The 144179-nt window shown below is 35.8% G+C and overlaps 2 protein-coding genes across 2 annotated transcripts; one reads left to right on the plus strand and one right to left on the minus strand.

The window, feature by feature from the left end:
* Nucleotides 1–33280: 33280 nt before the first annotated feature.
* On the minus strand, nucleotides 33281–55647 carry LOC145258083 (uncharacterized). Its single transcript, XM_080115808.1, has 3 exons — nucleotides 55156–55647; nucleotides 51511–51966; nucleotides 33281–46785 (listed from the first exon to the last, which is right to left on the minus strand). Exon 3 carries the CDS (start codon nucleotides 36176–36178, stop codon nucleotides 35237–35239), a length of 942 nt encoding a protein of 313 aa, XP_079971934.1. The 5' UTR covers nucleotides 36179–46785; nucleotides 51511–51966; nucleotides 55156–55647; the 3' UTR covers nucleotides 33281–35236.
* LOC145257980 (uncharacterized) lies at nucleotides 54404–109708 on the plus strand. Its single transcript, XM_080115704.1, has 7 exons — nucleotides 54404–54906; nucleotides 57328–57435; nucleotides 59530–60881; nucleotides 61659–61667; nucleotides 84000–84887; nucleotides 101954–102011; nucleotides 105054–109708. The coding sequence occupies exons 3-7, from the start codon at nucleotides 60266–60268 to the stop codon at nucleotides 106177–106179; spliced, it is 2697 nt and encodes an 898-aa protein (XP_079971830.1). The 5' UTR covers nucleotides 54404–54906; nucleotides 57328–57435; nucleotides 59530–60265; the 3' UTR covers nucleotides 106180–109708.
* The last annotated feature ends 34471 nt before the right edge of the window (nucleotides 109709–144179 follow it).

The raw sequence follows: 144179 nt of genomic DNA on the forward strand, positions 1-144179 counted from the left end.
TTTTACAACTCTTCACTGATTACCTCCCTTGATTTTAATGTGTAGACTTTTTTTCTCTTTACGAAACACGAAACCAAACAAAATAAGTTATTTATCTTAAATGTATAATGTTGTCCCGTATTTGCTAACAAGAATATTTATTTAATTTTTAAGCGTCAATTTATATTCAAAATTTACTTGGCTGAAATCAGAAATAACTGAAATCAGAAATCAAAGAAAACGAGAAAATCGAGTGAGTTTTATAATTTACTTTTAATTCTTGTTTCCGGTTTGACTTATTCAGCGCAGAGCGCCGGCCTCTTTTTTCCTCCATTATTTCTATTATTAAATTTTTCATTACAAACTATTTATTTTTATTATATTCATTTGTTTTACAAACTATTTCTTTCTATTATTCATTTTTTGGGTATTCCGGCATAAAGCTCGAGACAATAGGCTCTAACCTCCTTTCACAACAAAAGGAACTAACTTCCCTATACACCGCTTTTTGTTACTATGGGAACAGCTAATTTTTGTGATGATTCGATTTTTAATAATAAACACATTTTATTATTTTAAACAATATACAGGACATTTTAAAAGTAAAACAATATTTGTTTAATAGTAATTATTAAAGAAAAAGTTAAAATTTGACTTTTTTGGCCTTTTTTTATCTAAAAAATGTGGTTTTGTCTTTGAATTTGGCCTTTTTTGCTGAAAGATTTGGCTTCAAACATTTATTGTAGCCTACAATATACAGGATTTTTTTTTTAAAGTATAAACAATATAATCACATATTTATTAATTTTTGTGATTCGAGGAATAAACCAATAAAATCTATTTTGTTTTTTATTATTGTTGATTTTTTTTATTATTGTTGATTTTTTTTTAATTATTATTGTTGATTTTTTTTTTTTAATTATTATTCGATCTGAAAACCCACGCAAATTATTAGTATATTAGTATTACCGCTAATTAAGCGAAAAATCGTACGCGTTCTGCTGCAGTGCTGCTGCACTGCTGCACTGCAGTGCTGCACTCATGGAGAAAATTGTTGATGATGTTATACCTGCAGCTGACCTGTGTTTTTTGGAGTATTCTCAGTATTCATATTAAGCAATGTAATTCTTTGTTATTAGTGGTGGCCATTTCTATACATGCAAGCAAGCGCATTTAAATTTGTCACAAAAAAGTAGTTTTGGGGATATTAATCAATGTAGTTCTTTATGTTATCAGTGGTGGGTGGGCGTCAAAAACATGCTCGTGTTTGCGCGTATAGGAATGCCCACCACTTATAACATAAAGAACTACATTGATTAATATTTTGTTTAAAATAAAATAAAATGTGTTTATTATTGAAAATAAATATTAATATTTAAAATAAAATAAAATGTGTTTATTATTAAAAATAAATATTAATATTTAAAATAAAATAAAATGTGTTTATTATTAAAAATCGAATCATCACAAAAATTAACTGTTCCCATAGTAACCAAAAGCGGTGTATAGGGAAGTTAGTTCCTTTTGTTGTGAAAGGGGGTTAGAGCCTATTGTCTCGAGCTTTATGCCGGAATACCATTTTTTGTAAACTATTAAAAAACAATAAACTTAGCGAGGATCGTAGAAAAATATTGCATTTGGTAATATATATCGTCGTAAAGTATCTTAAAACTAAAATAATTGGCGATTTCGTACTTATGGATAATACAGACCTTGCTGAAATAATAACGTTATTATTTAGAGTTTGTGTTTTTTGTTTATTTGTTTGTTTGTTGTTTTTTTTGTTTGTTTTTTTAAACTATTCTGTGCTTTAACAAAAGATATCATATAATTGAATTTAACTTGAAAATCCTGATACTTATGCATCTATGTTACCGTGATAAAGCCGAACTTTCACGAGCGTTTTCGGGCAGATAAAGGAAATAACTCCAATATTTCCTCCTGTATCAGAAAACACACTATGTGATATACAAATATCTGTATGTGATGTTGCCAAGCTAATCAAAAACCTTGATTCCAGTAAAGCAACCGGCCCTGACAATATTCCAATTATAGTACTCAAAAAACTTCAACCAAAATCAAAAAACTAGCACCCATACTTACGAAACTGTTTAAACGTTGTCTTAAGGAGAATTGCTTCCCATCACCCTGGAAAATCTCATCAGTATGCCCTGTATTTTAGAATTCAGGTGATCGTTCATCCCCCTCTCAATACAGGCCAATAAGTCTCCTGTGCGTCATGAGTAAGTTGCTGGAATCTGTGTTAAATAGAGAAGTAATCAACCATCTCAGCAAAAATAACCTTCTTAGTGACACACAATATGGTTTCCGTTCTGCTAGATCTACAGCAGATGTGCTTACAGTTATATCTCATAGGATTAGCGAGTTTCTCGACAGAGGCAACCTTTCTAGGGCAATTGCTCTTGACATATCAAAGGCCTTTGATAGGGTATGGCATAAAGGTTTACTTCACAAGATCTCCAGCTATGGTATTGCTGGAAATGTCTTCTCAATTATTAAATCATTTCTCTCTGATAGGTTCATAAGAGTAGTAGTTGATGGGCAAAAATCAGAAGCTCACAGTATAAATGCTGGAGTCCCTCAGGGGTCGATCCTGGGCCCAACTCTTTTCCTGATCTACATTAATGATCTTCCAAATCACATCCTTACATCATTCGTAGGTATTTTTGCTGATGACACTACCATCTATGACAGTAAACGACCAAGTTCTCTCCGATTCTCTCTCCTCTGATCTTGATCACGTTGTACAATGGGGAAAGGAGTGGCTGGTTACTCTTAATGCATCTAAAACCAAGCTTCTATCTTTACATCATCAACGTTCTGATCCCCATCTGGCATCAATTAAAATGAATGGCTCTCCTCTTGGGGAGGCCTCAAGTTTTGACAGGCTTCTGGGCTTGACCTTTACTCCTGATCTTAAATGGAATACGTACATCAAATCTGTTGCCAAGGCCACTGGAAAAATGGTCGGATCCTTCTATCGATCCAGTAGATATCTCACTGCTGATACAATTCTTTATCTATATAAGAGCCAGATACGTCCAAGGATGGAATACTGTTGCCACATATGGGCAGGAGCTGCTAGAAAAGACTTGTCCTGCCTTGATAGAGTTCAAAATAGACTTCGTGGCCTGGTGGGAGATGTTCTTTTTCTCTTCGCTGCAACCTCTTTCTCACAGAAGAGATGTTGCGAGTTTGTCTCTGCTTTATCGTTATTTTCATGGAAAGTGTTCAACTGAGCTTCAATCTATGGGCCCCCTCGCCAAACTTTCACAAGAAACACTAGACTAGCTGAAAACATTATCAATAATTTTCCCCATTCTTTATCTGTACCTAAACCTAAACATAGATTCCATGATCAAAGCTTCTTTCTTAGAACTGCACACCTGTGGAATTGTCTTCCGTTTTCTTGCTTTCCAGCTTTCTATAATATGGTTGTCTTCAAGTCCAACGTGAATAAATTTCTGATGAGCCGTTCCACTTAAGTTAACAAATTTACCGAACTTCCATTACTATCGATTACTATATTGTCCTTTTGACTACTCTACACTCTTTAACCCTTATCCTTGAGTGGCCTATCGGCCTTGATAAGTGGTGACGCCTATGTAAAAAAAAACCAAAAAAAAACCAAAAACCTTTTATGACGAAACGCTTAAGTGGATGATAAAATAATCCAATCAATATTTGTTGACAATTTTACGAGAACAGTATTGTAACATATTAAGGCTTAATTATACCACTTATTCTAATGGGAGGAACTATGGCCCTTTAAAAGCAGAGGGCGTACCTGCTTTCCTGTTGCTTTCAGGATAAATAAAAAGAGCGTGAGCGGCCATTTTGTTTCCGTTCTAATCACTGCTTGTTTTTTTACCATGTTAATTTGGTCTCGTGTCTTTTTATTCATGCAAGATGTTGCCACTAGACCATAATAATTAGTGATGAAGCACGATTAATGCGAAGGAATAAAAGCAAACAATTTAAAAATAAATAAACACCGAGAAAACCTACAACCCAACCAATAGCAGTGTTAGAAGTCGCCATTAAAAATGCGTGATAAAAACTTGAATAATTAGACTTACTATCTTTCGAAGCTTATAAGTACTTGAAAAATGCAATTTAAACCCTAATGTTTTTTCAATAAAAGGAGCGAAGACCGAATGTTTTAAATAATAACCAGTTTAATAGCAAAATATGCAATATTTGTTTGTTTTTTAAATCGGTTTTCTTTAAAAAAGATTTCAAGAAAATCAACGAATTTTAACTTACTTCGAATATAATAAATAAATATAAATTCCAAAAAAATCACTTACCTATAAAAATACTAATCAATGGGTACTTTCATTCTTTATTGTTAAGAATTTATCCATATTTATATTTTATATTCCATGTACTTTTTAAATAAAATAAATTTTTAAGCAAGGATTAAAAAATAGTGCGATTTTAAATTGTCATATCAGATGGTCACAGAGCAGGTTTGTCTCTCTTTCTTCCAGTTGAGAACTCCGGTGGCTTAAAAGCGCCATAATTAATCTCCCCTTTCTATTTCTGACATGTGCTTGCTGTCAACAAAAGTTAGGTAAATATGGGTCACCATACTTGAATGCATAAGTAAATCAACTTTTATAAACAAACTCCTCGACAATTTTTTTTATTCTCTTAAAGAAATACACGAGTTTTTGATTTAAAATATTTTATTTCTTCTTTATGGTATATATATATTTTTCAATATCTAAAATAGAACAACATTGAATGAAATAGAAAAAATTATACGAAGTATCCAATTTTTACAGGACAATATTTTCAAAATATGAGGTTCCACTTAAAAAAAAAATCAACGTGTTTTTTTTTTTTAAAGGTTTTAAACTTTTGACTTTACTGGTAAAGTTGCACATAACTATTCCTTTGTTTTTGTTTTAAATTAGATTATTTTATTTATTGATCTTTTATCTTCAATTTGTGATATATAAATATATATTTGTGATATATATGTGATGATATATAAATATATATTTGTGATATATATGGTGAGAAAATTAATTATTTTCAATTTAATATACATTTCAAAATGGGGGTGAATTAAAAAAAATAACGCTTGTCTAGAATATTATATTCGGTTTATTGGAAAGAGCATAAAATTTCACATTAAACCTGCAAATATCGTAAAAATTGAATTAATAGAATAATTTTGATAGATTTTTAAAGTGAAAAAATTGAAAAAAATTTAACTGGTAAAATTCAATTCCTTTCGTTACATGGAAAAAATGGCTGCATGAACATGCGCATGCACTTTGTAAGCACTTTTTTTAAAATAAAAAATCATATTTCTATTATTTTTTTAAAAACTTTAATAGTTTATTTTGGAAGTATATTCTATAAAGAAATTAAACAACCCACTTTAAAAAGAGAAATTACAAGTTTTTTATATTTTATTTGCAGTTTTGTGTTAGGGGTGTCAAAAATCCCCAAAAAATTCTGACACACCTACCCAACCAACCAGAGTAAAAGAGTTGATGCATCAGCGACGAACAGATAAAATGGCATTGTTAGGCACACGTAAAGAATGGGACAGTGCGGAAGAGGAATAGCTGCACTATGTCGAAAGGGTAAACTTCTTTTTACTGACAATGATGTGTTGAATGAAGGTAAGAAGCATGTTATTTTGGGTTTGTATTGTAATCCACAGAGATACGAAAAAGTGGTTAAAATTAAAAAATATAAAAAAATAAATGTTGTCAAAGGCAAGATAAGTTACTTTTCTACCTATCTGGAAAAGCTTTTAGCTGTTTTACTCACTTTAAAACGTTTAATCGGTTCAAATGTCATACAATGTTCATCGATAGAAAAATGGTAGCAAGATGACCTCCTAAATATGTGAAGTTTTACAAACGAGTTAAAAATAAAAATTTTTACAAAATACTGTTAGAAATCCACCGAATATATGCCACAGTAACATATATTTTAAAGTGAGTAAAACCACTAAAATTCTTTCCAAATAGGTAGAAGAGTAACTTATCTTGTCTTTGATAACATTTATTTGTTATATTTTTTCTTTTTACTACTTTTTCATACTTCTGTGGATTGTAATACTAACCTGCTATTTTTCATCTGTTACTGGTGCTAAACATTATGCTATCTTCAGGGGTCTAGCCTAGAACAAGCCTGAGCAGAAGAGACTTCAAGAATTGTACTCTAATGGAGAGACATATCAGGCCAGCCTTTAACGAGATACATGAACGTTTTTTATTCAACACAAGAAAAAAAAAAAGAAAAGGTTAGTCCATCAGTGAATATGTGGCCACATTGCAAAAAATATTGGAATATTGCAACTTCAAAGAAAAAGTTAATGAACATATACCTAATCGTTTGGTTGTGGGAGTGAAGGATAAGAAAATGCATGGCGCTTGCTTGGCAAAAGGATGCTAATATTGGACAAGGCCATTGAAATAGCAGTGCTATGGAATCTGCGAGGAAATATTCCAAGCTAATGCTGGAAGCACCGATGGTTAGTGAAAGTGCCACATCCATCCACAGGATACCTATGAAACGAGAATGTTATTTATGGAAACAATACCAATCAAGCCAACAAGTCTCCACTTAAAAACAAAAAATGTTTTACATGCAGGTGGATTGGGCATACTCATAGGAATTTTTTTTTTTTTTTTTTACTCATGTTCACTCTGTAAGAATGTATATCGCCACTTGAACGTAAGGGGCTACTATTTGGGATCATGCCTAGGAAAGATTAACAAGATGTTGTTTTATATTACATTTAAACTTTTGCACATCAGTACAGTCAGAGAAGTAGGTAGCAGGAAGAGAATTCCAAAGTCTAGCTGTTTGAGGGAAGAAACTATTTGAGTACAAAGCTTTCTGAAAAGGGACATCAACAGCAAAGGAGTGTCATTTTATTGCTAAGCAGTTTTGTTGAGGATATGTATGTCAAGGGGCATAAGTTCAATAAGTTCATTAGTGCACATTCCCTTAAAATACTTTTAAAACGGGCGCAGAGTAGTCTTCTAGCATGATAGAGGGAATCCACCTTCTTTATAGCAGCCTTCACAATGTCCTCAATGTATTTGTTCATGTTGCCCATCAATGTTAAGCTCAGGAGTTTGAAGGAAGAATTTTCATGTAGAGTGTTGTTTCTTATGGATATCGGTGGTTGTAGAGGTGTTCTGTAATTGTTAAAGGAGAGCAGCTTAGTCTTGCTAGCATTAAATGTTAAGATCCATTTACGGCCCCATTCTACTATGGTCTGGAAGTCATTTTCTAACGAATCTGCTAGTCTTAGATTTGTGTAAATCTGTTCTATCCTTGTGTATGTTATGGAGCATTGTATCATCAGCAAATATACCTATCTCGGACACAATATTCTCAGGGAGGTCCTTAATGAATATCAAAAATAATAATGGTTCAAGGATTGACCTCTGAGGCACTCCCCCATTAATGTTACGCTATTTAGATGTACATTTATCAATGACAACCTGGATGATTCTATTGTCTAAATGTAGACAAGAAGAAAGCAGAACTTTTAGTTCAACAACACGAGTCTCTATATTTTGGACACCCCCAATATTAGTGGAACTACTAATTAATCAAGATAAGGTGGTCTTCAAAATAGGCACAGGGACCTCATACTCAGTAATGACCCTATAAAAATTTAAGAAAGTTGGCCAAATGTAAGATCTGAAAGAAATATAAAATTAAGAACATACACTGGTAAGTTAGTGAAACCACATGGAACCACAGATGTAGAAGTAGTGAAGGAAGGGTTACAGCATTGACCATTGCTGGTTGTGTAATGAAATGTACCAACAATACTTGGCCGCAATTAGTTAAAGAAGATAAGGCTAGATTAGAGAGCCATGTTTCCTTTATATCAGGAAGTCGAGTCAGTGATTACTGAAGAAATGGAGTGCTTAAGAGATTTTAAGATGAAAATGACCATTGATAAGACAGTGAATCCCAAATTTTGTTTCACAAGATTAATGCCTTATGCCATAAAGCAGATGTGGAGAAAGAGCTAAATCATCTAGAAAGCCACAGAATTCACAAAAGAGTGGAGTACTCTAGGTGGGCCGTCCCCATTATATTAGTTGCCAAAAATAACAATGACATCCAAATCTGTGGAGACTACAAGCAAAAAATAAGCCATGCATTACTCTGTGACAACTGCTCCATACCTCAAACAGAAGATATATTTCCTACTTTGAGAGGAGATTAGAAATTTAGTAAGCTTGACTTGAACCATGCATATTAACAATTGGAGTAAAATGAATAAACCCAGGAATTGTTAATAGTAAACACTCACCAGGGATTGTACCAGCCCACCAGACTAACATTTGGGGTGCACAGTGCCACGGGGATTTTTCAAAGGGAATTGGACAAGAGGTTGAAGAGCATCTCCTTTTGCAAAGTGCGTGTGGACGACATCTTAGTTTTAGGTCACGATGACAGTGATCATCTAAATAATTTAAGGAGTGAATTGGCTGCTCTGGATAAGACAGGATTGAAATTAAAGAGAAGAAAATGCAAGTTTCTCCTCCCTGAAGTAACATGTTTGGGTTTTAGAACCATTAAGTAGGGTATAGCCCCTCTTCCAGACAAGGTGACCGATATGACAGAAACACCTACACCAGAAAACAATGGAATTAAAAGCCTACTTTGGGACAGTTAACTACTATCACAGTCAATTTACCAAATTTATTGACAATACTAGAACCGCCTGACAGCTTAATGAAGAAAGGTGTTACGTGGGTGTGAGGTGCTCGACGAGCCTTTGAAGAAACAAAGATGTGTTCTGCACCCCTTTTAACTCATTTTTACCCATCCAAGCCTATTTTCATGCAATTAAATGCGTCTCCTTGTGGACCCAGAAAATGGAAAATAGAAGGAAGAAACCAGTATGCTAAATTTCACAAACATTTTCTGAAGCAGAATAGAACTATGCACACATTGAGAAAGAGGTTTTTGCTATAAAAAGTTACACCAATGTTTATATGGGAACAACTTTACATTGTCCACTGATCACAAATTGCTTTTAAATAATAATGTTGTAAGGGAGAGGAAAACTATTATGTCCCTATGTACACAAAAAATAAAACTGGAAAACAATAATTACAAAAAACAAAAATAAATTATAAGGGCTTTTTGCTGAACACAAACTGATTCCTTATCTTGTTGCAGCCAGAGTTCAATTTCTAGCTGCCTACAATTATAAATCGGAGTAGTGTGCAGTGTAAATGCAGACTGCCTCAGTTGTTTTCTGATCAATACACAGGAACAGAATGCCGCTCCAAATACTAACAGAATACACATAATGATTGATGCTACAATAAGAGACCCTTGAGCTGGGAGCCACGTATACATCATGAGTGGCTGGAGCAACTGCATCCCAGGTGTAGCAGTGAAGCCCTGTTTCAACAAGCGGACAGTTGAATGTGAAATCGTGTGATATCATTGGGAAGCAGGGTTTTAATTCTGGATAAACTTAGAGTAAAATTGTTGCAGTAATTGCATCAGATGCATATAGGGATTGGGCAGAAGACGGTCCATGCTTGCAGCTATGTGTGGTGGACAAATCTAGATGCTGCTATCGAAGACCAGTAAAGTTTGCAGAACTTGCATGCTTAATCAAAGTAACCCCAGCAAATCTCCCATTCATTGCTGGGAATATCCAAGTTTGCTATGGGAAAGAATCCACATAAATTATGTGGGTCCATTTTTGGGACACGTTTTTGATAGTAATCGATGATCACTCAAAGTGAACAGAGATATGTATAATGAAAATATCTTCTGCCAAAATTGAGAAAATGAGAGTGATCTTTACAGCACATGAACTGTCGGTGTTGAATATGAGTGATAATTGTTGTTGCTTTACAAGTCAAGAATTCAAACCATTCATAAATGCCAATGGAATGTGTGTACATTTTCACAGCTCTTACCGTCCATCCTCAAATAGACCAGCAGAGAGCAGTGTGTGCATATTCAAGAAAGCACTTTAAAGGATGGAAACAAACCACAAGGTGAACAGATTTTTATTCACTTATAAGATAACTCCCAACTTATCAGCTGGAATATTCTCACCTGAGCTGATGTTCAAATGGTAATTAAGAACTGCTTTTCATTTGGTAAGGCTCTGGAAATGAAAAATAATGTGGAAAGGGAAGGGGGAAGTAATGGTACCATTTCGTGATTTCAAAGTAGCTGATTATGTATTCTTACATAATTATGGATCTTCTCAATGATTGATTGGGTGTACAATTTCAAAAACCTTCCATGTCAATTTATCACTGGTGTTTTGAGGTGACAGAAATTACAACCATTGTAAATTTTTTTATTAGCATATTTACTCATTTAAACTGTTTTTCTTCAGATTCCATACATAATACTAAATTGATTTTAATTTTAAAAGGTCCAGCATGTCATGATTGTTAAAATATACACCTTTTTATATCGCCTTTTAAGAAAATCATAGCACTACTCAAATCTTCATGTTTACCGAAAAAAGTAGGCAAAGGTACAGAATAGTTAACAAAACCCTACTCTTTATATTAAGAATACATTTCTAAATAATAATGTTGTTAAGGAAAGGAAAACTATTATGTCCCTATGTACACAAAAAAATAAAACTGGAAAACAATAATAAATTGCAAATAAATAAAATAAAAAGTAACAACTTAGAAAAACTGTTTAAACATATTAATACTGTTTTTTTTTTCATTTAATTCACAACTTTTCTAAATAAAGTTAAAATGCGGTGATAAACATTGCTCAGACTCAATTCTTGTATGACATATAGAGTTCCCAACCAGGGGTTTCTATAAATGAACTATGTATCTAGGTATGTCCGTTTTGAAACACCATACTTTATATGGTATTTCAAACGAGACACACTTAGTTTTTAGTCACTTTCATTTAGTTTAACATAAAAGTAATTAAATTATGATATAAAAATAAATAAAACAGTCAGTAACGAGACAGTTTTGGCTATTACTATCCATCTTTAGCTGAGGATCTTCAGTTGTTGTTTAGATCCCTAGGGTTTATCTGGACGTTTTTTATATGTACATAAATGTCTAATAAAACCATTGTAAGAGAGAAAACATTGAAACAGTTCTCTAAGTGAACAGTTAAAAGTATAAAATTGTATGATTACCATCACTATCATCATATTCTGTTTAATGTCTATTTTACATGCTGGTTTTAGAAATTGGATTACAAACTAATCTATATATTGGAAGGTTTTTATTTCCCCCACTTTTTCTCAAATGTACCCTTATCAATTCTGTCTATGTTCTTGGCCTTTTCCTACCAACTGGCCCTGCTACTTCAACTATTCTACATTTACTAACTGACACATTCTCATCTATTGTTTCAATGTGATCAAACTAACAGAGTCTCTTGTTCCTCACACACTGATTTATAATGTCCAGATTTTATTTTTCTCTGCCATCAAGTCTAATGTTTTTAGACTACCATTATGCATAGCATATAATCCTCTACAGTACATAATTTTGGATGAATAATTAGGTACAATAATGGTACACATATTCTTGACCATCACTGGTCAAGTTTCACTTCCATACATCACACTTCACACACATGCCTGATAGATTCTTCATTTGGTCAACTGCAGCAACACTTTGCTGGTTAATAATGGTAGAAGTTCCGATTAGTAACCCTTGCAATTGTACCATGTTTATTATGACGAACTTTGTTTTCTGACATTCAATTAATATCCTGTGTTCAACCTCAAAATTTCTACTATTATATAAAAGTCACTTTGTGTGTGTGTGTGTGTGTGTGTGTGTGTGTGTGTGTTCTTTCCTCATAGGTTTCGAAACAGCTGAGCCTATCTTTTGCAAATTTCACACAAAGATATTTTATATGTCTGGCAGTGTTCTTAGATATGTTTTGTACAGAAATTTATCCAATAAGTATAAAAAATTTTAAAAATCTGATCGTAAAAATAGTCTTTTTTCTGTTATAGATAAAAAAGAATATTCCCCTGTAAAAATTCTTATTTTTTATCTATAATAGAAGATCGTCAAACCCAAATATCAGCTGACATGGTATTGTATTCAATGAAAAAGTATAACTATTTATATCCAACCCCCTACGATGTCAGAAATATCAGAAATTTGGATATTATGAGGATGTATGTTACAACCGACTAGCGTGTGGAAGATGTGCTAAAAAAAACTGACCATAACACAAATGAATGCACAAACAGATGTAAATGTGCAAACTGCCGAGGACCACCCTGCCTCTGCAAGGATCTGTGATATATGAAAAAAAAGGAAATTCCAATGGTAAAACAAAAACAAAACATTTCATTCATTGAAACAAGGAAAATTGTAGATGGGAGGCAAAAGTTATGCACAAATTACAAAAAGAAGAAAAAAAAAAGTCAGGAAAAAGTGATAAATATGACATACTTGTTGGAAAATTAATGAAACTGGGCCCAAATGATTGGCAAAAATTCATAACCAAAATAAAACCTGCAATCACAGATACTACAAACATGAACACGTACCCTGAAATAAACCAAAACAAAGATCAAATAAATCAAAACAAAAAACAATAGCATCAAACCAAGCAAAAATAGAACCTCTACAAATCCCTAGCACACCTGGAAACAGAGAATCACCATTCCAAGAAAGAATCAATAAAAAAGAAAATGAAACAAAGCAAAAACCAAAACCCCCCCAACACACCACAATCACAATTACAAACTAAAACAAAAACAAAAAATAAGCAAGAAACTACTGAAACCATGGAAGTTAACAGTAACATCAACAATTCAGAACAAGAAAATGAAACATAAACCATGGCTAATAAAATACTACAATGGAATATAAGAGGCCTAAAATTTAATATTGAAGGAATAATACTCCTCATGAAAATCCTTTGTCAAGAATAATTTGCCTACAAGAAACACAAAAGAAAATGGCAGAATTAATATAAAATATAAATATAAATAAAAAAAAGTTACTCGATATACAACTAAATAAACAAAACATCAAACATAGTCACTGGTGGATCATCATTATTCATAAATAAAAAGTCGTCCACACAACACAGTAAACTTAAAAACAAACATGCAAGCTGTTGCAATAACCACATTATAACCCCCTGCTCACTTTATATACCATTGAATGAAATAATAGATGAAACAGAACTGAACAATCTAATTCAACAATTACCAAAACCCTTTTTTTTATTGGTATGCGACTTTAATAGCCATAACGAACTAAAAAAAAAACAACAAAAGAGGCCAAATCATTAAAAAAATAATCAACCAAAACCAGTTATGTTTACTAAATAACAAAGAACATGTACCTCCATCCAGCAACAGGAACACTATCAGCAATAGACCTAACGTTATGTGACCCAACCATATAAATTGACTTTAGCTGGAGAACACAATGATATGTGCGGTAGCGGCCACTTCTCAATTATACTGGAAAACAATAACCCCAAATTAGATGACAAAATGCTCCACTGGAATATGCAAAAAGCAAATTGGGAAAAAATCCAAAATGCACTAAATTAATACTCGAAGCAAACACTAACTCTGAACATATTACCTATTTTAGCAATATGCTACTTTCCATTGCAAAAGAGAACATACCAAAAAGCTCTACATCCTCAAAATACAACAAACTCTGGTTCAATAAAGAATGCAAAAAAGCCATAAGAATAAGACGTGCTAACTTAAGAAAATTAAAAAAATAATATGACAAAAGAAAATTTGTACATATACAAAAACAGCAGAGAAAAAGCACAGAAAACTATGAAAGAATCAAAACGGAACACATGGAAAAACTATGTATCAAAAATAAATGAAAACACTAATACCAAAAAATATGGGAGATGGTCAGAAAAATATCAAGGAAGAACAACAAGAACACGATCAAACACCTAATATGCAACAACATGAAGATCACTGACAAGGAAAACATTGCAAACACACTAGCAGGGCAATTTTCAATAAATTCATCATTAAAAAAAAACAAAAAAATTCACATTATAAAACGAAACAAAGAAAAAAAAACTTCATTTCAAAAAATGAAGAAAATACAACCAGCCATTCAATAAGCAATACACAAATCTCATGATACAGCAGTTGGCTCTGATGAAATCCATTATCAATTTCTTAAAAAAAACTACCAAGACCATCTCTTGACTATCTACTACAAATATATAATGAAATATGGATAAATAACAGTATCCCAAAAAACTGGAAGCAGGTCATAGTGACCTCAATACTCAAACCAAAAAAAAGATCATACAGATCCAATAAACTACTGACCCATTGCCCTCACTAACATTCTATACAAAATATTTGAAAGAATGGTTAACAAAAAATTAACTTGCTTCTTAGAAAACAAAATTCTATCTTTTTTTCTTGTTTTCCAATTATTTTAATGGAATGTACTACCACAAAGGTTTTTTTTTAATGCAAAATTTTGATAATATTTTTTTCTTTCAAAAAATCAGCAGATTTAGATTAATTGAATAGCAAACAAGTTATCTTGTTAATTTTGTTTAATTAAATGATTTCATTTTTATTGGCTTTGAATTAACATAAAGTTATCTTCTTTTGCGATATCCAACTTATCTTCCGGAATTATTACTAGCTAATAAAAGGAATTTACTCTCCTATTTCTGCACATTAAAATATCAAATTCTGTGTGTAAATTTCGCAAACAAGATTAAGTCTCTTTCTTGGATGTTATCTATTAATACTATATATTTGATACGACCTCAGTTGTATTTTTTAGTGTATGCTAAATGTTAAATAGATTAAAGTACATTTATATATTTATTTGCAGACTATTGTCCTCATCTTCTAGCTATTTGAGATACGACGTTATGTATATAATTGTAATGAATACTCTTAAGACACGAGGTTACGAGTAACTGCTTTATTCAGCCATATTGGAGGAACTGCTACTGCCTCTACAACTCAATACAAGGGAGGTAACTCTTATAATTTACAGAGTTATCCTACTGTTACATCTACTTTATTGAGAAAAGGTGTTTATTACCACACACACACACACACACACACACACACACACACACACACACATATATATTGTCTATTTGAATAGTATAAAGTCCTTGTATTTCTGGGGGCTCACCATGTTCTTTTGGGTCGGCCCTGGCTTGGTATTTCTGGCTGTTGGTTCGATTCAATTAGTTGACTTGGGTTGTCTGATGGGATTTATCCATTGTTGATGTTAGATGGAGCTCTGGCCTCCAATGGGTCAGTGTGCTGTTGGGATGGTGGTGTTATATTATCCCAACTGTTCTGTTGAATGGGTGCGTTAAACATGGTTTGTCTCTGGGGATTATGTAGCTCTTGTAGGTGTTGCTTCTCAGCAATCTTCCATCACTGTGCATTTTGACAATGTAGCTGCAAGTTTCGGTGCATTTCTCGAACACTGTCACCGGTTGCCAGGTGTCGTTTTCCTGTATGACAGACATTTTACTACCAACAATTAATTCCGGGAGGTCTTTTGCATTCTTGTTGTAGTGTCGTTGTTGTTTTTTTCTTTTGGCCCACAATCATTCTCTGATCTCATTATCTTTTGGAGTACCCGTGTTTAACAGGGTTGCGAGTCTTGATCTTATTTTCCTATTGTATAGGATTTCTGCTGGGGACGGCAGATGGCTGTCAAGTGGGGATGTTCTGAGGCATAGAAGAGCCATTTGACAATCCAATTTTTATTGTTTGACTTTCGTAAATGTTCTCTTTACGGTTTGGACTATGTATTCTATAAACCGATTTGATTGTGGGTACCTAGGACTTGATGTGGTGTGAGTGAATTCTCATTCTGTGGCAAAGTTATGGAATTCGTTGTATACAAAGTGCCGGGCGTTATCTATGTATAGCTTTTCAGGTATGCCATGGATGGCAAAGATTGCTTTAAAGTATTCGATACAACTGGTGCTAATTATGCTTTTTAGTGTTTTAATGAATGGCATTTTGCTATATTGATCGGCAATCAGTAGGAACTGTTGACCATTAAATTAAAAAAATGTCAACTGCAACGATCTGAAATGGCCGCATTGCGTGTTCCTTGATGATCATTGTTTCCTTAGAGTTTTTTCTCTGATGCTCTCTGCAGATCTCACATGTCCTCACTAGTGTTTCTATATCCTTGTGCATTCCTCTCCAGAATACACTGTTTTTTGCCCTCAGTTGACATTTCTCAATGCCTTGGTGTGCACCGTGAATTCTTTGTAGTATTATATGTTGCATACTTTTGGGTATGACTATGGACTGTCCCTTTGTAACTATTCCATCCTGTAGCGATAGGCATTCATTTAGTGACCAGTAGTTTGTAATTATTTTTGGTGTATTCTTTACGTTATCTGGCCATCCACTCAAAATCACCTGTTTGAGAACTCTTAGTTCTTTGTCTTCCTCGGTTGAATTTTGCAATTCTATTTATTTCTGAGCTGTCATGTTTATGTTGTGTATTGTTAGGTCCAGCTCGATTTCCTTGCCTGAAGTAGGTTGGGTTCTTGATAAGTAATCTGGTATGCTAATTTCCTTTCCAGGCTTGTATTTGATTTGCGCGTCATATGGTTGCAACCTTAGTAGCATCCTTTGTAGTCGGGGGGGGGGTTGTGAAATGTTTTTGTTTTGAATATTTTCTAAGGGTTTATGATCGGATTCGACCTGTATTTTTTTCCATATATATAGGTGGGGAATCTTTCGCATCCAAACACTGCTGCTAGCAACTCACTTTCTATGTTGACGTAGCATGATTCAGTCTTGGATAATCTTTTGCTTGCAAAGGCAATGACTTTGTTGTTGTGTATGAGTGCCGCTCCTAGTCCTAGCATGCTTGAATCGACTTGGATGACTGTTTCGGCATTAGGGTCAAAATAGGCTAAGCAAAGTTTTTGTGGATTTGATCTTTAAGCATTTGGAAGGTTTTACTGTGTGTTTCATTCCACTGAAATTCCACATCTTTTTTTAGTAGTGTTCTCAGAGGTGCTGTTTTAGAGCTGAGTTCCGGTATGAACGGACTTAGGTATTGTATCATACCTAGAAATTGTTGTAGGTCTTCGCGATTTGGGGGTGTAAGCTTTGCCTTAATTTTGTTGCATTTTTCTGGGTCTGGATGTGAGCCATTTTCGTCCCAAATGAGGCCATAGAATTTTATTTGTTTTTGGCCTATTTTGCATTTTTCTTTGTTGAAGACGAGGCCGTACCTTCTAGCTGTATCCAGTATCTTCCTGAGTCTTCTATTGTGCTCTTCCACTGTTTTCCCGATGGCTCCGTCACAGTTTTCAAGTATCTGGTCCATTTTTTGCTGGAATATGTCCTGAGGTACCTTGAGACCAAATGGACATCTCAAATATTTATATCTGCCAAACAGTGTGTTGAAACAGGTGAGCAGACTCGATTCTTCATCTAGGTGTATAGTCCAGTATCCATGTTTAGCATCTAGTTTTGTAAAATGCTTTGCACTGGCTAGTTTGTGGGAGATTTCTTCCAGGGTTGGGGTTTTGTGGTGCATTCTTTTGATGTATTTGTTTAGTGGTTTTGGGTCTAGGCATATACGTAGGGTACCATTTTTTTTTCGGCTGCATGCAATTGCATTCACCCAGTCCATTGGTTCTTTTACTTTTTCAATTACTCCCAAGTCTTCCATTTTTTTTAGTTCTTGTTTAAGTTCTTCCCTGTGGTGAACTGGGAATTTTCTGGGTGGTTGGACCACTGGCATTGCATCTTCATCAAGATATATCTTTTGAAGGCCTGGGAATTTCCCTATCCCTTGAAATCTATCCGGGTATTCTTTTGCTAGGTCTTCAATGTTCTGCATTTGTTTTAGAGTGTGCATTTTAGTAATGCTGCAGTTGACAGTTACTAGGCCAAATCGTATGTATAGTATTAGACCCAGTATTGTGGTGTCGCTGTCACATATAAAAAGTTTAGCTTTGATGGTTGCTGAGTCCTTGTGTCTTATTTTTAGTATTATAGAACCATAGTGAATTATTTTTGTCCCATTACCGGCCCACAGGGTAGTTAACTCTTGTTTTGGGTAGGTAGGGGTTATCTCCCTTAGTCCATTTTTTATTTTGTCCGGTTTTCGGTAGCCATTTTTTGGATATATTTTATTATATATTCTGACGGGTAGGATATTTCCATTTGCCCCTGTGTCGACTTTTATTCGTATTTTATGTCTCTTATTTTCTGCGTCTTCGCAGTCTATATTGTCGAAAATTTCTTTGCATTTGTCATTGTCCGCATTTACTGTGTATAAGTATATGTCGTCGTCGTCTTGGTCAGATTTGTCGCCTTCTTTGGTTGTTAAGTTTATTTTTCTCTTTCTGTAGCTTTGTTGCTTGTTAAATCCATTTGGGTGAGTTTGTTTCCTGGCTCTGTATGAGCTCTTGTCTTGATTTGGGAGTACTTTTTGGTTCTTCCGACCTTGTAGCTTCGTTAAACAGTACTGTTCAAAGTGGTGTAACCCGTTACATCTCCTGCATGTTTTGTTGAAGGCAAAACATTCTTCTTTCTTTTTTTTGTGAATTTTTCCATATCTCGTGCAGCTGGGTTTGTTTTTTTAGAGATACCTCGTGGTATTCCCTTCATTGGCATCTTTGTACCGCGAATTGTCTTTTGTGGTGGCTTTGTATGCTCTGATGTTTTCTATGGCTGATTTGAGAGTTAATTCTGGTTTAGCTATCAGGTTTCTTCTTTCGTCAGCACTCCTAAGCCCTTTTATTATTTGTTCCAAATGCGCTCGTCTTTGTTGTTACCGAAGTCGCATCTGTCGGCTTTAGTTTTCAGTCTGACTAGGTAGTCGTCCAGTCGTCCACCGTGTCTTTGTTCTGCCGCATTGATGAAAATTCCAAGCGCTCAACCCATTTGTTTGGTTTTTGAATCATATGGGTTTCAAACACCATGAATATATTTTTGGATATTTCTTTTTGCTCGCTTGTGAGTTGGACAGTTTTTAATAGTTCACGACCCTTTAGTCCGGTGCTCAGCAGAATGTAATTGTATTTCAATTTTTCTTCAACTTTGTTGATAATGAAGTAAGTCGACCCATTCGTTATATGCCTTGTGTTTATTTTCGTTCATCCAGTCCAGGATGGGCAGTGTAATGTTGGAAGATGCCATATTGAATGTTCCTTTTTTTTTTTTTTAGAGGAAAAAGTTTTTTGTTTTTTGTTTTTTTTTGCCACCTAAGCCTCTGCCCGGCTTTGAATAGGATTGAAACCACTATCTTCAGACAATGTTCACCTGGAACCATAGAGCTTCAACATCTTTATCTACTGTGCCATGGGCTCCAGAGGGCTACCTGATGAAGGCCAGAGGATAAGTTAGTCGAAACGTTGTGAAACAACAACTAGAAGATGAGTCAACAAATAAATAAATGTATAAACTGCCCATCTCAAAAGGATTCTTATAATAAAAGTAATATATAGATTGAAGTAGTATAAATGCCAAATAGATTGCAGTAGTATATCAGGCTGTATTAAGTTATTTGACATAACATGTTTTAATTATCAAGCTCAAAGAGAATACTATTTATTCAATTAAAAAAATTAATTGGTTATGGCATATGTCAATTTTTTAATGCAAGATTTGTTTAATAATATTTCTTTTTTATTCACAGATAACTGTTATAAAATTTGAAAATAAGTAAACATCAAATCGATGTCTACAGTTGAGAAATTTTCCTCTCCGTGGAATTTGTTAAAATGTTATTTGAAAATATACAGGAAAACAAAAATATACCACAAGAACGATATACTATATTATGGTTAACTGGTCAATAGAGGAAAAAAACAAAATAATGTTCTTTATGCATATGCTAACTCAACATTTGAGAGATACAGGAGAACTTTAATGGATACTCGAATATCTATGTAACTCATATAGATACTTCCTCTACAAGAAAACTTTGATTAAATATTTAAAATAACATTGTCCTTGCAGCCCAGATAATATCCTTTAGTATGCCTAATACCACTAGGTCATATGAGGAAAAAAGAGATCAGGTATTTGCCCCAGAAAGGAGCCCCAGGAGTTTTTAGAATTTAAACTGAAGTAAAAAGAAAACAATGTATAATTGCTTTTCAGCATGGAAGAGTCATACAATTAGTCTTATCCTTGATTGCAATGGTGCTTACTACACTAAAACAAATCACTGATACTTATTCATACCTTGGTTTTGAATATTTACTGACAACAATTTTGCAGTCTTACAAAAGTAAGCATTTATGTGTATCCAAATTTTAAGAAAACACACTTCATAAAAGCCATATTTTGGCAAGATGTGTTCATAAATATATTCACCTAATTTTTATGCAAAAATATGCAGCCTTACAAATAAACCATTTATGTGTATCTTTATTTTAAGAAGACACTGATAAAAAGACAATTTGGCAAGTTGTGTGTCTAAATATTCTTAATTTTCATGCAAAGAAAAACAATGCCGACTGGAGAAAGACGGTATTCTTGTCAAACATGTGGTTATGCATTTTCAAATAATTGTCATTTAAAGGAACATCTACGAACACATACTGGAGAAAAACCATATTCTTGTCAAATTTGTGGTTATTGTTTTTCACAGAAATCCAATTTAAAAGAACATGTTCGAGCACATACAGGCGATAAACCTTTTTCTTGTCAAATTTGTGGATCTTCATTTTCGATTCTTTCGCGTCTAAAACGGCACATGCGAACACACACTGGGGAAAAGCCACACACATGCAACATTTGCGGGAATGCATTTGCAAACAATTGTCATTTAAAAGAACATGTGCGAACACATACGGGTGAAAAACCTTATTCCTGTCAAATCTGTGGCTATTCCTTTGCACTGAATACAAATTTAAAAAAACATATTCGAACACACACGGGTGAAAAGCCATATTCTTGTCAAATCTGTCCATCTGCATTTTCACAAAATTCTAGCCTAAAAAAACATATGAGAAAACACACTGGTGAAAAACCTTATTTTTGTATTGAGTGTCAGTCTTCGTTTTCGGATAATTCTAATTTTAAAAAGCATCTGCGAACACACACTCGTGAAAAACCATATCCATGTAAAATCTGTGAATCAGCATTTTCTGACAGTCAAGCATTAAAAAAACACATACGATCACACACAGGTGAAAAACCATTCATATGCAAAATATGTGGGTCAGCTTTTTCAATTAATTCTGACTTAAAAAGACACACCCGAACACATACTAAGTCAGAGCTGCCGTCGAGATCCAAGCAAGAGAGTGACTCATCTACTCTCCATGGATGATCTTAAGTTGTATACAGGCTCAGATACTGACCCACACCAGCTTCTGCCAATGACATCAGAATGAAGTTTGGCCTAGATAAATGTGCCAAGTGTACACTCAGAGCTGTGAAGAAGACCCACACAGAGAATATGCATCTAGATGGAAACACTGATATCAAAGATCTAAAAGAGTATGAACCCTAGAAATACCTTAGCATTGAAGGAAACAACAGCATACAACTTGCCAAGATGAGAGAGAAGATTGGCAAAAAATATGTACACCATATGAGGAAGATCTGTACAACACAGCTTACTAATAAGAATAAAATAACTGCCATTAACCAACTTCCCATGCTAATAATAACCCAGTTTTGGCATCATTAATCGGCCACAACACATCAACAGGCTAGATGTAAAGACACAAAAAATGCTAACACTTCATAGTAATACAGAAACTAGTGTCTAGCAAGGCTGTACTTGCCTAGTGCCCTAGGGGAGAGATATATGAACACCAAGAGACAAGAGCCAACAGAACTATATAAGTCACCCAGCTGGCCAAGAATTTTGGACAGGGCTGTTTCATAGGTGAGGTTGAAACACCAAACACACAAAAATAGCAAGAAAGAGCCAGCAGAAATATACCAAGACCTTTTAAAAGAGGAACCTTGACGAGTGGTGCCAACATCAGCATGCATAGTATTTTCTGGAGGAACTCTCCCAGGAATAAATAGACAAAGAAGGTTCCTTGGACTGGCTCAAAGGGGAGCCCTCCAGGCCAGGAGAGGGTTATAATAGCTGCTCAAGATCAGGGATTAATTACCAATGCCTTCAAGACAAACCTGAACACATACTAAGAATATATTGAAACCAGTGTCTACCTAGGCTGTATCTGTTCAGAGGAGCAGGAGGTATGGGTCTTTCAGAAATTGACCATCACCATCATGTAACTATCATGAGCACTAGACAATATCTTAGCTCCAAAAATCCAAGCCTCAAAGTGGTGCACGAACAACAGGAAACAAGTGGCAGCAGAACTACATTCATCATGAAACTGGCCAAGCATTTTGGACAAGATTATCTTACAAATAAGATAAAATCAAAAACTGAGACAGAATCAGAAAATGAGACAGAGTTTGAAAACATAAAAGAAAAACATGCAATCGCACACAAGTGAGAGATCAATCATATGTAACGTGTGTGGGTCAGCTTTTTCAATTCTGACTTAAGACACACCTGAGCATACTAAGAACATAGAAAGAACAATCAGAAATAAATCATACACCATCCACTAGGACTATGTAATCCATACAGCTATGTACCTAAAAAATAGAGCCATAAGACCTGACATAATTATATGGAACAAGGAGAAAGGAAGCAACCTTATTAGAAGTTAGTGTCCCCAATGATGCTGGGTTAAACAGAGTTGAGAGGAAAAAGATAATGAAATACCAAGGTCTTATGCATGACATGAAAAGAAACTGGAATCTTAGGAAGATCTCTATCATTCCAGTAATCATAGGAGCAACTGGACTCATCAAAAAGAATTTCAAAAACTACCTGGCAAATATACTTAGCGAACCAAGTGCAAGAGAGATTTAAACAATTGCACTCAAAAGGATGGTAAGAATCTTAAAATAATCTCTTGGAATATATAAATTGCGGGTGAATGTTTGGCATCCAGTAAGATGCCCCATCCTCAGCTTGATCAAACTGATGAGAAAATAAAAAAAAGTTAAATGCCTACTAGACACCATTCTCAAGTGTTTAAGATCTATCTACACAGGGGTTTGTCAGGACAACCTGGCATGAGGATATTTTTCCCTACAAAAAAACCCTGACCAAATATTCAAAATCACATAGTATTTGTGCCCCAAATAGGATCTACTTGGTATAGCTAACCATGGCTTTTACGAGAAATGATGCACCTTCTCCAAGTGATGTTACCTCAAGTTACAGCACGAAGTTGGATAATTCACCAAACAAGAAGAAATCTCGTCTTGGAATCAAGTAAAATCAAAAGATCACAAGAAAGTTATACTATAACATAATTAAATGGTCAATTGGGGTAAGTAAAACTTATATTTTCAACTACTCTACTAATTCAGTGTTTGACAGGTAAAGGAGAACTTTAATGGAATATTTGAATATTTATGTATCATATAGAGATCAGGTGTTACCCCTAGAAAGTAGGGTCCCTTAAATTCTGAGAACTTTGACTGAAATAAAATGAAACACAAGAGAGAGAAGTACAAATATACTTGGTGAACCAAGTGCAAGATAGATTCAAAAATTGCACTTAAAAGACTGGTTATAATCTTTAAAAGATTTCTCAGTTGGAATGTATGAGAAGTGGATGAAAAAAAAGTGAAAACGTTATTCCTTCAATGAATGTGGGTTTTACCTTTGAAACAACATGTGCAAACCCATGTTAAACAATGTCAACAATTGCTGCTTCTGTCTTTTGGAAGTGTGGAGTATCAACAATGTGATGTCTAATCATAATATCTTCCATGGGATAGCTATTACATTATATATACGAGTATGTATATAAAATGGAAATACATAAGTTCTGTGTTGCAGCAAGACAAGCAAATCCATGTATCACAAACCAGGCCATACAACCTAATAGTGTCATCAGCAACAGACCTGAAAGGACTGCTCTCATCAATGTCCCAAAGTATTATGGCATTAATAGAGCCTAACTAAAAAAACATCAGGACCTGAAGAATTACTTGAAAATGACATGGTCCCTAAAGACAGGCATTATATTGATTGTGGTAACTGTCTGGTGGCAACTGAGCTAACAAAAATAATCTTCAAAAGATACTTAGACTTAATCCTTCGAAAACCAAACTCAAACAAAGTACAAATAGCAGCCCTTAAAAAGTCAGCATCTATTCTCAAAAGAGCTCTCGGATGTTTAATGCACAACAGAATCAAATCTTAGTTCAAATCTCTTCAAACTAAAGTATAATTTTAAAAATATAAAAAATTATTCTTGCATTAAATGTGGGTTTTTTTTTTCTGCAGCATGAAGCACCATGCACAAATACATGCTGCATGACATCAACCAGTGTTATGCCATGTGGAGTGAAGAGTATATGAATAGACTTTGTCATTCTTTCATTTGATAAGTATATATATATATATATATATATATATATATATATATATATATATATATATATATATATAAAAACTGAGGTATTGATTAACAAACCTTCAGACACATACTGCATGGCTAAGGCTTTCAAAATATTACCACCTGGTAGACCTATCGTTTCAGGCATTGGAACCTCATAGCAAAGATCTTGGGATATATAGACAGTATCCTCAACCTCCTGCTGCCAAACATCCCCAGTTATCTTAAAGACACTACACATTTCTTATGGGTCCTGCACGATGTCAGTAACTTACTAAACAACACAATTCTCGTCTTGATGAATGTATCCTGACTCTATTGAATTATTCCACACAAGGAAGGAATATCCATGTGCAGGAGTTTTTTACACACTCAGAACTTACAAGACACTAATATCACAGACATATGCAATATTATAGAGTTCATTTTAATACATAAAATCTTTACATTCAACAACCAACACTTTTTACAAATAAAAGACAGCCATGGGAACGAAAATAGCTCCCAACTATGCCAACATCTTTATGCACACATTCGAACAGAAATACATACACACATACCACCTCAAACCATTACACGACTACAGATACATAGATTACATCTTTGTCATTTGGCCATATGGCGAAGAGACACTGATGAACTTCTAGCAACATATCACCTGTCATAACAGTATATAGTTCACTATTGAACACTCCACCACACACATTCCCTTTTTAGATGTACTGATTAACATTTCCAATAATTATATCACCACATCATTTTACACCAAACCCATCAATAGACACAGTCACCTACATTTTCAGAGCTGCCACCTAATCACAATAAAAAATCATCATATACAGTCAATGCCTGCACATTAAAAGGATCTTTACAAACTCATCCAATTATGATGCACAGGTAGGCATTTTAATCAATCACTTTCTCCACACCAACTATCCACTCAAAATAAAACAAGCCATCACATATTAGCAGACATTATCTACTAATGTACATAGCGAAAAAAACATCCACATGAATACCTATGGTATTTGACTCTAATAATAACACTAAAAATCCCTACACAACGCCAGAAAAATGATTACAAGCTAGTACAACAGGACCTCACACTCAACACAATATATAATAAACTTCCATTTGTGCAAAATAACAGCTCCCCAACCTACATTCTTTGCTAACTGCACCCCACCATCCCAAAGAACCAAAACATGCAACAAGCCGAGACATCAAATATGTCAACATATTAACACAAACAGTACATTCACACTCCCAGACACCAATATTTAATTCCAACTGCCCTCTTTCAACTGCAATAACTCAAATGTAGTATATTTATTATACTGCACCAAATGCGCAAGGGACAATTATGTGGAGGAAACAGGCCTGGAGTTTCACCTATGCCTTGGCAACCAAATACACAATTAGAGACACATCCACACAGTCTTCAGTGACTATACACTACAAGCTACCAAACCACAGAATAGACAACATTAGATACATCCTTATAGCATCCAATTTTTATACACAACATCAGAAACGAAAATATGAAAAAATAAAACATAATTCTAAAATTAAGCACACACATCAAGCCTTAACAAAAGACTGGGACTACTTAATGACTATAAGTTCTGTAAGAACAAAGATTAACCATAAACATTTTTCTTAGGATGGATATGCACGTTGGAGTAGGGAAAAACCTTTTATTTTTCCATTCTAGCAAACTTTTTTTCCCAAACCGCCACATTTCCTCTAAGTTTTAACTTTCTTCATATTCTCGTGTATATAGGTATGTGTATGTATGTGTGTGTGTATATATATGTATGTGTGTCTATGTATATAGGGCTCCCTCAATCTTTGACAAACTATACTTATCCACGAAGGGGTGGCTGCGCATGAAAGTCTTATTGACAGGAGGTGCGCAATCTCCAACCACACCTCTCCTGAGTCGATATTGTAAAATACCAGTGGCAAGTGAAGTGTACAAGACCACTAGAAACAAATGGCGAGATAAGCAGAGAGTGCATAAAATGCTCAGAATTCCCAATGGTCACCCATTTAGTACTAACCAGGCTCACCATTGCTAAACTTCGGTGATCTGATGAGAACCAGTGTGTCAACACGATTATGCCGTATATGTATATGTGTATATATGTGTGGGTGCACTTGTGTAGGTATCTAAGTATGTATATCTTATATGTATTATTATATATGTACATATACGTACATAAATATATTAGGTCTGGTCAGTAACTTCATTCCTTCTTTCTCCGTACATCTGCATCTCTCTTTCCCCCCTCTTTCTTTCTCTCACTATCTCCTTACATAGGTTTATGTATGTGTATGCGTGTGCATATGCATATATGTATACATGTATATTTTATGCAGGTGTATGAGTGTAGTATTGTAAATAAATGAAGACGTAAAAAAACTCTTTGCAAGGCTTTATTGAACAAAATTCACAGCTAAAAGCAAGAGAGAAAGAACTGTCTTTTAAAGAAAAAGGAACGCGTATAAAATCATGTGGCAAGAAACTGAATTTGCATATCTAATAATTTTTTTAACAGTAAGAACAAAACAATTTACATTAGCGTTTCTTTTAAATGAAAATATAACAATGTATATATATATATATATATATATATATATATATATATATATATATATATATATATGTGTGTGTGTGTGTGTGTTTTCCAAAACACTTGCATTTTCTCTAAGTATTAATTTTCTTCATATATCCGTACAAAGATGTATTTCCTGTACACTTGTATCTCTTATCTCCCATTACTTCTGTGCCAGTTGGCACAGTTTAATATTCAAATTTAAAATCGTTAAATACAATTTAGGCGCGCAGTGCAATTGATTGTTTCGGCGCGTTAAAAAAATGAAAAATGACACCCACGCAAATTCCGGCGTGACCTTTATATACCAAAGGTGCGTACGTAGTTGAAAGCACCCCATGTGATGTCTTCCGTCCAATGGAATTCCTCCTAGGACACATTTTAAAACTGATTTTCTAGAGCTCGTTTGGAGCCGATCAAATCGAATATAAACATGCACAAACACAAAATCTATCTCTTTAGTCTCTTAGCCTTTCGAGCATTCTTTCGTCTCTTTAAACTCTTCCGACTCATTCAACGCTTTCTCATATGGACTTACCACGCGTGCAAACATCAATTATTTCATTTCCACTGCTCCGCGCATTAATACTCTCTTTTAACAGACGAACATTAATATTGTCTCTGTTACATATTTGAACATTCCAAGAACACAAAAAAAAGAGACTCTCCATCTTTCATATGAACTCAAAAAAAGGAACTCTGAAATATTGAGAACTATGTTTTAACTTGTTATTGTTTGTTATTTCTATTCCAGAAATAAACCTCCGTTTGTGTTGCACATAAGATTTCTTATTTTTATTTTTATTATTTGTGGAGGAAGTCAGTTCCCAAAAAAAGGCCAGGCGACCCCCACAAGTTGGTGACCCGATGCAGAAATCATATGCACAACGGAATCTTATAAACTATTAAACAACCATGACTCAGCGGAAAAAGCGACAATTTTTTTTCGACCACAATTTCAAGCTCCGCGTCATCGGAAAAAGTCAGTTGACAGTTTAAAGGCTTTGAAATCACTTTCGAGCGAATAAAACAAACATGGAACCTTCCTGTGTTGAAAAACCTCTGGCAACGTTAACGGTAAATATACCAGCATTTAATCCTACCAACATAAAGACCTGGTTTATCCAAATCCAGGCCCTTTTCGACGCAAAGCGGATAACGTCTCAACGAACCAAATACTGTTACTTGGTGGAAAAACTCCCGGCAGACGTCGTCGAAGAGGTGGCGGATTTATTGGAGAATGTGCCTGAAGACAACCCATATGACGAACTTAAGAAGGCCATCTTACGACGGACGGGCTTTTCAAACGAAACAAGGTTACGCAATCTTTTCACCCAAGTAGAATTGGGAGATCGCACTCCGTCACAACGTTTGCGATACATGCGTACATTGCTAGGGGACAACAAAATGTCCGAAAATATAATGAGAAGTCTGTGGCTGGATAAACTTCCAGACACAACAGTACAAATCCTAGCACCCACAACGGAAGAGACAAATATTCAAAAACTCGCCGATATGGCAGATCGAATCCATGAAAATCTGAGGCACCGCAAAGTAAACTCAGCACAAGCACAGCAGAAACAGACGTGCGACGACGATATATCGGGACTAAAAATGACGGTCGAAAATCTCACTCGACAAGTGCAGGAATTAATACAAATAAACCATCGTTACTCATTTAATAAACGATTGAACTACCGAAAACGAAGTCTTAGTAGAGGTCGAAGCAACACACGGGAACGAGCGAACGAAATCTGTTTTTACCACAAAAAATTCGGCACACAAGCTCGGCGTTGCACTTATCCTTGTTCTTTTAAAAACAAGAATCAGGGAAACGAATATTCCGGCCAGTAGAGACGATGACTGTCGCTGGATTTTCCACTAAAGGTCGTCTATTTTTTATTCGTGATAATAATCATGGATATAATTTCTTAATAGACACTCGAGCTGAAATCAGCGTGATACCACCTCTACGTAAACAAAAAGCTATTCCACAGCCTTACCACCTCCAAGCAGCTAATGGCACACAAATACCGACATACGGTGAAAAATATTTAGACGTCAACTTCGGCCTGCACCGCACATTTCCGTGGATTTTTACCATAGCCAACGTGACGACACCAATATTAGGAGCAGATTTCCTAGTACGGTTTAATCTATCGGTAGACATGACTAGTCGCACACTGACTGATAACCAAACAAAAATCGTAATTAAAGGTATCACCACAAGGTACCAGTCTACTGGGATTAGTTCTGCCTTACCTGAAGAGACGTACATTCGTCGGCTGTTTCAAAAATACCCACAACTTACTCAGCCATTCAAAGTCACGGATAATATTAAACATAATGCAAAGCATTATATTAAAACGAATAGACTACCCGTCTATGCCACCCCCAGACGTCTGAAGCCGGATAAGTACAAGATCACAAAAGACGAATTTCAACGCATGTTGCAACAAGGAATTATCCGACCTTCCAAAAGTGCATGGTCATCTCCTCTACACATGGTACAGAAAGCAGACGCGACAACATGGCGTCCATGCGGCGATTTCAGGAGATTACATGCACAAACTGTACCGGATAGATACCCTATCCCACACATTCACGATTTTGCAATCGGACTGCAAAATTCCACGGTATTTTCCAAACTGGATTTAGTAAAAGCGTATTACCAAATACTGGTGGCGGATGAAGATATCCACAAAACAGCACTGACCACACCATTTGGACTTTACGAATTCGTCAGAATGCCATTCGGACTTAGGAACGCTTGTCAAACCTTCCAAAGGTTAATAGACAAGGTTTTTAGGGACCTTCCATTCGTATTCGCTTACGTGGACAATGTCCTAATTGCTAGTAGAAACCTCGACGAACATAAACAACACTTGGAACAAGTTTTTCAAAAACTGTCCCATTACGGTTTAAAAATAAACTTGGACAAATGTATTTTCAGTCAGCAAGAAGTAAACTTCCTTGGACATTCAATTGATAAGGATGGTATATCACCATTACCCGAGAAAGTAAGCGCCATTACGGATTTTCCACAACCTACGTCTGTTAGACAAGTTCGTCGCTTCATAGGTATAATTAATTACTACAGACGATTTTTACCCAACTGTTCCACAATCCTTGCATCGTTAACGTCATTATTGAAGAACAAAACGAAAAACCAACAATTAAAACTGGGCGGATCAGCTTTAAAAGCTTTCCATCAAGCTAAAACTCCCTTAGTCAATTTCACAAAATTGAATTATATTAAGGACAGCGAAGAATCGAAGCTTACACTTACAACAGACGCGTCAGACATAGCTATAGGAGCAGTTATATATCAACTGACAGGGGATACAATGACCCCTATATCGTTTTTCTCAGCCAAACTGAGCAAGACACAGACAAAGTACAGTACCTTTTCAAGGGAACTATTAGCAATTTATTTGTCAATTAAACATTTTAGACATCTGTTAGAAGGAAGAAACTTCTGTATTTACAGTGACCATAAACCGTTAACATATGCACTGCATACGCATGTAGATAAATGTGGTCCAAGAGAAATCAGACACCTTGATTATATTGCTCAATATTCCACAGACATCAGATACGTCAAGGGGCAAGAAAACATCGTGGCGGACGCATTATCACGAGCTGCAATAACTTCACTAAATTCCAGTTCGTTAACTATGGAATTAATTGCACAAAAACGGAAAGACAGGAAAGACAACATCGCGATCGACCGAATTAAACCAGCATACATTGAGGAATACCCTCAGACAATTTCCCCACCAGAACAAATTCCCTTAGAACATGGGAGACCAGCAGAAAATGACGAGGACACCAAACCCACAACAAAAACGGGTAGGAAAGTCCACTGGCCGAAACATTTAAAGGAATACATTACATATTGAAAAAAAAAATTTTTTTCCAATCTGGGGGGAGTATTTGTGCCAGTTGGCACAGTTTAATATTCAAATTTAAAATCGTTAAATACAATTTAGGCGCGCAGTGCAATTGATTGTTTCGGCGCGTTAAAAAAAATGAAAAATGACACCCACGCAAATTCCGGCGTGACCTTTATATACCAAAGGTGCGTACGTAGTTGAAAGCACCCCATGTGATGTCTTCCGTCCAATGGAATTCCTCCTAGGACACATTTTAAAACTGATTTTCTAGAGCTCGTTTGGAGCCGATCAAATCGAATATAAACATGCACAAACACAAAATCTATCTCTTTAGTCTCTTAGCCTTTCGAGCATTCTTTCGTCTCTTTAAACTCTTCCGACTCATTCAACGCTTTCTCATATGGACTTACCATGCGTGCAAACATCAATTATTTCATTTCCACTGCTCCGCGCATTAATACTCTCTTTTAACAGACGAACATTAATATTGTCTCTGTTACATATTTGAACATTCCAAGAACACAAAAAAAGAGACTCTCCATCTTTCATATGAACTCAAAAAAAGGAACTCTGAAATATTGAGAACTATGTGTTAACTTGTTATTGTTTGTTATTTCTATTCCAGAAATAAACCTCCGTTTGTGTTGCACATAAGATTTCTTATTTTTATTTTTATTATTTGTGGAGGAAGTCAGTTCCCAAAAAAAGGCCAGGCGACCCCCACACTTCTCTCTCTCTCTCTCCCTCTCCTCCTATGTATGTTTATGTATCTGTAGGCTTGTGTATGTATAGGTGTGTATATATGTATGTATATGCGTACATGGGCATATGCATGTGTGTATATATATATATATATATATATATATGTTTGTATGTGCATATAAATATATAAAATAAAAAAGAACATTCCATATGTGTTTCAAAATACAGTTTAAGTTGAAAGCGATGTCTTTGTTCCCTTTTTTATTTGAAAAATGGAGAGAGTGTAGCATCTGCTATATATGGCCAAATAAATCTCTGACACAAACATTTCATAGCAATCACCATTTTCAATATGCATGTATCTGAAGAACGGGTAAAGACGTAGTTTGCTTATCCGCATACATACAATAAACGAACTATGTTATGGTTCATGCATAGTGATATAACAAATAGTCCGGCATGTTCTAGAACTCGCCTATATAAGCTATTGCACACGTAAATCAAATCAGTCTAGGATACAGTTCTACAAATAACAGCATCGCTACTCGACTCCGACTTGCGGAACATAAAAACACTAACATGACTTTTCGTATATCATACACCTAAATTCTCAGCATGGAAAGTACTATATTAAATGAGAATTAATTCTTTTCAACAAATTATTTCATACTGCTGTTTGCATACGTATTAAACACACACAGACACATGCGTGTCACTTAAACAATTAATGATTTCATTTTCCCCCCAGAAAATAACCATATGTTCCGTTTCGACATGAAAATTCATAATCATAAACTTTTTGCCTTTTCTACAACAAGACATTCATTAACAAAGGCTGTCACTCGTTGAAAAAACCCCATAACGTTGGAATGATTTGGATTACTGGTTCTTAAACATGTTAATAAATGTTATTTTATCCCAGCACAGCGATCTAGAGTTCTTAATCGAATGTCATTATTTTTCCCAAGTTGTTAACACCTTTTAAATTTATATGGATGTGGATGTGACTCGGTAGGACCCTTCTGTAAATCGAAGATCTCGTTAAATTTATCTTTAATGATTTCGACTTATAGATATCCCAGCACCTGCAACCAGGATCTCTAAAATCGATAGATCCCGATTACAAATTGGTTATCCTGCCAAGCCACATTTCCCACAAGAGAGTGTCATAAAGTGTTTGTATGGAGGGGTGGGTACAAAAGAAACAAATCAAAACAAGATTAGTAGTAGCAACTAAATGTAAACAAGTCATCTAAATATGTAACGATGCAAAAGTAATTAAGTGCTAAAAAGCCCCTACACCTTCAACAACATACAATAAATAGAAATTTTATAACTTATACAAAAAATGTGTGAACTTTTTTTATTGATGCAACTTTCTTTTACTAGTCTGAACTTACCCTAAAACAACAAAATTTATCTCATGCTTTTACAGTAGAAATAGTTCTATGATTATCCGATTAAAATATTTAACTTTAAAGATAATTTATGCACAGCAACCTTCTACAATGGATTCGTTGAATGGGAGGGTTATTATTTCACAAATCTGTTAACAATAAAAAAACAAAAACAAATTTACACTCTAATGCATCAGAGAAAGCAGAAAAAGATAAAAACAGATATTAAAACTACTCGAAACATTCGTCGATTCAAATAAGGATAATTCGTCCTTTATTAAGGGTAAACATAGAACTCGTTTGGTTGGTAAATAATGAACGGGCAAACAGGTCTTTTTAGATGCATAATTTGTATTTTCTTGGATGCTAAATAAAAAAGATAAAAGTATGTTTATGTATAATTGAATTCGTTTCGCAACTACGGCAGTTGATTAACATACACGTCAAACTTCTAATCACACTGATGCAGTTGATACACCCTGTTGTCGATCTTCTGAACATACTCCTTTTATTGTCCAAGCATTCGTCATCAGCATATCGGCGGCCAGAAAAACAGTCACGTGAGGCCTGACGTCATCGCTCAATAATCTTACAAAAACCACAGCCGCCATTTTTAATTTCTGCCCTCCCTGTGATCCTCCCAGCAGGTAAGAACACGCGCAGACACGTGGTCGCTTTCTTCCTTCATTCTGTTCGACTTTACACCCCCCCTGGTCTCAAGATCACACATGCGGCTGCAATCGTTTGTTACGGGCACTCCTATGGAGGGGGATTAGCTGGACTTCTTCATCTTCATCAGAGCTACTTGGGTCAGTTTCCACAGTCCTACTATCCGGCTGGGCTCCATCTTCATCCGAGCTCTCAGAAGGGGTAACAGATCTGTCGCCATTAACGTTGCCAGCAGTCCTTCCATCAAGCTGGGCTCCATCGTCATTGGGGCTCTCAGAAGTGGTGCTGGAACTATCGCCATCTGTGCTGAGGTTCTCAGCCATGTCATCACGGCAATGGGGCATAGGTTGGATCCACATTTCATCATTGGATGATTCATCATTTTTGCTGCTCGCCATTTGGTTTGTATCAAGGGCAGGCCGGACATCCCTTACATGCCATGGAGTACCATCAACCAGCACAGCCTGCTCACTAATTATGCCGGTAATCCGTCCTCTTCTGAAACTGGTCGTACATTGGTTATTGGGAGGCCTTACCCAGATGGTGTCCCCTAACTTGCACCGTCCTTGCGTCCTCTTCTGATTAGGCAGGCAGGCGTCAATGCCTTAAACACGCACTCGATAGCAATGTATCGCATTAGCAAGTGCACTTTCAGCAGTCGCGTCATCCTTTGGTGTTGTATTGTACCTATATACTGCCTCTGCAATCGTACATTGGTTCCTTGCTGCTATCCTCTTCACACTTCGGTGGCACCGCTCCGCTATACCATTGCCACTCGGTACATACGCACACCTGTTTCTAAGCCGGATCCCCCACTCGTCTACGAAACGCCTGAATTCTCCGCTGCAAAAGACTGTGTCGTTGTCAGTGAGAATCTCTTCAGGTGGCCCCCATCCATAAAATATGGACTCTAATTGACAGATGACACTAGCCGAGTCCTGTCTTGTTAATAGTCGCCAGATCGCAAACCTCGTTGGTCCGCAATCGATCAGTGTGAGGAAGTGCTGACCACCATAATGGGTTATGTCCATGCCCAGTCGGCTCCAATTCTCATCGACTTCCAGCCGACCTTTCTGCCATTTGGTGGGAGCAGGGTCGATTGACTGGCATATTTGGCATTCCTTGACCACTACTTCTACTTTGCTTTTGGACACTGACGTGTTGGTTAAGTGTACAAAATAATATGTCCGTCTCACTCCAGGGTGTCCACTGTCATGGTGTACCTTCTTGATTTTATCCGTCTCCTCAACAGAGGCAGCACATAAAGACCCTGGTTCGGCTTCTTTCTTCATTGCGTCGAACCATCCCTGGGGCACACAGGTAAGCTATCTGCAAGATTGCAGGTTGAAGTGACAAGCACCGCATTCACCGATAGGTCGTACTCTTCCACCAACTTCCTTATTGTCTCCAACCTTCGTCTGATTAGCATTTCGGTAGCTGCTTTGGTGCGCACTCTCATTTTGCCTGTTAGTGTGTCAACTATCCAGTGGTATACACACAGCGAATCTGTGCGTATGCATAATTCTTTGACTTTTCACTGGAGTGCCAAGTTTATTCCTTTTATTACCGTATCCAACTCTGCCAGGTTGATGTGAGCAGCATCATCCATTGGTCGCAACCAGCAGGCGTCCTCAATCACAGACCTGTTCATCTCCAATAGCGCCCCAATCGCGAGGGAGCTCGCATCCACCCACACATTTAGCCTGTCTCCCTGGACGCACCAATCTCCTTTAGCGGGGTCCTCCTGCTTGACTCTTGTGATGGTGTCCTTCACCATGCGCAGCAACAGATTGTCCACCGTTTCGTCATCCCAGCCTTTGGTAACTGCACTCACCCTCCTCTTCATGATGGCTGTCGCGGCTCGAGTCCATCCACCTACTGGTAAGTGTCCCACCAGTTTTCCACACAGGGAAAATATAGCATGCCTTGTTAGGACATGGGGCACTTCAGGAATTGCAGTTCCACGCCCCCACTTCAAGGTCCTTCGCTCCTGTTGAACGCTCAACCCCAAGACACGAGCGCCATCCTCCAAGTGTTCTGGACCCTTACACATCAGTCCAAGCTCAGCTAGCTTGGCCCTCACACGTGATGACGGCACAATGTCTTCATTCACGTATATGTCGTCAAGGTATGCTGATGTCCCCTCTTTTACGGTCTTATCCTGTGACAATACAGCATTGACGATCGTCTTCATTATTTGGGTTGCAACGTTCAGCCCAAAGCCCAGTCTTGTGAGGCAATACCTCCTACCGGCAAACACTACCGTCTGAAATGGCCACATTGTCTCGCTAACCCGGACCTGCAGATATGCTCTTCTCAGATCCAACAAGGACACATTAGAACCCAGCTGGCGCCACTCTCGTAGTTTGCTAGCACACACGTCAGCATCAGCTGTGAATGCATCAACATATGAGTTCAGTTCTCGGTAGTCCATTACCGGCCTGACTTTGGCTTTGTTGTGCTGAGCAACCGCCATTAATGGGATCAGACCCTTAGGAGGTCAAAGTTTCTTGTATGGGTAGGGAATCAGCCAGCCATCCTCGATCCATTTGCAAAGTTCTTCTTCGTATGTTCTTCATGTGGTCGGGCACATGGTATTCAGTTATTCCATTCTGCAGTTTGGCTGGTTCCCAGTTTTCCGACTACTTCCATGAGACAATCCAAGCCCTCTTTTGCTCGTCAAATTCGACGCTGATGTCTGGTTGGTTGATCCTTAGCGCAGCACACACTGGGGCTTTCTCCTGAAAATGTACCACCCCCGTCGCCGTTATATAGACACCACCAAGGGCTCTGATGGCATCATATCCTAGGAGCAGGTCAAAACTCAGGGGTTTTTCGAGCACTACCAGCGCCTTTAGGTTAGCGGAGCTTCCATTTTTCGTCCGAATGTTTACATTGCCCACCCCGTAACATGTGCGCGTCTCTCCACTGATGGTAGTCACTCTGACGTTCTTCTTTCTCCAAATGTGGCAGAGATCTGCACATACGATAGTGTGGGAGCACCCGGAATCGAGGAGTGCTGAGCACAGTGTTTCGTTGATATATATCAGGATGATCCGCAGCGTCTCATTTAATTTCTGTGTGGGGAAGAGATCGACACTGACACCTTGTCCTGAACAGTCTTGAGCTATATGGGCAGTTTCCTTACACCAGTAGCAGCGAACAGCCATTGGTTGTTGCAGGCAGTTCCTTGCAATGTGGCCCTGTCTATTGCATCTGTAACATATGATTCCACCATGTGGACCGGGTCCCTGATACGGTTTCTTATCATTCGGTGTGGACTGAGCAGCAGCAATTACTGGTTCCCTCATCTCGGAGTAATTCTTCATTACAGTCCTGGCCCGATCTACTAGGTCATTAAGGGGCAACGAATCTGCACTTGAGCTAGCTCATAGTAGTTGCTTTGCTCCTGTCGGGAGTCCTGCTAGGAATTTGCATGCTAAGGCCCGCTCAGGCAGTCCACCAAACAACACTGTCAACTTTGACAGCTCTGCAAAGTACATGTCGACCGTTTTGCCTGGACGTAAGGTCCTTACCTGAAGTTGTTCCCAAGCAGTGGTGGGGTCAATCGCAAACGCCTTGAACAGCGCCGCCTTGATTTTCTTGTAGTCCTGTTTGCTCTCATGACTGAGCTGTTGATACACCACAAAGGCGCCGCCGGACAAACACAGAGGAACAACACGTTCAAAGATTTTTACGCCAGACAAAAGGCAATATAATTCCACCTTTTCCACCCAGTCAATTACTGGAGTCGATCCATCAAACTCTGGTATTAATTTGAGGTCAATTTTTTCCCCCATTTCGCCGAAATAGCTTAAATTCGTTTCGCAACTACGGCAGTTGATTAACACACACGTCAAACTTCTAATCACACTGATGCAGTTGATACACACTGTTGTCGATCTTCTGAACATACTCCTTTTATTGTCCAAGCGTTAGTCATCAGCCAATTGGCGGCCAGAAAAACAGTCACGTGAGGCCTGACGTCATCGCTCAATAATCTTACAGAAACCACAGCCGCCATTTTTAATTTCTGCCCTCCCTGTGATCCTCCCAGCAAGTAAGACAACACGCGCAGACACGTGGTCGCTTTCTTCCTTCATTCTGTTTGACTTTACAATAGTATATGTTAGTTTGTATGTTATGTATATGTTAGTTTGCATTGTGTTATGCACTGAAATGCTATGAGTATTTAAGTCAATAGGTCATAAAATATTTTAAAAGTCTGTGGAAATATTTACAAAGATGCGTTTATGTAAAACATTTTTTGATGAAAATTCCTTCAAACTGGTATTAAAAATATTTGTTACATGCTGAAGCAACAAATGCAACCAGAAGAAAGATTGAGATTAAAAAAAATAGATTTTACCAAAGAATATGTCCTTGCCAACCTTATAATTAACATTTTACTTTATGGCTTTCTTGGTGGCTGTTATATTTCTATTAAAGTAAAAGTTTCTATGGCACGTGATTTTGCACATGTTCCTTTTTAAAAGGGCTGAGTTTTTTCTTCTTCAACATTTCGTTACTAACAGCTCTTGCGTTTACTGCTGCTACCTGCTCTTACTATTTGCTCTTACGTTTATTATTGGCTGTGAAATTAGTTCGGTAAAGCCTAGTAAAAAGGTTTTGCTCTGTCTTCCGTTCTATGATAAAATACCACAGTGGCAAACTGCTGAACTAAATTCTCTGTGTCAATTTCTTGGCTTAGTCCATGTCCAGATAAATCCAACCAGTTTTACCTGAAACATGGAGTTCCAAAGAAAGTTTTTGATTAGTTTCAATTTAGAAATTGCACTCACAGAATGCCACTATAATTGACAATATATTCTGGGTGTAACCGTTATCCGCCTCTTTGACAGAATAGTCATTACTGACCAGCCATGCTCTTCACGAATCCTTGCCATAGACTCTGGTCTCTGCCTTTCCTGATTAACAGGATCAAATTTTACGATTAGCTCCACTTCTCTTAGAGAATTTTCATTTCTGGTGTCACAGAGCTTTTCATTTGTGTGATGGAAAACCAGATTTCTCTCAGCCAAAACCTGAATTATATTAATCAAGCGAAATAAAATGGTTCTTCAGGATGTCTGCTCTTCCGGAATCAGTGTACTTGATTTTAAATCAACAGGTCTGCCCGATCATTTATCATGCCACACTATTATATACCCCTTATGATGAGTCGATTGTTCGTGTGTCTTCAGAGTTTTCGACAGATGGCTCACTGGTTATTAAATGCTAGAAATGAAGACAGGCCCCACAGCTTATGCTTTCACTACTGAACAAACGGCAGGCAAAACAGAAAACTCGATCAACAGACTTTGAGTAGACAAGCCATGAATGCAAACAGTTTCGTTATTTTTCAGTGTCGAATGATGAGTTCTTTTCTTAAAATTTCTGCAGCAGAATTTCCTGCTCAATGAAAAATCAGAATCCATCAGTTGAACTGGGCCGTTCGTAACCAAATTGTTATGCTGTGTTTTGCTTAAGTCAACAGAATCATCAAGGATACGACACAACAGAACATACCATGGGCAATATGTTCGAATTTGACTTGGTCAGTCACTGCTCATCTAGCAAAACACTTCCATGCTCAGAATCAGAAACGAATTGTGTGGTAATGCCAGGATTATCACATACATTTAACTATGAGCTGGTACAAGAGAAAAGTTTAGATTATATTATTATAAATTTTAGATATTCCGTATTATTGATTATTTATTTTAGATATTCCGTATTATTGATTATTTATTATTATAAAGTGGTTTTAATAGCATTTGCTAGTCTCTGTAATTTCAACTTTCCATTTTCTTGGCCCTACTGAATTTGTGAACATATTTTATTTTAGATAAGACTCAGTATTCAATAATTATCAACATCAAAATACAATTGATCAAAACAAAACAACCTACTATTGGAAATGGAAAAGATTGTGTGGTCCTTAATTAACGCTGTTAAATAAATGTTACTAATGTCACAGTTAACAAAGCGTTTGTAAGTAGTTTGAATCTGTTAAATAGAGAAATTTTCAACCACTTCAGTAAAAATAATCTACTCAATGACAAGTAATACCGTTTATGCACTGACTAATTTCACATAGTCATTTGATAAGGTTTGGCATAAAGTCTATTTCACAAGATTTTCAGTTGTGGAATATCTGGTAATGACTTTTCAATCATCAAATTGTTTCTTTTTGATAGGTAAGTAATCGTCGATAAGCAAAAGTAAGAAACTCAAAGTATCAATGCTGGCATACATCAAGGATCCACACTGGGTTCATCTCTTTTCCTTATCTTCATCAATGGTCTTTCAAACCACATTCTAAGTACACCTGTCGACATATAGACAGATGACACTACCATGTATCGTCCACCCCTGCCAAACTTTCACAAAAAGCACACATCAAGCTACAACCACTATCAATAATTTTCCTCACTCTCTGTGTTATAAACGCAAATTTAATGAACAAAACTTCTTTTCTAGAACAGCCCGCATGTGAAACTGTTCCGTTGGACTGCTTTCCAGTTGACTACAACATTGACTTCAAGTTTAATTTAAGCAAATACTTGCATAACACTTTTCATGCACTGGGCAGCACCAGATCACCTTGCTTATGGGTCTACAGTCAGGTGTGATAGTGGGGTATTTTATCCAAGGTTTAAGAGATCCCAGATTTCAGAGGAATGATAGAATATGTTTTTGTCGAGATATCGTGGAGAAAAATTAATTTCCCAACAAAATAAAATAGACAAGTTGAGCTGAGAGACCAGAAGAATCTTAGAAATAAGCCATGTGTTTATGTTAAGGTAAAAAATCACCCAAAAAGGTAGATAATCGGATTATTTTGTTAAAAGAAAGAAAAAGATGGAAAAAACCCATAAGGGAAAGAGCGAGAGGGGGAAATTAAAGAGAAATATGGATTAAGAGAGAGAGGGAAAGAAAAATATTCTAGAGGAAAGAAAAGAAAAGGAAAAACAGGAAGAGGAAAAGGATAGAAGAGGAAGTGGTAATCTTCAAATGACAGAGGAAAAAAATGCTTATCTCAGAAAGATGGGGGGGGGGTCAGAATTAGCGGTTTTCATAAAATCATTAGTTTTAACATATAGGAGATTCTTGCTTTCTGGACATCAAAAAGTGTATATTAGCTTTGGGTGCCAACCATTGGAGATAGCTTGTAGTTAAACTTTTTGTTGCACGATTGTGTGTGAAAATATCTTATGCAATAATAATTTTCATTTATAAAAAAGTGATCTACGGAGTTATTATTGATTGTTTTGATTGTGGAGAATAATCGAGTTAATTTCCAGATGTACTCTGAAATCTGACGCCCGAACTGCAGCTGTGAGAGATCCATGTCTGCTGATCAGTTCACCTGTAAAGGAATTGCTCAAAACTGACGACTGACAATGAACAGCCATCATATTAAAGGTATTACCACACTGACTTGGGGTTGTGCATGTTTTGTGATCTCAGAGCATCAGAGTGGTGATTACAGTGACCAGTGTCTAGTCACATTTTGAAGAGTCCATTCCTATACGAGGATAAAAGTGTAGCCACGGGGACTTAGGGTAAGCCCCTGTGTATTAGGGCTGATGACAGCCTGGTTACATGAATTGGCCCCATAAATAAGGATTGTGCCACTCCTCAGGCGTGGTTGCACTTGTTGAGCCGTCACCTTAGTGAAATTCTACCCAATCTCTACCACTAAGGATCACTACGCTGTTATCTTAGTGACCACCATACACTCATGAAACTCTTATCCTTAAGTGGCATTCGGGCCTTGATAAGGGGGTACTTGTAAAAAATGTAAATGGGTTGTCTTCAGTATATTTTACTATGAATTTGACTTTATTGAAAATATTTTTCACAAATTTGACTGGAACATGGCTCTTTCCAGTTAGTCATCATCTATTATATTTCAATTTTAAAAATTATACGACTTATGTTAATATGCATTCTCTAAAGAATAAACAGTTATGATTTTCTGAAAAAAAAGAATTCATCACAAGTTGCAGAAATATATTTCTCTTGTCAATGTTTCAATAAGTTTAGAGCAGATTTGTTTGAAACTGATAAAAAATAATTGAAAAGTAGGATCATTTCAATGCTTATTTGTATGTGTTCAATAAACTTAATTTTACAACGAAAATAATTTACCGCAAAGCTTACAAAAACGTTTTTTCAATGCATTACAAATTGTTACTTATTGAAAAGGAAAACACATAACACAAGAAAACTGTTTCTCTCTTTTATAAGATTAGTGCACTTAGTTGTCAGATACCACAGAGTCACTTCCTGAGGTTGCTAGAGTGACATAGATTCTTGCACGTTCATTTAAATACTTTTACTCTTCAGATTTTGAGTAAGTAAAGCAATGAAACAATTATTTTCTTGTACAACAACTTTAATCGATTTTTATCCTGTGGCATTTGCATAGCTTTGTCAGATTCAAGAATCAGACTTGCTTCCATCTTGTTGAATCTCCCGGTTTCTGTTGTTAACTGTGATAACTTGCATCAAAAGTTTATCTCCTTATAAATCACCAATAAACATATTGAATGTTGAAGGCATATTATTTGGCCTTCAAATATTATGTAATGTTTATTTGAATATTTAGACAGATTCATTTATAAAAGAAAATATCCTTAAGCACTGTAATGTTTTATGTTGGGCCTTTTGACAATGATCACAGCGTAGTATCTGTGTTATGTTGTAGCAGGCAATGCTAAAGGTCTGAACGATTATTACTAATTTAACTGTTATGTAGAAAAAGATATGCAAAGAGAATATTTTCCAAGAATGTAATGTTTTGCTAAAATATGTTAAACTCAAATGGAGGAATTTTAACTTAAATTTAGATTTATAAACAATAACATATTACAGAGATAGTTATGTAATAAAATAGATTTTGGAATTGAATTTTATATAAAGGATTGAATGGACCAGGTAACAAAGAATGGGTAGGTTTTTATATATAGACTAGAGATACAAGTAAGATAGAGAGAGAGAGAGAGAGAGAGAGAGAGAGAGAGAGAGAGAGAGAGAGAGAGAGAGAGCATGAGGGAGCTATCCACAAGAGAAGGTTGACTTTGTCAGTTATGGAAGCATTTGCCCGAATTAACTAAGAAACGATGTAAGCCCTAAAGGGAAAATATGTTGCAAATCCCTGAGGGAAACACCTAATTGTAAAAATTAGAATAAACGAGGAAAAACAAAAAGAAGTCCTGTTGTTACTGCTTCACAGTGAAATATTTTCTTGCAGTGTCCAAGAGACAAAGAGAGCCACAACCTAACGTTAATAGTATGTTATCAAGCGGCTATTGTGTGTTTATGTGTCATATTTGTAAAACCCGTCCTGAACTAATGACTGGTACATTGTCCATGTTATGTGAACTCTGGATATGTATAAGCATGCACACACACACACACACACACACACACACACACACATTTCATGAACAGTTATAACCACTAGTCGATACGGGCATCAGTTTCACACACATATTTATATAGTCTAGACGTGCATAAATGCGCGTATATACACTCGTTATATACAACCTCATCATCAAACAGTTGTTTATGAAACAGAAGACATTTAAGGTTGCAACAAGTGAGAACTCACTCTCGGCTGTTTGAGTTCGTATATATCTATTGCATTTAGTTTTCTCCAAAAATGGTTTATCACTTATTTCAGAAGCATACTAAAATTTAAAGAATAAATGCTTTTACACAAAGACCAAATTGTGTGTTCTCATATGTTTTTTCAAGATGCAAATTCGTGTAAAAGAATCCCCACATATTTCACAAGAATATGGTTTCTCGCTTTTGTTTTACTTTACTTCAGTCAAAGTTCTCAGAAATCAAGGGGCCCATAACCTGGGGCTAACACTTGAACTCTATATGAGATACATAGATATTCAAATGTTCCATTTAAGTTCTTTATCTCTCAAACACTGAGTTAGTAAAGAAATTGAGAACATAATTTTCCTCTCTCCAAATAATCATTTTTATGCATTGTAGTATATCTTTCATTTTGGTCTCTTGTTCTTACTGGATTCCAGGAAAAGAATTTATCTAGTCTGGTGGAGTATCCAGCTTCATGCTATTACTTGAGGTAAAATAACTTGGAGAACGTGCACCGTTCCTCATAAAAGCTAATGTGGGTTAGCCATAGTGCGGAGATCTTATTTGGGCAGCAAATACTATGTGATTTTAAATATTTGGTCAGGGTTTACTTCTATGGAAAAAGTATCCTCATGCCAGGTTGTTCTGACAAACCCCTGTACAGAGAAACCTTAGATACTCGAGGACAGTGTCTAGTAGACATTCAAGTTCTCCCCAGTATGAGTTCGGATATGTTTATTTAAATTCCCCTGCTGTGAAAATGATTGACCACATATTTTACAAGAATATGGTTTATCTCCACCGTGTGTTCTCATATGTATTTTTATGGATGATTTCTATGTAAAACAAGTCCCACACACTTAACAAGAATATGGTTTGTCTCCAGCATGCTTACGGATACATAAATTTAAAGTTTTTTCATATGAGAATGATTTATCACAATCACATGGTTTATCTCTACTGTGTATTCTTATATGTTGTTTCAAGCCTGGCTTTTGTTTAAAAGAACCGCCACATACTTCACAAGAATATGACTTCTCTTCCCTTTTTTTTTTTTTTTCATTTTTCTTAAACTTTTTCTTCTAGGGGATGGGACATCCAACCAGATGTCTGACATTACCCCTATTTTAGTGAGTCCAACCAAGAGATCTTTTCAGGATTCTAGCTGTCCCTTTCAGTGCAATCGTTTGTATTTCACTTGCACTTGGTTCACCGGGTATGCTTGCTATGTACTTTTTAAAGTTCTTTTCCAGAAGCCCAGTTGCTTCTATGATGACTGGTATAATTGAAACGTCTTTTAATTTTCAATTTCGTTTCATATCATACATAAGTTCTTGATACTTTGTTATCTTTTCCCTCTCAGCTCTGTTAAGCCCTGTATCATTGGGTACACTGACCTCTATTACGGTCGCTTTCATGTTTGCTCTGTCCCAAATCACTATATCTGGTTTAACAGCTGCGTTTTCTAGATATGTAGCAGTAGGGATTATGTAGTCATAGTGAATAGTGTAGTTGTCATTCCCAACTGTTCGTTCGGGTATATGTTCCCAGGATTTTTTACTACACTGAATGTTGAGTTTCTTACATATCTTCCAGTGAAGGTATTTGCAAACTTCAGCATGGGTTCTGATATGTTGGTTTAAATTACCTTGCTGCAAAAATGAATGCCCACGAATTTCACAAGAATACGGTTTCTCTCCAGTGTGTATTCGAATATGATTTTTCAAGCATGACTTCAATTGAAAGGAAGTTCCACAAATCTCACAAGAATATGGGTGTTCTCTTTTTTTTTTTTATTTTACTTCAGTAAGTTTTAAGAGATCAAGGGGCTCCCTCCTGGAGCTAACACTTGATTCTGTTATGATTTAAATTTATATTCGAGGGCTCTTTTAAGAATACTGTTCCCTTTATGGCTGCTATCTGTATTTCGTTACAGCTTGGTCTTCCAGGGATTACTTCTAAGTATTTATGAAGATTCTTTTTTATTAAGCCAGTTGCTCCTATCACAATCAGTATAATGTTTATTACTTTCAGAGACCATGTCGTTTTTAGATCATTTTTTAGGTCCTGAAAGTTTGTTATCTTTTCTCGTTCAGCTCTGTTAAGGCCGAAATCATTTGGACTGTGATATCAACAATGAGTGCAGTCTTTTCAGGCTTGTTCCATATAACAATATCTGGTTTGATGGCCTTGTCTTTTATGTATCTGCCTGCCTGTATGTCTTTGTCATAGAACACGGTCACATTTCTCTTTGATGTTATTGGTGGTGGTTCATGTTCCCAGATGTTTGGCGATCTGTCAAGTTGCATCTCTCCACAGATCTTCCAAGCGAGGTACTTGCATACTTTGTTGTGACAAGCAGTGTAATGGCTATCTCCAATAAGATTGGGCATGCAGATATTAGATGGATTGTGCTTTCAATCGCTGAGTGGCAAAACCTACACTGGCCATTTGTCTGTAGGCCAGCCATTTTTTTAAATCCATTTGTGAGTAAGCGCTGATCTTGCCCGGCTACAATAAGTCCTTCCTCATCAAATAGAAGTCTCCCACCCTTGAGCTTTTTTTTTTTCATTTTTCTTCCTTTGAAGATTGTAATGCTGGGTATGGGGCAGCCAAACCAGCTGCCAAGATTGCCCCACTTTTTATTGAAACCAACCGAGAGCTCTTTTTAGTATCCTCGCTGTTCCCTTAAGTGCAATTGTCTGGATCTCTTTTGCACTTGGTTCACCAGGAATATTAGTAAGGTAGGACTTCAGGTTCTTTTTCATAAGCCCTGTAGGACCTATGATAACTGGTATGATTGATATCTCCCTAAGATTCCAGTTTCTTTTCATATTGTACATGAGACCTTGGTATTTGGTCTGTTTCTCTCTTTCAGCTCTGTTCAGGCCGCCATCATTAGGAACACTCACTTCAATCAAGGTTGCAACTCTCTCTGACTTATTCCATATAACTATGTCAGGTTTCACAGCAGCATTTTCAAGGTAGGTGGGTGTGGGGATTACATGGTCGTAATGTATGGTATATAAGTCATTTCCAACTGCTCTTTCAGGTTGATGTTCCCAGGACTTGCTGCTACACATGGCTTCGGCTGTGGCCATTTAAAATCATTTTCCGTGAAAATGATTTTCCATATATTCAACAAGAATGTTTTTTTCCAGTGTGTATTCTCATATGTGTTTTCAAAGATGCTTTTTGTGTAAAACAAGATTTACACACGTCACAAGAATATGGTTTCTCTCCAGTATGAGTATGAATATGGCCGCTTAAAGCCCGCTCACTAGCAAATGATTTACTGCATATCTCACACGTATATACGTTATTTCCAGTGTTTTCTCATTCTGCTTCCAAAGCTAACTTCTCTGTAAATAAAATCCAAGACATTTCACAAAGTATGTCTTCTCTTCAATATGAGCCTGCATACGTTGATTTAAATTTCTGTCCTACAAAAATTTGTGACTGTCGTGATAATACATACTTTGGAAGCATTGATAAACAGACTCGAAGGTGGTGTAAAATGCGTTCTTTATTGTCTAGTAGTAAACGTTGCACTGAGAAACAATGGCGGACGATATTCATACGTCACGGACCAAGGGGCATAACTCTAGGCGACTAATAGTCTCTTAGCCTATATTATGACATCCCTTCCCTTCCATATATATGTATATAGTCCAAGGGCGATATTTAGCCTTTATCTGATTAAGGGATAACATAGTCTCTCATATATTATTTAGCTTGTCTCCATTGTTCTAGGGTAATGGTATTGTCTCTTTTTTTTAGGATAGTGTAACCTATAAGTTCAGTTTCTGAGGAGCATTCACTCGTCTCTGAGATTTTCTTAATTCGGGGGTAAGTTTCTCAGTTCGGGTGTGAGGCGTGCCGCTGGAGTGTTGTTCGGTGGTCGGCTGTTCGATTTGTGTAGGGGGGGGGGACCTTCCTTCTGGGTGGGATCCGGTGGAGAGTCGCTGGGGCGAGGTTGGTCGGATCTATTTGCGGTTGTTGATCTCCTCCCAGCTGGTCTGAGGAACTGCCTGTTCCTTCTATAGGTGTTACCGTTCTCAGATTCAACTATGTAGGATCTGGGTGTCACGCTGAAGCGCTGAATTTTTCCAGGCTCCCATATCTTTGCTTTTTCCTGCTGGACATAGACATTCTGTCCTGCATGTAGGTGGGAGTGGTGTCTGTTATGTTTCCTGTCATAGCAGACCTTAGAATGATCTTTCTGTTTCTGTATGGCTGTCCTAGTCTGCTCATCGCCAAGTTGTTGCTTGGATACTAGGGGTGTCCGTATTTTTCGTCCGTTGAGTAACTCTGCCGGGGACTTAATGTCTGATGACAGTGGCGTGGCTCTGTAAGCCATCATTGCTAGGTAGCTGTCTTGACCAGTTTCCCCTGCCTTCGTCAAAATTTTCTTGCATGTTCCCACCATTCTTTCGGCGAATCCGTTAGATTTGGGGTAATGTGGGGACGATGTCCTGTGTTGGAAGCTGTACGTCCTGGCGAAATCCTTGAAATCTTTACTTGTAAATTGTGAACCATTGTCCGAGTACAAGATTTCCGGCACTTCTTGTTCCTCAAATATCGTCTTAATACTTCTAATAACGGATATTGATGAGGCGGACGGAAGGCGTCGTACGAAGGGGTTTCGGCTGTACTGATCTGCCACAAGCAGATATTCTTTCCCTGCCAATGTGAACAAGTCTGTGCTGACGTACTGCCAGGGGTACGTAGGGGTTTCGTGCTGGAGTATTGATTCGGGCGGGATACTGGCTTGGTATTTCTGGCATGTGTGGCACTCTCGGACTATATCTTCTATGTCCTTATTTAACCCTATCCAGTACACCGCTGAACGTGCTCGTAACCTCGTTCTCTCTACTCCTTGGTGTGAAGCATGCAGCTCTTCCAGTATGCCTCTTTGCAACGAGGCTGGGATAATGATTCTCTGGCTCTTGAGTAGAATTCCATCCTGGACCCCAATCTCATCTCTGAAATTCCAGAATGGCAGGAGAATTCCTGGGCAGTCAGCCCGGTTGGAAGGCCAGCTGGTCAATACCATGCTTACAAGTTGCTTTAGGAGTGGATCCTGGGATGTTTCCACTCTTATATCTTCAACTCTCGTCGGCGCAAAGTTGAGGTATGAGATCATGCTATGGACGTTGAGATCGATCCCTTAAATGTGCCCACTGGGTCTGGGTGCTACTCGTGACAAGCAGTCTGCAATTGGAACTGTTTTTCCTGGGGTATATTTTACAGTAAAATCATATCCCTCGACCTTCAATAACATTCTAGCCAGTCTTGGGGGTGCTTGTGCTAGATTTTTCAATGCTATCGACTCCAATGGCTTGTGATCCGTATGAATTGTCGTTTTGTGGCCCCAAACGTAACTGTGAAATTTCTCCAGGCCAAAGACGATAGCCAACATCTCCCTCTCTATGTTTGAGTAGCGTGTTTCTGGTCCGGAAAGTGCTTTGCTCGCGAATGCTACTGGTCTGTCGTTTTGTAGCAGAGCCGCGCCTATACCCATTGAAGACGCATCTACCTGTAGCACTATTGGTTCTTTAGGGTCGAAGTATCGGAGTGTCGTATGATTTCCGATCTCTTTTTTGATTTCTTCGAATGCCTGTTGCTCCTGTGAAGACCATGTGAAGTCATTCTTCTTCGATGTTAACTCATGTAGGGGTTTTGTCAGTGTCGCGAGTCGTGGAGAGAATTTGTTCAAGTAGTTCACCAGGCCTAGGAAGCTGGTGAGCTGCTTTGCATCCTCGGGGGGTTGCATCTGTGTGATCGCCTCTATTTTCCGGGGATCTGGCTTGACACCGTCTCTTGAGATTATGTGGCCGTAGAAAGGGATTTCGGAGGTTTTCACCACAAATTTCTCTGAATTAAACCTGCAGTTTCTTTCCCTTGCTCTAAACATTAGCTGCCTCAGTGCCTTGTCATGGTCACTGCCGTCTTCCTTGAATCCGTACACTACTATGTCGTCGCATATGGATAGGACATTTTCGAGGTCTCCGAAGTTTTCCTGCATGGCTCTTTGGAACTCATCTTGGGCAGATTTGACTCCCATGGGGTACCTGTTGTACATGTATCTGCCATGTGGGGTAATGAATGTTGTGAGACGTCTCGACTTTTCGTCCAGTTTCAAATGCCAGTAGCCGGACTTGATATCGACTTTTGTGAACCATCTAGTGTTGTCTAGTTCCGCAGTGATGTCTTCGAATGTCGGAGTCGCATAGTGTGGTCTGTGCACTGCTTTATTTAAGTCTCGGGGGTCGAGGCATAGCCTGACCGATCCGTTCCTTTTAGTGGTACAGACGAATGAGTTTACCCAGGGCGTTGGGTCCTTTACAGGGGAAATTATTCCCTGGGCCTCTAAGGAGTCCAACTCCAATTTCAACTTTCCTTTTAGGGATATTGGGACTCGACGTGGTGGGTGGACAACTGGTGGTACTTCGGGGTTTAAATGGATGGTGTGTTCACCTGGCAGACAACCAATGGAGTCGAATACGTCTGGAAATTCCTCAATGATTTTCCTCCTTTCTCCAAGGTTTCCCATCGTACATGGTTCCTGCACGGGGACCGGTTTCATGTCGTGCGGGGGAGTAGGCCGGGATGCTTTGTCCGTCACATGAGTTGTGTCCGTTTTTATAGCCAAGTTAAGGGTGACTAGCCCTAATTCTCTTGATGTTTGGAGTCCTATTAGTATAGGGTTTCTTGATTTCACCACGTGAAAGGTCGCCTTAACGAACTTGTCGCGGGATCTGACCCCTAAACGACAGGTCCCTTCTTGGTCTATCGTTGAGCCTCCAAACGCAATTAGCCTTATAGCTGATTTTTCCAGTGGTACTCCTTTCAGTTCCTTGAATACCTGTTTAGGTAACAGGTTGCTCATTGCACCTGTGTCGATTTTCGCGTCAACCTCTATTTGGGCTTTGCTGTTGCCTATCTTCAGTTTTGTGAAAGCTTCTGTGGTCGCTAACGGTAATTCCTTTACTGTGTGAAAGTACAGCTCCTCTGTGGAACTGTCGTCGTTGCTACCCATATGTGCTGCTGCCATGTGGATTTTATTCTTATTATATTTCCTCTGTGGCTGGAATGACTGTCTGCGTGTGTGTCCCTCGTCTCCCATTTTAGAGTGGCAAACTTTAGCAAAGTGTCCCTTTTTATTGCATTTTAGGCAGTATTTGCCTTTAGCTGGGCATTTATATTGATGGTGTTTTGTGCCACAATTACCACATGTGGTAGGTCCACTGGGCTGTCTGGCTCTAACTGCGAGTGTAGAGCTGTCTTCTACTGCTGTTGTACATAATGCTTCCATTTGTTTACACGTGGCTTCTTCTGTCTCGACGATTCCGAGTGCTTTCTCGATCGTGAGATCGCTTCCTTCTCTTATTAGGGACTTTTGTGCAGACTGTAAATAAATACCGAATATGAATAGGTCCAACACAATGGTCTCTTCCACCGTCCGACCGTATTCACACTGTTTGGCTGTCTGACGCAGCCGACTTAGAAATGCGTGTGCCGATTCATCCGCGTTTTGTTTACATTTTAGTAGGTTGTGTCTAGCTACACGAAAGTTCGATCGCGGATTCGCATATTCCTTAAAAAATTGGATATATTTATCCAATGTCCTTTCTTCTCCCTGTCGAAAGGGAAAAGTGTCACTTATTTCCTGGCCCTCGATACCAGACCATATTAGCAAGTAATTTAACTTTGTGTCTGAATCTACGTCTTTCATTGGGCCGTCGAAATATAAATGAACTTGCCTGATAAATCGGTCCATTGATTTGGCCAAATTTGAAGTGTTCCAATCGATTGTTGGAGGTGGTAGTTGCGAATATGTATTCATCGTCGATTGCGAGAAAAATACCGACACCACGTGTGTTTTTGTATTAATTTTTTTTTAGATCCCGAAAATGTTCGTTTTTTTTTTTTTTTTTTTAGGGTAATATTGTTACTATTCCTTTGATTCTTTAGAGGATCCCACTTCAGACACCATGTCGTGATAATACATACTTTGGAAGCATTGATAAACAGACTCGAAGGTGGTGTAAAATGCGTTCTTTATTGTCTAGTAGTAAACGTTGCACTGAGAAACAATGGCGGACGAGATTCATACGTCACGGGCCAAGGGGCATAACTCTAGGCGACTAATAGTCTCTTAGCCTATATTATGACAGTGACCACATGAATTATTAGAGATCTTCTTAATCTTGTGTTTCCATATATATTTTAGACGAATGTAGATTCTTTCATCTAAAACATCATACTTTTAACTGATTAGTGATTTTATCTATTAGTTCACTAATAAATTCTTTAAAACAATCCTCTTTATACGATATGATCTTTATATATACCATATAATATGATTTTCCCAAAACAAAGTCACCAGTCGTCTGGAAAATAGTAGTATAACTTGAATTAAATAGGACTTTTATATGCAAAATTAGTCAATATATATATATTGTTGCATATGTACGATCAACGTCTTCAAGTAGATAAAACATTGAATGATTATCCTTTTTTACACCAAAAAGTTTTCAAATATTTTTGTCTTTCCTGTTTTCCACTCGAGTTGTTTTTAATACTAATTACCGTCCATTTAAGTGTAGATAAACAGTATTTTTCGAATCGAATCATCTGTGAAAACAAAAGAAAATAGAGATACCTTAGAATATTGAGTTTCAAATTTCAAATAAAATCATCTTCGAAATAACTTCATTTTATACAGAAATGTATTTTTGCTTTAAAAAATGACGTTATGTAAACATTTAACATTTTTACCTTCATTGAATATTTTGAAATATTTCGGGCTTATAAAAATTGGTAAACATTTCTAATGGAATAAAACTATATTTTAAATAATTTGCCAATTAATGACTGATCGTATTAATTTGCGAAATATACTTTCTTGTGCATATATATTAATATTTGATAGATGTGTGTATATATGTATCTCTTAAATGATAATTTTGTAATTCCTGTTTAATTTTTCACATACTCTTTTTTTAAACGGTCACTAATAACCATAAGTATTTTAAACAACATCATATATATATATATATATATATATATATATATATATATATATATATATATATATATATATATATATAAGGTGTATTAAGGCAGCATGTTCTCGAGGCAAATGTTATAAAAATCCACAGAACTTTTTATAATTTATTTATTTTTTTTTTACCTTTTCCAATCTCCAATTTTTTCTTGTTATATTTTTATCAAAGTGTATAAGTTCGATCTATATGTTGTTTTTTTTGGTAAATGTTCACTTTAAATACAACAGAACACTGACCAATAAAATTTGGTTCTATATATGTTGTCGGGGTTGCTGACAACGAATCTGATATTCAAACACGTCGCAAAGTTACCGTTTGCATGGTATTAACCCCTGAACCTTGCACTATTTTGTGCCATATCACTGTATTTGTTAACGCTACATGTGAGTAGTTCTTATTGAAATGTACATGCACGTAGTCACGTGATCTTTCACAAGGCACATGGATACATGGCGGATATTTTAAATGACAGGAAATATTTTTCATAAAATAAAAAAATAGTTTTCACCTCATTTATAGTAAAAATAATGTCAGTAAGTTTTCACGAGCGGTTTACAAAAACGTTTGTTTTACGTTCATTTTTTTTTTTTTTTTTGAAGGGGGTCTTCAATTATAGAATTTGTATGGATTTTAACAGGTGCTTGCTTAATGCTTCTCTGCTTCTGCAGTTTAATTTATCGTTTTTCTGTAAGTAATGCGTAAATTCTGTTTACATAGGGGTCGGCGGTCGAGGAGCAAAGGGGGACGACACCACCCTCCCTCAAGAGAAAAAAAGAACGAAAAATAAAAATGATTTTGTATACCGCTCGTGAAAACTTAATTTTTTATAACAATTAAAAAGCATCAAAAACTACGTAACACAGAAAAATGAACCACATTTCTTTGTTTTTGAAAACTTGTTATTTCAAATGTCTGCTAAAAAATTCTTCCGCGACGTAACAAGCCACTTTATTACATGCGTGCACGCGCGAACGCATCATGTAAACATAGCATAAATGAAGGCGATGAGATGGCACAAAATAGTGCGAGGGTTCAGGGGTTAATACCATGCAAACGGTAAATTTGCGACGGGTTTGAATATCAGATTCGTTGTCAGCGACCCCAAAAACCTCTACATAAGCAAATTTTATTGGTCGGTGTTCTGTTGTAGTTATTTGTTTTTCGTTCCTTTGTTTTGAGGAGGGGGTATTCAATTATAAAACCACCTGCCCCCCTCTATCCCTCTCCAATGTAAAAAGAATTTTTGTGAAAAATTAAACAGTTCTGCTCGGTGTGTCGGCGTGTTACTTACGGAAAAACGATAAATTGGGGGTAGGGATGGGGTATTACTTATGAAAAAACAGTAAATTAAACTGCAGAAACACCTGTTAAATGTTGTACAAGTTCTATAATTGAATAACACCCCTCCTCAAGAAAAAAAACAAAAAGAAAAAAACGAAAAATAAAAATGTTTTTGTATACCACCCGTGAAAACTTATTTTTTTAGATCAATTAAAAAGCATCAAAAACTACGTAACACAGAAAAATGAACCACAATTTCTTTGTTTTTGAAAACTTTCTTGTTATTTCAAATGTCTGCTAAAAAATTATTCCACAATGTGACGTCACTTTACTACGCGCGTGCATGCATCATGTAAAAATAGCATAAACGAAGGCGGTGATGGCACAAAATAATGCGAGGGTTCAGGGGTTAATACCATGCAAACGGTAAATTTGCGACGGGTTTGGATATCAGATTCATTGTTAGCGACCCCGATAACACTTAAACAAGCAAATTTTATTGGTCGGTGTTCTGTTGTAGTTAAAGTAAACATTTACCAAATTTTATTTGAAGTATTTCAATGAGATGAAAACTATTTTTTTATTTTATGAAAAATGTTTCCTGTCATTTAAAATATCCGCCATGTATCCATGCGTCTTGTGAAAGATCTCGTAACTACACGCATGTACATTTCAACAAGAACTACTCACGCGTACCATGCAAACGGTAAATCTGCGACAGAGTTAAATATCAGATTCGTTGTTAGCGATCCCCAAAACCTATAAAGAACTAAGTTTTATTGGTCGGTGTTCTGTTGTAGTTAAAATAAACATTTACGTCTTTTTTATATGAACATTTATCGCCTACAAAAGTTAAGCGCACATATTTTTATTATAACGGTTTTAACGAAAACCATTAATTCCATAAAACATATCGTCCGGTCACGAAAAACTATAAACAATAGTTCAGGGTTGTTGTATGTATATAGTTCCTGTTCCAAACAATTATAATTTTTCGATAACAAGAATAAAAAAATAAAAAAATAAAAAAAAGGGGGAGATAATTCTAAATCTATTTCCGTTTCTGAAGATCAGAGTTGAAAGTTGTAACATTTAAAAAATATTAATTAAAACTTCTCATTTATAAGACGGTTTTTCACAAAATTTTTATTTTTCAATTTACAAATCAAATATAGGCGTTATTTAGCAAAGCAAACAAACTACGCGTAACAAGAGTAGAAGAAGAGTAAGTATTAGTTCGTTCGATTTCTTTGTTTTGTTTCATTTAATAAAATGATCAGCTTCATATACGAATGAAATATACTTTCTCAACTAAAATGTAGATTTTGGAATTTAATATTTTACTCTTTAATCAAATAATCATCCGTTATTTTAATAGCATTTACGTGCAACTTATTTCAATTAATATTCAATCGATTCCGATATTTATCGATTCATTTTTATTGAATTTTGTAGTAAATAATGGCTAACTTACCAAAGTGTAGCTGCTAGGTCTGAGGAGGCTCTTCTAACGTCCAAGACGAACGATAGTTTGGTCGATATTTTTACGAATAGAGGAAGGTTCATTTGTTATATTAGAACAAAAAAACTTCCTCACTAATGGAGAGTTTCTATATTCTTTGTTACTTGTAGTTAAAAGACGTAAGAAGAGGTTGAAAGAAGTTATTTTATTTATTTATCCCCCCCCCTGCAACCTCGCTCCAGGCGATTAAATCCAAAAATTAATTTTCCAAAGTTAAGATGCCGGAAGTGGACAGGGTTTAACTAAAATATGGAACGGAACAGAAGTCACTAAGCATGAAAAGAAATACGAAACCATATGCAAATGATTTATTTTAAAAAATAAATTGGTAAATGTGTAATTTAGCGGCGTAAAATTATTTGACAGACAAAAAAATTATAAAAACTATTTTCATATAAAATACATTATTAGACGCAAAGGCTGAAATAAAACCAGAAAAAAAATTAATTTTCATTATTTTTCCATCATTTTTATTAGGCTAAATGTATGACATTCGAGGCCGCCGTATTGCTTTTAAAATTTGTCCTTTCTAAGTTTGACAGATTAGCCTTTTTAAGGCAAAATTTTGCTTTTTTTATGCTCTTTCATTGCAAAAAATATGGCGGCCAGAAACGTGGTTGATGAAAGAGCGTAAAAAAGGCCATATTTGGCTTTAAAAAGACTAATCTGTCAAACCTTAAAAAGACCAAATTTTAACAGCAATATGGCGGCCTCGAATTTCGTACATTTAGTCTAATAAAAAATTATGATAAAATAATAGAAATTAATTTTTTTTTCCTGTTTTTTTTTTCTTTGGGTCTAACAATGTGTTTTATATAAAAATAAATAGTTTTTATATTTTTTTTATTGTTTTATCATGAAACAATAAAAAAATGAATGAAAGTTTTATGATACATTATTTATGACAAAATTATGTGATAAAATTTTTGATAAAATTTGTGAACAACATTCTAAGAATTTAAAAAATATATTAAAGAAAACTATTTATAGAAATGTAAAAAAAATATTTTTAAAGTTATTTTCATGCGAATATATTTGATATATTTAAAAAATATATATTTATACAAATGTAAAGTATGAAAGTTTAAATTACTTTTTGAAATAAAATATTTCCATATCATTCATAAGTATATTTTAAATATTAAAAAGAGTATATTTGTAGAAATGTAAAAAATAAAAAGTTTGTTATATTGCTTATTATTTCATAAAACAAGAAGTGTTTGCATATAGTTTTGTATTTCGTTTCATGCTTAGTGACTTCCGTTCCATATTTAGTTAAACGAAATTCACTTCCGACGTCATAGCTTTGGAAACTGAAATTTTTAGATTCAACACTTCAGGCCAGTTATGCACAGTCTTATCTGAATATTTTTTTTACAACAATTTATCGAGCTTTTAAAACAATGACCACTATGAATCTTTTTTATTTTTACATACATCATTATTATATTGTTTAAAAATGTTACTTTGATTGCATTTACTATAATTTGTTTAATTAAAAAGATAAAATAAAAAGAAAATATTTAAAATGTTGTTAAATTCCTTGACGTATGTTTGTATGGTTTATTTTATGCAACAAAAAAATGTTTCAGTCAGGCGAAATTTTAATATTATTATAGAATTTTTAACAAGCTCGTTTTTTAGGCAAAGGTGAATTATTCATTGGTATATTTTCTGACAAGTTATAGATTTTTCACAGAATTTTGTAAATATATGAGTGCAAAACACGCTTTGTTTTTCATTATGTTTTGATAAAAAAAACTATAATCATGGATCATGCGTAAGGTTTTTTTTCATTGTATGTTTTTATTTCATAAAAAAATATTTTTCATCAGAACTCATTATTTTATTGTATTATTTGGCATTTGAGTACTGCCATGAGGCAACTGTTTGGATTTCAGGATAAGAGAGCACACAACAGGAGCAGACAAGCGAACATCATATTTTATTGTTTATTCAGGCACCACCCTCTGTCAAAACAAATAAAGGAAATATTTAAAAATCAGAAAACAGGATGTTAAACCATTTTAGTGTAGCATACCATTTTGATCTATTTTTTGATTTCGTGCTTATTTTTTGAATATTTCTTTGCATATTTTCGCATATATTTTTTTTAATTTGTAGGACAGTTCATTTGTGGTGACTCTGTTGTTCCTTTCATTTTACTGATGTCGTAGATATGGGCGATTTGTTACATGGACAACAATTTATCCTGAATATAACTTGGCCCAGGTTTGTATTCAACCAACATGCGCAAAACAGGCTACATTATACCTGGAGAGGACATTATATCCTCGCTTTTAGTGGTGAATCTATTGAAATTAACAATGTAGACATAGTTGTTAATACTGTGAAAACTACAACAGTTGTTTCTCTTGAACCATATAAAGATTTGTTTCTCATTGTCTGTGTATGGGTTTATGATGGTGTGTTACTTTTCAATGATATAAGCTTTCTGAGTACACTAGAGTTACTTCCCATTGTTTATATATAAACGTGTGATAACATATTTTTTCTCTTCATGTCAAAATGTAAATACAGACAGTCTCTCTGTGTATGTGTTGAAACTAAAGCATGGCTATGTACTAATTCATTTCTCTTTTGTCATCGCCAATTTCACACACTTCCAGTGTGAATCTTATGTAAAACAAACGAGTCTTTTTTCTATTTAATTCATAATTAACCAACAGAATCAACATAGAGAATTGGAGTTACCGGTCATGAGCTACAACTGTAATAAGTGTAGCTGTCAATTTTTCCAAAGGTAGACTGTAATATTTGTGTCAGAAAACAAAAATAAAACTAAATCAGTATTAAAATTGTGACGTCAGACTATCTTGCCTGGACTTCTTAGGGGTTTCATAGCGTCAATCAATTAAGAAATACTGCATCAATTAATGAAGCTGAAAAGTTTTATGTGGGCATCATCATTGTACAAGTAACTCATCTGTTTGAGTCTACATCACATAAGAAGAATTCCAGATTCTTCTGACAGTAAAGAAGTTCTGCAAATAACACTAACAACAGCCTAATATAGGGGAACCAGGTAGAAACAGCACTGACCCTAACTCCTCACCCTCCATCTTTACACCACTGCTGACCCTGTTATACTCATCAGTATGTACATCCTAACTCTCTTCCACTGTGGACATCAGGGACTAAATTTCTTACAAACTCGCAGCCACAATCATTAATATTTCCAGTAAGGAGCAACTTGTTCTCTTGTGTGCAACATATTGAGGTAGTTATTTTTCTCACCCAACAAATTGTAGTGGGATTAATTATAACCCTTTAAATCGGGGTGAAACCTGCTTCTTGTTGTTTTGAGTTACACAATTAAAGAGAGCGTTGAGCAGCCAATTTTTGGTCTTAAGTACAGTTTGTTTTTTTACCACATAGATTCAGTCTCTTTAGTTTGTCCAATATTTAAAAATACTGTATATCGGTTTTCTGCATTTCAGTACAGACCAATTAGTCTTCTCTGTATCATAAGTTGCTTGAATCTGTGTTAAATAGAGAAATTGTGAACCACCTCAACAAAAACAACCTACTCAGTGACAGCAGTATGGTTTTCATTCCGAGAGATCTATGGCTTATGTACTGACTGTAATGTCACATAGGATCAGTGAATCTATTAATAGGGATTTCTTCTCAACACACAACAGCTCTTGACATATCAAAGGCATTTGATAGGATTTGGCATAAAGGTCTACACACATTCACAACTTTATATTTGTTACTTTTTCATAGAAAAAATTGTCATTATAAATACTTAATATTATTTAATTTTAAACATTTCTTTTTCTTGGTAAGTGCCACAATCCTTAAATTACCATCCACTTCATGAATACAAAGCAAAATCATCCCAATCTAGAAAAGTGGAGAAAAAAAATCAAGATTTAAAAAAAAATTATATTTTTCTTTACTTGGTGTTGCATGTGAATCTTAATGTTTTGTCTCCAGTGTTGACCACTGTAATTTTGTATTCTTTGATCAAAACTAAATATAAGAATAATGTGGATAATGTTGTTTTTAATATTATGATTACTTGTCTATTTATATATTTTTCAAAAATAAAATGATCTCTTATGCATTGGTCAATTATTTTAAATATAATTAAAAAAATATATTTTCATAAGCCAAAGCTGATCAATAATTTAATACTGAAATATTAAAAAATATTCAATATCTGATCATCTAAAAAAAAGTCAAATGTCTACTTAACTTTTTTCTGGAAAACGAAATTGAATTTCTGCATAAAATGAAGTTGTTATTTTAAGTTTAGTAAATATCCTAAAGTATGTTAATTTTTTGTTGTTTTTACAGATATTCCAGTTAGAAAAATGCACTTAAATGGATGGTGATTTGTAATAGAAATGTGAAGTGGAAAACATCGAAAATTAAATATTCTCAAAGTTGTTGCTGTAAAATCGAAATTAATTGTATTTGTTAATACTTGAAGATATAGATAACATCTATTCAACATTTACTGTTGAGAAGTGAGTGATATTGTCTAAAAATTCTATAAACAACTTCCCCTACTCTTTCTCTGTGCCTAAATCTGCTTAAATCTAAATGCAGATTCCATGTACAAAGCTTCTTTCCAAGAACTGCCCATCTGTGGAACACCGCTGTCCTGCTTCTCAGTTGAATATAATAAGGTAGCCTTCAAATCCAATGTAAACGAGTTCTTGTTTAGCCGTCCCCATAAATAATCTAATTCTATCCAATTTACACTATTATCAATTACTATGCTACCAACTTACATTCATTAATCCTTATCCTCAAGTAGCTTCCAGGCCTTGATAAGTGGTGACTCCCAAGTCCAAAAAAAAAATTGATTAAATGTTTTCATACTAATATTTTCCAGATAAATGACAGCTGTGTTGTTTGGCTATATTCTAATGAAGTTTATGTATATAAATTCCATTTGAAACAATCATATTCTATATTATTTTGCACATATAAATAAACATTACATTGTAGGAAAACAATAAGTTTTAAGAATTCATACATGCACTGGTATATCAAACCTGTTTCAGAGAAGATATCCTAGAAAACAATGAGAATAGACACCGGGGATAAGCCGTATGCTTGTGAAATATGTGATAAATCCTTTTACAAGCAATGGAATTTAAAGAGACATATCGGAATCCATAGTGGAGAGAAACCATATCCTTGTGACGTATGTGAGAATTCTTTTACACAGAAATCATCCTTAAAGAGACATATGAGAATGCACACTGGAGAAAAACCATATTCTTGCGAAATTTGTGGTGAATCATTTGCCAATAATTTAAACGATCATATTCGAACTCACACTGGTGAGAAACCATATTCTTGTGATGTTTGTGGGAATTCCTTTATGCAGAAATCATCGCTGCAAACCCATATCAGAGTACACACTGGAGAAAAGCCATATTCTTGTGAATTGTGTGGCCAATCATTTTCACACCAAAAAACTTTGAATGGCCATATCCGTACTCATACTGGAGAAAAACCATATTCTTGTGAGGTGTGCATGGCTTCATTTACGCAAAGGTCAACCTTGCAAACACATATTAGAATACACACTGGAGAAAAGCCTTATGCTTGTGGGTTTTGTGGAAAATCATTTTCTATTCAAAAGACTTTAAATAGACATATGCGACTTCATAGTGGAGAGAAGCATTATTCTTGAGAAGTCATCCTTTAAAAAAGATATGAGAATACACATTGATGGGCTTAATAGAGCTGAACGGGAAAAGAGAACAAAATATCAGGAGCTAAAAAATAATCTAAAAATGACATGGTCCCTGAAAGAAATCAGCATTGTACCAGTTGTGATAGGAGCAACTGGCCTAATGAAAAAAAATCTTAAGAAATACTTGGAAACAATCCTTGGAAGACCAAGCGGGCATGAAATACATATAGCAGCCATAAAGGGAACAATGTCTATTCTTAAAAGAACCCTTGAATATAAATTCAGATCATAATGAAATCAAGTGTTAGTTCCAATACGGAACTCTTTGATCTCTTAAAATTAACTAAAGCAAAATTATTTTAAAAAGTGAGAGAAGTAGTATACTTGAGAAGCTATTCTTTTAAAAATCATATGAAAATGCACACATATGCATCAGGGTTAAAACTATCTTGGAAAGAAATTTATATTATTACCTTGAAAATGTCTTGAAAAATTTATGTTTAGAAAAGAATTATGTTTAAATATTTAAAATAAAATCAAAATAAATACTGGTAAAATATTTTTTAAAATATTAATTAAAATACTATCAAAATATCTTTAACTAGTTTTTAATTAATAAATTTAATTAAAATAGTATTAATAATACTAGTAATTTAAGAGTATTTTAATTATTAAATCATATGTAATAATATTTTAATTAATAAATTTAATTAAACCCAGAATCAAATACATTTTCTGAAATTACATTGTATTATTATTTCCTGTATTGTAGATACAAGAGGTCTGTTCCTTTATCACAAAACTCCAATGTTATCTGTATACTTTATGGATGTAGCCAAAGATAAATTCAAAATTTAAAAAAACACACCCAGTGTAGACCGATCTGAAATGAGAAAAAAACAATTAATTGCACTTGCTTGGACAAATATAAGTGGATCAAGTAATGTAAATATGATTGTCAGCAGGCATAGTGTTGTGTATGTCAAATGGTACGCACTAAACACAAAATGAATGAATACACATGCCAGGGTTCTGCACTAAACTTGAAAAGTTATAATTTTTTCTGAAAACATCAAATTCAACTGACAACCCTTAATCAACATGTGAAATTCAAACCCTACCACAAACTCGTACTTCAGATATAAGCTAGACACCAAAGTCTGCTTTGGATTTTGCTTCATAGAAAGGGCTTCAAATAGAGATTTTGTGGACATTGAAAACTGAATTGACCCTGCATTGTCATTGTATCTGTCAAATGAACATATTGACAGATATTTCAGTCGATGTTCCCTGACAGTGCAAATTCTAGTAAATTTGTGCATAAGAAAGGAAAATAGCATGTGTGTGTGTGTGTGTTTAGACTTGCAGCCTATTTTTTGAAAACAGATAAGGGTCAAATAAAAGTAAATAACCATGGGTTATTCAACGGAGGGAGTAAAAAGAGTCAGAGAAAAAATGGATATCAACTTGAGATATTGAATCCCAGAAAACAATGTTGTAACAACCGTCTTTGGATCACAGTTTCTAGGTAAGCTAATTTTATTTTTTCAAACGTTTATAAGGTAAATGTGTCATTATTGCAAACTACATTTATAATAATTTTGAGATATGAACACAAAATAAATTACATGAAAATAAAAATATCAATCCAAATTATTTAATTTTGTAATTTCAAATGAATTTTATTGGTAGATATTTAAACTCTTGTTCAATCTTTGATCGTTTTTCGTTTAAAAGAGATTAATTCAACTGACATGCATACAAAAAGCAACGAATGTAGTAGTAATAGCAATCAAAGCCCCTCACATTTGAGTTTGCAAAAAGTGACAAAAACACACACTTATAATATCTTCTTCAAAATATCGATGGTTTAAAGTTCAATTTTTATTGATTTTTAATTACAATATTTAAAAAAATTGTAAATGAAAGATGTTATTTTCTTTAAATATTATTTATAAAAAATTCATTTAAATTTTCCAAGTTTTGGCTCATAAATAAAATTTTACTCAAATTTTGACTATATTTTTCCTTGTTATTTTGTCCATCCATGTGTAACAGTCATCCAATCTCTTACAAATGCGCTGAAGAAGAGACTGGATGGTTGTTACACACGGATGCTCAGGATAGCCCTCTAATACATCATGGAGGATCCACGCAAGAAACCAACAGCTTTAAGGTGACCTACCACCAGTATCACTGAAAGTACAGCAGAGAAGGATGAGAATAGCCAGTCACTGCATAAGACACAGTTAAGAGGAATCCAGTGTTTCATCCTTTCAGGAATCATCAGTGCAGTGTGTCATGATTAACACTGGTCGATAGATTCGAATCCGGCAACAGAATCTACCTCTGGCTTCATTAGCAAGGACCTAATCCATTTGGCCACCGTTAACTGTGAGAAATACTGTTGAAATTTAAACGTTTATTTTTTAAATGTTTTTTAACATCTGTCAGAGTGATCTAATTATTATATGATGATCTGTGCATAAGAACTAAATTGACCGACTCTATTTCAACTGAAAATGTCCAACGATAAGAAACAAGTTTCTTAAAGGGGCTAATATAATTATTTACTATAATAATTATTAAATACCAATAGACACTAGTGTTTCATCCTTTCGGGACTCATCAGTGCAGCATGTCATGATTAACATTATATATATATATATATATATATATATATATATATATATATATATATATATATATATATATATATATATATGATTATTAGTAGTGACACTTGATGTTGCTCAGGATTATATGAGAATCAACAAATGTTCCATGCTACCAGACTTTTATTGTCATTACAATCAGTGAAAATTGTGCATTTTTCAATCAAAGCGATTGACTGCCTGCTCATGGAATGGTAGAAAGCTTCACATGCTTAGTCCACAATGCATTGTAGTCTATATTGCACTGTAAAGAACATATTGTTGATTTTATAAAATATTTTTTATATATAGCAGCTTGAATTAAAGTTTAAAATGCAAGTCAAGTATCATGTTTCCATTGTACTTTAAACAGAAACATTCATTCCAAACGCTCCACCTGCCTTATTAAAGAATTAATTCTTGATTTTATAAATTATTTTTACATAATGGCTGAACTAAATGTTAAAATATTAGAGTCAAGTATCATGATTTCATTATACTCTAAACAGAAACATTAATTTGGAATATATCCTGGTTATCAAAGAACCTACTGTTGATTTTATTCATTGAGCCTTTCTGCTTGTGCAGTGATAAAACTTTTAAAATGCACTTGAGATGTTAGGCTGTATAAATATGTTTACTTGGGTGAAAATCAGACTTCCTTTTTTAATCAGATATATATATATATATATATATATATATATATATATATATAATATTTACGTTTAAAAATATTTTTGGAATTATTAAAAAATCAAGATATCAAAAAAGATTACATACGCACAAACACACACAAAGTTACTTTATATATATCCATATATATATATATATATATATATATATATATATATATATATATATATATATATATATATATATTATTTATGTTTATTTTTAAATATTTATAGAATTATTAAAAATTCATCAAAATATCAAAAACAATTACATGCTATACATTTACAAAAATAAACGTTAAAAAGTTTATGGATATTCTTTTCTTATTAACTTAAGTTTTTCATTAGTGTCTGATAATCATTCTATCACTGTCTAGTTCGACGTTTGGTTTACATTACTGCAGATTAGAATGAGTTAAACTTCATGATTGCTAAAAATTATAATTTAGATACGTTTTTTTACAGATGAAACTCGATACTTGAAGGCAGATTTGACCAATCACAAGAGTTGGCCAATCACAATGGAAACTGCACATTGGCAATGTTTTAACAGCACACATACTTCAGAACAGGTCATCATCAAACCTTAACCAGAGGAGGAGGTCCGAGAACTAGGCATCACCTACAGAAACAAAGCAGCTGACCACGGAATCACATGCCAGTGGATCCTGCAGACCTACCCCAAGCCAAGAAGATTATGAAGATGTATAATTGTCCCACAGAGACTAGATCCATAAATCTCCCCAAACCTTACACAAATTATTCTTGTTATATATTCTCCCATTAACAAAAATAAAAGTAAAATAAAATTTTGTTAAGTAATTAGATGAGTTAAATCGCAATTGAAAAAGGGAGATGCTGTGATAGTTATATCCCTTTCTTATAACTCTGAAGTTGAGAAGAGTTATTGCTGTTAGTTTTTATCATACTTTTTGTAATGGTGCCTCTGAAATAAAGCATGTCTTCACCTAGCTCTGATTTTATCCATTTCTTACTGTAGCCATCCTACATGATGAACTCCATAGCGTAACAGCTTGAAATGGTTTAATTTTAAATCTTTCTCATCTATCTGTTGATAGCTCAAGTAGTAGGGAATGCGGCTGAAGCACTAAATGTTTTGATTTTGGTTATATTTATGTACTTTTCTAATATATTTAAGCGTATTTTACAAATGGGCAAGACTGTGCAGCCCCCCTCCTTTAGTTATTAATTAACCAAGCAAACAATCAATTGAAAACGAATTTCTCAAAGTAAAATTCAAATCAAACAAAAAGTATTTGACGAATGTGAAAGTTAAATTAAAAACAGTTTATTGTAAAGGGAAGGGTGAAATGGCCTTTACAAAACTCAACCTCTTACATTTTCTTTAATACAAAAATGTGCTGTCTCTGACACTTGCATACAGTAATGGTGTTAGATGTGGTGAAATGATGTCTATTATTACAAGCATAATCAGAGATGAGACATTGGAATCTACCAGTGACTCATTATGTGTCAGTTATGATTGGTGGTTCCACTGACAGCTGTGTCATGAATGGCAAAAAAAAAAAAACTTGTTGAAGTTATTGCCATTGATCGTTATTTCTGCTACTAAATCTACTCTTTTAAAAGTGAGGATCAGTGATAATGAAATATCAATAATGTTTGAGTTTTGTGCAGATGGAGTATATGTGAATATGAGACAGACGAACAGTGTGTGCCACTATTAAAGCAGGAAGTTCTCAATATCGGGCATTTTCACTGAATGAAAGAGAGGCTTGAATTAACCCAATTGAAGCTACAAAAGCAGACTCTAATTATGCAGCCTGCCAATGACTCAACATTTAGTATGGAAGACGTAATACTTCAGTCTAAATGATAAGAAAGAACTCAAGATCATTAGAGGACTAGACGCAAGAATCTGCTCACCAGGGTCAGTGAAATGTACTAGATGGGTTCCTCATATAGACAGTCTAATAATCGTCTTTCTCTAATCAAAAAAAGATGGACATTTGGCTGAGAATCATGGTCAATAGGCAGCACTGAACACTCAAATGGTAAGTCTTGTAGTAACATCATCAACTGCAGAGATTGATAATACAGCTAAAAAATACACAAGTAATTGAACGATCTTGTATTCACTGCATTTTGCCATTTCAAATTAAATCTATTTGGTGAGCTAGCTTTTCTCAGTCTAAAACTACAAGCAAACAATCTGATTCTTCCTGTAGCAGTTGCAGCAATTAAAGATTATATGAAAAATGTGTCAAATATTAAGAATACATTTCTGTGCATTTGAAGAACAAGAGTCTCAAAATTTGCAGGGTAATCGCAAAAGGAATTGAAATGACGGAAAATTCTGTTTGTGAGGCCAAATAAAAAAGAAGTGTGTTGAATCTACAGTACATTACAATCTCGGGTCAAGGTTTCAAAATCTGTTTTGAATAAACACATGTGTAGATGCTTAAGGTGTGGTGAAAAGCTTCATTAATGTGTTCAATCGTGACATGGCCAGAGTACAATTTTTGGAAATCATGAAATAGACATTATATATGGCAGGCTCGGAAAACCTCTTGTAGCTACAGGATGTAATATAGACGTTGACCAGATAGAATGGGGACATGAAATTCATTGTTGAAAATACTTTTATCTGCGTAAAATCCTGACTACAAGGCTGACTAATCCAATGTACTTTATCTCCATAGAGGATAAAAGAATCTTTTAAGATAATAAAGAGTGACGTATGGAGCAGCTTGTCTGTAGAAACTGTCAGACTTAATCTTGCTTTCTTCAGAAAGTTCAGATCTGGCTGAATTCAACCCAGAGAAATCCATTGAAAAGTGGATGGCAAACGGCAGAGAAAATCATTGCTGAAGGAGGCAGAACAGTGTGACTGGCGTGCTAACATTGTCTCTGGATCGAAAGTGTGAGGACAATGTAGTATTGTTTAAAAACAAAGTTACAACCTATTTGTACAATTCAAATTGAGTAAATGTTAAAGGTGGACTGGAAAATGGATAAAAAAAGATAAATACAATTCAATATTGGGTAAATGGACTTATACATTTGAAAAGATAAAATTTTTGTTTTTTTAAGCATTTTTAAAGCGGTGGTATGACACAAGTTCCTTTCCCTGGATAATGGATCATTATCAGTTACCAAAGAAACAATGTGTTAGACAGACCTGTTAAAGGTACTTGCAGATGTCTGTGAATGTATCTGCAAGGGCTGTCGGAATGATGAGTGCAAGTGGGTCTGCAAGATTGGTAAGAAAAGTTGGTGGTATACGGGTTTCTGCACAGTTGATTGAAAGTGATCAGGAAGTGCAAGTGGGTCGGCACGATTGTTCGTTTGTAAGTTGAAAGTGATGAGTGAGTGCAAGTGAGTCTACACTTGTTGATTGTCGTCCATGTTGTAGAATGAATTGTCAAAATTGGACTACACTATAGTCAAAGTTAATTGCACAAGGTTTGAAAGTAAGTCTGCAACACTTAGTACAAGTGGGTCTGTACTGATATTGGGGTGTATCGTTCGAGTTGATTGGGTACCCTGTGTGCTGATTGAATCATTGAATGTCCAGTTGTTGAGATTTTTAGTGTGTTTGTGTGTTACAGCTTAACTCATTTTGAACTGGTGCAATTTCTTCCATTGTGGTTGTTGATGATGTCTATACATTTTATGTGCTTGATGAATATCTGTACGGGTTGAGAGAGTTAGTAGGCTTTCAAAGGAATTATATATGCTTGCTGAGTTTGACTTTTTACATCCCGCATGATGCCAAGAGCTCGGTGTTGGTTCTGGCCTAAGTTTGGTGAGATGTTCATTAGTTGGTCAAGTCTGGATGGAATGTCATCTGCGTGGATTATGGGATGATTGTTTGGGCGGAGTACAATGTGGTACTCCCCACCAAAGTTATCAATCTAATCAAACTGATCCAGATAAGCTTCCATTAGTTCTCTTGTAGATTTTATTGTGGTGTTTGCTGGAAGATCAGCTTGGGTACATTTTATTCTTTGTATGGAACAGTGTAGGGTACCTAAATTTGGATTATGAATGGAGGGTAATCCTAATATGGTAGGTCCATTGGATGTTATCACATAGAATTTTACGGATCTTCATATACCTTTGTAGGCACATTTTATTTTAATGGACCCATGCTGCGGGATATTAGAACCATTGTATGCTGTAAGAATTGCTGTTTCTTTGTGTGGTGCCTGAACATAGGTGTCCATTTTTGTCCACACATTCTGGAAACATTTGTTGGAATGTACGCAAGAGGAGTGTATTTCCTTCTGCTCCTGTGTACAGTTTACTCTTTGAATCTTTATTTAATCTTCATGAATACCCTCCCTGTTTGGGAGTGCAACATCCAGTTTGGCGAATGCTTCTGTCCAAGATATTTTTTCTCCATGTCCATGCACGGAATAGAAAGATATTCTCTCAAAGTCACTAGCCATTTTGTCTTGCATGTTTATGCAGCTCTGCCAGTTTCTTACTGTTTCTCGTACTGGTCCCAATTTTTTATGCTTGGTCAGTGTGTTTGTTTGTGTCTGCCTATTAGTGTTCTTGGCTTTTTAGGTCCGGCACATTTTGGCACAGTGGTTTTTCTGACCAGATGCTGAACAAATGCTGCCTCCAGCAAAACAATTTCCTTGCTTATGTTGGATTCCACACCTACTACAGACGTCCGCATTCTCAGTTTTATGCCTAATTGTATTTATTTGGCTTTCACATTTGCCCTGAATCTTGCCCATCTTTTTCATGTATTCAACTGAAGCCTCATAGCTTCTGCACATATTCAGCACTTGTTGCATCAACATGGTCTTGTTTTTGCTCAGCAGTTGCTTTTGTAATTCTGGGAATTTAGTCCCCACAATTATTTGGTCGATAATGAGCTCTTCAAGTTCAAGTTCATCCCTGAATTTGCATTTTTGTGCCTGCAGCGTGCACCTCGCGAGAAAATCATTGATATTTTCTGTATCAGTCTGCAAGTACTTTTGCAAGCAGAAATGTGCAATTCTAAAATGCCCGGTTCAGGGATGTAAGCCTGGGGGAATGGGATTTGTTCTCTGTTGTCTTCATCATTTTGTTTTCTGAAACAAACAGATATGAAATGCCCCCATCTCTGGCAATAGGTACACTGGCTCTGGAAGACCAGACAGGACATTGATCCCCATTTATGTGGGTATTCTCCATTGCAATTCATGCACTGTTTCTTTTGGGGAGGTCACATAGCTGCCACTATTCATATGTGACTTTGTTTGCTAGTGCAGTGGTAGTAGCTCTTGTAGCAATGTAAGCGTTTTCTAGTTGTTCCAGGTGTATCATCATGTTTTCAAGTGCTCTCGCATAATTCATTAGTTCATGTGACGTCATGTTTGAGTTCATAAGTCCTTTGTGACAAACTTTTTCCGACAGACAGCCTTTTATTAGCTGTGAATTTAGTTTGGCGCCTGTATTTGCAAAGTGACACACAGCTGCTGCCTCTTTCAGTTTCCAATAAAACTCCTCTATGTAAGGAATGGTCTGTTTCATTTTATGAAATACGAATCTATTGTATTCCGTATTGTTTTGTGGATTGAAGTGACTCTGCACAGCTTAGACAACTTTATCGAAATGCGTTTCATTCTCTCCTGGTAGGGGTTTTTCAAGCAGTAGTTCATTGATAAGGCCGTTCATATCTTCGCCCACAAAAGTTAGCAGAATCGCCTTTTGTCTTTTATCATCAGCTATGTTATAGGTAGGATTAAAGGCTATTCCTCCTCATGGGTTTTGCCCCATTGAAGGAGGAACATGCTTTCATGTTATGCAATGTAAATTGGAGGATATAGTCCCTCTGGCGAATCTCTCTGGGAGAATATTTGTCCGAGAAGACTGCAAGGCGCCTAACAGAGGTTTGTGGTCCGTGAGGATGTGGAACTGCTGACCTTCCAGGAGTTGATGAAAATGATGTATTTCAGAGAATGCAACTAATAACTCTGAAAAATGTGTCATCACGTTTTTCTGTCTCTCCAGTCCATATCACATTTTTGTTGTAGGACCGCTCCAATACCAATTGCAGATGCATCCACTGCAAGGCACAGTTCATGGTTGAGTTGGATGTGAGACAGTTTAACGGTCTTCTACAACATAGACTTCATCTTGTTGAATTCTCCTACTGCATGCTCTGAAAGTGCAATGTCAGTTCTTCACATTTGTTAGCAAGTTTGTTGATGGCAAAAGTACTTGTGCACAGTGCGGAAGAAACCTATGATAGAAGTTTACTAACCTTAAGAATTGGTGTTGGTGTTTCATAGTAGCAGGAATAGGAAAATCCTGAATGAACTTGACTATTCTCTCACCTCGGCGATAAAATTACTGCCACATGACAAAACTTATCTGCCTACTCGGATATCGATCTCTGCCTAAAATATAGATCTAATTGCGCGAAAACCAAGGCAAAGTGCATAAAGCCAGACATTAACTTTCAAACATGCTGGCAGGTGGCGCACACGTCTGTCAAGTGAGGTATGGAAACACAAAATGGAAATGCTGAGCTTCAAAACGATTCCAATCTCTTGAAAATCCGTCGCCTCTGTTGAAAGTTTTAGACATAAAGACATACATACATACATTTAAACATGCAGGTGAGATTTATATAATAGATAATAGATTAGGCATTTTATTGAAAACAATTTTTATTTGCAAAACAAGAACGGAAAAAAAACGGACGAAAATATAATGGAAGTTTTTGGGTTTTTTAAGCTTTTTTTTTACATGGAGGTCACCACTTATCAAGGCCCGAAGGCCACTCAGGGATAAGGGTTATTGCGTGTACAGTGATCAATGAGATAGTATTGTAGTAATCATTAGTATTGGGGGTTTTGATAGAGTGTCTTACTTAAGGGGACGGTTTGTCAGGAGTTTGTTTCATTATCTTTACATGCGGATTCCCATTAATGAAAACAACACAACGCGTACACTTGGTTTACTGCCATCTTATTTCATTCTCGCAGCATTATCTACAATACAGGTCTGTCACTGCCAAGGGACGTTACTCTAGCAGTATAACCTGAGATTAGTTCCTCATGCAACATCTTACCCCTTTTAAGAACAACAACAAAGAAAAAAGATCCACTAACAAAAACACAAAATAACTAAAATACAAAAACAAAACAATGCGTTGTGCTTGTGCCCTAGGCTTTCACTGGGCTGACTACCCTCCGGCCTAACAGAGATTATTCTGCCTTTTTCACTTGGACTCAATTAGTTCGTATACTCTTTGAATCTAGCCGGATTCCTTACTAGTCTCCCTGAACATGTCATCCTCATTCCTTTAGTATTTTGGTTGGCTGGGGATGGTGTCGCCGGCCTCATTCCTTCTCTTATATTACTTTTGAGCTGAGATGTTTGCGAATTACAAACCCCTTCTGTACTTGGCAGTTCAGTTATTGGTGCCTCCTCGCTAGGCCTTTGGTATGACTGAGGGATCAATGATGGTGATGGGAGTGCTTCTGCTGTTTTTTAAAATCCACCCTATTATGTCGGAGCAACTCCCCATCAACTTTGACATGGTATGACCTCTCATCCAGTCTCTGCCACACAACTGCCTTCTTCCACTCTCGCTGACCTTTTATGTGTGGTTTAATACATACCACATCTCCATGTTGCACTGGCTGAAGTGGTTTTACTTTCCAGTTGTAATAATGCTTTTGCTTTCTGCTGTCCCACTTAACTGTTTTGCTAAGATTTTTGTGTAGTTCTGGTTTGAGTAGGTCCTCTCTGGTTGGAAGAAGTGTCTTTGTTCTTCTTGATATTAGCTTCTGCGCAGGTGATAAGTTACCCTTGGCTGGCGTATTCCTGTGATCCAGCATCGCTAGGTATGGATCAGCCTTATCTTCCATTGATTTCCGGAAAAGGTCCTTTGCCATCTTTACAGCAGATTCTACTTTTCCATTTGCCTTGCTATTGTAAGGACTGACGGGTGTATGTGCAAAACACCACTTTCTTGCAAAGGTAGAAAATTCTTGACAACTAAACTGGGGTCCATTATCAGTGACCACCTGATCTGGTATCCCATGTCGTGCAAAATGGTGCTTAAGCTTAGTGATCACCGTTCTAGCTTGGGAGATGATCAATTTCCCAGATATATAATCAACGGTGCAGAGATAGTCCCTATCTGCAAAACTAAAGAGATCTACTCCTACTTTTGCCCAGGGTCTCTCTGGAATTTCATGAACCAGTAACGGCTCTGCAGAATTGGCTACCTCATATTTCCTGCACGTTGGACATTTTGAGACAAAGTCTCTGATGTCACTATTCATATTTGGCCAGTACAAGCATACTCTTGCTCTTCTGCAGCATCTTTTGACCCCTAGGTGGGTGGAATGCAATTTTTCTTTTAACACTGCTTGCTGTGTTGTTGGTACTACTACTCGTTTTCCTCTGAATATTAATCCATCTTTTACCGTCATTTTATTCCGCATGCTGAAATATGGTCTCTCTTCTGGGTCAAGATCTACTTTGTCTTCTGGCCATTCTTCCACAATTACTTGCTGTAACATCTGCATACATCTGTCTTCTTTTGTGACTGAGCGCAATTTAAGCAACCTTCCCTCTGTTACTGGAATATATTGTTTCCTGGACATCATCATCATCATCATCGACACATTCATTGCTCACTCCATGAATGTATGACCTTGATAATGTGTCTGCTAGGAACATCTTACCAGGATGGTATAGAACAATCACATTGTAAACTTGCAACCGCATTAACATATTTTGCAGTCGCTTTGGGTATTTCCCCAATTCCTTTTTCATTATTGCTTTTAATGGTTTATGATCAGTCAGTACTGTAACCTGTTGACCAAATGTGTATTGGTGAAACCGTTCATAGGCATAAACCACCACCAATAGTTCTTTCTCAATCTGTGCATATCGGGTTTCTGTGTCTGTACGCGCTCGGCTAATATATGCTAAGGGTTGACCTTCTTGTAGCAATGCAGTCCCCATTCCTTTCTCACTTGCATCACATTGAATGACCAATGGTTTGTTGGGGTCATAGTATCTCAATACTGGTGCTTCACTCACCAACTTTTTGATTTTCTCAAAAGCTTCTTCATGGATCTGAGACCACGTCCATGGCACATCTGGCTTTGTTAAGTTGCGAATTGGAGCCATCACATCAGAGATGTGGGGCAGAAAATTTGCCAAATAATTCACAAATCCTCCCAATCGTTTCACTCCCTTAATGTCTATTGGCCGTGGCATATCTTTTATGGCTTTTATTTTCTCAGGATCTGGAAGTAAACCCTCACTGGTTATCCTGTGACCCAGGAATGATACAGATGTTTGCCATAAATTCATTTTCTCAGCATTCAATCGCATCCCACGATCATGACATCTTTGCAACAGCCTTCTGAGTTTTCTATCATGGTCCTCTGTTGCTTCTTCCATCGATTTACCAATCCCCCCGGCCGTCTGCTTTGTTGATGATTCCTTTCAAATCGGCCACATTATTATATAGTTCTCTATGAAATATTTCCGGGGCTGGAGCAATTCCAAATGGTAAAACCTTCCATCAAAATCAACCATATGGATTGGCAACAGTGGTCAAGCGACTGCTGGCTTCATCTAACTTCAGGTGCCAAAATCCATCCCTTAGATCAAGAGTTGAGAAAAATTTGCTACCAGCAAGTTCTGGGAGGAGATCGTCCAGTACCGGTAACTGAAAATGCTCCCGTTATTTAATGGTCTGGATTCAATACATATCCATAACTTTCCATTTTTTTTGATTAACTGTGATAAGGCACTTATCGATGGTGTTGGCTCATTCACTGTTTCAATTACCTTCTTTTTGACAAGTCTTTCTAATTTGGCTTTCACTTTTACCTTGATAGCCACTGGTATTCTTCGAGCCGCTGCAACATGTGGTGTTATGTTGGAGTTCACCTCCAGATGAACCTCTCCAGGTAACGTACCCAATTCTTCCTGGAATACATCCTGAAATTTGGATATGATGCTCTTTGGGTGCTGGCTGCTGTCTTTTTGAGATATGTTTGCAACCCTCTTAAATTTGTCATTGTTCACACTAATGAGTGCCATTTGCTGGATGGCATTCGCTCCAAGTAGTGGACGGAAGTCTTCCTTTACAATGACAAACTTCACTGCATACTTGAGCCCAGTTTTTGGGTTTATCATTTTTATCCGACATTCTCCTAATGGTTTCATTTGTGACCCGTTCCACATAAGGGTCTTATTGGACTGCTCAAGTGTTTTTTCCCGCCACATGTTTCTCGTTAAGGATGTTCACTGAGGCTCCACTATCTAGCTGAAAAACAACCAGCTATCCTTTGACCATCAATTCTGCCTTTATCACTTCAGGTCTGATGGAATTGATTCCTTCTTTCATGGTCACACTGTCCATAGTCTGAACCATCATTACTGCTATCGCTATCATCTTGTTTCCCAACAAACCGAATATTCTTTTTTCTTGATTTGCATCTTTTTTGTAAAGTGGTGCTTTCCATTGCATTTGAAACACGTCTTCCCAAAAGCTGGACAAAACTCTTTTCCAGGTTCATGTCGCAATGCACACGCCCTACACTCTCTGTTACTTCTGTGGTTGTTGGCCTTCCCTTAGGTTTCAAGTCCACTCTGTTAACTGCCTTGGGTCTCAGAATTCTAGACTGTAGCGTTGCATTTTTCGATAGTTTGCATATGTCTATGCATCTCTGTAAGTCCAGCTGTCTCATTTTAAACAGTTCCGCTTGGGTGTGGGGGTTCTATACTCCAAGAATTATCTGGTCTCGTAGTATGGAAGAGACGCAATTCTCACAGAAATTGCATGTCTTTATCAACGTATGGAGTGCCGTGATAAATGCTTCCACTGTTTCACCTTCTCCCTGTTTTCTTGTGTGGAAGATATATCGTTCGTATGTCTCATTAATTTCTCCAATGGCATACTTATCGAACGCTTGGAGAATTTCATTGGGTGTACTCTCTTCTTCTGGAGTCCGAAATTGAAACCCATAATATACTTTTTTAACGCTTCATCTCCAAGTGTAATCAGCAACATTGCCGTTTGATATGGTACTGGTTGTCTCGCTAGATACGTGATGATAGCATAGTTATTCCATCTTAATTTACAGCTTCCAGTTCTCTGACAGATTATTTTCCATACACAGGGGTTGTGGGGGTTGTATCCCCCCCACTGGTCTATTTATCTCTTCCATGTTAAGTTCGGACACTTTTTCTTTTTCAATACAATCTTGTGTTTTACGGCCGATTAAATTGGTTTAAACTTCTTTTTTCATATTATTTAAACGCAAATAAATCACAATGACCAGATAAAGCAAAACAAACTTTTGTGTGTGTGTGTGTGTGTGTGTGTGCGCGCAATGTAAAACAATAAATCAAACATTACTTATCTTCGTTAATTTTTCTTACAATACATTAGGCACCGCCAAAAATGGCCGCAAAATCAAGTTGTTTTTGTTTTTTAAAACGAAATTACATTTATTAAAATCCATTATTTCTGAGTAACTTTTTTTCCCCAGAAAGATAAAACCCTGAATTTGATCATATAGAAAACAGAATAATGTAAAACTTTTTCTACTATTTTTAATTAAATTTTAAATGTTAAATTTTCCCCAAAAGTTAACAATTGACATCTTTTGTCTTGCACAAAAAACGTACATAAATATTTAAAAAAAAAAAAGGTTTTTGAAATAATTAATTTATTTATTTATTGTCTAACTAAGATTTAGGATGATTTTCTAAGAGAATATGCAAAAATATTATAATATAAGTACCTGGATTTCAAATAATTCCACTTTTTCATATAGGTAACTAGTTATTTCGCATCGATCTAGAGTCTAGATCGACACTGTTTACGTTTGCGTTTGATAAGAAGCAAACTATGGAAGACTAAACAGGCCAAAAAAACTTATTTTTTTAGTGACGAAAATTTCAATGTATTATTAAGCTGAGGCTGGCCAGTACCAGATGGGTGACCATTTGTATGAGTTTGGTTTTTAATGTGTATGTGTGTGGGGGGCCAGGCTCCCCAAAATGGGGGGGGGGCAATTTAAAGCAGAATAAAAAAAAAATATTTCAGCGCGTTTGGTCCACCGTAATCGAAAGGCGGCAAACGTTTTCAAACGGGATCGAAAAAAAATGATGCTATTTTTAACACAAAGGGCACAATATTTATTGAATTTTTTTTTTGTATCGATTCTTCAAAGCATGCCCTGTTTAATAATGGTCATGCATTATTCGGCTCGCTAAAAAAAATTGTTAATTTATTTATCAAAGATTTTAAAATGGCTTTTCTCGTATAAATATTAAAAAAAATTTTTTTTGTTTTGCTTAACTTGAATTAATTATTTTACTTAACATATTCACCGAATTTCACACTTCAAAACTCCAAAGCGGGATAATTAAACACAATCGAAGTTCTGATATTCAGACGTCAAAATAAGGTATGCAAACAATTTTTTTTTTTTTAATCTATAATTCTGTCCCTTACAACAACACAATATGTTGTGTTCAGTTTCAGATGATTATTTTAAGGATATTTGTTCCCACTTCAAAACAAGGGGGGTTTGTAAGCAAAAATATATATATATAAATATCGTTTATGAAAAATAAGTGTACACTGTTATAAAGTTCATTCTTCTCCTAATAATCGCTGAAAATTTCGTATTGATCGGATAATTACCTGATTTTTGGTAGATTTTTAAAAAGACGGTCCGTCAAAAAGTACTGACCTGCCCCCCCCCTAGTTTTGGCGGTGCCTACAATACATTTTCCATTTTGTATTCTTCCTTGGAACTCTGTTCATACCGCTGCGCTGCTGCGGCTGCGGAGTGCGGCGCGGCGGCCGGCGCTGCCAACATGTTTCATTATCTTTACATGCGGATTCCCATTAATGAAAACAACACAACGCGTACACTTGGTTTACTGCCATCTTATTTTATTCTCGCGCGATTATCTACAATACAGGTCTGTCATCGCCAAAGGGCGTTGGAGCAAAGTGTAGTATCTGTTCCGGCAGATGTTTCACTTTGTGACCATTGGCCTTGTGGCAATTGGTTATTGGTACATGTAGGGGCAACCCTATTTGTACCATCCCCTTCCCCTCCCTCCCCCTTCACCTCACATAAAGCCGACCTTGTGTCACATTTTGCTTACGTGGGCAAGCAAATAAATACCTACTCTAGCGGTGTAACCTGAGATTAGTTCCTCATGCAACAAACATCGTCCAAAATATCAGGCATCGAATTTGGTCGCTATAATACAATGGGCATTTTAAAATTAAAAGTTTAACTATATCAGGTTTTATAATAAGGATAAGTAAAGTGGGGCCAAGCCAAATGAATATCTCTCACGGTTTGATTGGACTGTGTGTTGTGTCGCATGGTTTACTGCAAACACTAAGTGAACTAATTATTTCATTCTTGGTCCAATTGTCGTTACGATCCTTGAGACTTAAAATGAAGAAAGGAAGAAACGAAGCAAACAAACGTGTATTTGCGTTCTTTTTTTTAGAGTTGTTCATATGGAGTGTTTATTTAATTTTTTTTTTAAGTCGTTAAATAGACTAGGAGAAAAATCCCGTATACTTACCTAATGAAAGGACCTTTTGACACGAGGAACGAAATAAGGAATACACCGCTTTATGGTGGCCTAAATTCGATATTTGTTTATCAGTTATTTTATTTCACGTTTAAACTGCGTTTATCATCTTTTATTAATTTTTTTTTTTTAATATCTTTAAATGTTTCATTTTTACTTGAATCTGGCACACAAAACAGAAATTGCATCGTTTTTCTAGGGAAATACCAACAAACCGACCGAAATTTTCCGTTTAGAACACAAAAGAAATGAAATTAACTCGGTTTTTCCCCCAAGAAAAGGTAAGATTTTTAAAGTGGTATTTTTTTTACTGTAACAAACAGAACAAAAAGGGTAAAAAAAACCCCAAAAAATAACAAAAACAAATATGCAACAACTAAATTTTGCTAAAAAAAAAAAATAGGTTGCTTAAATGATATATATTATATTATTAATTTTTTTTTGTTTGTTTTTTTACTTTCTTTCCACCTCAATTTTCTCTGTTAAATTGATAACTTTTCCAGGTTTCTGGTATGCTAAAAACGAATATCACATTTAAATTTGGCGTAGATAAGTAGTTTTCTGGATATTAAAACCTTAGATACTCCTTGGGCGTTGAGTTCCATGACGACCAGCAGAAAAAAAATAATAGTCGCTCCCTTAGTCCCTCCCCAGACGTAACATTTTTTATTTACTGACGTTGTCGTAGTAACTAAATGATTATTTGTCACATTATTTATTTTGAAAAAAAAGTTTTACTCTTTATGAATATTAAAAGAAAAAAATTACTAAACATTTATTAATAATTTCTCACTTTTACAAACATTTGTTTTAAAATTTCTTTTTAAATGACGACTTTTATCGACTTTTTATAAAAATAGTATTTGCGGATGGGTATGCTGACAACAAATATCAGTTAAATTTTGCAAATATCCCCCACCCATGGTGTTTATTCCGAAATCCGTTGTTAACATGGGGAGGTTGAAGGTGTTTATTCTGAAAGCCGTTCTTAACATTTGTGGAGGTAGACCTAATGTAAAAAAATAACAAAACAAAAATAACTAAACCATTTACTGATAATTTCTCACTTTTACAAATATTTTTAATTTACATGCACAGATGAACAACATATTGTTGAATGGTGCGAAAACAAAGCATTTTTGTAATAAACTTCGGGTTTGCAAAATTTAACAATATGGATTTAGACAAGCCCGTTCCACATCAGACATCCTAACTGTAATCTCTGAACGTATATACTATTCACTGACAAAGCAGGGGAGGGCAGAGCGGTAGCTCTAGATATATCTAAGGCTTTTGACAGGGTATGGCATGAGGGTCTTCTCAGAAAAAATAAATCATACGGTATCACTGGTAGAATACTTAACATAATTAAATCCTTCTTAGATAAGAGAAAAATCCAGGTTGTCCTCAACGGTTGTACATCTAAACAATATGATATAAATGCGGAAGTGCCCCAGGGGTCTATCCTTGGACATCTGCTGTTCCTGATATTCATAAATGACCTCCCCAACAAAATTGCCTCTGAGATGGGTTTATATGCTGATGACACCACACTCTATAACAGGCATGACAGGAAAACAAATGAACACATACCTAAAGAAATGGCAGAAACACTAGAGGATGACCTCCAATCTGTAGTGGAATGGAGACAAAAATGGATCGTCAGGTTCAATGCTTCCAAGACTAAACTAGTTTCATTCAATAATTACAAGAAACCTTTTTCAAACTCCTTGGCATAATGTTCACAGGAAACATGAGTTGGAACAATTGCATTGAAGGCATTGCCAGGGCTGCTGCAAGGAAGGTGGGCTCTCTCTACCATGCTAGAAAACTACTAACACCCGAAAGTATCCTGTACTTCTATAAGGCCACTGTTCGCCCATGTATGTAGTATTGCTGTCATATTTGGGCTGGTGCATCTGCTACTAGTCTCTCGCTCCTTGACAAGGTTCAAAAGAGAGTCACAAATCTGATAGACCCTGAACTGGCATCTAAGCTTCAGTCTCTGTCCCATCGACGAAACGTTGCATCCCCCTGCCTGTTCTACAAGTATTTTAATGGTGAATGCTCTGATGAACTGCAAGCACTTGTGCCCCCACGACGTGAACACCCTCGACAAACCCGACAGGCTGCTAAATCCCACCCCTACACTGTAGAGATCCCTAGATGTAAAAGATCTTTCTACTCCAGTAGTTTCTTCCCCAGAACCGCTAGACTTTGGAATTCCATTCCAGGTCCCTGCTTCCCCAACTGTACTGACGTGCAGAAGTTCAAGTGCAACATGAACCGACATCTTGCTGCCCAAATCCCTACATAGTACCCCAGTAGTTGTTGCCCCTGATAGTAGCCCCCTACACCAAAGTGGCAATGTGCCTTGTTTGAGGTGAAAATGTAATAAAAAATAAAAATAAATAAAAAAAGGTATTTCCTTTGTATTATAACAAAATAAATTAACGTTTGTCAAATTTTGAAAAATAAAAAAATTAGATATATTATTTTCAATTTCTCTAAAGTATTACAAAATCATTTTTATTCTACATAAGGAATAATAAAATGAAGTATTATTGCATTTTTTGTCTACCATAGAATTTCTTCTAATCCATGAATCATTTGTTTACAATGACCGGAGAAAAGCCTTTTCTTCTTTTTTACATTTTTTACTGCTTCTATTTTCAATCCAAAGAAGGCACATGGTCACTAAGTCATAAGGGGCTACTATTTGGGACGAAATTTGCAAGGATACTTTGTAGGGATTGGGCAGCAAAATGTCTGTTTACATTATATTTGAACTTCTGCAGTACAGTACAGTCAGGGAAGCAGGGGTGTGGGAAGGAATTCTCAAATCTAGTAGTTTGAGGGAAGAAGCTATTTGAGTTGAGGCTTTACAGCATATAGGGGTCTATACAGTGTAGACGTGGGATTTTGCTGCTTGTCTGGTTTGTCTGGGGTATTTACGTTGAGTTTGTATGATTATGCAATTTTTGTAAAAATATGAATATTTTTTAATTTAGAATTTACTAATTATCTGTAAAATAATTCCAAAAAACTTAATTATCATTCAATGGATTTTTACAATTAATTTATTCAAATTTAGCTGAATTTTTGTTTTCTTTAACATTTTTGCATAACAAATTTTTCTTTCATGTGTAAAAATACATTTTTTTTACTTTTTAAAGATTAACTTGATCCTTTTGTCTTTCAAACACAATCAAACATTGCACAATTATACATAGGTCCCACTTTGTCAACTAGGCTCCAAGACCTGTCCCATTGCTGCAATGTTGCATCTTTGTGCCTGTTTTACAAACATTTAAATGGAATGTGCTCTGATAAACTCATTGAACTTGTGCTCCCTCAACAAACCCGCTTAGCAACAAAATCACGCACCTTCATTGTTGAGGCTTCTAAATGCCAAATAGCTTGCTGCTCTAATATTTTCTTCTCTCGAACAGCTAGACTTTGCAATTCCGTTCCTACTACCTTCTTTCCTGACTGTACTGATATGCAGAAGTTTAAATGTAATGTAAACCAACATCTTGTTAATTTTTCCTTGGCCTGGTTCTAAATAGTAGCCTCTTGCATCCAAATAGTGATATGCCTTGTTAGGGAGTGAACGTAAGTAAAAAAATAACATTAATTGAAAATTAATAAAAAAAATATGGTAAGCCACGTTCTTTAACCATATCTACTACAATTTCTTACATGTACCTATTCTTTTACTAATGAGTTTTGACTTGTAATGGTCACAAACCGCTCATGAATGAGTTTTAGCTATTATGATGGATTGTAACTTGAAAGGATTGAAAATTATGAAGAAAATGAAAAGGATTTTAGGACCAAGTAAGAAATAAGGACCTTGGCCAGCTTCACTCAGAAAAGGACAGATTCCAGGTGACACTGCTTTAACCTTCATTTTAATATGTTCGAGCGGTTTTCGTGACTAAGAGATTTTTTTTATATATTTACACAACTTGAATTAATCTTTGGATTAATATTTTTATTTAATAAATAAATAAATAAATAATAATTTTTAAAATAAAATAATTTAAATCAAAATTTGGTTTTGATATTTTTACCATTATTGCAATATTTTGGAGTCATAATATGGTATGGTCCCTCACAATTGGGAGATTCTATTTATAAACGTTGCTGCTTGGAACTGACGAATCAAATTAATTCACATTCTGCTATGAACCAACCAGAAACCAGAATTGTTTCATAAAAATCCTTCTTTGTGTCAACACAAGAAGAATCTTCTGCTCTTTGGCTGCAAAATTATAAAGTTCGGAACCTGTACAGAACAGCTGTCCACTGAGAATTTGTCATCTCTAGAACTTGTATAGAACAACTAACCATCGGAAACTCTTCTGAAACTAAACATGGCTTCCAACTTAAGGACCATATTGTGAACAAATATCGCATTTAAAATTATTGCCAGCAAGTAGTTGTCTACAGGTAATATATTTATATATTTACAAAACAAAACAAAAAATAATAATAATAATAACCAATGTAATAATTGAAAATTTAGAACATTTTAAATAAAACTATTTAAATCAAAGTTTTTAAGGGCAGAAACAAATAACTGACTTGTTTGGATGTTAGTGAATATTTTGCAGATTTTTGCAACCAAGATTGATTTTTTTTATGTAGAGTCTGTTTCTTTGTGCGTTTTTAATATATGTGATATTCGTTTAAAACCTGGTAAAATATCAATACAAATTTTGGTTTAAATAGTTTTATTTAAAAAATTATTATTATAATTTATTTTTCTATATTTATTTTTTTTTAAATAAAAATATTAATCTAAAGATTAATTAAAGCTCTGTAAATATATAAAAAAATACACACTCTTGGCCATGAAAACTGCTTGAATATACAAAGGTGAAGGTTAAAGTGATGTCACCCGAAATCTGTCCTTTTCTAAGTGAAGCCAGCCATGGTCCTTATTTCATACTTGGTCCAAGTTTTATTACTAACCAGGATGCTTGATGAAAATAATTTTCCAACATTGAATTAAAAGGAAAAAATCTCTTGGAAATGTGTTTCTCTGATAGCAGTTTTTGGAAAGAAACAGTATCACCTTGACCTTAGTCGTAAGAGAGAGAGGGAACAAAATAAGAGAATTATATTTAAAAAAGTAAAATAGTCATATCATTTATATCATTTATTGATAAATTCTATATTTAGATATAAATAATATAATATACAGTATTTCATTAGCAAACTAAAACTAATATTTTTTTAAATATAAAATATTTTTAAAATATTAACTTTTGAAGATCTGAATGGACATAAAAATATGATGAAATGTTTCCTTTCTAGCAAAATATATTTTTGCATTAAATAAAGCATCATTTGATAATTTTGATATTTGAATGAACATTTGGAAACTATATAGGCCTATCATAACATGCATTTATTTTCTCTTGATCTTACAGATAAACCAGTTTGAAAAACACGTTTTATTTTTTTTAATATGAGTGGATGGGAATTTCTACATGAGCCCAAGAAAATGAAAACAACCAAAAGCTAAAATATTCACAAACCTGTGGATGTAAAAAGGTTAATAATTCAAGTTTAAAAAGTTACTTGCGTAAAAAGGTAATTAAACAAATACTGTTTTACAATTCTATGGATCTTGGAAAAGGCTAAATATATGTACGATATACAAATAAATAAAGTAAAAATAATTCTAGAAAAATTCATTATGAAATGTTAGTAAACTAATTTTGCACCCTTGCTACATAACACCCTTTATATATATATATATATATATATATATATATATATATATATATATGTATATATATATATATATATATATATATATATGAAAATGTATAAATAATGAATACGAAAAGTAGAAAAATTAATAATTTTTCTTTATTCATTTTCTATTGGTAATGTGAAGGAATACAAAATGTTATTATGAAAAAAATAAATTGAAAAACTTTTTTCATAGGAACATATTTTTCAACAGCTCCTTCGGTCTTCCTCAGTGTAATCAATATATAACATGAGTTAATACTTATAAAAAACACGATTTTAATCAAGTTATTTAAGACAGTATTTTTATGTTGGAGATAACTTGAATTATATCTTCTGTAAATATAAACATTTGCAGTGGCATCACAGGATTTCTAATTTTTTGCATCAGTTTTTTGCTAGAAATCTGATTTCTCAAAGGAAAAAGAACCCACAAAATGTCAAATTTAATGAAAGAAGAAACTGAAAAGAAATCGTTCACTTGCGAAACATGTGGACGATCATTTTCACAAAAACGTTATCTTAATCGTCACTCACGAACGCACACTGGAGAGAAACCATATGCATGCGAAATCTGCGGTCGATCATTTTCCGAAAGACAAAGTGTCGGTCGACATATCAAAACGCACACAGGTGAAAAGCCACACACTTGTGAATTGTGTGGAAATTGCTTCAGAGAGAAGTCGCACTTGGAACATCACATGCGAATACACAGTGGAGAGAAACCATACACATGTGAAGTATGTGGTAAATCCTTCACAGAAAGTCGACATTTAAAGGAACACATACGATCACACACTGGGGAGAAACCATATTCATGTGAACAATGTGGAAATTCATTTACGTTGAAATCTTCATTGAAAATTCATTTAAAAATTCACACTGGTGAAAAGCCATATTCGTGTGAAATCTGTGCGGCTTCATTTATTCAAAGGTTTTCATTGAAAACTCACATGAGAGTACACACAGGTGAGAAACCATATCGTTGTGAAATGTGTGGCACTTGTTTTAAACAATTGTCGAATCTGAAAAATCATATGAGAATACACACTGGCGAGAAACCATTTGTTTGCGAGATTTGCAGCACGTGTTTTAAACAAAAGTCACATTTGAATGAACATGTGACGATACACAGTGGAGAGAAGCCGCATGCATGTACAGTGTGTGGGAGTTCCTTTACACATGCATCGACTCTGAAAAATCATTTGCAAATTCACACTGAAAGGAATTTACATTCGTGTGAAGTGTGTGGTAGATCATTTTCATTGAAACGTAATTTAATAAGACACAACAGAACTCACACTGATGGTCTATGAAAGAAATGCACATTATACTGGTTGTGATAAGAGCAACTGGCCTATCCAAAAATATTAAGAAATACTTGGAAACGATTCTTGGAACACCAAGCTGTAATGAAATACAGTTGGCATTCCATAAAAGGAACACCATCTGTCCTTAAAATCCAAATCTTTTGAAATCAAGTATTAACTCGAGGAGGGAGCCCCTTTGATCTTTTGAAATAAATTATAACTTCCTGCACACATGTGTCAGCTCAAAAAAATCATGTGAAGTATGCGGCAGATGCGGTTGTTCCATCTCACAATGACAAGTCCATCAAGCCAGACATTGTAATAGGAACATGCCTGAAAAAACTGCGCTTATTAGTGATGTCACTGTCCTTAATAGAGCTGAACAGGAAAAGATAACCAAGTATCAGGACCTCAGGAATGATTTAACGATAACGTGGTCTCTGAAAGAGATAGACATTATATCGGTTGTGATAGGAGCAACTGGCCTAGTGAAAAAGAATCTTAAGAAGAATCTGGTAACAATCCCTGGAAGACGAAGCTGTAATGAAACACAGATTGCAGCCATAAATGAAACAACATCTATTCTAAAAATTGAACAACATCTATTCTGAAAAGTTATAAATTCAAATTGTAATGAAATCAAGTGTTAGCTGCAGGAGGAGTTAGCTCCCTTGATCTCTTAAAAAATTTCTCGAGTAAAATGAATATAAAAACTGATGGGATGATTCCAATATTATTTTTAATTCTTTACAGATTTCTCAGTTAAACTGATGGAATCATTCTAAGAGTGAAACATATAAGTATATCATATAAAACAGTAAAAGTGAAACAAAATATAGTATAAAACAATAATATATACACAGAATTTTTTAAATTTAACTTTAATCATTTATCAGAGTTTATACATTAAGATTGCTTTAATTGTAAAAAATCAACATAACAGAAGTCACACTGTATAAATGAATGCAAAAAATAGCTTACAAGCAAATGGTTAGTGCAGAAGTCACACAAATTGTAATGTAATCAGGTGTTAGCTTTAGGACAGAGCCCCTTTATCTCTTAAAATTAACCAAAGTAATATAAATGGATGCAAAAAATTGTTTACAAGCAAATGGCATGTGCAGGTTTTGACACTCAGCAATTGAGAGCCTGAACCATCTAATGCATAGATGCCCAATCCTTCTGACAGATGTTTGTTACACTGTCTCTCACAACAATGTATGTAAATAACAGAAGTCACAATGTATAAAAGCTAGTGATGGGATGATTCCAATATTTTTCCCCGATTCTGATACAATTACCGATTTGATACTTAATTCCCAATTCTGATAAATCTGTTTATATTCAACTATAAAGTTGCTATTTTTCCCGATTACTGTAAAAACACATGTTAAATGGACAGATATTTTCTGAAATATAACAAAAGTCACATTGTATAAATGGATGAAAAAAAAATGGCCTACAAGCAATTGCGCTGTATAGGTTTGCCACTCAGTGATTGAGAGACTGAAGCCACTTAATGCCTGGATGCTCAATCCTATTGGAAGATGTTTTTTACATTGTCTACCACAACAAAGTCTGTAAATATCTCCATTGGAAGATCTGCAGAGAGATACAGCTTGACGGATCGTCAAACATCTGGGAACATAAACCTTCATCAATTACATCAAACAAAGTTAACAGTGTTCTATGACAAAGACATACAGGTGTGCAGATACATAAAAGAGAAGGTTATTAAGCCAGACATTGTAATATGTAACAAGCCTGAAAGTACTGCACTCATTAGTGATGCCACAGTTCTAAATGACTATGGCCTTAATAGAGTTGAACATGAAAAAATACCTAAAACCAGGACCTAAAAATTATTTAAAAACGACATGGTATCTAAAAAAAATGCACATTATACCGGTTGTGATATGAGCGATGGGCCTAATAAAACATCTTAAGAAATACTTGGAAACAATCCCTGGAATACCAAGCTGTAACGAAATACAGTTGGCAACCATAACAGGAAGAACAACATCCTTAAAAAAGACCTCAGATATAAATCTAAATCCCTATGAAATCAGGTGTTAGTGTGACCCCACGTGGAGCCCACCAATAGGCGATCGACCCAAATGTGTGTGTCATGGAATTTTCATTCATTCTCTTATATTCTTATGGCTATATCATCATTTTCTCACTGATGACTATCAAGTAGAACACACACTTGTCCACAAGTAAAAGAAACAAAACCAATACATGACAATCACAGATGCCAATGCTTCACACACACACACACACACACACACACACACACACATATATATATATATGTTGGTGGAATTTGGATGTGTATGAAACTCCTCTCTACATGCTGAGGTCCGCATTTATATCTACTGTCACTGTCGTGTGTGTCTATGGCTGTCAGTTCATTTTCTTATCCCCCTCGGAGAACTTCCAAGTGACCTACTGCTCTCGATCATATCCAAAATCTACCTGTCCACCTCGGAGTTCAGGCTTCAACTAAGTGTCCAACTGACCCCCCCCCCTCTCCTGTCGAGTGTCATTCCTATTGTTTTATCCTTAGTCCGTTGTTCAGTCTATTTGCTATCGCCATTCATCACACCCTAATTTAAACCTATCCTTATTTCTCTTTGCATTAAGAACAAATTCCTATGTATTGTTTACTGATATTCTTTTATTACTTGCTAAACCTATTTCCTTTTTTTGTCATTTTTCTGCTTCTTCAGCACTCAACAACCTGAGTCGAACATAGTGTCGCATTAGCTCCATGAGGAAACTCCTTGATGTTTGAAAACTAACTGAAGTAAATTATAAACACCATATTCTTAATAAGATTAAATTTTCCTTTTCAATAAATAAATATTTAATAGTGCATATAAAAATAATAGAGAGCGCCATATTTTTGTAAAGTATGTTGTAGATAATTTTTGTGAAAATAGAAGCCGAATGCATCGAAATACAGACTAAACAAATTCATTTTTATATTCGATATGTGATACATCATTTGCATGCTAAAACAATCATTAGATAAATTATATATGCTGGGATTTGTGTTTCATACTTTTTTTTAAAGAAATTTTCTTTCGAAATATGTGTAAACTCAGGAAAGAATTCATGTTCAAGTGAAGGATATGGATTTTTTATAATTAAATCTTAAAGTATAATATATGTTGACAAATTGGAAAGAAGCAGCGGTACTATGAAGTTTATGAAAGTTGTTTTTGATACAAACTTTATAGAAATATACAGAAGACAGATCATTTCTTATATAGAGCTATGATAAATGATTAAAGTTATTAGGAAATTTTAATAATTCTTTACAAGAATATGGCACTCTGCTGCAAATTTTTGATAGAATCATTTAGATTCCACTCTTCTAAGATTGTACTGGTAACTTAAATGGCAAGATGCATGTATTTCATGAACACACTCAAACTTAAAAAAAGTAGACTGAATTACTGAAAGGATGAGACAGTCAGCGTTCTATCTCAACTTTATTTTCTAGCCACACCGAAGATATGTAAAACAGTCTGCTGATAACATATACATACTAGAAGAGATACTCAGCATTTTTGGATGTGAAAATAACAAAAATATTTTTTAAAAATAAAATATAATTTCAAGTAAATTGATTTTTTAAAAAGCTTGAAAAATTTTTAAAGATGAGTTTTAACAAAATCCTGATTATAACATTAAACAATAAAAAAAAATAAACATTGAATTGTTTTTCAATAAACAAATTCTAATCATGGTTTTCATAATGAAAGTAGAGACACATTTTTAGAATATAAATAAAAACGCTTCAGCCTGTTATTGTTTAAATTAACATAAAATAAATTATAAGAATAAATAAAAATGTATAAGGACTTTTCCTTAACGAATTGATCCCAGACAAAGTTTTATACGTAAAAATGTGTAAGCATATTTGATTTGTAGTTTGCAAATTATTTACATTCAGTAGCATGCGTTGATATATTTTACAGTAAGAATTTATAAAAATGTTTTATGTGAATAAATTTGTTGTTAATTGTAGACAAGATGTTATGATCTCAGTAACATCTATTAGAATTAGTAAAGACTAAGAATGTGTTTCACTACTCCCAGCAATTTAATAAAGGCATTTAAATTTTATGGATTTTGTTTGACTTGTCTTTAATGTGTATTGGAATATCATAATATGGTGGTGTAACGTGGCCATTACGTTTTAACTGTGTAATTACAGTTCAAACTTTTTGGACCCATACACTGTCTGGCACTGCCACATAGGAACAAACAGATAAAAAAAGGAAAGAAATAAAAATCCGACTCAGCATTTTTTTGCAAAGAGACTTTATAAAAATAATGAAACAATTTCATTATTTTTATAAAGTCTCTTTGCACACACATGTACTTTTTAAAAGTCTCTGTCCCTCCGCCACCTGATGCTGGTTCTAGCCAGCGCTTTCTTGCCCTCATATTCACACTACGTCTTCCTTGGCATGCAAGTTGCTTCTCTTCTTGACCACATGGTGTATTTTTTCTCTCCTTGTGATACAAGCTTGCGTACACTTGCTAATTTGCATATGTGGTTTAAGGTCTGCTGCTGCTAATATTTTCGCTAGGCAGTTATCCTTCGGCTGCTGCTGGTTTTCTCACATGTGCCCATACATGCTCTGTTACAGTGGCACCGATTATGGTAGTAATAAGAACGTCTACAGAAGACAGCACGCAGCTATAAAAAGAATCTAAAAGAAAACATGCAAGAAGTGGTATTTCTAAGGAGCATGGAAGGTATCAAACACGATACGTTAACATAGAGGACATCATCATGAAAATAAAAAGAATATCGCAAATTACAAAAGTATAAATCAAAAAGCTGTTATCTGAATACTTCTCATTAAAAAACTTAAGTGCATTGTTATATATATATCTATCGTTGCCATATTTTTATGATTGCTAGAAAGACACGTGTCTGTGTTCGCAAATCTAGTGAATTTCTTCAGGATATCCAAACAATGGTGAATCTTTTTTTTTTTTGTCAAAAAATATTCGCTAACCCTTACCTAGCAGACAAACAGATATTGCTAGACATTGTTTATATTAGGAGAAGACAGAAGGTACAAGACATGGACGTTTGAAAACAAAGTTGACTGAAATAACTTGGAACTTATTTAGCTAAAATTCAAGAAAGAGTTAAAAACTTGGGTAAATTTTTGCATCATACTTCTACATGCATCAGTATATGAAAGAGAAGTTGTCATGGCGTGTGTTTTATTGATAAATATGCATGCGTGTTTGTACATATGAAAAACAGATTAACGTTTTGGGAATTTGGAACAATAGATGAGGCAATACCATTACATCCCTCTTTGAAACAAAGCTCATAATACTAGGTCTGTAAACAAAACAAATATAACAAAATAATGGAAAGGCTAGCTCAGGGTAAACTGCCTGAACAGCTACAGCAAGCAGGGGATTATTCTGTCCCATGAAATGCTTGCTGAGAGGTTGTAATTATGTTCCTCATGAGTTCATTTTTGATGGCAGTTACACCATCCTATCACCACATGCACAGATTGTCAACCAACAGAGCCACTCATAATCACAGAAGTATCAAAGATACCCTGGCAACGAGTTGCTTCTGACATTTTCTCATAGGGTGAAAGTGAATATCTAGTCACAATGGACCAGCATAGCAGTTTTTTTTAACAGCTCAACCTCAGATGTAGTGATCAGTCATCGTAGAGGCCGTTTTGCCAGGTATGGTATACCAGACATTCTCATTTCCGACAACGAACTCCAACAGTCAAGCAAACAGGCAGCTGAAAATAATGAAGTGTCTAATGCAGAAGGGCAAGGCCTCAGGAGCGGGCCTACTACTTAGGCTACTAAATATGCAAAATATACCAACTGAGGGTCTAAGTACTAGCCCAGCACAAAAGCTACTAGGCCGATGGACAAAGACAACAATACCAACCACAGAGGCCTTGCTGAAGCCTAGCTAAGCTTACTTGCATTATGAGGTGCAAAAGAAAGAAGATAAGAAGCTTAGGCAACGAGGCAAAGGTAGAGAACTAAGCAAACTTCAATTAGGCAGCAATGTCGGGGTTCAGTCTCTAAGACTTCACGCAAGAGAATGGGAGCAAGCCCTGGTAAGGAAAAGGTTGACTGGTTGGTCATACGAAGTGGAAAATTCAAGCAGACAGCAATACCACTGCAACTGTCATTTTATACACCAAACATTACAATCAAAACACTCTTTCTTAATACAACAACCAAGAGGCACCATGTACAACCACTCTGAGATAAAAAGTCTATCCCTAGACAATGAAACAAGCAGACATAATGAGATGGAAGCAGCAGCAGGCCAACAAGAGCCAAACGAGGGACCAGTATCACCAATACAAACAAGATCGAGCCGAGTCATAAAAAAGCCTGCCAGATATAGTTAATGAATCCAATGGTCTATCCCAATTTTAGCAAAGAACACATCTCCCCCCCCCACTAAAAAAAAAAAATAATAAATAAATTTCAATTTCCCTGTCCCCCATCCCCCATAAGAAGGGAGATGTTATGTGTATAAGTGACACACTGCCCCTTGTCTGTGTAACTTTCTTTGTAGAGATACACTTCTCGTACTGACTTCACCTGGTTGGGGTAACTCATCTCGGAGGGGAGAGTGCGACATCTGGCAATAAAGTGTGGCATGACCGGCAATAAAATATATTTGATTTCTACCTAGCTTTATGTCGTTTGTCCATTTTATACCAATGTCTACACATGCAACAACAAGCAACCATTTATTTATAAAGAACGTAAACACAATTTCATTATGTATAAAAGATACTTGAATTTTACAGTGTTTAGTATAAGGTATTTGTTAATTTTTGTTATTGTTTACAATTTCATGACTATCAATTATTCTACACTTTGATGCATAACTGTGTTATTCCTACTTACTTGTCCCCCTCCTCAAAAGAGCCAACATTCATTATTTTACTTATTTTTACTAATTTTTTCAACATTTATCATTACATTTAATTGTCAGCAGGAACCACCTTTTCTAAGCTGCAGCATATGTTAACACCTCAGCCGACCTTTAATATATACTTGCCTTCCTACGATGGCAAAGTTAGAATCGAGATCGGTTTTTAATGTAGTGAAAATCTTGCTACCCCCAAAAAGAGGCACTCGAGATGTGGGCAACATTTTTTAATCCTCAATCTTACAGGATTTCTCCTTCATTGGTCAAGGACAGAGGAGAAAAAGTGTAGTGTCAGGACAGATAATATACTTTAACGTTAATTTATTTGGAAAAGTAAAAAATAATACAAATAAATCGAAAATAAAAAGAGGTGCAAGTCTATTATTGGGCCGAAAATGAAGTCGGTTACATGGAAAATCTGCAAAAATACAGTATAACGTACGTACTTGTCATTGCATGTACATGTCATATTCCAAAAATCACGTAAATCGATCAAGTAGTTTTTTTTTTTATTTAAGAAAATCAAATATTAAAGCACAGTTAATCGAGAATAAGTCGAGCGCCATGTTGGATCGACACTATGTCAGCTAACGCCACCTAACAGCCAAATGCGATCCACGGACCAAAGAAGGGGGAGATAATTGACATATTTATTTATTTTTTTATTTTTATTTTTTTTTCCTGAAATGCCGAAAACAAACTTTTTCCTATTACAAATACAAATTAATAAAGTAACAATAACGACTTCTTTTCCTTTTTAGGAATGTCCGATTCAGTTATTTATTTGGAATAAAATGTCCGAATCAGTTATTTATTTGGAATGAAAAAAAAATATAAACTGATAAAATAAGACAACGACTTCTTTTCCTAAGAGTCAACAAATTAATAATTTCAAATACTGATTTCATGTCCGAATCAGTTTTTTTTTAAAATAGACTTTAAGCGGACATGAAAAAAAAGGCGATTATCTCCCCCTTCTTTGATCCGTGGATCGCATTTGGCTGTTAGGTGGCGTTAGCTGACATAGTGTCGATCCAACATGGCGCTCGACTTATTCTCGATTAACTGTGCTTTAATATTTGATTTTCTTAAATAAAAAAAAAAACTACTTGATCGATTTACGTGATTTTTGGAATATGACATGTACATGCAATGACAAGTACGTACGTTATACTGTTTTTTTGCAGATTTTCCATGTAACCGACTTCATTTTCGGCCCAATAATAGACTTGCAACCTAAAAAGAGATTGCAAAATGGGCGAATATTTAAATCGTATTTTATTTTTCATTTTTAAAATATTCAAAACATACAAAAATATACTCGATGTGAATGGTAGTGAGCAGTTCTTTATCGCATGGTCAAATCACGACGTTGTGTCTTTGCACACACTTCATACGCATGCGTGGTGATTGCATTTAGAATGTCTCTTCTGGAGATTTGTTCCGGCCATATATAGTGGATTGCTGCAGAGTTAAAATCTATTAAGAAATACATACGTTAGGTAATATAGAACACGTTTTTGGGTGTACGGCATGTTAGTCTAAAAAGCGAAATGTTCGATGATGTGATCCAAAACGAAACAAGTTACTGTTTTCTAGAATAGTGAAGAAAGTGCTCATTCTCATTTTCCTGTTCATTTTTGGATCGGCGTTTCAACCCTGTAAATGTGTTAAAGTGTGTATTTCTCAACTAAAAATGTTTTTCTCAATAGATTTTAATTTGAAAAGATTCCTTATGTAATAATATTAATAAAAGAAAATAATAATGGTTTCACAATTTTTTTTCTCACAATTTAGTGATATCGCCGGCATTAGTTAAAAAGGATTTTTTTTTTTTTAAGCAACGCATAAAAGTTTTTAAAAAAAGTAAAACGAGTTCTGGTCAATGAATTATGAATGTTAAACAAGCAAAAAATTCTAGAATTATTTTTTATCAAACGTAACGTCCATGATTAATTATTTAGTTAGTTGTTATACTTCGGAATTTAAAATTTTGCAAAATTTGACAGAACGACAATAAATGTTGATAATTGATATAATTATAATTTTAAATAATGCATAGGTGCATTTGGTATAAGAGAGAGAGAGAGAGAGAGAGAGAGAGAGAGAGAGAGAGAGAGAGAGAGAGAGAACTGATAAAATTTAAAAACTAAAACAAAAAAATACCGAAGAAGAATCGAATCTCTCCCTGTTTTTTTAAAACATTTTTTGTTTTGTTTTGTTTATTATTATTATTATTATTTTTAATTCTCCAAAAAAAATATCGTTAAAATAAGAAAATTAACTGCCTAAATACTAGAAATAAAAATAATTGTAAATAACTAATAAATAAAAAGCGAAACATATTTTTGGCGGGAGATGCCGTGTGATGAAAATGTCTCGTTAACTCATTTTTAATTTTTTAAAATTTTTACTCCAAAATTATTAAATCACTCATTAAGAGAAAAAGTAATCAATAAAAATTTTTTTTATTAATCTATTTTGTCGAAAACTCCTCTACCGTTTATCAAAAATCTTTTTTTAATTTCATTTTTGTTGTTGTCTATCGTTATGTTTTATGAGGGAGATATAGTTTTTGGCCCTCTCCTCTCTGTAAATTATTATTTTTTTAAACATTAAAAATTATTTTCTTTTAGAGGGTGGAGGCTTTTTTTTTTAAAAACTATTGGTCGACCTAGACGAGAGGATCCAAAATGGCCGACCAGGACTGAGATATGACACGTGCCGTTGTTTCCTTAATAAATTATTTCAGTTAGGAAGAAATATCTCATGTATTAATAAATGTTAAATAATAATGAAACCTTACCAAAACAAAACGAAGTAAAAAAAAAAAAAAATATCTGACAATTCATCGGCTCTAGCTGAAATAATTTATTAAGGAAACAACGGCTCGAGCTTATACTAATAAATAGCAACTTACACACAATTCATCGGCTCTAGCTGAAATAATTTATTAAGGAAACAACGGCTCGAGCTTATACTAATAAATAGCAACTTACACACAAATAAATGTTAAATAATAATGAAACCTTACCAAAACAAAACGAAGTAAAAAAAAAAAAAAATATCTGACAATTCATCGGCTCTAACTGAAATAATTTATTAAGGAAACAACGGCACGTGTCATACCTCAGTCCTGGTCGGCCATTTTGGATCCTCTCGTCTAGGTCGACCAAACTATTTCTATTTCAGCCTTTTTTCTCGTTTTCACGTAACACTCAACGCTACTTTTTTATTTTTATTTATTTATTGCTGAATAAACGTTGCAAAATAAATTAAACCACTAACAGCTTAGCCGGCTAGGGAGAAAAATCGAGTTTGCCATTTTAAAAACAACAGTAAGTAAGTATAAATATTAATATATATATATATATATATATATATATATATATATATATATATATATATATATATATATATATATATATTATGCGCGCGGTGTGTAGTCTCGTTTTTGAACAGAATAAACGCTTTAAAATAAGTGAAACCACTAACAACTTAATCAGTTAGGTAGAAAACGGACACGTAGAAAACCGATTTTATTTTTTTAAAGACAACAGTAAACAACGAAAAATATTTTTAAAAAATATTATGGGGTATACTCTCCTTTAAAAAACAATATCTCCTTCAAGAACGGCCATAAAATGTGTTTTCAATCGATATTTATTCAATAAGAGACCAGTTTTCCTACCTAGTAAAACATGGCGAGTTTTCCGGGGACGAATTTTCTTAAATTTATATATATATATATATATATATATATATATATATATATATATATATATATATATATATCACATTTTCTGGGAATTTTGTACTTACGCCCGCGCCCGCGCCCGACTATGTTCGATAACACTAAAAGAAGCACCTTTACTGTCATTAATTTTAATTAATGTCGATCAATTTACGAGCATTCAGCAAGTTCCGCTTGTGTTTGTTTACAATATCACGATGATGAATGCCCCGGAAAAGTCACTTCTGATTAATCTTTACTAGTTTTGAAACTGTTTAACGGTTGTTGTAATTATGGAACGGAAATTTAGATTTCATTTCTTTTTCTTTTTTTGTTAATTGTGCCACAAGAAAACGAAAGTAATCGAAAGAATAACATTCAACAATCGTACTTTTTATGTATTAAAAAAAAAAAAAACGAAAGTTTTTTTTTAAATATAAAACTAAAATTTTTATTAACAAAAACGAAATAATTTTATTTTTGAACAAAAAAAGTCAATTTGGTTTACCTTTTTTTTTTTTTTGTCTTTTTGGCAGTCTTGCCGGGCTTAAGTGCAAGTGCAAGGCTGCCCCCCCCTTTTTTTTTTTAACTCACCGTTCACATTGGAAATGTGTATTTTTAAAGGTTTTCGGATACGTTTACAACGAATAAACATTCCAACTTCCCCATGTTAAGAATGACTTTCGGAATGTCAGCATACTAGAAAACCTACCAAAGTTGACACGTCGAATGTGAACGATGAGTTGGGCATAATGTAAAAATGTACCGAATTTAAAACGGAACGAAATTTAAATTTCCGTTCTATTTTTGCAACATACGTAACAGTGCATACTCCGCAAGTTTTACCAATATTTCCAAGTTAAATTCAAGTTTTCCTATATCTTTTTTATTAAGTGAACGTACAGAATAGTTATAAAAACATCCTCCCCCTCCTCATGTTAAGATTTGCTTTTTAAATAATAACATTATTTATTTCAGCGTAGTTTTGAAAAGATGCTCCATTTAGAGTAATCGAACATAGCTTATGTACAAGGAGACTGTCCATTTTCTAATATGAGTAAGGATAAAAAACAAAGGTATGCGGTGAAGTTTGAGAAGACGATTTATCTGGAAGTCAAGTCAAACGTAAAATAAAGTAAATATTGCATGAAAAATGCGTAGCAGTTTAATGTAAAGTATTGTTTCTCATGTAAAAAAAAAAAAAAAAAATTAAACTCGATGAATGATGATTTTATGTTAATTTGTTTGAAAGACAAACCACTGTTAAGGCCTAAAAAGTTATAAACTCGTAAAACAATGAAATGATCCTCGTTTGGATGTACTCTTAACAAAATGGATTAATTCACATGGAAATTTCCAAGGCAGGTTTAGGTAAGTTTTGTTCCATATTATCTGAAGGATTTGTCTGCTTTCTAGAAATAAAAGATTTCGAAAAAACAAGACGACACATGCAAATGTAACTTTTCCTTTTGCCAACAACGCAAAATATTTCAATAAATTAAAAAACAAAACAAAAAAACGGGGGTTTGTTTTACAATCCACAGAGGTACGAAAAAGTAAAAACTACTACTACTACTACTACTACTACTACTACTAATAATAATAATAATAAAAACAAACAAACAAACAAACAAATAAATGTTATTGAAGGCAAGGTCTGCCTATGGAAAAGTTTTTGGTGGTTTTACTCACTTTAAAACGTTTAATCGGTTCAAAAATCTTACAATGTTTATCGATAGGTGTGAACAAGGAAAATTGCGCCGGGTTGACCCTTAAATACGCGAAGTTTGGAAAATGAGTTAAAACTAAAAGATTATACAAAATACTGTTAGAAACCCACAGAATGTATGTGGCAGTAACATATATTGGGTGGGTTTGCAACAGTATTTTGTATAATTTTTTAGTTTAAACTTATTTTTCAAACTTCACATATTTAGAGGTCATCACGCTGCCATTTTTCTTGTTCGCACCTATCAATACACACTGTATGATTTTTGAACCGATTAAACGTTTTCAAGTGGGTAAAACCACTAAAATCTTTTCCAAATAGGCAGAAGAGTAACTTATCTTATCTTTGACAGCATTTATTTGTCATATATTTGTTTTTTTTTTTAACCACATTTTTGTATCTCTGTGGATTGTAAAACAAACCCGAAATCAGTTTGAAGTAGCTTTCTATCCGAGAAATATTAACAAATTGATCTTATTCTCATTTCATTCTAGATATTTTTCCGTCCTCAGTTTTCTTTAAAAAGGAAATTAAATCAAGAAATTAAAATGAATCCATTGAGATCTCATATATTTTCATTTTAAATCATTAATATTTCTTAACCTTTATTAGAACATTAGCTGATCGCCCAGCATTGCTTGCTCGTAAAATATGTTTAAATATGATTTTTTTAAATTTATACAGATTCTGTGTTTATTATTTTAGATTTAATCCTCTATCGATTATTATATATTATATTGTACCCAATATATAGTAGTGATGTCAAAAGTTAAAAATAAATATAACTTAGGTGCCATTAGCTAGAATTGAAACTAAAGCATATAGAGCTCCAACTTTCGTCGTTATCATTTGAGCTATCATCAGATATGTATAAAAATAGTTAAAAATGAACCGACTTTAATATATGAATGTATATATTTGTGTATGCATGCAAATTTAATCGACTTACACCTGTCAAATTCTAATTCTTTTCAACTTTGACCCCTTAGTAGCTATTTTTACCAGCAAAATAAAAGCAGAAAAGAGGGGTCCAAAAAAAATGCAATCATTTAACCAGCCTCACGTTGCTCCGTGACCTTGCTCTCAGAGGAGATACAGCTTGAAAAAATGGAGACAGACATAGTGAGTTTTATAAATTAAACTAGTGGGGAGGCACTTGGTTTTGCCCAGTCATAAAATACGCTTAAATATGATATTTTAATTTGTCCAGATTTCGGATATATTATTATAGAGTCGTGATTTCCAAAGTAAAAAAAAGAAAAAAGTATTTGGGTGCCATCAGCTAGAATCAAAATCGAAAATGTAGCATTCAAAGCTGGTGACGTTACCACTGTTACCAACGCGAATTGATTAAAGATTAAAAAAATAAACTAAAATTAATCTACAAAATGTATAACGATATTTTTCAATTCTGACCCATTTTTGACTCCTTAAAAACTATTTTAACCAGCTAAAGACCCATAAAAGAATGGTCCATAAAAAATCCAATCATTTGAGGCCCCTAGCGCTGCTCTGCAATATTTAGTTTCAGAAAAGATAGAGTTTGAAAATATGGAGACAGACAAACATATAGCCTTTTATATATTAGATAAATATTTTTAAATATTTAACATATAACATAGAAATTAATTGGAAGATTATTTCTAAAGAGGCAAACTATGCCTAAAGTATTTCAAGCATAATTAGTACAAAGTAAACAATTATTTATTTTTCATAATATTGCATAATTGTTATTCATTAATAACATGAATTTTAACAAAATCAATAATATTAGACAACTATTCTAAATAATGTAAATATATAAAAATTTCGATACTATTTTCAACTTTGTTACTTTTTATTGTTGCTCCATAAACCTTGTTTGATACATTTTTGTTATAATTGATTTCGACATGCATTTAAATAATAGAAATCCTGAAGAGTAAGAGAAATATGCCACCTTAACTAATTGAATAAATGGCTCTGTTTAGTCTCGAAAGACAAAGGATACCCTCTGTAGGGGCAGCTATGCGTATAATTATGAGGCAAGGGTTGCGCAATCTCCAACCACACTTCTCGTGAGTCGGCACTGTTTGAGTCTAGTGGCAAGGAGAAGTCCAGGACGACTGGAAACAATGCTGAGATAAGTGCAGAGTAACGTACAGCACTTGGAATTTCCAAGTGGTTACTCATCTGATACTGACCAGACTTATTGTTGCTTAACTTTGGTAATTTGATAGGAAATGGTATGTCAAACATGATTATGCCATATATTCCTTAACTATTTACTGCAATTTATATCTTGGAAATGTGCAAATACTGTTTCAAAAATGTTTTTTGTTGTATTTGTGCACTGAAGCTGCAGTTTATCAAAAATGGTTAGAGATAAACTTTTTGAAAGTTTGGATATTGCGTGTGACACCAGAACTAAGAGAATACATCATTTTATTCTTCAGTTCTTACTCTCCAATGTGTACAATCTAAAGGAAAGGTATGAGTGTGTGTGAAAATATCAGCAGCAGCCAAACGATAGAGAGCTAGCAAAGGTAGTAGCAGCAGCAGCCATTTGAGCACGTATGCAAATTAGCAAGTGTGTGCAGACTTGCATCAGAAGAAAAAGAAAAAAAAGAAAGAAAAATGCACCACTTGGTGAGGAGCAGAAAGAAAAACACAATCCAGGTGAGATGGATATGTGACTCCCTTGGTGGTGGTGAGAGTCTTTTAAGCTGGTGTCAAGATGGCAGGGTGTTGTTAATCTCATGGCAGACGAAATGAACAGTTAGAAAAAAACAAGACACACTCATTGTTTGGAGATTAATGGTAATAAATGCCTTTTATGGTGTGGGAGTCCCAGGAAGGTTTGAACTGTAATGAACACAGTTCAAGTATGATAGCTATGTTACAATATGTAGAAACACTTTTTGTATTTGGTCTATGATGTAGTTTGCATTTAATTGTTGTTTATAATATTTCAGGATACATAAATACATGTTTGAGTTGATTTTTTTATACTTGTGTTGTGGTTAAAAGTGTAACAAAATAAGAAATTAAATAATAACATCAAAGAAATATAATCTTTACTTGATATACACCATGGAACAATAAAGTTATCACTCTAAAGAAAACAACAGTACAGCTTCATTTTAAAACTTTTATTGAAAAAAATCAATTCAGGTAACTTGATTATGTAGTAGAATTGATATCTATTCAATGTAGATACCTTCAGCCTCAATCACCGCCTCGATACGGGTCCAGAACTGGGAGCCTGCTTTTTCCATTGTAGTAATTGGGTGGACCTTGGTAATGTTGGAGGTTATGTTGGTGATGTTCTCAATGTATGAGTAAACAAAGTAATTCAGCAGGTTCAGGTCAGAAGAGAATGTACTAAAGAATGTGGCGATTCCCTGGTGCAATCATGTGGTCGGTGACATATCTCCCACAACACCAAAGCTAGCCTGATCACTGCCATCTGCCAAGTATTCCAGACCTGTAGCAAGGCAGTGGTTGAGGCTGAAAGTGGCTATATTGAATAGATATCAGCTCTACTACATAATCAAGTTATCTGAATTGATTGTTTCAATAAAAGTTTCAAAATAAAGCTGTAGTGTTTTTTTTTTAAGGGTGACAATTTTATTGCCTACCCTGTATTATTTTATTATTGCTGCTAGTCTACTAACTGTCAAAGTGATGAAAATAAAAGGGTCATGAGCATTCAGTTATTGCTTTGATAAAAGATGATGTAACATAGGACAGCAATTGTTTTACTAGTGTTAAGGTCCATACATAATTAATCTTCTGAAACATGCAAACAGTCAATAGAATGTAAAGTTTTGATTGTAATTGACTTTGTGGATTTAAACAGACATCACATGCTGATGTAATTGACATGTACAATTAACAGTTATGAAGTGGATGATAAGGCAGTGGATGGCTTCTATCGTATACTTAATTGCTATGGTTTAAATTTTGAAAGGAATAACGAGAAGACTCAGAAACAATGAAAGGAATAATATATTAACAGAAATACAGACAAGTATGTTAGTTGAGTAGGAACTCTACTCAACCGAAAAATAAGTAATGTTACGACTCTCTTAACGAAAATAACATCAGGAATAGTCTATTGTCAGAATCTGTAGGGGTGCCACCTCAACATTAAGTATCTCTATTTGCAGACAATAAATACTCGCAGTAGTGTTCAATATAGGTTATTTTCTCACACAGCTTTGCTTTAACAGTCATTTAACACTGTACTACAGACAGTCACTGAGTAAGTGGCTTGATTATAGCTTAGTGGATGAATTGTTCTCATCTATAGAAGAAATAATAAGAACCTTAAAAACTTATGACTGATCTCAAGCAAAGTCGTTGTATTGCTGAGCAGTAGTGAGCTTTAAAATATTCAGGAAAAGGTGATAGCAATGAGGTCCGATATGTAAAAAAAATACAAGAAATTGGTTTACACGATTCACCATAGCTTTCAAGTCAAGATTTTTGATCAATGTGACATCGATACAAGACCTTTAAAAATCAAGTTATGTTTATGTAACAGTGGCTAGTGGTGATATTCGTTTTGTCTGAATTTGTGAAAGATTTATTCGTAAAACTTTGTGTTGTTTGAAAATCTCTTCTTAGAAACTTAAAATTTTCATTAAGACAATGACATAGAACTTCTTGGTATTCTCTGCAGTTCTATCGATTTGAAAATCTTGCTGTATTTTTCCTTTTATATTGAACTGTTAAACCTTCATCATTCTTTAACATAAGTGTGATGACGTGTCACAGTTATTTACGTCACTATGCATATTGACGTTCCCAAGCCATGGAAATTTAAAGGGGGTAATAATAAGTCTATTTTGACTTAAAATTAATGAAATTGGCTTCAGATAGCAAACGAACATTATTAACTTATATGACAACACAAGATAAATAATATATAAAAGAACAAGAAAAACTCATTTGCTTTCTTAATTCCAATCATAACAGCTTTTAAATGGATTAAAATGTAAAGACAATTTCGAAACATGACAGTTTTCCCAATGAATCTTCATTCATCTTTAATTAGAAAAAAAACAAAGAAAAAGTACTCTGTTGACTCTAAACGTCTTGATCAATGTGACATCGATACAAGACCTTCAAAAATCAAATTATGTTTATATAACAATGGGTGATGGTGATGCTATTTTCGTCTGAATTTACATCCATATGGGAATTTAAAAGGGATAATAAGTCTATTTTGACTTAAAATTAATGAAATTGGCTTTGGATAGCAAATGAACATTATTAAACTTATATGACAACACAAGATAAATAATATATAAAAAATAAGAAAAACTCATTTGTTTTATGAATAATTCCAATCATAACAACTGATAAATGGATTAAAATGTAAAGGCAATTTCGAAAAATGACAGTTTTCCCAAGGAATCTTTATTCATCTTTAATTAGAAAAAAAAAACACCAAAAACAAAGTGTCAGAAAATATATTCTTTTAATTCTAAATGTATTTGGCTTAAATCTTCCAAAAAGTATTTTTTTTACTTGGGAGTCACCATTTATCAAGACCTGAAAGCCACTCTAGAATAAGGGTTAATGAATGTACAGTAGTAGTATAGTAATCGTTAATGGTGTAAATTGGGTAGAATTTGATTATTTATGGGGACAGTTCAACAAGAACTTGTTTACATTTGATTGGAAGGCTACCATGTTGTATTCAACTGGGAAGCAGCCAGCAAAACAGTCTTTCACAGGCAGGCAGTTCGAAGCTTTATTCATGAACTCTGCTTTTAGATTAAGGCACAGTTAAAGAGTAAGGAAAATAGTATATATTGGTTGTAGTTAGTCGAGTGTTTTTGTGGAAGTTTGTCAAATATTAAATACTATTTCTCAAATAAATAAATTAAATAATAATTAACATTTTTAATTCTTAATGTCAAAATTATTAAACTATCTTCACATATACGATTTTATTACATACAGTTTTTTATTTATTCACAAGGGAATGGATTAAACCCGAGGAATTGACGGACATGTACAAAAGAGAGGTAGTGTTTTAATGGAAATATATAAGAAATGTTTTGAACGTCTTTAGCTCAAATCTTCCAAAAGTATTTCCCTTATAATAATAATTCTCAAATAAATGAATGAATTAAATGATAATGAAAAATAACTCTTACTATAAAAAAATGGATTAAACCTGAGGAATTGGCAAATATATATGAAACAGAGAGGTAGTGTTTTAAAGGAAAACATATAAGAATTTTTTTAAAGTCACAAAATAATAATACTAACAGACCCAATAATTAAGTGTTACATTCGTGAGACATGTTGCTCATCATTTTCATATGCATCAAACTTAAAAAGACACAAACACACACACTGTAGAGACAATGGAAATAGCGATGAACCACCAAGAACGTCTCGCCAAACATTTATCATAAAGCTTTCTGAAAACATTGGGGGTATCATACTGGAAAATACTGCCGAGGTATATGATAACACAGCAGCACAGATTGCAAGAAAGAAAAGAAAGAATACATGGAAATCCAGACATGCACAATAAAACAAGGATAGGAGCAACATAATGGAGCAAGAAAATTCTTAGAGGAGCTTGATCAGGAGTATATAGACAGGGATGCTTCGCTCCAGTTGCTCAAGATTACGATCTTCCATTTGAAGAAAGACTCATTCTAGCCAGTCAAGATCAGGGTTTACTCAAATGGATAAAAAAAATGGGAACATGAACCACCACAAATAACATCAAACGGAAAAGTGATCGTGTTCTATGACAGAAACATACAGATGGGCAGATACATAAAAGACAAGGCCATCAAGCCTGATATTGGAATGTGGAACAAGCCCAAAAGAACTGTGCTCATTATTGATGGCACAGTCCTAAATGACTTTGGCTTAATATAGCTGATTTGGAAAGATAAAAAAATATCAGGACCTAAAACTTGATTTAAAAACATAGTCTTTGAAAGAAATAAACATTATACTCGTTGGAATAGGAGTAACTGGCCTAATAAAAGGAATCTTCAGAAATACTTGGAAGCAATCCTTGGAAAACCAAACTGTAATTAAATACAGATAACAACCAAAAAGGGAATAACATCTATTCTTAAAAGAGCCTTAAGATATACATTTAAATCATAACGGAATCAAATGTAAGCTCCAGGAGTAAACCCCTTAATGTCTTAAAACTAATTGAAGTAAAATAATTAAAAAATGGAGCAACCTTATGCTTGTGAAGTGTATAATTCCTGTTTTTCACAGAAATTTGATTTAAAAAAGCATGCACAATTATATTCATTTTAATTAGAAAAGAACAAAGTGTCAGAAACTGCTTTCTATTAAATCTAAATGTCTTTGGCAGAAATCTTCCAAAAGGTATCTATTTTACTTGTGAGTCACCACTTATCAAGACCTGAAGGCCACTTGTGGATAAGGCTTAACGAATGTAAGATGGTAGTGTAGTAATTATTAATGGTGTAAATTGAGTAGAATTTGATTATTAATGGGAACGGCACAACAAAAACTTGTTTCTCTTATAGTTATATATTCTCAAATAAATTAAATGATGATATTTTTAATTCTTAATATTAAAATTGTAAACCTATTTATCTCCACATATACGATTTTATTACAGTTTGTTGTTTATTCACAGATAATGGATTGAACCCAAGGAATTGAATATATACAAAAAGGAGAGAGGTAGTGTTATAAATAAAAAAATTTAAGAAATTATTTAAAAAAGTCATGAAATAATAATGCAAACAGACCCGATAATAAAGCGTTACACTTGTGAGACGTGTGGCTCATCATTTTCATATGCATCAAACTTAAAAAGACATAGACAAACACACATTACAGATAAAGCTTATATTTGTGAAGTGTGTGATTCCCGTTTTACTGGGAAATTTGATTTAAAAAAGCATGTTCGATTACATACTGGCGAAAAACCTTATTCTTGTGATTTGTGTGACAGAGCGTTTGTAGACAAATCCAATTGTAAAAAGCACCGACTGACACACATGGCCGAAAAACCATATTCATGTCAAGTGTGTGGATCAGCATTTTCAGAAAAATCTCATCTACAAATCCACATGCGAACACACACGGGTGAAAAACCATTTTCTTGTTCAGTGTGTGAATCAGCATTTTCAGACAAATCCAACCTAAAAAAACATCTTCGAAAACACTCTGGCGAAAAGCCATTTCGTTGTGAAGAATGCGGTTCAAGATTTTCTGAAAAATCAAACTTAAAAATCCACATAAGGAGACACGTGGGAGAAAAACCTTTTGCTTGTGACGTGTGTAGATCGGCATTTTCAGGCAAAGCTGACCTGATACGACACTCACGAACACACACTGGAGAAAAACCATATTCATGCCAAGTGTGCGGTTCAGCATTTTCTGACAAATCAAATCTAAAAATACACATGCGCACACACACTAATGAAAAACCCTATGAATGTGAATTGTGCCAGTCAACATTTTCCGAAAAATCCAAATTAAAAAGCCACCTGCGAACACACACTGGGGAAAAGCTTCACGCTTGTCAAGTGTGTCAATCTTCGTTCTCAGCAAAATCTGGTTTAAAAAGGCACCTGCGTATACACACTGGTGAAAAACCTTATACTTGTGAAATGTGTGGTTTAGCTTTTTCACAAAAGTCTCCTTTAAACATTCACATGTGGAAGCACATTGGAGTAAAACCTTATCGTTGTGAAATTTGTGGCTTGGAATTTTTTGAAAAATCTAAACTAAAAAGTCATGTACGAACACACACTGGAGAAAAACCTTATCATTGTCAGATGTGTAGTTCAGCATTTTCACAAAAGTCCATGTTAAAAAGACACCTGCAGACACACATTGGATGACGATCTCTTCAAACTAACAAAAGTAAAATTAAAAAAAAATGACTATGCAATTGCTACACCTTTATAAAGATTGTAACAGAAATGACAAAAATACACAAAAACCTTCCATTGCAAAAACTGGAAGAACAGGCCGACCAACAATGTGCTAAGTATTTCCTGGATTACCTCTCACAGGATTATATCGATAAAGAATGCTCCATAGACTGGTTGAAAAGATAATCGCTACACTAGGTTCAGGAGTGAATGATAATATGCAAACACACACTGGTTGAGAGCATAAACCAACTAATATTCGGTTGAAAGATCCTATATACTGATGACCCTTACACAAATCATCACAATAAGATCTGCAAGTACCTACACTGGGAAGCTTGCAAAGAGTTAGCACTTGCTATAAGTGATAATTTCTAGGAACACGAACCAAGACCCCTCGCCACCAATGGGAATATCAACATCTACTCTGACACTGCAATAAGATACTTTGAAAATAGTGCTATAAAACTGGACATTGTTAGATGGATCAAAACTCTACATATAGCAAAAATCGTTGATGTTATGGTTCCTAATTACTATGGACTAAATAAAACCAAAAAGAAAACTGATAAAATATGTTCTCAAAAATGACCTCAGAACAACATGGAGGCTAAACCAAATACAGATAATACCAGTAGTGGTCAGTGCAACAAGTTTCAATCTATCTAGAATCCATCTTAGGCTGCCCATGCGCCCATGAGGTACAACTTAGAGCAATAAAGAAAACTGTCAAAATCCTCAAAAGAGCCCTTGGGTGCTCTGCAATCAATGTAACTAAGACCATAGGCTAGGGTCCATTTCACCATACAATTACTGAAGCAAGAAAAATAAAAAAGAAAAAGAAAAACCTTATTGTACCTATTTACTATGCCTCCCCACGGGACAGAGTTAGACACCAGGGTCGTTTTTTTAATGTGGAGAAAAGGTACAAAAATATAAAATTGTCTCAGTCCTGAAGGACTGATCCTCCACCGAAAGAGAACAAGAAATGGAAGTGCAGCATCTGAAGAACAGATACTACACTTTAGCTCAGCATTTTCACAAAAGTTCATGTTAGAAAGGTAGGTGCTTACACACACTGAATGACTATGAAATTCCTGTAATATATTATGTATATGTGTGTCTACTAGTGGTTATATTGCACGAGAGTGTATATACGTGTGTATATGAATGTCACAGTTATCTATAAAAGAAAACAGAACTGTTAAGCTTGATACAGTGATATGTAATATAGTCTGTTTGGCCTCAGTCGATGGACCATGGCTCATGAAAATAAAATAGCCAATTAAATTGTTGTGTAAATGCAAACAACTATAACCTATAGCAGGACTTTAGTGAGCTAAATTACCTTCATATTCATCTATGGAATGTGAGATGCATATGACTATGAAATTCCTACACCTATGTAAAGCCTGCAACAAAAATAGCCTCTTATCTGTTCAGTCCGGTTCTCCAAACTCGACTTGCCACCATCTTGATTTCAGGTCCTTTATTACGTCATTTTGGCATATAGATTTTGATATGCAAATTTCTGCATATCAAACTACATCCCCTCTGATCCTTAAAGATCACCTAAGCCACTCGGTTGTGCTAGTCTCTACCCTAGCCAATCGACCCCTGCTAGACACACAGCCAGCCCTCACTAACCGACTAAGCATGCCAAATTTTTCATTTGAAAACGAGTACTTTTTTGTTCAAAAACAACAAAAAAATCTGACTTAAATTGTACTTTCATTAAAATAGCTCGTGTTTAAAAGCGACAACTTTTTTTCATCTTTTCAAATACAACCAATTTTCAGAGTCTGCTACTCATTTATGTGCATATAAAAGATTCTCCATAGCCCGATAAATTATCACCAAGTTCGAGCTCCGAATGCATGTTTAACTTCTCCATAGCAACAAATTTTCACAAAGTCCAGCTTTTATTTCACTTTGACTTTCAAATGCGTATTTGACATTCAAAGGAATAATCATATGTTAAAAAAAAATTGTTTAACTTCTGATCGAAGTGTATTGAAATATTTCAATCACGTTACATTTAAATGCTATTAAACATTTTATGTTTTTATGAAACCGCTTAAGTGTTTAAATAAATATGCACATATTTTAAATTATCCATGGCATGGAAAATTTTCTCATTGACTTCTGAATGTGCCCCCAACATTTAATCAAATAATTTTCCAATATGTTCATTTCACAATTCACGACAACAATTAAAAAAGAAAATCTACTGAATCCTATAAGGAGTTTTTAAAATTCGACGCCAATTCTCTCGACACTCAATTTTTTAAAAGGTCGGCACAAATCATTTCAATTTTTCTCCTTCTAAACACCTCCAACCCTTGACATGATTTGTCCATCCTTTCTCTTTTTTCAATGCCTTCAACTTTTAAAATCCGACACGTATTGCATAATATTCTCATTCTCTTGATACTTTCAATTTGTAAAGTTCTGCATGGATCATTTAAATCTTTCTATTTCTCAAAATCTTCAGTTTTTAAAATTCGACACGTATCATGTAATATTCCCATTCTCTGAACACTTTCAATTTTCAAATGTACTGTAGGGAAACGTGCGACTTACCTAATTAGCACGTGTGCATAATTCAACGGGTCGGTCGTGGAATGAAATGAATGGAAAAGAAAGAAACAAAAATGGCTGCATTATCTCTTTATATGCCTGCAATGTGACACCCGATATGCAAATGAGATGCTCTTGCTTGGAGATAAAAGAGGGTTGATTTTTTAGAGGGACGTTCATTTTGAAGTTGGATTTCGAAGAAATAAGTTGAATTAGCAGAAGTTCATTTGGAGTTGAGAGAAGGTGTTTTACGTATACAGAAGTTTGGAAGTTGGAAGTTTGGACAACAGTGTCAACCTTACCCAGGAAATTATTGGTGTGACGGGCGGAAGGAATAACACTCAAGTTATTGAATTATAGTTGTTCACTGGAATAGCTTGTAATCAAATCAAATCAAATTGAACTCTTGTCAGCATTCCACCACCATTATAATCTCCATTTCATTCAGTCCAGTTCTCAAACTCGACTCACTGCCATCTTGGTTTCAGGTTCTTTATTACACCATTTTGGCCTGTAGATTTTGATATGCAAATTACTGCATATCAGACTACAAACTGTATAAAAACAAATTCCCAAACCTAATTTTGGTCTAATTTTTCAGAAGTATTTTTCAGTGAAAAATTAAAGTTGTTCTTTGACGGCATCTTCTACATTCTTTGCTGCAACCATATAGAAAATGACGATTATTTACTTCAAATATTATCTTGACATTTTGCGTTTTAAATATATATAAACTTGCCATTATTTTACATATTGTTTTAGTGTTGATAATAAAATGTTTAAATTAATGTCTTTTTTTTACCATTTTTTTTTCGTATCTGATAAAACACTGAAACTTTGTATGAAAATATTTGACGTGGAAGTAAAATCTAAAAAAAAAGTAGTGATGAAATGATCTTAAAATTTTTCCCAATTCTGATACAATTTCCGATTCTTTTAAAACCAGTAAATTCTTATCACAGAATTGTTTTTCTTTAGATTATCATAGATCCCATGCATGATGTATGTTCGCAAACATAAGAATACACTTGTATATTTTGTTTGTAGTTTTAAACCAATACATATTTACCATTTTATTTTTAGTAGTGTTAATGGAATATTAAGTTTTAAATGATAACAAACCAAATAATAAAGAATTACAAGAATCGATTTTTTTTTGGCATCGGAAAGTAGGCACAATTTTCTCCGATTTTGATACAGATTCCAACACCTTAAATGTTCCGATGTTTTCGATTCCTGATTCCGATTCAGATTAATCATCCCAGCACTAATACCCAGTTGTATTACTTGTTGAAACTTCCGTAAAAATTCCAGATTTCTTAGACATTTTTTTTTACAAGTACAGTGAAGTACCATTATTTGTGCTGCAACATCTCTACTCCTGAACTCTAGCAATGTTTGAGGTGGTGTCGCAGTGCTTATTTAAATGTGAGAAATTAGTATCTGAGTGAACGGGATTTATATCATATTTAATGGCGTCTTTGGGCCAATATCAAACATTTATACCGGGTTTATTATTGTTTTTCTAGTCAGTACAATTTATAAATGCACGTTAATTTAGGAAGTTTGGATTTCTATAATTTTCCTTAGTACTTCATGACCTTTATTTTTCTTGTCATATTCATCAGTAAAATTTATGAGTAAATATTAGTATGAGAAGTTAGTATATCTATTATTTTCCAGAATACTTTTCAAATCCTAATTTTTCTAAGTTGTTGAGTGAAATCTGTGAGTGAGAGCGGGGTGGTAGTATGCATCTTTGTCGGGTACTCCTTAGCTGAAGTGGGGCTACATGGCTAGACATAGCTAGCCTATACTACACGGCTAGACACAGCTAACCCATGCTACATGGCTAGACACAGCTAGCTACACGGCAAAACACACCTAACCCATACATGGTTAGGTACAGTTAGCCCACGCTACACGGCTAGACACAGATAGCTCACGCTACATGGCTAGACACAGCTAACCCACGTAACATGGCTAGAAACAGCTAGCACATTTAAAAATGACAACTTTTTTATATAATACAACCGAATCATAGTTCTAGTTCCTCATTTAAAAGCTATGACTTTTTCTAGAAAATCCAACCGAATCCCATTTTGATTTCTTCATTCAAAGACGACTTTTTTCTTAGAAAATCCAACCAAATCGAATTTTAAGTCCTTCATTTAAAACTGACGACTTTGTTTTCAGAAAATACAACCAAATCTCATTTAAACTTTTTCATTTAAAAGCAACGACTTAAAAAATAATCTCATTTTAACTTCTTTGTTTAAAAGCAACAGCTTTTTCTTTTCAGCAAATACAACCGAATTTCATTTTAAATTCTTCATTTAAAAACGACGACTTTTTACATAGAAGTCGACCAAATCGCATTTTAATTTATTTTAAAATTTTGCCTTCCATCACCAAAAGGTAATATAAGGCCAAAATAGCAACTAATCATTGAATGTTTGAGTTAAAAGAAAAGGGTGACTTTCAGATCGCAAGGTTCACCACATTGTAGCACACTTAACAAAATCCGTCCTGTTTCCTTTTCAACGTTATCACAAACAAGCTTTCTTTATCTGACACCAGATTGCAAAGTACACTGTACTGACGTCAAGCTGACAAAAAGAAATCGTTTTCCACTGAAGAAATGCTGGCTTTTTATATTGTTAAACCCGACCGCATCTCAATTTTTCCTACAATTCCAAGGCTTTATTTTGCATTATTTTGAAAGGTGACAACACGTGAAAATGCACCTTTTTGAACATGCACATTCAATCTAGCCTTTATTGTTGATAAAAATTATGTAAACCTTAAATGTTCATAGTTTTTCTTGTGTTAAATGGAGTTTCTATTTCATGCTTTTTTATGTAGTGAAGTAGAAGAAAAAAAAAGAAATTAAAAAAAATATATATAAGACACAGCTGTTCCTTCCAAAAGGTTGAGCTCTTCAACGTCCAAAAAATAATTCACCGTCACAAAAAGAATTCACCGTCATTTCTTCCAACTGTCGTTTCATACTCTGCACTCTTCACCCTGCTTTTAAAAAAAGTACCGTTTATATGCTGCCCATTTCGCCACTTATGCAAATTGATTATCAACCAGAGCCATCTAGTTTTCCATTTCTCCAAACAGCCAATTTGCAAAGGGGCACAACTCAAACCACATGCCCCCCTTGATCTACACGATCATCACATGTCAATCCATCACGTAGTTGCTCGACCAACATGGTGGCCGTCTCTCTTGCTGCGATCTCCACGGAGCCTCTTCGTGAACGTCGCTACTTGGCTCGACATCGCTGTCTTCCTGTGACACCACTACTGGCCGCACATCAAGGATGTGTCGAGGGATGCCGTCGATAGATACATTGTTCGGGGACTGGACACTTGTCACAATGCCCCTCCTCCAGCGTGTGGTACAGCGAGTATCAGGCGGTTTGATCCACACTTCCTCTCCCACTCGCAAGTTGCTCGTTTCTCGCCTTTCTCCGTGGGTACTTGTGGTGTTCGGGGATGCCGCCACTCGTACTTAAAGACTGCCCTCTGCGGCACTGACTCCACTTTTTTCCCTGACTTTGGAGCCATATTATACCAGAAGACAGCTTCTGGCGGCGAAATCTGGCCCCTTTCAGCTATAGCCTTAATGGTCCTGTGATGCCGCTCCACAATTCCGTTTCCGCCTGGTCTATATGCAGCCCTGAAATAGCGCCGCACTCCCCACTTATCCAACACATTCTTCATGGCAGCTGAGCGAAAGGCAGTTCCATTGTCCATTAGCACTTCCGTCACTGAACCCCTCTCCAAAAACACCTCTTCCAAGACCTTTGCAATTTCACCTGCATTTTCCGCCTTGATCTCCCTCCAAATGGCTGCTCTTCCTGGTCCACAGTCGACCATTGAGAGATACGGCCTCTGTCGATAGTGCGTTACGTCTATCGCCAACCTGCTCCAGTTCTCTGCCACCTGAACCTCACCAGCTTCGTGTCTACTCGGCGCAGGGTCGATTGATTGACACCGGGTGCATTTCTCAACTACTGTCCTAACGGCCTCCTTTGTGATTCTGGGGTCCACCTTCCTGGCCAAGAACAAGGTTCTATCCACTCAAAAATGGTGCATGTCATGCAAATCCTTCAGAGTGTCTTCATTCACACAACATATTGCAACAGCCACCTCATTCGGCGCCTTTATCGAATAAGTGGGGTAGCCACCGGCGGAGTGGCTTCCCCCTGTTCGTTTCTGGGGACAGAATCTGCTGATGTGGCCGACTTCCCCACAGCGGTAACACGTGACTTCTGGTTTTGGCTCCCTGCACTCTCGCACCATATGGGAGCCTTGGCATCGGTAGCATCTGCCAGAGAACCTGGGTCTCTGCCACAGTCCTCTCTACTTTTCATCCTTCACAACTTCTTGCTGCAGTTTGGTTCGTTGAGCGACAGCTACGATTCCCTGCTCACTCTCTTTTTTCCTGGTCAGCACCCTAGCCTGTGTAATCAATTCCGCCACCTCCATAGTATTTACACCGGGCAGTTGCTGCATAGCTATAGAAATATGGCCCGGGAAGCCATTGATAAAGGCCATCTTAACCATCTGTCGACGGCCTTCTCCATTGAATCCTGCTAGTCCCGTCAACCTCCTGATATTGTTGGCGTAAACATCGACAGGCTCTTCGGTCCACACCATACGGCTTAGTTTGCCATATGCCACAAACGGTCCTTCGGTCAATTCTTCCCTCAACTTTTCCTCAATGGCGTCAACAGACAGTCGATCCTCCTCCCGCATCTCTAGATATAAGGCCAGAGCATCACCATCAAGATACAGCGGCATCAAGCTGGCTACATCCGCGATGTCCTGCAACTTAGCGACAAGTTTAACCTTGGTCAGCCAGGTTATAACATCTCCCTCTCCAGAGAACGTCTTAAGCATTTCACTGCTGATCCTCTTTGCTTCCATAGTTTCCGCCGAAATAGCTTGTAGTGAAGTAGAAGAAAAAAAAAGAAATTAAAAAAAAATATATAAGACACAGCTGTTTCTTCCAAAAGGTTGAGCTCTTCAACGTCCAAAAAATAATTCACCCACAAAAAGAATTCACCGTCACTTCTTCCAACCGTCGTTTCACACTCTGCACTCTTCACCCTGCTTTAAAAAAAGTACCGTTTATATGCTGCCCATTTCTCCACTTATGCAAATTGACTATCAACCAGAGCCATCTAGTTTTCCATTTCTCCAAACAGCCAATTTGCAAAGGGGGACAACTCAAACCACAGTAATGTACCAAATAAGCTATAAAAGATAAAAAATAAATCTGATATGAACCAGGCTTGCTCACTGCACTTCTAAGCCAGAGACGTGAAATTTATTCACGTTTTATAGGTTTTTAATGACGCTTCATCCAATCAAGATGGTCTGATTTCTTTAGTTGATTAGTTGATACTTGATGGGGCATGTTACATAAAGGTAGAATGAAAAGAACCTAGTGATGTGTGGAAAGTAAGACATCTTATGAAAAGGCTCGATTTGAAATTACGATACTTGTGCACTACTGTCACAGGAGAATTTCTTTGTTTTATATATGGAAGACCGCACACCAGAAAGGAAGATAAAGAATTCCCTAAACATTAATTTTCCAAAAATTAAGCAAATAGAAGTTTGTATTTTTGTTTTTACACAAAATAAAGGAAAATTTGCAAAATAATGGAATGTGTGTGCTTTTCATTGTTTTGAGAAGTATTTTTACACAATTATTGAATTAGAATAAAATTAAGAAAATTCCAAAAAATGCGGGGATTTTTTAACACAAGAATTAATGTTCAAAGGATTCTTGAATTGTCTCCCCATCTAATATACTCTTTTCAAACTGAAACTAAAAACGTTCTTGTGTGATAGAAGTACTTAAGTGCCGAAGTAGCTCATTAATTGGCAACAAAAAAGGGAACAATTTTTCTTCTTCTCAAAGCATTTTAAAAACATAGACTTATTGCAAACAACCAAAGCCTTGGAAATGTATGAGAGTACTGTGTTTTAAATTTAAATAAGAAAAATATTGTGAAATCGGCAATTAAATATTACATGTGAAAAGAAGCTTTGAGATATGAGATATGTTTTCTATAATTAAGAGGTTTATGATACAGTAAGAGTTGGGTTTAAATTCCACATGATTCTATGAAGAACTATAGATGTAGATCGAGAAGACGAAAACTTATTTTGTGTAATGAGATTAATGTGTATCAATAAAGTCTGTGGAGCTTCTTGCCTGGCAAATAGGAAATAGGAATAGTGAAAGAGACGCAGTCAGCAAACACTATTTCAATTAATGGGATGCCAAGACAGGAAGAAAGCAAAGACGCGCAGACATTGATTATCTTAAAAAATCAATCTGCTGCTTTTTATGTCTGAATTATTATTAGAAAAATTCATTTCATTTTTATGTGTGCTCAACAGTTATTTTCATTAAATCTGTAGAGACACATTAGCCTGTAGTTTTGCACATAGCAAACACACAGACACAATGCACAGCACTGTCAGTTTGAGACACATACAGTTATCACCCCTTATTTACAGCAACTGTATATTTCAGCCCATAGGTGATTATATCAACTTCCTCTTCCATCTCTCGCTTTTTCTCTTTCTCTTTTTCCCATGGCACACGACAGTGACAAACGGCACGCCACGCCACGCATCCAGAGTTTATTTTACACATATAAACTGCTGGAAATAAGGGGCAATAACCGTATATATTTATAACTGAAAGTGTTGTGCACTGTGTCCGTGTGTGCGCTGCATGCAAAATAAGGCTGGATAGTAGTTTGACAACACACCCCTCTAAACAACGATGTTGGTTTTCAAAGGTAATTTATAAATACAAGGATCAATAACATGGGTCTTTTATGGGTATTACTTTTAACATTGATGGAAATTCATTTTTAATCAAGTGACAAAATCTTTTTAAAATTACTTTTATTATAGTTAAGCAGTTTAGTTCTGAAAACCTGATTAAAAATTATAAACACATATATATGGAACATTATTTCGTTAAGTATTACATAAATAAATTTGGTCATTGTTATTCTGACTAAAAAGATTTTAGAAGATTTTCTCAAGTATTTATGGTATTCAATCGATTTATAATCTTGTATATGACACTTGAGTATGTGCATTTAGGACATGTGCACAAGCTAATTAGATTCTAGTGAGATTCTAGTTTAGTATTATGTTCCAATGAGTATTAAATCGACTAAAATATTAACATTATAAAAGCATAAAATAATGTTATTTGCTATTAGAGACAGTTCATAATCTATATAAATAAAACAGTAGATGTATGCACGTGTCTGTAAATATTTAACCGATAAACTCTTTAACTACCGGTCACATAACATTGAAATTAACAGGGAATAGTAATCATACACCAAGAATGGCTTATAACGAGTAAAATCTGTTTGGATGGATGAATAACACGTACAGAAATCTGTCGGCAAGTTGAAATGCAAAATGTTCATTTCAACTTGCCGACATATTTCTATTTCTTTCGTGTATGCACAAATTCATTAATAGCTTGAAGTGGTTTAATTTTAAATCTTTCTAATCTATCTCTCGATAGGTTGAACAGTTAGGAACATGGTTGGAGCGCTAAATGTTTTGGTTTCAATTGTAGCCGATGGCACCCAAGTCATTTTTTTAATTTTCAAATCAGTGATATATATATATATATATATATATATATATATATATATATATATATATATATATATATATATGAAATAAAATGGAGGTGGAAGGACCTGGATACTCAACGTTTCGCCCGATCTATGCGGGCTTCTTCAAGAGGGATGGTCATTGACCATCCCTCTTGAAGAAGCCCGCATAGATCGGGCGAACGTTGAGTATCCAGGTCCTTCCACCTCCATTTTATTTCATATCGTCGGATTTAATCCAGCTCAACAATCATATATATATATATATATATATATATATATATATATATATATATATATATATATATATAATATTCAGTAGAGAAATGTCTCTGTAATAACAAATACGAAATCTGTATGGATGAAAATATATTTAAGTGTATTTTACGACTGACAAGGCCAGGTGCACCCTTGCTAGTTAATGAATAAAATTAATGATATTATTTAAATATATAATAAAATATGAATATCCTTGTCTATATATAATGCTCCATTGCATGCTTTATTTACACAATTTATTTTTATTTACAGGATCATGGATTAAAACCAAAGGATTTTATATTATATACGAAATAACAAGGCTGAAAATACATTTCAGAAAGTGTTAATTCAAACTCACACTAATGAAATTAACTCAGCATATAAACATTACGATGTGAAATATATGCAAACACGCACACATAACGGTGAAAAACATTATACTCAGATTTTACAAACATTATTATTGCAAAACTCGAATACGCACATACACACACATTTGTAAAACACCTTAGTCATGTGAAGTGTGCATTTCAGATCTTTCACAAACTTCTCAATAAAAAATCACATTCAGTGAGATTTTGTATTATTTACTAGATATTATCCTTTGGTGTTGACGTTCTTCATGGACAAACTTTTTTTAGGAAAACTTGAAATTATGGTACTTTATCCCTCAATTAAATTTCGACCAAATGTATAAAGTAATGCAGTATTTAAAGCCAAATAAGATCCGCTCGACACAGTCAAACACTGACTTATACAGGAAATTATGGAGCTCAAGTAACAGTACTTAATTGAATACTCCACCAGACCAAATAGATTCTAACCCTATGATCCAGTAAAGTTCAGAAAAGACTACAATAAAAATAAACTGTAAAATACTTAAGGAGCAAATTGAGGAGCGTTGGTGTTCTTTATTGGTTTACTAACTCAATGTTTGGGAGCTAGAGAAGAATCCAGATTAAACAAACAGATATCCATTTTCTTCATATAGAAATAAGTTGCCACTATATTTTTGAGAACTTAAGTAAAATGAAAACAGGCATTGAAAAAACTTATGCATGTGAAATGTGTAGCTCTATATTTTCACAAAAATCTAAACTAAAGATCCACATGTTGATACATGCTGGTAAAAAGCCTCATGCTTGTGAAGTGTGTGGCTCTACATTTTTGTATGGTTATGATTTAAAGATTCACCTACGCACACACACTAATGAAAAACCTTATGATTGTCAAGTGTGTGGATCTGCATTTTCACTAAAATCTAAACTCACCATCCACATGCGCACACACACTGGTGAAAAACCATATTCCTGTGAAGTGTGTGGCGTAGCATTTTCACAACAATCCAAACTAAAAATTCATATTAGAACTCACACAGGTGAAAAGCCTTATGTTTGTAAAGTATGCTGTTTAGCAGTTTCGAATAGTTCTGATTTAAAAATCCACTTACGCACACACACAGGCGAAAAACCATATGTATGTGAATTTTGTATGTCAACATTTTCACGAAACACTTTGTTAAAAACTCACATGCAAAAACACATTGGTGGCAAACCTTATTCATGTGAAGTGTGTGGTTCAGCATTTTCACAAAACTCTAAACTAAAAATACACATGCGAACACACACTGGAGAAAACCTTTATTCCTGTCAAGTGTGTGGCTCAGCATTTCCATATGCAGCGCATTTAGATATTCATATGCGAACACACACTGGTGAAAAACCATATGCTTGCCAGTGTTGCAGTTCAGCATTCACAAGAAGTAATGATTTAAAAAGACACACGCAGAAACTGCATTTAAAAGGAACGGTAGAATCTTAAAAAGATCTCTTAGTTGGAATGTATTGCTTCCAGTAGGATGTCTACTTTTCAGATAAATTAAAATAATGAGTAAATTTAATTAAAAAAAATATACTACAGCAACCTAACTTTAAAATGAAGCATAAGACTACATTTAAAAGAAACGTTAGAATCTTAAAAATGTCTCTCAGTTTGAATGTATTGCATCAAGCTCAGCATTCACAAGAAGTAATGGTTAAAAAAATAACACATGCAGAGACGGCTATGACAGATTTAATTACATCTGTTCTAAAGGAATATCGCTGTGGTATAATTTTAACAAATAATTTATTCGACGTTCTGTTCTATGCAATGCATTCTAATTGATAGTTTTGAAATTCTGCTTTCTCTGATAATTATATAAGATTATATAATTCTGCTTGCTCTGATAATTATATCCTAAGATTCCAAGTTCTATTTATATCGTACATGAGACCTTTAGGTTTTATAATTTCCTCCCTCTCAGTTCTATTTAAGCAAGCATTTCACTGACTTTAGCTAGAATTGCGACTTTTTCCCATTTTTCTTCATTAATCTCAGTAGGAAGCTAAATTTTCGTACAGAACAGAATAATGAGTAAATTAATAAAAAAATATATACTACAGTGACGTACCTTTAAAACAGAGCATAAAATTGTATTTAAAGGGAACGTAAGAATCTTAAAAAGATGTCTTAGTTGCAATATATTGCCTCCAGTAGAAAGCCTAATTTCTAGCTAAAACAATGACGAGTAAATTATTTAAAAATATACTAATAACTCTGTCATAGTCATATGGGGAAAAAAGGGAGAAAGTCATAACCCTAGTAAAAGCCAGTGTACCTAATAATGTTTGCTTAAATTGAGCTGAGAGGGAGGAAATTACAAAATTTAAAGGTTCTGTGTATGATATTAATATAAACTAGAATCTTAAGAAATAATTATTGGAGCAAGAATAATTTCTAAAACTACATGGCGACTATATAGAAAAACTTACACTTAAAGGGACATTTATAATCTTATAAAATCCCTTGGTTTGGGTGTTTTTTCTTCTCATGCAAGCCTGCAAACACTTGCTAATTTTCATAATGATCAAACGGCTGCTGCTTCTAATACATTCATTAGTTATCTATACGTCGGCTGCTGCTGATATTTTCGCGTGCACATACATGCTCCGTTAAAATCAGAGCAAGCACAATTTCCAAAACTACTTGGCAGATATATACAAAAACTTACACTGAAGGGGACAGTTAGAATCTTAAAAAATCCCCTGGTTCGAGTCTCTAAAATAACAGACCATGTGTGGCATCAAGTAGGATACTCCATCCCCAGCAAAAAAATAAATGATAAGAAAAACTATTAGAAATACTGTATTCATTGGTCCGTCAGATCAACTGTCATCATTTTTATCATCATCTGTGAAACTTGATGATTAATGATTACAGATAGAGGAAGGCCTCGACAATACTATTGAAAAGGTGGGAGGATTTAGGATAGAGAAAAGAAGACAACTATCTAAAATCGACGTCTACAAAACAACCAAAGCCCAAATAAACTTAATGCTGCTAGTGCTTCATAATTGCATCATTTATTCTTATTATATGAATACTATATCAAGTCTCAATCTCTCCAATGTTTCACTGCAAGCTGTGCAGTTGTCATTGCATAAAGGAAACCTACCTTTTGCTAATTTGTTCGCTATATGACAATGCTCGTTTGCTGAGAATTGTTACTTGGTTGAGAACGTCCTGGGAACGGCGACCACCTCACTAGGTGAATAAACGATATTAAACCATAGGCACGTGGAAACATCAACAGATCGATATAATTGGCTGGCATTGGTCACTTCGTGAGTTTTTTTTTGCGTAATTACAGGTAGCGTGCAGATCACACGCTTGTATAAAAATGAGTGAATAAACACATTTTTTAATAAAAATATATAATTATTTATTTTACATTTGATACTGGCGGAGGATATTTAAATTAGTTGATTTTGATCCACGTCCGTCGTCACCTGCGAGTAGATCAAACTGCTACATGTCTGCTTTCGACAGAGTCTAACGCCTCGACTCTTTAACTTTAAAACAATACAATTATTCAATTCTCTCTTTCTTTAATAAAAGAGAGAGAAAGGTAGTGAAAGGGAGAAGGAGACAGACAGAAAGAGAAAGAAACTATGTTTATCGCACATATTTTGTTTTGCAAATTCAGTTTTTAGCATGCAATGGCTGACATTCCACTATGCACCTAATGCATAAACATCTGTCAATGTTCGTGTGCCGAGAGTGTCAACCTTTAAAAATGTGTACTTACTGAGATGTGTGTAGGTTTGCCTCACCACAAGTGCAGAGCAAGTTGTGCACAAGGTTAATTAATGTAGAAACCCCCAGCTCCCTCAAAAGGGAGTTCTTCATTGTGCGTCAACCATAATCAAGTACAAAATAAATCAAGGCAAAAATTTAGGGATACTAGAAATCATTGTAAGAGTGAAACAGCCGTAGCCAAGAGAAAGGATGCCGAAATAACCAGAAAACGCATAGTGGCAGAAGATAGAACACGCGTTTTTGAAAATTCATAATAATGTAGCAAACTTTTTCAGCCTTGACAGACTATGGATACCCACTGTAAGGATGCCTGCACGTGGAATTTTCGTGCCAAACGATGAACATTCTCCAACCACACCTCACCTGAGTCGGCATTGTTAAATACCAGTGACAAGTGGTGATTCAGGACGAGTCGGAACAATGCCGAGAGCACATACAGCACCTAAAATTCCCAAATAGTCACCCATATGGTACTAGCTAAGTTGAATGTTGCTTAACTTCGATGATCTGACAAGAACCCATGTGTCAACGTGATTATACCGTAAATAATAATGTATTAAATAAAGGACAATCACTAATTTTCCATTGTTCAAGAGCCAGGAGGGCGCTTGTACAGCAACTAAGAAGAGTGAACTGTTTGTTCGGCGATTCCCCTTTAACTCCACCTTCGACCCAACAAATAACTTGTAAATTTCCTTAGGTGGACAGAAACCACAGTTGATATGGTATTCGCCTCTTCTCATGTCCGTGATGTGATAAAAGAAACTTAGACACCTCCAAGATGTGTGAGTATGATCTCATTCCTGCTATATTAATTTAGAAATGTTCAGCTGAGTAAGCATTTTGTTTTCCAAACCTCACAACAAATGCTGGTATTTTTTCAACAGGAATTAATACTATTGTAGTGACTAGCTAACACAAGCTGCCCGTCACATTGCCAAAAGAATTCATATGACCGGAATCTATTCATTGCGGGGACATTTTGATTGTATCACCGAACACCCATGCAAACCTGTATCATGCAAGGAAACACAGTTGTAATGCGTCACAAACTCATGGGACAACATTTTTATCTCTTCACGTATGAATAAATTAAACAGGTTAGAAAGTTCGAGAAAGTTAATATATATAAGCACGAGTCAGCCAAATTTAAACACTTTAAACAGTGTTTCATAAGTCACCATGTTGGCGCCCGTGATGTTGCTCACTTCTGACTCCATCCGAAGGATGTTAAAGCACGCCAAGATCCGCAATGTCGCTGGAATCTAACTCTGGAAGACGGTTAAGAACTGTAATGGATTTGATGATCTGTTATTGCGGTTTGCATTTATCGTGAATCTTAGGCTGCGTGTTCGATTAGTAGAAGGTCGTCGTTTGTAATTCGGTCAGTGTAATAAAAAAATCAACAATAAATAACACGTTAAAATGGTGTTACGTATTTCATATATACGGAAGTCTTTATTCATAAGGAAGTATTATAGAACACAAGATATTGGTGTACAAGTGAATATGTATATTTCATGCATGAAGTTATTTGTCCGTTCTACTAAAGAGTTCATTGTATGTACGTGTGTATGATGCAGAATATTCATGTACATACGTGTGTCTGGATTCGCTGAATGTTCATCGTGTACATAAGAGTTTGCTAAGCTCTACACAAGTATTCAATCCTACCTTGGAAAAGGAGACGTGTCCGTCGAGGCACGTGGAAGAAGAATGTGCGTTCACAGGTACGGTTTGAATCAAAAGAGAGAGAGAGAGAGAGAGAGAGAGAGAGAGAGAGAGAGAGAGAGAGAGAGAGAAGCGGAAGTAGAAAACACCAGCTGTTGGGCAAAGGAGAATTACAAGGTTAGGTAACCTGTGCGTTATTTAAAGGTGTATGTATGTCTGCGATTTGAGTAAACGCATGTTAGATTTAAAAGGTATGTGCCTATAGAACTACCAAATTCAATTCCGCAAGTCCCAGTAATGACTCCCCGATCTACACAGTCTTTTGCAGACTGAATAACTGGCTCCAAATTATCACCATGCGTACTCAACTGCTAGTACCCAAATCGGCACGGATTAAAGTGTCGGATAAAAACTTCAAATGTCCGAAATATTCTATTTCTCACTAAGGAAGCTAACGGCAGCAACAATGAATGAAAATTCTATGCTTTTTCTCCACAGTATTTTCCATTCGTAAAGTTTTAATTCAAGAAGAACTCTAACTTGCACCTCAAATACACACACAAAAATCTTTCTTCTGGTTAATAAAAATTGTTATTTTAAACATTTGTAATTGTTCCAGAGTTGTACCTATTTGCTGACGTTTTTTTTTGCTTGTTAGAAAAAGGTGTTTTGACTATTCTGAGTGGGCGAGCCCCACTGTGTATGTTAAAAAGAAAAATAAGAAGATTCGGGTATGTGCCGATTTTTCTACAGGCCTTAATGACTGTCTGATGGATCATAGTTATCCACTTCCATCTCCTAAAGACATTTTTACAAAGCTGAATGGAGGTAGAATTTTCTCCAAAATCGACTTATCGGAAGCTTACCTTCAGGTAAAAGTCAGTGAAGAATGGTCTAAGTATTTGTGTATCAATACCCATCTAGGACTTTTCCGACTAAAAAGACTTCCTTTTGGATTAAAAGTTGCCCCAGCACTATTTCAGCCAATAATGGATACGATGCTTGCTGATTTAGATGTTGCAATCGCATATTTGGATGAAATCCTTGTCAAAAGTAAAAATGTACAGGAACATAAGGAACTCATCAGAGCAGTTTTCAAAAGAATTGAGCAATTTGGTTTCAAGTTAAGTGCCGAAAAATGTGAATTCTTTTTAAAACAGGTAAAATATCTTAGTCAAATTATCGACAGCCAGAGAACAGAAGCAATCGAGAGGATGCCAGCACCCAATAATGTTGCCCAGTTACAATCTTTTTTGGGTTTGGCTCAATATTATGCTATTTATATTCCAAACATGCATAAGTTGAGAGCACCATTGAATGATTTGTTAAAAAAAGGACAAAAGTGGATTTAGTCAAAAGAATGCCAAAATGCGTTTGAAGATATTAAGAAATGCTTGCTATCAGATTTAGCTCTAGCACATTTTGATCCACAGAAAGAATTGATTGTTGCATCAGATGCAAGTGACTACGGAGTAGGAGCAGTTCTTCTCCATAAACTTGAAGATGGATCAACAAAGCCCATGCATCCAGATCACTTTTGTCGGCTGAAAGAAACTATTCTCAAATTGAAAAAGAAAGCTTGGCGATTATTTATGCCATTAAAAAATTCCATAGATTTATTCATGGAAGGATGTTTACTTTGCAAACCGATCACAAACCCTTATTGACTATTTTTGGCTCTAAAAAAGGCATACCTACGCACCCTAGCCTGTGTAATCAACTCCGCCACCTCCATAGTATTTACACCGGGCAGTTGCTGCGGAGCTATAGAAATATGGTCCGGGAAGCCATTGATAAAGGCCTCCTTAACCATCTGTCGATGGCTTCCTCCATTGAATCCTGCTAATCTCGTCAACCTCCTGATATTGTTGGCGTAAACATCGACAGGCTCTCCGGTCCACACCATATGGCTTAGTTTCCATATGCCACAAACCGTCCTTCGGTAAATGCTTCCTTCAACTTTTCCTCAATGGCGCCAACCGAAAAGGCCAGGTGCACCCTTGCTAGTTAATGAATAAAATTAATGATATTATTTAAATATATAATAAAATATGAATATCGTTGTCTATATATAATGCTCCATTGCATGCTTTATTTACACAATTTATTTTTATTTACAGGACCATGGATTAAAACCAAAGGATTTTATATTATATACGAAATGACAAGGCTGAAAATACATTTCAGAAAGTGTTAATTCAAACTCACACTAATGAAATTAACTCAACATATAAACATTACGATGTGAAATATATGCAAACACGCACACATAACGGTGAAAAACATTATACTCAGATTTTACAAACATTATTATTGCAAAACTCGAATACGCACATACACACACATTTGTAAAACACCTTAGTCATGTGAAGTGTGCATTTCAGATTTTTCACAAACTTCTCAATAAAATATCACATTCAGTGAGATTTTGTATTATTTACTAGATATTATCCTTTGGTGTTGACGTTCTTCATGGACAAACTTTTTTTAGGACAACTTGAAATTATGGTACTTTATCCCTCAATTAAATTTCGACCAAATGTATAAAGTAATGCAGTATTTAAAGCCAAATAAGATCCGCTCGACACAGTCAAACACTGACTTATACAGGGAATTATGGAGCTCAAGTAACAGTACTTAATTGAATACTCCACCAGACCAAATAGATTCTTACCCTATGATCCAGTAAAGTTCAGAAAAGACTACAATAAAAATAAACTGTAAAATACTTAAGGAGCAAATTGAGGAGCGTTCGTGTTCTTTATTGGTTTACTAACTCAATGTTTGGGAGCTAAAGAAGAATCCAGATTAAACAAACAGATATCCATTTTCTTCATATAGAAATAAGTTGCCACTATATTTTTGAGAACTTAAGTAAAATGAAAACAGGCATTGAAAAAACTTATGCATGTGAAATGTGTAGCTCTATATTTTCACAAAAATCTAAACTAAAGATCCACATGTTGATACATGCTGGTAAAAAGCCTCATGCTTGTGAAGTGTGTGGCTCTACATTTTTGTATGGTTATGATTTAAAGATTCACCTACGCACACACACTAATGAAAAACCTTATGATTGTCAAGTGTGTGGATCTGCATTTTCACTAAAATCTAAACTCACCATCCACATGCGCACACACACTGGTGAAAAACCATATTCCTGTGAAGTGTGTGGCGTAGCATTTTCACAACAATCCAAACTAAAAATTCATATTAGAACTCACACAGGTGAAAAGCCTTATGTTTGTAAAGTATGCTGTTTAGCAGTTTCGAATAGTTCTGATTTAAAAATCCACTTACGCACACACACAGGCGAAAAACCATATGTATGTGAATTTTGTATGTCAACATTTTCACGAAACACTTTGTTAAAAACTCACATGCAAAAACACATTGGTGGCAAACCTTATTCATGTGAAGTGTGTGGTTCAGCATTTTCACAAAACTCTAAACTAAAAATACACATGCGAACACACACTGGAGAAAACCTTTATTCCTGTCAAGTGTGTGGCTCAGCATTTCCATATGCAGCGCATTTAGATATTCATATGCGAACACACACTGGTGAAAAACCATATGCTTGCCAGTGTTGCAGTTCAGCATTCACAAGAAGTAATGATTTAAAAAGACACACACAGAAACTGCATTTAAAAGGAACGGTAGAATCTTAAAAGATCTCTTAGTTGGAATGTATTGCTTCCAGTAGGATGTCTACTTTTCAGATAAATTAAAATAATGAGTAAGTTTAATTAAAAAAATATACTACTGATATAGGGCCAGAGCATCACCATCAAGATACAGAGCGGTATCAAGCTGGCTACATCCGCGATGTCCCGCAACTTAGCGACAAGTTTAACCTTGGTCAGCCAGGTTATAACATCTCCCTCTCCAGAGAACGTCTTAAGCATTTCACTACTGATCCTCTTTGCTTCCATAGTTCCCGCCGGAATAGCTTGTAGTGAAGTAGGAAAAAAAAGAAATTAAAAAAAAATATATAAGACACAGCTGTTCCTTCCAAAAGGTCGAGCTCTTCAACGTCCAAAAATAATTCACCGTCACAACAAGAATTCACCGTCACAAAAAGAATTCGCCGTCACAAAAATAATTCATTGTCACAAAAATAATTCATCGTCACAAAAATAATTCATTGTCACAAAAACGAATTCGCCGTCACAAAAAGAATTCACCGTCACAACAAGAATTCACTGTCACAAAAACGAATTCGTCGTCACAAAAAGAATTCAACGTCCAAAAATAATTCATCGTCACAAAAATAATTAACCGTCACTTCTCCAACCGTCGTTTCACTCTCTGTGCTCTTCACTCTGCTTAAAAAAAGTACCGTTTATATGCTGCCCATTTCTCCACTTATGCAAATTGACTATCAACCAGAGCCATCTAGTTGCCCATTTCTCCAAACAGCCAATTTGCAAAGGGGGACAACTCAAACCACACAGAGCCATCTAGTTTTCCATTTCTCCAAACAGCCAATTTGCAAAGGGGGACAACTCAAACCACACAGAGCCATCTAGTTTTCCATTTCTCCAAACAGCCAATTTGCAAAGGGGGACAACTCAAACCACACAGAGCCATCTAGTTTTCCATTTCTCCAAACAGCCAATTTGCAAAGGGGGACAACTCAAACCACAGAGTATAAGCGATTTTCAGCGCCATTTTACTATCAAATATGCCATATTTTCTCTCACAAGTGCATGGAATCAAGTGCGAGCAAGCACATTAATAAAAGCATGGGGTAAATTATGCCCAGCGCCAAAGGCTTCTTAACTGAAAGAATCAGAGAATACATCTGGTCTCGAAAAAAATCTTGAAACTAAACGGTTACCGATTAACGACGCTTTTCTTAAATCACTTAATGCAAATGATGTTGAAATCTTGGTGCAATAAGATGAGGAAACTACTGATCAATATCCTGAAGGCAGTAATGGCGATGAAAATAGCGAAAGCTCCCATTCTCTTGACCTTAATGTAAATAACCAAGAACACTCTGATGAAGCAATATCATGGGATGATGCAGAAAAGTCTATGGAGACGGTTATACAATTTCTAGAAAAAAGTCCTTACTTTAGTGACAACTATGTTTTGCAAGCAATGTCACTCCGAATAGATATAATCATAAAGAAGCTACAGAACCAAAAAATTTAGTTAAACAGGACAAACCAATCCACTCCAAATAGACTTGTGTTCTGAAACAAAAGTGTAGTAGGCAAAACAAACAAACAAAAAATACAACTAAAAACAGATGGAATAAAAACTCGCTTCTCGCAGACACGTGGGTCGTAACAAGCACAATCTACTCGCCAGAATCACCTACACACAATCTGTAGAACGCTCCCTCTCCTTTCCAGTGTCCTGCCTTTATAGCGGCCGGGAACGACATATTTGCATAATCGCGCGAGAGCAGACGTGATTCAACGATAATTACATTGGGTAAACGCTAATAAAATCCCATGGACGCCATCTTGGAACTCTCTCTTTCGCTCAGCCCAAAACAGACGTATCCGAGGTAAGCTCTCTATTTCTCATTTTGGTTACTGCTAATTCTGCTACAAAATCAGAAATGGATTGTGTGTCAACGCCAGGGTTATTATATATATGTAACTGCGAGATGTTTGAAGAGAAAACTTCAGATATCTTGTGAGTCTTTTCAATAGCATTTGCAACTCTGTATTTTCAACTTTTCTGGGATCCACTGAATTCGTGAGCACGGTTCATTTTAGATTAGACTCAATATTCAATAATAATTAAAATACTATCAAGCAAAACAAATAATCCACTACCGGAAATGGAAACAAGTATGTGATCTTTGATTAACGCTGTTTTGTTAAATAAATGTTACTGATATAACCGGTAACAAAGTGTCTGTGTACCGTCACTAATGTTACAGGGCAAGTGAATTGAATCCAAGCTCGAGGTAAAAAAGAACATATATAATATTTGATAGCAAGAGAAAGACAAGTTGATACATTTCAACGTACAAATATGATAATTATTTTCAAGTTAGTCCTTTTTTTCATTGCAATAGGTCTGCGATGCTAAAAAGGGCCTTACAGCATCCAGGAGCCTTGCAGCCCACAAGGACCTTGCATCCTCCCCGCGCAATTGCGGGGTCTGCGGGGGCACTAAGCCACGGCCCTGGTACTAACCAAATCTCCACTGGAAGTGTAGAGTTAAAATCTGGTACTTTGGGGAGGCATTTTGTCACCCAAACCCCCGCAAACACCAATGGCCGATGCCAACGAGAAATCAGTGACAACGGCTGTTGCGATAACATGCAATCATTTGCACAATTAGCCAAGAGGTGGAGAACACTGGAAATTTGGGGAGACTTGTTGTCACTTGGTCTCCAGGGAACAATAATAATAATAATAATAATAATAATAATAATAATAATAATAATAATAATAATAATGTCCCTTCCCAAATTCACCACGACCTTGATTTAATATCGTAGATGTTTACTATATTTTCTTAGTTTTGAACCAATGTTCACATTATGGTATGATTGTCTTTTAGTAGTTATGTGAACTTCGTTTCCTTATTCATGTATTCTGCACTGTTATGAAAATGAAAACTATAGCGGAGTATAGGATTCCCAACCATGTAACAGATGAAAATACGTTACACATTTTGATAAAAAAAACATGGAGGAAAAATGAACATAGAAGAACAGAAAAACACAACTTTAAATATAATTTCTGTATTTAAAATAATACTTATTTAAATATTTCAACATATAATCTCGTGGAGAAAATCCAGCTTCCCAATAAGGGGCACTCTGGATAGGAACAAAAATAATCTCAGTCATGAAAAATTTCTCCTCCACCGACCGAGGACAGAAAAAGTTAAGTGTAGCATCAAAACACGTACCACACTGTGATCTTGTTCCGAAAACCAAGAAATGTTTATCTTTGATATGTTTCTTTAATTGTTTGTTCCCTAAATTCATATTTCAGTTTTGTCATTATTTGTCGGAATTTATCTTGCTTCCAGATAAATTCGACGCTAAAGTAACTAACCTGAAAAACAAAAAAAAACAAAAAAAACAAAAACAAAAAAAAACAAACAAAAAAAAGAGCATGGAATAAAAGGGGGGGAGGTAAAGAATAAAATATAAAGGTTTGCTTTGAAACGAAGAAGATATTTTATTTACAATAAGTTGCAAATTTTTCCCTTTGCGGGCATTAAACTTATGAAACTCCAAGGTAACTTGTAATGAAAAAAAAAATAACACTGGTCCTTATAAAGATGTCGCATCCATTAACGAATACAATAATAATATTCAAAATAGTATCTCCTAATCACACTCGCATATGAAACAAATTTTAGGAGCGTACTCACAAATTGAAAGCCAGTCAGGCACGCGCCTTTTTCCTTTTTTTGTTTAAAGTCCTTTTACAATTTTCTCTCCCTCCATGTTTGCGTGCAAATTGTAGACACACAGATGGATTTCATAAGCAAGACCGCGTCGCTTGCCCGGATTCTTTTTTTTTTTTTTACCGGGTTTTCTTCTTTGTATGAGTTTCCAAAATTCTTTGCCACGTAAAAAAGGGTATTTTCGTTAAAATAATTTCACTCCTTCTAAAATACGTGCAAAACCATAGTCACGTAGATATTTTTCAGAAGTCTGTCTCGTCACATACCCGGGGTTCTTGTCGGGTTTTCTTCTTTGAAGGAAACTCATCAAAATTCCATTTTCAGCGCCGGGCAATGAACCAACGTTCAATCTCCACGTCAGCGGAATTTCAAAAGAGGGTGAAATACGTGCTGGGTTCGTGACGTCATCACGGAGCTAGCATTTCTCTTTTCTCCAAATTAAAGGGAGTTTCATACAAATCCAAAATATACGAAACTAAAAATCATAAAGGATACGAAATACAGAAAATCATATATAAGAACCAGATAAAAAATAATAAACGTAAACGGGGGGGGGTGCACCATTATTGGTACAAAAGAAATTCCAACATATTAGATTGTATATTGCATTAAAATTACGTAATTTTACATTTATAATATTTATATTTTATATTGAATAAAGTTCAGTTTCATTATTTATCATATTGGGTTCTTTTTATTTTATTTTCTAATATATTTTAAATCTTTTGTAAAATGCCCTCATATAGTATCCGACAGTGATAGTTTGACAAATCTTACTGTTGTAAGTAAAACAAATAAACAAGGTTTTTATTAGCACAAAAGAACGATACGTTGGGTCCGACGTCAACACTATAAAGTAACATGGCGGACACTACTGGAGTAGTATACAGAGCTAACGCTTCGTTAGGGAGAGCGCTATTGGGAAGTTTCGTATCCATAGGAAACACAACACCGACCTACATTGCCAGCAGACATTTTTCAGTTAATAGGCCTTCTATATCTCGGTGGTCGTGGAGTAAGCCAGTGAACATGAGAACGTGACGTCATTACCAGATCAACATGTAGGTAAAGGTGTCTCAAGTTTCCGGTGTTCAACCACCTGGCCATAAAAATATTTTTCATTGCCTTATACTATGGCTGTTGTAATTATGTTTTTTTATTATTCTCCTAAAGAGAAAAAACAATTCTTCATTTGGATAATTATTTCAATTCTCAAACTCAAATCCAACTGTTCTCTTCTCTCTGCACTTTCCACACTGACGCCCCAAATAAAGAAGACGGCTCTGTACTGACCAAAGATTTAGGCCACAAAAGCAAAATTCCCTTTTGCATTATATTAAACCTTGCATTATATTAAACCTTGCATTATATTAAACCTTCCTTTCCCTACAGTGAAAAAGAGACAATTCTGATTCTTTAGCTTTCCTCTCGCCGGGTGGTTCTGCTTGCTGACCCGTCCCCCACCGCCTGCTACTCGTCCAGAGAGACGAGGGTAGGTGTGGGTGTCCTTTATAACGACTACAGTCAGAGAGAGTTCATGCGACTCAGTCCAGTACGCACGCGTTTATAAAAACTGCTACATAATGTATCTTACCCATGTTTCGCAATGTTAACTTAAAAATAAAATAATCATTCAAGTTAGTATTTGTGTTGTGTCTTATTCATATGAGATAACAGCAACTATTTACAGCTCTTTTATAGAGAGACCCAACCACATCTCATTTGCATACTCCCTCCCCCCTCTCGTCACATCACGTGATTTTCAGTCCATAAATACCAGGGGACGGCCATTTTTATTTTCTCTTCTTTTTCCTTTCCTAACACGAGCCGCACGATGCATGAGGTAAGGTTCTTTACTTTTAACCACACGCCCCCTTGATCTCGTCTTCGTTCACGGTGCGATCGTTGAAGAGGCTCTTCTTCAGAAACTTCAACATCCGCATCAACCTCCCCTTCCTCTGATGGCAAGGAGACTCTCCGTATATCTAAAATGTGACGAGGCATTCTGTCAATCGCTACCTTGCTTTTGGAGAGTACTTCAGTCACTGTACCTTTTCCCCAGCGAGTCGTGCAACGAGAATTGGGTGGTTTCACCCACACCTCTTCACCAACTGCGATGTCCACGCAAGCCCACAATTTATCATAGCTACATGCGGTTCATGTTGATAATGTGTGATGTCAATGGCCAATCTCCGCCAATTCTCTTCAACATGCAGTTCCCCTTTTTCATGTCTAGCCGGTGCAGCGCCGATTGATTGGCATTCCCTACATTGTTCCACCACCTTTTTGACGTCTTGCATTGTGACGTGCGGATTTACTTTGTTTGCCAGGTAAAGGGTCCGTTCCTTTCCAAAATGATACAGGTTATACAGGTCTTTTAAATTCTCTACTGCACAACATGCCGGAGCCCCGTCTCTTTCCTTGTGTAGCCAGGCTTTCTTGACTCTTGTCAGCCCATCTGCTTTATTTTTTATAGCGGAACTAAAGTAATAGTTACCTTTAGTTCGAATTCTCGAACCAAGTCTCCCAGCGCTCCAAGTCTACGCTTGATAAGCATCTCCGCTGCTCCTTTTGTTTTGATCCGCTTATCACCAGACAGCTCCGATTTAATCCACAACACCACTGTTGCAGAGTCTGTTTTAACGTTCACTATCTGTAGCCCCCATTTTAGAGCTAGATTAATGCCTTTCATCACAGCATCAAGTTCCGCAACATTGATATGGGCGCTGTCATCCTTTTTGCGTAGCCAAGCAGCATCTTCAACAGCCACCTCTCCTATTTCCAATAATACCCCTAATGCTACACTGCTAGCATCAGTCCATATCACCCCTTCATGGCCCTCCTTTACATGCCATTCTCCTCTCACAGAGTCCATTTTTTCACTTCTGCAATGACTTCTTGTATCATGCGAAGCACTTCTTGATCAACTGCATCTTCCCAACTGTCTGTCCCAGTCTGCCATTTAATAAAACTGCACGCAGTTCGCAGCCATCCAGCTATTGGGTAGTGGCCAACCAGCTTTCCACATATAGAGAAAAGCTCTCTCTTGGCTAGGTTAACCTTGACTTCAGGGATCTCATTTCCTCGCCTAAACATCAATTTTACTGCCTTATTGTTCTGTAGTCGAAATCCCAAAGTTATTCCGTTTTCCAGTGACTCAGTCCATATGCTTTGATATGCTCTCTTACCCTTTCCGCAGTCACCTCTGTTTCGTCCACTAGTATATCGTCGATGTAAGAGCAGGTGCCTCTCTTCACTGCATCGTCTTTGGCCAGCACTGTCTTAAGAACTGCCGTCATTATCTTTGTTGCGGAGTTCAGACCAAATCCTAATCTGGTCAGACAATAAACTTGACCTTTGTACTCTACGAATTGATATTTCCACAATTTCTCATCCACATGAAGTTGGAGGTAGGCTGACTTCAGGTCCACAATTTTTTGTTGCCTGCTTCATCCTCCTCCATTTCCTTACGACTTCTTCACACACGTTGATTCCGTCCTTTGTGTGACAAGCGACAAACTTGTTTAGCTCACGGAAATCCAACACTGGCCTAACTTTCTTCTTAATAGGTTGGACCACAGCCATAAGTGGCAAAATTCCTTCAACTTTCCCTGACCACGGCATTAATATTCTTTCATCTACCCATCTCTCAACTTCTTTTTCAAACTGCGGCTCCACAGCTCCTTTCAGTGTGCTTTTGTAGCAGCTGACCCGATTCGTCAATACAGCTGGCTCCGCGGTCCATCGCCATTCTACTATCCATTTTTCGCCATCGAAGCAGGCTCGAAAGTCATCAATCTCAATCAGACATGGTCGGGGTTTCGACGGTTGGTTGGTATCACCCCTGGTTAAACTTCCTGTTATTCCCGGTGCACTCTGATTGCCAAATTTCACCTGGCCTTTAGCAATAGTAGCTCCTCCCAGTCGGTCTATCGCGTCCAGGCCCAGCACCACATAAATTCCTGTAACCAGTCTATCCAGCACGATCACTCTTAATTGCACTGGCATATTCCTTACTACAATCTCCTCATAGGCCTCTCCACAGCATTCCACTTCTCTGCCATCCACCGCTCTAACGTTGCTGGTTCCATTCCAAGAGTTAGCGACGCTCGTAGTAATAAGTGTTGTTGTACATCCAGTATCAACAAGAGCTCTAGCCCTCTTTCCATTGATTGTGATCACTAACTGTGGCAACAAACTCTCATACGCCTGTTCAGTATAAAAGGGGTGACTACTGGCGCAATAGCACCCCTTTACTCGTTTCCCGGAAGCGAAGGGCAATTCCTGCTAATGTGCCCTACTTGGCCACACCGAAAACAGATAATCTCTGGTCGTGGCTCCCTACAGTCTCTTATCAGGTGGGGTCCTTGACATCGAAAGCATTTACCGGTAAACCCACGGCCTTGCTTCATCACTGGTTGCTCCTTTCTGCTTGCCACAGCAGCCGCGATTGCTCCCAGCTCACCGGGCTGTTTCGCCAAAACTCTAGCATGCCTTAGAATCTCCTCCACCTCCATGGTTTCAATATCAGTAAGTCGTTGCAGTTCCATGGAGATGCGATCAGGGAAACCAGTTACAAGCGCCAGCTTTACAACCTTCTCAAGGCTGCGTCCCCCATATCCAGCCAATCCTGCTAGTCGCCTTATCTCTGCCACGTACATGTCCACAGACTCCCCAGTCCAGGTGACTCTTTTGAGCTTGTTGTAAGCCTCAAACGCGTTCTCAGAAAATGCAGTCTTTAACCGGTTTTCAATGCTCTCAGCAATGGCCTGATCCATCTCTCCCATTTCTAGATAGACCGCTTGAGCACTTCCTTCCAAATACATTGGTATTAACGTGGCTACATCCTCGATCTTCTGCAGCCTTGCCACCAACTTCAGCTTGTAAAGCCACGCAATCACGTCACCTTCTCCAGTAAATGGCCTCAGGAGATCGCTGCTCAATCTTACTCGGTCACCCATTTTTGTCACTGCGTCAAAATAGCTTGACATTAAATTTAAACTCAACCTCAGATCAAAAGTCTCAAACTCAAACGGCTCTTTTATAGAGAGACCCAACCACATCTCATTTGCATACTCCCTACCCCCTCTCGTCACATCACGTGATTTTCAGTCCAAAGATACCAGGAGGTGCCATTTTTATTTTCTCTTCTTTTTCCTTTCGTAACACGAGCCGCACGGTGCATGAGGTAAGGTTCTTTACAATTATTATAATTGCACATTGGGATAATTTTAATCTAATAAAATATAACGGTAAGTGAACTTGTTTTCGAATTTTTATTTCTGTCGACGGAACATTTATTTCTATCGAAGGAAGTCGAATATTTCATCTTATTTATTTATTAAACTGCAAAACAAACATTTTTTATATGGGAATATTTTCAGTCCGTTCTTTTAATAATAAATAAAACTTTTCATTGAGTATTTCCAAATATTTTAAAATTAGAAGCATTTTTTCACGACTTATTTTTTGTTTATTTTTGTTTTTTGTTTTTTTCTTTAACTAAAACGATCGATGAATTCAATCTTTTAGCATCGGGCGTAATTTATTTCTTTGAAATATATTTAAACCTTAAAAGTTTGTTTGTTTTATCATATTGTTACTTTCACGGGTTAGTATCAGAGTGAAGACTACACAGAAGTTAAAATATAATAGCAGCTTTATTGAGCAGCCATGTTACAAGACATAGACTCCTCCTTTTTAGGAGAGTTCTATAGAAAGGGGAGAGGGCAAGTGAGGTCAGTGGTGGGGGGTTAGCTATACACAACATCTCGCCCCGTCAGGGGGGGATGTTTGTTCATTTTGTTTTCTTCTAAGGAGAAAGGGGTAGGAATATTGTTTGTAATGGAAACATGGGGGAGGGTGAATTGTTCATTCGTTGTATTGTGCAGGTTTTCGAATAACGCTGTTGGCTGTCATTCCTTTCACAAATGCTTTCTTCAGTCGGTTCATTTTCCTATGTAATCCTTTCTTTTTGTAATATGGGATTTTCAGGCTGTATTTGGGACTGATGGTGATCATCAGCTGTGTGTGTTGCTTAATGGTATCCTGGGAAGGAATGTTTTGACTCAGGCGTTTTACGCATGAATCGCCTGTTTTGGCGGTATCGTTGTATCGTTGTCCGTCTCTTGCTTCCACTTCATAGGACCTACTCGTCATTCGTTTTCGGACCGTTGCTTCCCTCCACTCCCTTGTGTAAGGACTGTGTGGCTGGACTCAAACATTATCACCCACGTTGAGGCCTTTTAGCTCTTTTCCCGTCTTATGGTGCCTAATCTTGCTCTCCTGTTTCTTCCATGCTTCATCAGTTGAATGCGGGTAACGGGGCTTGAGCTTTAATTCGACAGCTGGTACCGTTGATCTTGTCCTTCTACCAAAAAGTTTTTTGTGCTGGGCTGATGCTTAGTCCTTCACTTGGTGCGTTGCGTAGGTTCAACAGTCCCAGGAATGGATCTTCTTCAAATGCTTTGCATTTCCGGAAGAGGCGTTTGGCGATTTTACTGCTGCTTCGGCAGCACCATTTGCTTGGCTGTTGCCTGGCGATATCGTCTCATGTATGAATAGCCATTTCCTTGCAAATTTTCTGAATGTGTAAGACGAAAATCGAGGACCATTGTCAGGTGTCAGTACGTCTGGAATTCCATGGCATGCGAAATGCGCTTTCATGCATTCAATCATGGCTTCTTATGTGGGCGTATCCAGTTTGTCAGTTTCAAAGAAATTACTATGTCTGTCTACTGTGATCAGATAGTTTTTTCCTCCCCATGATAGGAGGTCTGCTGCTACTTGTTGCCAAGGTCTTTCGGCACTGGTGCTATGATATGTGCTTCTGCTGGCTGGCGGTCTGCATAGGTTGCACAGGTGCCACAGGCTTCGATGTATTGTCTAATCTCTTTATACATTTCTGGCCAAAATATGAGGTCCCTCGCTCTTCGCAGACATGTATTTATGCCGAGGTGGCCGGCATGTGCTTTTTGTTTCATCTCACTCTGCATAGCATGCGGTATAACTATTCTCTGTCCTCGCAGTATTAGCCCATCTTGTACCGTGAGTTCATCTCTGTAATCAAAGAACAGTTTGATAGAGTTGGGTAAGCTTTCCTTATTATGCGGCCACCCCTTAGCGACTACTTTTGCCAGTGCTCTCATGTTGGAGCCCTCAGCTGTCTTTTGGCGAATCTCTGCGAGCCTGTGGTCTTGTAACGGCTGCATTATTAGATTATTCACTTACATTATTTCTTCCAACTCTGGCTTGCTTGTTGGTTCTCGTGACAGCGTATCTGCTAATGGGATATCTTTCCCTGGCTTACACCGTAGTGTGTATTTGTATTGATGGGCCCGTAGCAGGAAGTTCTGTAGCCGTTTTGCTGCCTTTGATAGGGTCTTTTTGCTGATTGAGACGAGCGGCTTGTGGTCAGTCAAAACTACTACTTCTCTTCCATGTGTATAATGGTGAAATTTCTCTAGGCCGGATACAACTGCCACCATCTCCTTCTCAATTTGTGCATATATTTGTTCGGCATCTGATAGGGATCTACTTGAAAATGCAATTGGTTTGTCAACCTGTATTAGCGCTACTAATAACCCGTACTCACATGCATCATTCTCGAGAATCAGCTCCTTATGAGGGTCGTAGTATGTAAATACGGGTGAGTTCACGATTGCTTCTTTGATAGTGTCGAAAGCTGCTTGTTGGGAATCTGACCATGACCAGAGGACATCTTTTTAGTGAGGTTCTGAAGGGGTTTTGTCACTGTTGCAAGATTTGGAATAAATTTTCCTATGTAGTTCGCCATACATAGGAATCTGCGGAGAGTCTCAATGTTTCCTGGTGCTGGTATATCAGTGATAGCCCTTACTTTTTCTGGGTCGACTTCAATGCCGTCTTTAGTGATGCGATGCCCCATAAAAGTGATCGCGTCTAGTCCGGTCTCCAGTTTTTCTGGGTTGAGTTTAACTCCTATTGTTTCGCATTTCTGGAGTAGTTTGTGGAGCCGTCTGTCATGTTCTTCTTGGTCTTTCCCATAGATTACAAAGTCATCTACAATGATAAAAACTCTAGGCATGTCTTGGAAGTGTTCATTCAGCTTTCCTTGGAATTTCTCTGCTGAGGATTTCAGACCAAATGGTAACCGACACCAGCAATATCGGCCAAAGAATGTCTGAAAGGTGGTCAAGTCACTGGATGCATCATCGAGCTGAACGTGCCAATATCCTGACGAGAGGTTCACTTTTGTAAATACGTTTGCATCTCTCATGTCATGAATGACGTCCTCGAGAATTGGTATGGTGTAGTGCTCTTGCATGAGTGCTTCGTTGAGCTCATGAGGATCCAAGCATATTCTCATTGCAAATGCAAAAGATGCAAGGAAGTTCTGGAGTGGGATTTGGTCTGTAGAAGGGCAATATAATGAGAAAGCTAGCCGGTTTGGAAAGGTCAGAGAAAGGCTATCAGAAATGCAGCAGATGAAGAACGTTGAAATGACCATCGATAACGCTAAAGCTGGCATACGAAGATGACAAACTGGAAGGCACCTGGTCCAGATGGAGTGATGGGCTTCTGGTTTACAACAGTTTCCATGCCTTTATCCACCTATAACTGCAAAGGGTTGTAGAGTCGGGAGATGTCCCTGATTGGCCTGTGAAGGGAAGAACGACACTGATAAGGAAAGATCCTGCAAAAGGAACAGATGCCAATAATTATACACCAATTACATGTCTGCCATTGATGTGGAAACTGTTGACTGGAATATTTGCGGAGAAAATTTATGAATATCTAGAGAGTAATGGTGTTTTTCCTGACGAACAAAAGGGGTGCCGGAAAGGCTCGAGAAGTACTAAAGAGCAACTACTAATTGATAAAGCAATAATGCAGGATGCAAAGAAGAAAAAGAAGAAGAGGAATCTGAGCGAAGCATGGATCGATTACAGGAAGGGTTATGACATGATTCCTCATTCATGGATACGTGAAACACTATTGATGATGAAGGTTGCTGAGAATGTGGTAGGGATTTTGGAGACAAGTATGGCTCAATGGAAAACGGTGCTGACAGCAAACAGAGAAGAGATGGGGCAAATTAGCATTAAACGTGGGATATTTCAAGGAGATTCGTTATCGCCACTTCTTTTTGTAATGATAATGATGCCACTGAGCATCCTCTTGAAGAGAGAGAAACTGGGGTATAACTTTGGATCTGGTGACAGACGCCTCAACCATCTACTGTTTATGGATGATTTGAAAATATTCGGTAGATATTAAAAGGAAATGGAGAGACTGGTAGAACTTGTGGGGACATACGCAGAAGACATTAGGATGGAGTTTGGGATTAGTAAATGCGCGGTGCTGGTGATGAAAAGAGGAGTAAAGGTTCATTCGAATGGAATAATGCTACCAAATGGAGAAATCATGAAAGAAATAAAAGATACAGGATATAAGTATTTGGGAGTACTGGAGGGTGTAGGCATCATGAACAGAGAAATGAAGGAAAAAGTCAGGAAGGAATATCTTAGAAGATCGAAACTAATTGCAAAGTCTGTATGGAGGAAACCTAATGAAAGCATGCCATGGATATCAAAACAAGAAAAGTTTTAGCAATGTTTGGTATATTTCACATTCGAAGTAGCGTAGCAAGGCTGTATCAAAAGAGGAAAGATGGTGGGAGAGGATTGAAAAGTGTAAAAGATTGCGTTAGAACCGAGGAGATGTCGTTGAAGGCGCATGTGGTTAGAAGTGAGGAGTGGATGCTTAAGGTTGTGGCCAATGAAGTGGAGGTATGTGAGACCAAGGCTGATTATGTGAAACGTATGGATAGAGAAAGGGCAGAGAAACTGGCTAGAAAGAAAATGCATCGAAGGTTCTTCCAGGATATAGCAGAAGTGGCTGATGAAAGATCATTGCAATGGCTTAGAGCTGGGTATCTGGCTAGGATTCCTGAAGCTTTTGTTTATGCAGAACAAGAGCAGGCATTAGGAACACGATTGTTCAAAAAAGTGGTTCTATGAGAGAAAGTTGCTCCAGAATGCCGGATTTGTGGCAAGACCTCAAAGTCAATCGTGCACCTTGCAGCAGGGTGTAGTGGACTGGCCCAGAGAGAGTACTGCAAAAGACACGATCGCATGGGACTCCGGATATATTGAGAGGTTTGTAAAAATGTTGGAGTGAAGTGTGCTGGAAAATGGTTTAAGGAGGTGCCTGATGGAGTGAGAACAAGTGAGGATGGCAAGTTAGAGGTATGGTGGGACAAAAGTCTCATAACAAGCAATTGGAACATAACCGTCCGGAGTTGGTCGTTATTAACAAGGTCTCAAAAAACTGGCAGATTGTAGATTTCTCAGTACCCTGAGACAGGAATGTGAGAGAGAAGGAGAATGAGAAATGGGGCAATTATGCTCCATTGGCCTTGGAGATAAGGCGTATACACGGGGTTAAAACACAAATAATCCCGGTCGTAGTTGGTACACTAGAAGTAGTATCAAGTCGTCTGGAAGGATAATTGAAAAACTACAAATCCCCGATGTTTTAGGCGGCCTTCAAACCTCTGCAATTATAGGTACCACCAACATCCTTAGGAAAACCCCTGATTTTTTAAGCTCCTGGTTTGAAGCCGGGATTAAAAGAAATCCTCTGGAAATGAATCCCATGCCTTTCCAGAGAGATGTTCATAAACGAAATCAGAATTATTATTATTATTATTATTATTATTATTATTATTATTATTATAATAATAATAATAATAATAATAATAATAATAATAATAATAACAACAACAACAATAATAAAATAAAGGTACTTCACGGCGAATGTGGACGGGGCTTAATTAAATGGTTGCTCCCTAAAAAGCACATATGCAAAATATTTTCATTGGTTTATTTGATCACAACAACTTTTTTGAAGGTACTATATGAGGCAAACAAAAAGGCCAAAAGCATTATTTGAATATGTATGAAAAAATAAATGTAACAAAAAATAAAATATTAGTGTTGAGAATATGATATAATAATCAAAATTATTAGAATAAATTGCTTTGACTCTTCCAGAAATAAAGGATCGTAGTTATTCCTCTTGGCCGGAATTAAGGACATTCACGGGCGACGTGTCGTGCGCGTAATGCAGAGTGTAGGAAATGTAAGAGAAATGGCCATTTGGCGAAGGTATGTGTGTTATACAACCCCCCTCCCATCTCTCCTGACTAGGAACGAGTGACAAAAACATTACATACACAAAATGCGAAATAAATGGGCAAGTAATGAACGCCATGGTAGACTCCGGCAGCGTGGGGACGTGTACGAGCCTTTTTCAAGTCTCACACAAAACACACATTCATATTTCAAGCTGTCATATACATACGCGCACACAAACATACGCACCCACGTCCACACATGTACACTTATTCACATTCGCGTACATACACTCACATTCACGTATATATACACACACACTTACGTATACACATGTACTCACACACACGAACACGCACATGGACAACGTCACTTCCGCTTTCTAAGGAAATACACATGCGCAAGATACACTCTGGAAGCGAGTATAAAACATGGAGACAAATTGTTTCTAATTCTCTTTTAGGACCAACTCTCAACGAGAGAGGTTGGGCTAACAAGCCGCCGCCGTTTTGGCGCGCGCGCACGCGTACCTCACGCCCACTTCCTACTATGTTTGGGGCACGAGCTAAAGACTGTATGTATACATTCTCACTCTTTCTCTCCATCTACGACTGGCCACTAAGAACACCCTCGCGTAGCTGACTACTAACTGATGACAACTCTAATATCCTCTTCCTTGCCTACACGCTGGATTCTCATTTCCACTACAACACTCACTTCAATTCCCACGCGCGAACAAACAATAATGACCCGAACTTGAGATGAAAACACATTTCCTATTCTTGCTACAACACCAGTCCTGCAACGGACATTGGTTACATACGCGCGGACATGTTATAACTAAAATGTTCATTTCTTTCAACAGCAAATAAACGACGTTTATCTTATCCATTAATTGAGTCTTTGTTTCCTTCAATTCCCATTCGTTTCATTATTCTTTTGTAACGGGATTGGTGTATTTATATATCCTAGTCCCCTACAGACGTTTATTAGCAAGAATACAGCAAGAAAGCTGAAACTTTTTTATTATTCCCAAACAGAAAACCGTAGCATTGGCGGACCCTAATCCGCAACTTGCATGTTACATTATGCCATTTTAGTATCACGTGACTCAGCCACTTCATCAGGACAAGAAATCTTCCTTTCTCTTTAGAACAAATTAAAAATATAACAGATTCGTGCTCCTCCTGTCAGTATCTGAAACCTAAATTTGCCAGTTGTAACAAAGGAACACTCATACAGGCTATACTACCTTTCCAGCGATTAAACATCGACTTTAAAGGCCTTTTACCTACTTCTGTGTGTGGTAACAAATACTTACTATAATTGATGAATATACTCGCTTTCCATTTGCCTTCCCCTATAAGGATATTACTAGCAAAACCGTGATCCACTGCCTAAACCAACTATTTTCAATTTTTGGTATGCCCGATATGATACACACTGACCAGGCTGACAATTTCCTTGCAGGAGAAATCAAAGATTACCTTTTTTTTTTTTTTTTTTTGTATTTATTTGCTTCCCCACTGAGCAAATTAGGCACAAGGCCGTTTTTTAATGTGGAAAGAGAGGGAGGGGAGAGGGAAAGGGGGATCCAGCTCCCGAGAGGTGGGAAATGGGAGCTGGATAGTAACTGTGGTCGTAGGGTGATCCCTACCTTGACCAAGTTCAGATATGTGGGGTTACCCCCACATATGGTCTTTGCTAGTCATAGCTGGTCTTTGCTAGTCTTAGCTTTGCAGCATCTGCCGGAACAGATACTACACTTTGATCTTGTTTATATATTTTATTGCTTTTAAAATTTTGTAAATACAAAAAAAAAAACAAAAGATTATCAAACAACAAAATTAGGCACAAGGCCCTACAAGAAATTGGGGAGGGGAAGGGTTCAGGGTCTTTGTGACTAAAGTGATTAAAAAGTAATAAATGTAGACTTTGGAGTCTTACTCTTGACTGGCAACATTTACCAAAATACCTCATTCACTCTATGGATCTTAAACTAACTAATAAATCCCCAGCGTTTAAGAATCAAAACCATATTTACAATTTATAAACAGTTGTCTGTGTGTTTGTGTATGCATTTTTTTTTTAAATATATTAATTTTGTGTGTGTGTGTGCATGTGTGAAAAAATAAAGTTCAATTTCATTGGTAAATAAAAAAGTTTTTGAATTAAGAAAAGGATTGTTCGTGGAAAGGGGAAAAACCAATTAAAAGTGTTCATCTCAAAAACAAAAAATAAATCCTACTGGGTTGTTAGTGAGACCCCCCTGTACTAATCTAGGTGACTAGACCCCCCACTGTTTTCCGGGGAACCGAAAACAAGCAGGGCGATCCCTAATTGGGGATTGGGGAAAATATCTTAATGGCAGTGGGAGAAAACAAAGCAACGGGTGGAGGGGGGTTGGAAGGTGACCTCTGAGTAGAGGAGTGACCGGGGATGTTGAAAAAGCAAGGATGTGGCACAAAGGGGATGGGCAGACTCAGAGGTTCTCTAGTACCAAAAAATAAAATCAGGAACAGGATCTCATTTATACCACCAGTCAAGAGTCTTCTTAAGTTTTTCTTAGCTAGAACCTAAGCGGGATGGGTTCCGAAGGCCCCAGCACCGCCCGTGCCATGCTTAAGGAGGGAACACGTATTGAAACTTGGCTCCTCGACGGATGCACAAACTAGTGCTGTGCACCCACCTCTTGTCAAATTCCACTCTAGGCAACCTCCTCCAATCGCATCTGATCTTTACTTTAAGCAGATGTTTAAAGTAAACGATCAGATCCCGATCCGGAACAGATGTCCCTTCGCGGACCAACTTGAGGCACGTGATCCAAATCCCCATGCGCGCTACTGCCAGGATCGCCAGGACAACCATTCTTTCCTCCCTGGGGAACGGCGGCTCCATGTTGTACACAAAAAAACCTTCGTCGAGATTGAGCGGACATTCGGCATTGATGCGAGCCGTTACCCCCTCGACGTACTCCAATAAGGGCTGGATCCGGCTGCAACTAAAAAACATGTGCCCGATCGTTTCGGGCTCGCGTTCGTCACAGCGTGGACAGAAGCTGCTCGTATTTTCTTTATACCGGCAGAGTTCGTCGAGAAGGGGCAGCGCGTTACGGACCAGTC

Source organism: Euprymna scolopes, chromosome 33, assembly GCF_053919585.1.
Source record: "Euprymna scolopes isolate OS-2025 chromosome 33, ASM5391958v1, whole genome shotgun sequence".
Lineage (NCBI taxonomy): Eukaryota > Metazoa > Mollusca > Cephalopoda > Sepiida > Sepiolidae > Euprymna > Euprymna scolopes.

What these genes read in the sequence shown, in the direction of transcription:
- LOC145258083 (XM_080115808.1), bottom strand. Translation starts at nt 36,178, where the DNA reads ATGGCGGTTGCTCAGCACAACAAAGCCAAAGTCAGGCCGGTAATGGAC.
- LOC145257980 (XM_080115704.1), top strand. Translation starts at nt 60,266, where the DNA reads ATGAGAATAGACACCGGGGATAAGCCGTATGCTTGTGAAATATGTGAT. An exon ending in CAACAGAACTCACACTGATG is followed by an intron (nt 84,888 to 101,953) that starts GTCTATGAAAGA and finishes ATTTTCATTAAG; the next exon opens with ACAATGACATAGAACTTCTT. An exon ending in ATCGATTTGAAAATCTTGCT is followed by an intron (nt 102,012 to 105,053) that starts GTATTTTTCCTT and finishes TATTTAAAAAAG; the next exon opens with TCATGAAATAATAATGCAAA.